Consider the following 140,016-nt stretch of genomic DNA (forward strand, 5'->3'; position numbering starts at 1 on the left):
GGTTGCACGTTTTTACGTTGCTCATCAAAGGCTTTGTTTTGTTTGTTTGTTGTTTCGCTCGCACAATCAATCCGTTCCGATGTTAGTTTCTTAATACGCACGAAAGCCTCCGCAAAACGAGTGACAGAAGAAACGCTTCGATATAGTAAATGCACGCATGAGATATCCCATTCGACTCCTCTCTCCCTCTTTGCTCTCGCTCTCCTTCGCTTGTTCAGTGTAGCAAAGAAGGGAAGTGTATAGTGACGTCATATGTGGAAGAAAAACACACAAACTTTTCACCATTTCAACGGAAGCTGTTGCAATAAGCCATATAAAAAGGGAAAGAATGTGTGTGAGCATTTTGTTGCAGAGAGAAATGTGTAAAACCACACACACGCGAGAGAGAGAGAAAGAAAAGAGCAAAATTAACAGGAAAAGGATCGTGTTTTGGAAAAAAAAGCAATGACCCTTGGTGTGTGTTTGTGTTTGTGCCCTGTATGTGGTAAACCTTTCACTTCTTAATGTCACTTGAAGCGTACACAACGAAACGTAAATGAAGGCAATCGTATCATCATCATCATCATCATCGTTCACAATCTGTCAAATCTGTCTCACCCGTAGTGAGCAGTGAGTGAATGCATGAATTGCGTTCGCTCACTGCTCACTCGGGGCGGTTGAAATGCTCACGCTCACCGTTCAGGTTCGTTGCGTTGTGTGGAACCGAACCGCAGGACATACGGTTTGGAGCAGTTTTGTCGCTTACACGCGCTCTTTCGACGGTCTTGTGAATGCGCGCGCTCGCAACCGATTTCATTTCCACTCTGACCGAGCATTCGGAAGGTAATCGCACACTCTCTCATCGGATCCGGTGCCCAATCGGTGGGCCAGACTAGACTGACCTGCTGGCGCTCCGCTACACAGTGGTGTAGTGTGTGACGGCAAACACGCACCACACCGTGCACATTCTTGGGACGGTTCGGTTCACCAGAAGTCCTCAGAAAAAGAGGACCCCCCCCCCCCGCTTTTTGTCGAAGAGGGCCCTTATAGGGTGAAGTTGACTCCAAGTGAGCACGGTGAGTGCGGTTCCCAGCGGACAACCGTTCATTTGTGTCCCAGTGTCTGTCCCGTTCGGTGCAAAAGCGGTTTCCTGTGTGCGTGTATCGTGACGCGGGGTGTTCTCGTGGAAGAAAGTGGACGAACTTCAGTTAACACGCGCGCCCCTAGAAGTAGAACTCTTTATCGGGGAACCGGGCTGGGGATTTTATAGTGCCGAACGTGTACCACTTTCGGGCGTGTGTTTAATCTGCTCCGAACACGGTGTGGTGATGGTTCTTTGTGTGTCCGAATGCGGATACTTCAACACGGCAATGATGGACCAAAGCCGCGTAGAACGGTAGTGAAAAAGTGTGTCAAGAGTTCGATCTTTTTTTTTTTGGTGGGTTCTGCTACCGGAGACTATTATCAGCTGGTTGGGGTTGTTTTGTCGGTGAACTTTTCTTTTTTTTTCGCTGGTGTTAGACAAACCTTTTCTTCGGCTTTTTTTATCCACTTTTATCTATACACCGGTTTGTGGACAGAATAAGGGATAAAGGTTGTTTCTTTTGTACGGAAGAGATGTTAAGTGAACCACACAATGTTAAGGAAAGAACTGTTCTCTCTGTTTGCGTGCTTTGGTGTAATATTCTACCGTAAAATATGTGTTTCGAAACAAGCTTTCTGAACACAGTACAAACACGATATCATTCCTTTCGCTCTTTCGAAAAAACGGAAGCGGCACGGATGAGCGATCAAACGGAAATCGGAATCGTCGGCAAACTTGATCAGTTTGGGGACTTTTCAGAAGATGGAAAAGAAGTGTGAGACGAGTTGCCAATAGCAAAAAAAAAGGAAAACTATCCCTTTCATACACACATACAAACACACCAAACCACACACACACACACACACACACACACAGACACACAAACGATCGGATGTGCTCTGTCAGTGAAGCAGAAGATATGAAAGTGACGTCGTCGCCATACCGTCGTTGGTTAAAAAAAGGCCGGGGGAAAAAAACGCCGCACAACATAGGCCACTAGTTGTGGACGAAAATATCTTCGCCAATGGGGCTAAAAATAATCGGTGTTCAGCGCTTCATGAGTTTTCCACACCGCAACTTTTCCCCCTCCCGTCCCTGGGGGGGGGAACACCCTCCCCACAGATTCCAATTCTCGGAGGAAGTATTCGCGCGAAAGGAAAGCGTGTGAGCGTGTGTGTGCTTGTAGTTGCATGCGTGTTGGTACGACGTTGGATATAGGTGAAAAGTGAAAATCCCTAACGACCATCGAATCGGCCACTGGCTTCAACCGACCCCCCATCCCCCCCAAAACGATGTGCGATGTCGCAAATCGTGGGAAAATGTGAGGAAATTTCTTTACCCAACTTGTGAAGCTCTTGTCGTTCCTACTACTTAATCGTCAACACAAGTCATATTTCCATTAGGTTCAGCTTTTTTTTTCTTCCACTTAAAAATACAAAATATAAACAATAAAATAAAAAAAAAATAAAACCAATTGACTGAAGTATTTTTCATCCACTAGCGCAATGCTTTCGGTGTGCAGAAATAGTGGCCTTGTTTTCAGTTTGAAACAAAAGCATGAGGCAAGAGAAGAAGAAGAACAGGGAAAGTAGAAAGCGCGGGTTTGAACAAGAAATCCTTCGGATTTTTGAATGCGCTTTGTAAAACCAAAAAAACCACTCCAAAACAACAATGACGAACAGTACAGTAAATGGTTTTTGAATTAACGCAAAACGGCTTCAAGTGATGAGGGGTGGTGGTTTAGGGGAAAAAACAGGGGGTTGAGGTAACTTCTTTTGCCAAGTGTCTCATACCGGGTGGTGGTGTTGGGGACGAAAAAAAAACACACACAAAAAAAATCTCCGTCAACGACACTAACAAGGCCGTTGTCTCTCTTAGTTCGTTCGTTCGCTCGTCGGTTGACAGATGCGATTTTCCAATTGCAAACACAACACAATACCTAACAAGTGTTCCGTGTTTCCGTTGTTCAAAAAATGGCCGATAGAAGGTTGTTTTTCCTTGTCCTTTTTTCATTGGTTTTCGCAACTGTTGAAGGTCAGAAGAAACCTCAGGCTTTTTTTTTTGTACTGCAAGAGATGTAAAATTATCGCGGGGAGAAAAAAAGAAGCCTTTGCTCACTGATAAGTGATAACGTTCGAAAAATGTTACATTCACTGTACGTAAATCAGGTCAGGAAAGGCTGTTTTGCGAAAGGAGTGGGAGAAGGTTGAAGTGAAGCTACAAGTGATGGCTGTAAGCAAAAAAAATGCTCTCCAAATGTGCCGGTTCGTTACATGAAAGTGTTCCACGAAAAATCGAATGTGTATTCCGTAAAGTATTGTGTTTTGGGGGTTGGGAAAATTCGAGTAAAATGGGAGAGAGAGCAAGAGAGGAATCGGTTTTTCCCTTTCCTTTATCCTGAGGTAGGCTAAAACAAAACCCCCGCCCCATAAATTCGAGAGGTCGAGGCCGTTGTCGGTCGTCGAAAATTGGGCAAATTAATACTAACCGGATATGGATATGATTGAATTTTGGCTCTGATCATTCGGATGACTTTCCCTTTTTTTGTTTTTGTCTTTTGGTGGCGCTTTTTAGTGTGTCAGGGAGAAAAAAGGTGGATGAAAAATGTGCAAAATCCCAAACGACCGGAAAGGACAACGATGGATTAGCTTTATACAGTTGTGTTGGTTGTTTTATTGCATTTTATAGTCAAAAGTTTTCTCTCGTCGATTGAAATTAGATTTCTTGTGCTCCACTACTTAACATTGTTAGGACGATTTTAATCTGCTCAAGTGGATCGTATTATGTGAAGTTATTAACAACTGTGAATGATGAAGTTTTTATATTAAATCATGCCCTTTCTGCTATTAACAGAAATCGTTGCGTAGTGAAGGTAAAACCTTGTGTTAGTGTAATTAGTATGCAAAAATCCGTGTAGTAGTGAATGTGGTTTTTTTTTTCGTTGCTGTTGCGTGCACGATGGTGTTTTATTGTGTGTGATAAGCGGGAAAACTGATAACGAGCGATTGTGAGGCGCAAAAGCAAAAAATAAATCGCTTCCCGCCACCAGCTCGGGACGGAAAGTTGCAGCAGTTTTGAACTGAATGACAATAAATGGAGTCGCATGCACCGATGGCCCGAAGTCTGTGAATGGTAAGTTGTGGCTGGGTAATATTGTTCTAAAAACACTACAAAACCACGAAGTCGTTTCTAACTGCCTTTGGTGAATCTGGGCTGTCCCCAAAATACGTACAACTTTATGCACACAAAGAACGATGGGAACTGGGCTGACGTGCTTTTCTGTTGGGTAAAACTCATTAAAATTGAAATTTGATGAAGAAAGTTAAATCGAGTGGTTTCTGTTGGTGGGGTGCCACACCACACTCTCGAACAGGCGCATAACAACAAAACTATTCCCCCCCCAAAATTTGTGTCACCTCTGCCCCCCTCTCTCTCTCTCTTTCTCTCTCTCACTCTGGTAAAAACTAACAACAAAAAAGCCGCTGTGAATCTGCATTTGATTTTGGCAGTTTGATTGGCGTTGAAGGGTTTTGATTGAATTTTTTTCGCATCTTGTTTGTATTGTTCCGTGGCCGTGGTGCAGCTGAAAGAGGAACTTAATTGAAAATGTCCCGCCAATGAGTGTAATGTGCTGCCGTTTTTATTTCGGGGTGTGTGTCGATTGATTGAGATGGTTTAAGGAACAAATTTCAATTTATTGCATTACCTTTTACTTTACTTTACTTTTTACATTACCTTTTATTTTAAAATCTAAGAATTATGTATATTTATACGCAATACATTATATATATATTTTGCTCCATCTTCCATCTTTACTATTGTGTCGGTCTCAGTAAGACAAATTTCATTAATTTAAAGGCAAATGTTGCGTAAATTAGCAGTCATTTATTTAATTATTTGGTTAGTTTGGTGCATGGACATGGGTGATTTATTGTATGTTATTTTTTGGGAGATGAAACTGTAAATTATGGGAAACCATTGCACTGGGCATACGTACACCAGGGCGCAACAATAAATATGTTTATAAGCATCTTGAAGTTATTTTCCAGTCATTAAATTCACGCCATGGTTCTACCGCACCAATTCAAAAGCAAAACTTACCGTAGAAAATTACTGAAATGGGAAACTTTAGCTGACCAATGTTCCTTTGGAGTTTTAACACCAAAAACTCCCTTGTACGACACGATAAATAATTTTAAAATTGATTTTAAATTGCAAAGAGTTTTAATGCAACTCAAACATCATAATTTTGTTTTAGAACATAATTATTTTGGGTAGATAGTAATTCGTATGATAGAATTATTTGGGCTTCGGATTTTTTAAATATTTTTTTAAACTCTCGCTTATTATTTTTGTCATATTGCTGTATAAATAACTTTTCCAAACAATTATACAGAATGGTTGCATAAAACTCACAAAATTCACGTGAATATAATAAAGGTCTATAAATTGACATTTTTGCGATGTCAATTGCTTAAATGTTTCATAAATTTTGAAACTCAAAAAATTCAATCAAAAATAATATAAAAATTATTAAAGCGGTAAAACAGACATTTGTTTCAAACGTTTGCTAAAAGTTATTAGCATTTAATTATTTAAAAATAATTTTTTTTTTCGAAAAGCTATGATTAATTGAGCAAAAAAATTGTTTGTTTGCATTTTGTTAATTAAACAAACACAGTAATTAACAAAGTCAATCGAGCATCACAAATCATCGTACACGCGTCCCTAATTACGCCATACATTGTATATCGCACTAGAACTAGCTGCCCGCTAGAGCAAATGGCTATTATGGGAAATATTTCATATCCCATCTAGCACCCAAAAGGTTAGCCGTTTTGTTTAATTCAGTATTCTTCGAGCGCTTTTCCGCGCTATTGGTGGTTTCCCTACCATCGAGTAGGAAATGAGAAACAGTCTGGGATGGCATAATCAAACAAACCTTTTCCTATTGGCAGCGATCCAGCACAAATGGTGTATATTTCCGGGGCAGCAAGCGAAAACGGAAAAGAAACGTCAGAATGGAACCAAAAAACCAAACAAAAATGGACGAAATAAAAACCGGGCCCACACAAATCTTGGATAATGATGCAAGACGGCTAGATTAGTTGTAGCCGGTTATGGTTATGCTTGCATGTCGTGGCACACGGTAAATGAAGCCAATTAATTTCCAACCATTATCGACGTGGGAAGATATTCGAAAAAAGCTAAAAAATAGAGAGTGAGAGACGATAAGGTAGCGACTCAATAACGATGATGAACAAGGGTAATAAAGTTGAAGAAAACATAAAAATTATAGCACTGTCTGTTTGGTGCTGTTTGGCTGGTGAGAAGTTTGTTAACTCCCTCGTAGTATTGATTGATACGACAGAACATACCTTTCGGTTCGTGCTGTGTACGAAAAGTCCGTTTATAGTCTGATGTGGAATGTGAAACCCAAGAGAACGATTTCACATGCCGGTAGGAATCAATTTCTTTCGGGATTGTTTCAAATCTAAACCCGACTTATGCGATAGCCGAATGGTATGTACATAAAACGAAACAATCTGTTCGATAAGATCAATTGAACAGTGATCGTTTGTTAGGAAATGTTCTAGCAATAAATGTTTGTTGCCACATTTAGAAATAAAGTGATTGCTGTTTCCTAAAGAAGGCTATTTCTATTTGTATTTAAGGCACGTACCGATTATTGCAGATTTAAGGAAACTTGTTCTAGGAATTACCAGTTACTTTTATTACTATTATTACTGTTTAGTTGTGTATAGCAAATCAGTTCCTTTACGTTTTTCATTTATTATTTTTTATTTTGTTATGTATTTTTATTTCGCTTTTTGTTAAGCTTGTTTTGCTATGTAAATTGAGACTGACTATTTGGGACTTGGAATACCGATAGCTGAGTAGCTAGATTTGCATATGGCAGACGTTGAAGTGGTTCGAATCAATCGACCTTTGAACGTAGAGAACGAACGTAGAAACTCCTTCATGAAATGAAAGCGATTTTTCCAAGTCAAGAAAGAAAGAAAGAAAAAAATAAAACAAAAGGAACAAAATAGATCGATAAGAACGACACGGAACAACATAATAATAAGCAATAAAAGGAGCAAAAAGGAAAGAGGAGAACGAAAGCAGAGAACAAGAATAAAACTGAATAACAATGAATCAAACAAAAGGAGAAGAAGGATAGTAACTAAAGAATTAAAAGTAGTAAAGGAACGGAAGAAGTAAATAGAGTAAATAAAAAAAAAGATAGAAAGGAAACAAAAAAGTAACGAAAAGAAAGAAAATGGAAAAGGAAAGTAACATTAGGACACAATTTATCCGGGTCACCCATTTAAAACACGATAAATAAGTAAATAAGAATAGTCAGTCTTTGAATACCATTTAAAACACGATAAACAAGTAAATAAGAATAGTCAGTCTTTGAATACGTTTAATCGGGATTTCAATCTAAATAGTAGTACGTGTTGTTGGCCAGTCCATTTCCTACTGTCACTGGCGTCTGGTGTTGTAATAAACTTGAATTATTTTCTACATCTATTACATCACTATCACAAGACTCAGCAGTAGCAATCACACTCATCTCTAGCTTTTATACGTTAACGACAAAGCTGATTCTCAAGCTGAAATTGGCTCGTTACAAAAAAAACCCTCCGAAACCGCCCGTGCTGCAGACCATTTTACGCCGTTCGCATTGGGTGAATTGGGAAGCATAAATAAAACTCAAGCCAAAATGTCTAGATCGCTGCAGACGGTTGATATTTACCATGCGTGTGTATACTGCGGAACACCAAAAACCTCTCACCACTACTAAATAGCTGCCACTAGAGTGTTTCTGCTGTTAGGCATGAGGTGCTTGAAGGAAAACAAATCTTAGTCTTAAGTAAGTTTGATGAATATTATGTTCACTTAATGGTGTATGGTAATGTGTTTTTATTTTAGCAAACAATGTGTGAATTTGGTGCTGTGCATGTGCACTGTGTATAGGTCGATCGACTGTTTATTGATTGTTTTTGCTCACATTTTCACCGAAAATTCCATCGCCAGAAGCAGCAAGTTCGCTACGCGGGCGTTGTGCGGTGTGCGAAAGTAAATATCGTACTCATCATAAACATCCCTAAAAAACGAAGAAAAAAAAACAAAACAGACTGAAAGATGTTGTAATGGGAATCATGTGTTTCCCACACCTTCTTAACCTCCGCCCTTACGCCCTTACGCCCCCCGGGGGGTGTAAGTGGTGGCGCATCTTTTAGTATCCGGTCGCTCACGTCGTAGCACGGTGAAGATGGTGTTGATGAGGTGAAGGGAGCCGAAGGGTAGATGATGATCTCGATGTGAAGTTGTTTGAAGATTATAAAAACATTATGCTATTTATAACGGACGACCGGTGGTGAGCAGTGAGGCATCGCAATCGGAAATATCGAAGAGTGTGGTCCTTTCGTTCTTGGATGGAAACACACAATGAATATTGTGGCATAATGCTAAAGACGAATTTGTGTGAATGTGTAAATGGTGGATTTTGTTGTTGTTGTATCAAACATTTTAGGCAGAGCTTAAGCTTAGTACGAGCTACTCTTAAGCAATGTAAAGCAAATATTAATCTATCGCAAGAAGATGAGCAATAGATAAAAATAAATATTTACTTTCAGAAGTTGTTATTCAATATATTTTAAATCAATGTTTATTAGGGCTTTGAAATGTTGCCGATACTGAAAAAAATATTGAAGAGGAATTTGAAACAAATTACTTAAATAATATTATTTTTAGTAACATTTTTTAGAAATTCTTTTCAATTAACATAATTTATTAAACAAAATAACAATAATTAAAAGTTCTTAAAAAATTACCCAAAAGTTTAATAATGTCATCAATGGTAAATAATTATAGTGCCAAAAAAGGGAAAAGAAGTTTACGAAATTCATTTCGTGTATTTAGTAAATAGTATATTCCCCACACAAAAATCAAAATATGAACAGTGAGTGTACAAAGCTGACGTTTTTTTCATTTAGAAACTTAAAAGTTAGTTTTCGAAAGAGAAATTCATTCTAAACTATAAATCTATATATATAAAATTCTCGTGTCGCGGTGTTAGTGTGCAAACTCCTCTTAAACGGCTGCACCGATTTGTATGAAATTTTCGCTAAACGTTCGTTAGGTATGAGAATAGGTTTACCGCTACTTTTCGTTTCGCTAGGTGGCCTCTGGTCAATATTATGAGTTCTTTTCTGTTTTTCCTACGGGAGTTATCAAGTAGGCATAGCCATTTTTTCAACACGAATGTTGAACACTACTGAAACAAAAAAGTTCTAACGAATAAATCAATCAAAGTAGGTACACATGACGATTTATTTGTGCAATTTTATTCATTAAAGCGTAAAGTGAGTGATAAACAAGTAAAAAGCAAGTGCGTGAATAATTAAAAAAAATGCTATTTAGTGATTTGCGGCTCGGTGCTACATGTGGAATCGGCGCCTTACACGGAAGGACCTGGCATTTAATCCTAATCGTCAAAGAAAGCCAGAAATACATCGTGAAGTAGCAGAAAAGAAGAAGTAGAGCCACAAAAAAAGAAGAAAAATTGCTTTGATATCATTTGATATCATTTTTTTAATCGTCACTCTAATATTACCACACGAATCAAGATTGAACACTCAAAATGTTTGCTTTTTCTTGGCTTAACGACCTTACAGGTCACGCCGGCCATTTCTGGCTTACTAGACCTATTTTACCAGATAGCCGGATAGTCAGTCCATGCTACAGGGGAACGGTCCGGATGGGATTTGAACCCGGTCCTGCCGTGTGGACCGGCGCCGTTTATCACATACCACCGGGCCGCAAAATGTTTGCTAGAAACCTTTAATTACCAAACGCATGTTTAAGGGCAAAGCTAGGTTTGCCGGGAAAGCTAGTTTACTATAAAATCTTAAATTCATTTTATGATAAATTTACCTCAAAGAAGGTAATTCATCTTCGCTACCGTGTTGTGCAAATTGTCTACCCGTAAGGCGCACGAGTATACTTAGCCTCGATCCTTTTTTCCAAACGATTATCGTTTTATTAAAACATCAATTTCATTCGACATCATGCTTATTGATTACGTCGTGTCAATGATGCTGCAAAATCCCAACAAACGCACAGATACAAAGAGAGTTGCGTAAAGCCCCCCGTTGGTGTAGGGAACATAATTTATAATAAGCTATAGTTGACATGCGAAAGATTGCAAGGAATTTGTTCGTGTTGGTTGTTTTTTTTTTTGTTTCTCTCGTTCGTCTTACCATTAGCTAGCACATTCTTCGAAGAGAAAATGTAGACCAAAATGTAGCAAAAAAAAAGAAGAAAACCGAACGACCAACGATGACGGCGATGTGGATGAACGGAACCAAACGAGGCGGTGACGGAACCGCGCAGTTGTTTTGCGCCTCTATACGTTGCCGCGTGGTTGAAAATGCACGTGCTAGGAATTGAAAGTATGCTCGCCATAGCCAAAGCGATGGCTAGTCACCATCATTACGGGATGGGGAAAAAAAAAGCCAATGGCCAAACCACATAGCCATACACAGCCGACTATGGCACGAAGCCGCCAATCTATTTCGGGGTACTGTCGCTTGTTTTCCGCCCCTGTCTGCAAAACGCGCAAACCCGATAAGCGATGAATTCACCTCCGCCTTTTCCCACAGTCGTGATGGGTTTAGAAAGCGATGGACGATGCGCACTTGCGCACCCATTGGAAACACTTGCACATTTCAATCATTACAAACCATTATTCATCTATCTAATGGATGTGTCTTCTGATTCGGTTTCACCGCCTTACGGGGCCGGTCTGGCAAAGATGATGCGGAGGTGAGGAAAAGGAGTGACCGGCCGGAAACCGGAAACCGAAGGAAAATCGCTGCCCGTCATCGGCAGGGACGGCTGATGACCGTGATACGGAACGTTTTATGGTAGAGACCGTTAATGGAATGAGAAAAAAAAAGACAGCAACCGTAGCAAATTTCCGTACCGAGAGATACGGTTCTACGAGTTCTCTTTCGAGGTATACTCTTGAATGAACCTATATAGGCGTTTTCCCGCTGTGTTGTGCCATGAAGGTGTTGCCATCAGTCTGACGATTAGTGACCTGGCCGTTATCATCCGGCCCGCAGCCACTGTCGGGAACCAAACCGGGAACTTTAGCTCCGGAACTCTTTTAGTCTTTAGAATTTTCTTGCTTGCTTTTTTCCCGGGCAGAAACAAACTCGGGAAGGAACAGATCAACTAGCTACGCCAGTGAACTGTTTCACTACTTGCCATGTGACACAACACCGGATGTGACTGCAGTTGTTGGGGATGCAATATAATTTTCACAACGGGTTCATCCTCTGCACAGTGGTAAATCGCTTTTCTTCGTAGGCCATCCATACCATCCATTAATGGAATAGCCAGTTATCAAAAGATTACTTTAGCAAACAGACCTTAGTGTAGCTGTATTTTCGCTTTTTTTACTTTATTCTTAAGTTCATTTGGTAATTCATTTGAAGATGCTATAAAGAAACTACACAAAATAGCCTAACTTTTAGGCGCAATTATTGAAGGCTCACAATGGCCAGTGGGATTAATTTACTGACAGTTTAAAGTAAATGGGTCACTTACGACTTAGTCACTATCGTTCACTAACGTACAGCCATAAATTCCAAACGTATTTATAACACACATTTGCAGAAAAAAAACGCTCCTCTACCCAGGCACAAATCACGTTATTTAATCCTCGAACATTCGAACGCTGGTAACACATACACTGGGTATTAGTTATGAAATGCCATGTTGGGTGCTATTTTCCGGTTGCGATGTCGCAAAAGCGTCGAGCCATTCTTATCACCATAACCCGGTACGCGGCTCCGGTACCCTAGCACTCCGGTGGACGATCTTTCACGGTCGTCCCTTGTTTGTTGTACTCACCCTGTTGTTCACCTGTAACGTATCTGTCACACCACACTACACGTTACACATACATGCCGGGGTTTTTTGACGCGGTAATCGGGTTAAAACTTCATAAAGAACTGACGCCACCCGGGAGGGTCGAGGATAATAAAGGGGAACCAGCCGGAATCGGGGCCGGGAGCGGGTTTCTGTGCGGTGAAGCTGTCACTGCTGTGTTAAAATGCAACGGGTACGGGAAACTTTGCAATGCAACAATGGCGCACATCCTACAACAGGTGTGAGGACGATGCAAAAGGACAGCACGCTCTGGTGTGCATGGGTTTGGTAAGGTGCATGGGTTGAAGGGGGGAAAAATATGAGCATGATTGCAAGCCTGACGCGCTCATCGGTCCCACTGCCCGTTGGAAGGGTGCCGGATAATTTGTGCTTCACGTACAAATAAAACCGTGAGCCGTAAGGCTGTCCACCCGGTGTGTTATGTGGGCCTTGTCATCGGTTGATATTGACATTAGGCGTCGGTGGGAACGCTTCTGCTGTGCTGTGTTGAGTGAGTGGCAGACATTCAATTATGTTGCATCGGTTTGCAATCGTTGCATCCGTTCGCAAGCGCTAGTGGAAAATTATGTTTCGCTTAAACTGATTAGTGGCAGTCGCCTTGATGGGGTTTTCGGGATGTTGCGGCAGAGTTTTCACTTCAGTTTTTCCTTACCGAGGTTTTCAGGCCAAACGACTAAAACTGGTTCATGTGAAAGCGACTAAAGTAAATGCGCGTCTGGTTGCGGTGCAGTGCCGTTTCTAAAAGCGGACATTACTGTACTTAATGTACGGTGCAGCAGTAGCAGTCAGGTCATTTTCGATCGGTGGCTGGATGAATGCTAATTGTAATAGTGATAAAACGGGATGCGACCACCCGTAAAGCGCCTGGATTGTTTTTGGTGGTGATCCATTGTCACCGGCCACATGGTGCAAATCCTCAACCGGACCAGCTTCAGCTCATGAATTATGAATCTGCGGAACTCTGGTTCGGTGGATCCGATGGTGGCGTAGGATAATTAAAAATTCCATTAAATAAACACCCCAAGCCGAATGGATAGCAGCTGTGAGCCTTGCGAGGCTTGAGTGGTGTGCCTTGAGTTAGTAAGTGTGTCGATTACTCGTCCAAAGTTACCAGTCCAGTCGGTACAGTAGTGTAAAATGAATAAGAATGCGGACCGGAGAGTAAAATTTAACGGGCGTAAAGGCGACAGAGTAATCGATGTTTCACGCTTGTTTGTTTGCTTGCGCTTTAAACTTTGCATTTTCGAGAGGTATTACAATCAAGCGAATTGTCGATTGCAACCTAAGCAGGAAGTACAAGTGTATTATATGAATACTTAATATAATAATTAACATTGGTTGATTGTTTTCTGGTGTTATAGTTAATGGATAAATATATTACAATTTAGATTTATTTTATGAGTTTGAAGAATTGAAAAGGGAGCCTCTAACAATAATTGGTGCAAATATTTGAAACTTGGATAAACTTGGAAATGGATAAAGTGTGATGAAAAAGAGGAGCGAAGAGAAGTGATCATAAGCTAGAATATCGGAGTCTTGTCATATCAACCTGTGATACTTGCAATCCTTCTGGTGGTTACATGTTATTTCAAGTAATTTTTAGGGCTTTAGCAAACTCTTTGATGTCTGCAGAATAGAATACCTTCTCAGCGTCTTTGTTCAAAAATATCACAACTTTGAAGAAGGCCCAAGATTCCTTCAACTTGTTGAATAGAGTCAAGATCGTTCACCATTCTCGATGAACCACAGGTCCTTCAAAGTTAGAATTTTTAGATCTTGACAAACCTCATGAAGAAATCGTAATGTCCACCTGTACAAAGTCTTCTCAGATAGATTCAGTTTTGGATGACTTCTTTGTTTATCAGTAGAGTATCGTTGTGTATGTTAGGATTTGTATGACGCCTTTCTACATGACGTTGTAGACAATTACTCCTGATATGCAGTTCAAAAGCCTTAGTCTTTGCCATCCTTTTATAGTTTGATTTGACTCCCAATATTTCCTCCTTCTTGAGGCACTTCTTTTTCTATAGTGTCTGGTTGGAGAACCCATGGAGAACCAATGGAGAACCCAATGCCTGAGGAATGGGAGAGCTGTTACACTATTCTTTTCAGAATCTGAAGCATAGTGGCGATCTTTTCAGTGACATTTAGATATCCACAAATGGGACGAAGTCGATCTTTAAGTGTCAAAGTCGTCGTCAACGCTCAATCTTCAAGTCCTTGTCAATGATAGAAGTATGAAATCATCTCTTGTTTAAGCTTCTAGCTACTTAAACCCATAGCAAGCAGACTTCTGGTAGATAATGAATCATACCTCACGTCTTCAATTTGACGACAGATCCCGTCAGGTGTGAAGTTGTTACCGATGGCCTACAATTTTCTTGAAAAGAAAAAATCTTCCGCTGTCTAATTTGTTTCTATTTCTTTTCTTCACTCAACACAATACTTAAATCAGTCCAGTTTCAGATCGCTGTAAAATAATTGTACAGAACAATTTCCATTGTCGAGCAAGAAAAAAAAAACACACACAAAACAAACGAACCTTCCCAAGTTGAGCGTTAATTGTCCTTAACGCGGTTGTTTTCCTCTCCCCATCGTGTTTTTTTTTTTGTTTTGCTACACGATACAATCCGTCTAATCTGCATAAAAATCTCATTTAAAAAGCTTGTCCCCACGGCCAACCATCACACACTTTGCTTGTTTGTACTTGTTTGATCGCAATCTTCGCCAAGAAACGTTGGGCTGTCGAGCGAGTCAGTGATTAGTCTGCATAATTCTTCTCGACAGCCAGACATTAAAAGTGATATCTGTCATAAAGGAGCAAAAAGGGGTTTGTAGGGGGGGAGACGGCAAGTTTGCGAGGTGGACGCATACACACGTCACAATAAACCACCAGGATCCAGAGCGACCTCCATCATACACAATCACACCCGTCCGGCAACCCATCTGCAAACTACCCTCCCCTTGGTAAGCCATGCTAATCTCCCTCCGATCGTTGGTCCCCAGTTTTGCTAGATGATTCATATTTGCAAATAAACAGCTTACGGGATTGGAGCAACTACTGTCCATGAACGAAAGGTTCCTTTCATCCTCATTTTTCGTTGTTGTTTTTTGTTTGTTGTGACTTTGCGTTCGCTTCGGCAAACGACTGTAAGTATTAACCCGTTGTTTTATGCGGCAATGTTTTTTTTTATTCTTCTTCTAGCCCTTAACGTACGGCTACGGAGTTTAATTCCCCATGGATGTGGTCGGTTTTGCTTCTTTCATTCGACTTGCTGTCACTTGCTGTTTGTGCGCTTATCCTTTGGTTGGGCAATCTCCTGTTCCGGTCCGCCACATGGTTAATGGTGGCCGTGCATTTACAACATAATCTTTTGTTGGTGTTTCGGAGGGGAGGAGGTGGTGGAGGATGGAGAGACAAGGGGAGAGAGGAAAATTGGAAGATGAAAGAAGCAGGGAAGGAAGGTATATTCGAAGCGACATTAAGAAGGGAAATTACTTAACCGTACCGGAATGACATATTCTTCGTGGTTCGTGTCCATTTTGTTTTAGAGAAAAGGGGGGGAGGATGGCGGATGGATGTGGGGAGAGAGGGAAGCGAGTATGTTTTGTTTTACCACGACGTACGCAGGCGTTTTCGTGTGCGCCTTATCGTGTGCGCTTTCATTTGCAGTAATGAGGCATCAAGCAAAACAATAAAATAAAAGCATACGGAATCGTGAATCGTTATCCAAAGGGGAGGAGCGGGGGGGCAAAGTCCTGGCAAAAAGGAAGTACCATAATCGGAGTACAACATGCTAACGAACACAAAACCGTCTTGCAATCAACACACAGCTCACCAATTGAAGTGATCTCTCTTAAAGTGTGCCCCGCTTTACAAGTGGCCGGGAGACTGGCAATGATATTTGAACATTTGTTTGTAGCACAATTTGAAGTGGACTGGAAAAGTTTCTTTTTCTGTGTGTCTGTGTGTAAGTGCGCAATGCGTAACTGCACTTGCTTTGTGGAAGTTCTACTGAGAGACGAGAAACTTTGACCGTAACCAATGCTTAAAATAATAAAGTTACAGGAACAAAAAAAAACAGCAATGGTTTCGGTGGGTGGCAAAAGTTTAAAAGTTTCTTTTTCGGTTTTTCGGATGGCTTTCAGGTATTCTTGGGAATGTGGTGGAAGCATTTGCTAACGATACCAGTGGCATTAAGTGGCAGCGTAGCGAAGTTAAACAAAACAACACATTCGGGTGCTGGGTGGGTGCTGGACAGCAGGACCCGGTACAGTTGGGGTTTGGTTTGGTCCATGGTGGAATAGTTGACCTCTCGATAAATTCCACAAAATGTTCACGTCAAACGGTTGAGCGTTTCTCCAGTGTGCGAATGCCGGGGGAGACCCTATAGGGACATTGTAACAAATTGTGCAAAGTAATGCCTTTTTTTCGTTCATTCGGTGGGTTTCTTTTTCGGGGCTTTTTTTTCCCACTGCTTTACTCTACCTGAATATGCGGGGGGGACTTTTGTGCCAGCCTTTACGTAACAATATTTGTGACCATGTTTGTACCCTGTACTAACATGCATGAGAGAGAGACCGACCGTTCGTCTTGTTTTGTAAGATTTGGCATGCAAAAGGGTTGCATTTTTGCGACCTCACAGGGGTTTTGGTACATGAGAGCAGTTAAAATGGGGAGGGCCGAGGGCTACTTTGGAAGGGTTTCTGCTGACGTCTTAGATATTCACGAGACGTGCTTCCGGTGCTTTCCAGCGCTACTCGTTTGTAAAGTTGTAGGTAGTACGTTACTGTGTACACAAACTGCCTGTCATCTGAGCTGATTATAAACATAACTGGTGAAATAAACTTAACGTACTTGTGTTGTGTTTTTTAAGAGCAAAAAAGATGGAACAGCCAAGAATGCTAAGGAATGCTTCAAGAGAATCGGATGGAGAGAATGTTGAAAAGAAAATTTATGCAAAAGGATAGCAGGAAAAATAAATAAATACGCCAGGAAATATTCGTGTAATAAGTATTTTTGTTGAACCAATTTTAGTATTATTCAAGTTTTACTCAAACTCAAATGATCGAGAAAAAACCCGTTGAAAAATAATCACCTTTAGCTTTGTATAAAAATAATTATTATAATTTCCATTTTGATATGTGACTTCCCTAGCTAATTAACTAATTATTTTCGATGGTTTCCCAACGATCGGTGCTAAACCGTCGAAGTAATGAGGCTTTAACTGATGTATTATAAACAAATGGAGACGCCTGGTAGTTCACTCAGGCAGCCATAGAAACCTGATTAAGCAGTTTCATTTAGTTCGTAAGAAGTCAGAGAATTCAAATAAAGCAAGGCTTAAAAAAGTTGTTGTGTGAGCGAGTGAATCTGATAGGGATTGAACTCTACGTGCTGAGATGGGCTCACCTCTTAGTGAGACGTATTCAAACCATCTCAGCTCATGTTAAATCAGTGAGAAATTGCTACCGCAGCGGAGAGTTCACTTCCAATCTAACTCACTCATTCTTATTTAACTCTCTCAGGAGTGATTTAAATCACTTTAAATGAGTCTTATAACTCACTAATATGATTTAAATCACTCATTCTTATTCTGGTTCCGTATGCCCATCTTTTAATCAAAAATATCTCAAGCTCTTATAGAGTAAGAAGCATTAGAAAAATATATTTTCAACTCTAGTTTGTTGTAGGCCTTCTCCTTAGTCCACACGAAGCACTAAAGCTGCCAATCACTATTAAACTCCAACAAAATCATAACTTATTTCTGTCACTGTTGAAGAAATGTTGTTTCGAAGAATGTAACCTACCATCATTAATCATCATTTATCAGGCAACAGTTTGCTTGCAAAACAATGCAAATGATACTCGAGCCGTGTCAGCAAGATAAATGAATGTTACCTTAACATGCACCCCGAGGTTCCCCTCCCCGGAGGCTTTTCGGGAGAGAACATCCTTCCTAAGGTGAACCACAAATGAGGTGTCTAATCACTTGTCGAAGAGGTGTGTTTTTGTGCTGAGGAAATTCGTTAAGCTCCACGTCTCAGTATCTAGCGGTGAGTAAAGCTCAACGTACATGTTTGCCATTTCGGCTAACTTGAGGTAAATTAAATCGCTTCAACCCTGTCCTTGGTTACGGAGCAAGTACGCATATAGCATTAATTCTCTGGAAGAGCAACAATTAATTGAATTCATTCTCAACTTCAAAGTGCCTTTCCATCTTGGTACTACCGTTTGAGTGTGTTTGTGTGTGAGTGTGTGCTGCTACGAGATCCTTCGATGTGGCCGATGTTAGCGGAGGGAGTTTCGCGTGCATGTACAAAAACATTCACCCGCATGTTACGAAACCCATTTCCCTCCTTCTCTTTTCCTCGCAAAACCTTCGCCTATTGCACTCAAAACATTTGTAGGACATACCATGTCGGCATGGTTGGGAAAACGAACCCAGGTTTTCCCCGAGATCTCGCTTCAGTTTTGCAGCACTGACGTTAAAATATTGAATTCTTCGTGCGAATGGTTTCCCCGTAGCGCCCGGTCTTGCCCGGCCATTTGCGCTGTCGAAGCACACACACACACACAGACACGCAAAAGGCAAAAGATATGCCAAAACAAGAAATTCTTCCGGGGCTTCTTGTTAGCAAGTGCCGGCACATCGGTAATACAACAAGTTGAGGGGGGAAGTGGGCGTTGAGTGAAACTTACACAAAGCACCTACCTTGTAAGCCTACCAAAAGGTTTGTCGGCCGGAAAAAAGGTGCGGGAGAACAGCAGAGGAAGGTTTGCAGAACATTGTTTTGCAAGCGTCAAACACGATGGAAGGACAAACGGTTGGGGAAAACTGTAACGCCGTGGAAATGGAAATGGAGGTGTGTAAAACAGTTGCTCTATTGCTTTATCAATATAGCGGCGAAACGTCGCCAAACAGTCGCCGGGCAGGAGGAACTGAAAACCACTGATATGAAATGGTAAAAGTTGACTGGACGGTTTTTGGTGCAACTTTTAACTAATTGAATTTAGTGGAAGTTTTGAAGTACGGGTTCGAAGAGTTCCGGAACAGGGAAGAAACATCAAATGGGGAACACAGGGCCCTTTGGCCAACCAGGAGGGTGGAATACTTTCCTCCAGCAGAGCCATCAAAGCAAAGTCTATATATGGTCTTATGTATGTGGACATGTTATATATGGGTACGCGCACTCGATGGTTCTTCGGTGGCAAATCGTTTGCTACCAGTACAGTTTGATGTTTATTCATGAGCCTCCAACCAGTGGCTGGTGCCACTTCGTGCGGCCCAGATTTGGTCCGCAAGAAGGCAACCGGTGTAAATGGCTTCCGGGCCCAGATGTACACGGGAAGGGATGGGCGATGGATGGGGTTTTTGCAAACGATATGATGCATATGGTTGACAAGCAATGGGCTTTCCTGTTTTCACGGATACACTCCGTTCCCGGACGGGGGGAGGCGACACATGTCCGCTCAAGCTCGTTTTGTTGACGTCTATTGTTGACGCCCGCATGCCACTGTTTTACCGTAGCAGAAGTACTAAACTATCGTCCTCCGCCCGCTCATTTAAGTGTAAATGCAGTGTAAAGGGTGTAATGAATGCATCCGAAGTTTACACACTTGAGTTAATGTACAAACAGAAACATAAGCGATAGAAGAGTTAAAGGGTGTTACACCATCACGAAAATAAAACGAATTCAAAGCGTGAATAGTAATCTTTTTCGTATCCGTTTTTTTTTGTTTCATTTTTTCTTTCCCCCAGCGTTAACGGCGTGCACCACGGACAGTGACTGGTGAAGGTGAGCAAACGCAGCTGTTCATGTACAGTCGGCCAATACATACGGAAAAGCAATTTCAATTTCATACACCAAAACGTACATGTAAACCATTAGCACGATAAGTAATAATATCTTCAGCAACATTTCGTAACGGAGCGCGAGCGAGAGTGAGAGCGAGAGAGGGAGAGAGTCACGCACTTTAACGGTTTGGTGCTGTGTTACTGGTTCGGCCATTATTCGTAAACGACACCGGGGTTCGGTGCAGCGGACTCACACCGATGACCATGGCAGACGAAATGTCGTCGTCGGCGCGTCCTGCGTACAAAAAGCGCAGCTCGTCGATATCGGCACCGGCTTGCGCTAGCTTGGAAACGATTATCAGCCCACCGTCGGAGGGTGACACACCGGACAGTGGTACGCCGGGCTATCGGCGTAGAAAGCCAGCAACGCGATCACAGAGCGCACGTATCACAGGACCCCGATCGGTAAGATGGAACCTTTTTTTTTAAAGTGGTGCTGATTTTTTTTGCTTTGTTTTGGTTATGATTAGAAGATGGTTTGTAATGTTTAATTTATTTTGTTTACTGTACACACAAGTACACGAGGGTGGTGGTAAATTAGAAAGAAAAATAAAGACTTTTAAGGAAAAATGAAATTTACACTACATGTACCGGATCAGTCATCAGTCGACTGGCAAATTTCCTTTTTAATCAATTTAATTTTTGACGTTAAACAATTCTAACCATTACTTTTACATATTTATTTTATAGTATAAACCACAAAAAAAAATTTACTACATAATCCATTTCTTCCATAATGTAAGGAACAATAAAAAAACGCTTAAACCGCTTGGCAGCTCTAACGTTATACTAATCTTAATTTATGTTCAACCAAGTACGAGGACAGTTAAATCTTTTTCATTTAATCTTTAAGTGTTTATAATTGCTTTTTTCAATGATTAAACTATTAGTTTTCATTTGTTTTTCAAAGAATAATTCTTAATTTATATGTTTTAGAAACAAAGTTTTATTTGTGTCATTAATTAATTATTTGTGACATCAATTTTTATATTATTAATTAAAGCATTAATATTCCTAATAACTTGTTTATAAACTGTTGTTTTATTTGTGTGCCAAATATAAAATTACCTAAAGAAATGTCAATCTTTAATGTTATTTGATTTTGTATTTGTATTTCGAAATAAACAAAAATTAATGTAAAATAGATTTTGTTGAGTAAAAGCTTAAGAAATTTAAACAAAATTCTAGTGCAGTGCAATACCAATTTATCAACGAGAAATCGTTTAAAATGGATGTCTGTTTATTAAGGTCGAGCCATTATAGAATTATAATCTGTTCCTACTTTTATACCTTTTTAGTAAGATATTTAATAAGATATTCTAATCAAAATTTTAATACAATTTAATTCCAATATATTTCAAGGTCACAAACGTCATTCTCGAGATTAGATAATCATAAAAAATATTTTATTTCATTGTATGGCATCATTTTTCCTGCTTTATTTTTATGTTAATGTTTCGTCTGATAAACATCTTTCACTTTGGATGAATTCCAACTATCGATTTAATGTTCGGTTTTATTCATCTGCGAAATGTACCGACAAAGGTAACATATCTTACTTTTGTGGGCTTTACTTTGAATTCCCAAAACGTTGGGCGTCACATTGTCGTGTTCACCTGTGTCAAGTGTATAGAAAGATTTCATCGGATTTTTGCATAGCTTGTAGTAAATAGCATGAAGTTGATCCCATCACACCGGTAACTTCCTGAGGAAATTCCTTTTTTTTGGGTAGATAGGAAACTGGAAATACCTTCAAGAGTTTCCAATCTCTTGGTTACCTTTTTTTTGCTAAGATTATCATGGTTGATCCATTTTTCACCACTTGTAACAAGCACTCCTTGGGGAGGATATGAACAGCATGTGGGAAAACCTTATTTCTTTCCATCAGCTCAAAAATTCTTATACACTGGCGACTTGTTGAAGTATCGTTGAAAATGCTGTAAAAAAGTGTCTTGTTTAGATTAAATCAAAACAAAACAAAATTTTTTTAAAAAAGGTGTACTTGTACTTAGGTTTAGTGGATCTTTTTCGATTATATTTTTATTCGTTTAAATACAAAGTTCAAAAAATTTCAAAACTTGGATTTTTTTTAACCATATTAGGTATATTAGGTTTCATATAGAGTGTATTTTAGATTTCATATAGAATATATATATTATATAAAAAAGTCGTGTAAAACCTCTCCAAACCTATAAATATCCAAAACAAACCTTTATAAGTCGATATATGTACATTTTTATGTCGAGTATTATGTGTCAGACAATTTGATGTTTTCTCAGCGTATACAAACCAATGAGATCAATACTCGATCAATAAAGTTTCATTGACTATTAGTAGCTTTACGATTCAGTACCTTAAAGTATTTTTTAAATATTTTCTTTATGTAAACAAACGTCAAGATGAGTGAAACATAAAATATTTTGATAATTAAATGAACATTCGATTCCGTGATGCTTAATATTCCGTGCTTTGTATACCGATTCAGGGTATCAAGATGTAATCAAATAAAGGAAAATTAATACTAATTATTCCTCATATTTCATTACCCATTTGTTTTCGAACTCGATTAAAAATAGCCAACCATTTTATTTTTTTTTTTGCTATTGAAACCCCCTATCAATACCGAAACGACAGCACTAATCATCAATTCACATATCCACGGTTGCAAACAGGTTCGCCGCAAACCACAGCCACCACCGCCAACACTACAGGACTCGCGGGGTCACTGCACCAGCGAGCCACGGTTGAATGATTCGGAAACTCCACCACCACAAAAACGCCGAGGATCACAAAGGCGCCCGATGCACAATTCAGGTACAGATCACACCCTCAGTGGCCGCTTCTGCAACTGACCGCAAAGCGTTGAAATTAGAATATTTCTGTTGCATTTGCATTTTATCACAAATCGCTGCTTTATTTGCTAACAAATGCCATTTGTTACAATGTATTTTTGCTACTTGTTTCCGTTGTTCTTTGTAACGCAATGGTTGTTTTGTTGGGAACCGTGACGGGGGGAAAATGTGAAGGAAATGGCTTTTTTTTTTAATTTTACACAACAAAAGAAAGAGACAATATCGTACAACATGGCATGTATGAACCATTTTTGACATTTACCTCGTTTTGCAGAGCGGCGTCATCAAAATGTAAGGATTAAGTTAGGTATGGTGAAAGCGCAAGTGCTCATTATAAATAGCCTTCTTTCTGGCGTTTGATACGTATGATTGTGTGTGTGTATGTGTGAAACTTTCCACGTGTTTCTATCTGTCTGTCAACCCCCCCGTGTTCGTTATTCACGTTGACCGTACAATGCGCCGCACGGATTCCGCCTTGTGAATCGACCGTGGCAAATGTTTTCCTTGCGGTCTACCCTCAATCTCCACTTCAATTTTTCCTTCTCTAGTTCCCCATTTCAGCACACTTTTTCAAATCCTCCCCTACAACTATTCTTCTACTCTGTTAGCATTTGCGATTTGTACCGAATGAGTGATCCTTAGAATGTAAATATTCCTTCAGAATTTCACTACCAAAAGGACCAACCATTGCAAGAGTTTTTTTTTTGTGCAAAAATTCCCCTCCCTTAAAACTCCAAAGTTCAGCTGTTGTCTGGTTGTTGTGCACTGTGAGATGATCATATAATGTATGTTGTCCCTTCGCACCGACCGATGTTTGATGGTGTGATGTTTTGCCCTTCCTCATTCCCAAACAGTCCATCATGCCGTCCCGTTTTCCGGATGGCACAGCAACTCAGAAATTCCAATTTCAGCTCATGTCAGGTTCTCGGATCCTTTGAATACGCCCACACTTCCGTTCAGTGTGCCAGGGTGTGTAAGTTTACGAAGCGCTCCACGTCGTGAGTTTGTACCGTCCGGCCGGGGAATCCGGGTTGTCCTGGATTTGGTTTTGTAATCGACCGACCGAGAAATGTTTTCTCGTTAGGAGATAGTGTTTCGAAACCCGGGGGTGGGCTAGTTGTCGAGCTTTCAGAGCCAAAGTTCCCCTGATGGGTGTCTAGGGGTTGGATGGGAAGTACACAAAACCACGAAATGGGAAACCTCGCACACCGGGTTTCGTCAAATGTGTCTTTCATTTACATCGAACGTAATCGGTAAATGATATGGCCTGATTATTTCATCCCCAAGCTTCACCGGCATCGACCTTTCCTCTATTTGTCATTTGCAACTCCGTTGTGTTGTGGGCCCCTTGAAAATGGGGCAATTTTTCTCGAGCAAAAGAGAAACTTTAATATTTACTGTACGGATTGTGTGTAGAGCTCAGATTCCAGAGATCAAAGCGTTTGGGATTGTAGTTTTGTATGGGTTAAAAAAATAAAAATAAATAAACAAGCGATGCATTTCTTGATATTTTAGAGTGCTTTATATTTTTTTTAATTCTTCTTTAAAAAAATGCGTTAAAGCTGCTTTATTTATAAATAAATTTCCAGAGTGAAAGTTTATGCATAGTTGGAAGAAACATTTCAGAGAAACACCAGAACTTTCTGGAGCCTCTATCGAGTCTTGTACTACCGGATATGATATTCTATTTTATATTTTTTAGTGAACTATTAGTTTGCCGATTTTTTAACATATATTTTTTTATAATTTTGATGTATATAATACTTGCGTTGAAAATTATTAAATCTAATATCCAACAATTACCTAAAATTTGCAGTAGGGAAAAAGTTTCTAACGCGAGAAGAAGAAGGGACTGAAAAAGGGTTTTGAATAATTTTCTACAAAGCTTTTTTGAACAATGGTGTACAAATTCCTAAAGAAAATTCCTCTTTCAACATACAACAATGAGTCCCAAAAAAAGTATCCTCAAGTAAAAGTATCATTACTAAATGATTTCATTGCTGTATCTATTGGACGCTTATTTACCGACGTTTTCTTGTATTTTGTTGCAATTTTTGAAGCAACCTTTGGTAGGCACTTTCTATAATAATCTTAATAAGCACGTAATAAATCAGGATTCCTAACAAACGGATGAGAATATTTTTCTTGATTTTTCAACCAACGATGGTTGGTTACCTTGTAACTAAAAATATATATCTATAAAAGAAGTAAACAAATTTGTTAAATTTCGGAACATTCTTTGTATTGCCTCATAATGTCTTAACCAATAAAATATCTGTTGTTCAATATAAATTTAGTCTCAAAAAGACGCAGATCTCTTCCTTTCTGAAATTAATCTTAAATTGAATATTTAAATTGCTTCTAACTGATTCAATTCTTCTGCTCTTCTGTGTGGTAGATTTGGCTTATATAGTACCTTAGTAGAAAAGTAGAAATTACAGGTAAATGTTCTTTCCTCCAAAAAATGGTGTCATTTCCCAGTGTCTGTACACAGTAACGCATGCTTAATTAGCAATTCCATTGAATGTGTCGTTATCGCCTTTACAAAGAATGTTTGGGGAAAACTTCCTCCCAAAAGACATAACCCGAAAACATCCAAAATGCTGTTAATGGTTGTTGAAATTGTTTCCTATCTTCTACCCGTTTTCGTCCTCTCTCCATCAAAATCGGAACCCAAACGAACCTCTTCCGGACCGTAGCAACACCAAGGAAATCGAACGCTTTTCTGGACGTGCCGCAGATCAACCTACAGCACCTGCAGATAGACGATCAGGACGACGATGACAATATCAGACTGAGAACGTTCAGCTCATCGAAGCAGGGTAAGTGAATGGGACCAGTTGCGGTCCAAAAACCCCAAAAAGAACGACCTCCGATTGGGCTTTCTTTAGCATGGGAAGGGATTTAATTTGCCATTTTTGGCAAATGGCAATTTCAAAAACGTTCGGTACACTTCATAACCGACCTTAGGTAGAAAACGTGCGCGATTGAACACGCTGCTGGCGATGCGTACAATTTCGCCGAAGGGTTCCGTGCTGGACCGTTTGTTTTTGGGGCCCGACCTTTTCATCTGCTAGGCGTAACGATGGACTGTCGGGTTCGGGCAGCCATTTGTAATGAACGCTGAATTGGTGCTGGTTCCGGGAAGCCGGAAATAATATCTACCGTTTTTTGGGTGAAAAAGGTTCAAACGGCGCGTTACGCGTTACTGGTTCCCGAAAATAGCGATCCGGTTTGTAAAATTAACTACGTAATAATTAACTCATTGTAGCATCTGATTAGTAGGGTGAACGCATTAGAGTTGAAATGGAATGTTTTTTTTTTGAGTTGGAAAATTTTTCAGAATATTTTAATAATCCTTTCTTTAAATTTACTCTTTTTCTCAAATTTTTATCAATTTAATAAATTACAGATGAAAATTAAGTGTTTAAACAAAAGTTTTAAATGGAGCATTATACATGGAGGCGCCCGGTGGTTTATTGTTGAGGGATAAACTTCACTTAAAGCTCATCCTTAGTTTCATGTCCGCTTAAAATTTTACTTCAAATCAAACTATTTACCAGTTCTAATAAGAAATCTAGTTAATAATGATATGTTTAACATCTTTTAAACAAATGTATTTTAGTTCAAAAAAAGTTAAAAAATACACCAATTGTTAGAACTGAATCCTGAAAAAAAAGATTTAAAATGTGAACAACTTTAGGTAACACAAAGTGAGCTAGTAACTATTAATTTTATATACTATTTTGCCCAAAATAATGCCCTATTATTTTCAAAAAGTTCCAATAAATTATCTGAAAACGATATCGTTAGGAAAATGGGTCAATGGTGAACGTTACCACAAAACACCAAACGTCCGATAATAGAAGCAATGATTTCGATGATCATTGTGCCAGAGTCGTCGAGACCATCACATTATACGGTTGTACTTCATTCTTTTCTCCCGTTTGCAGGCGTCGTAAACCGGGGCGATTCGTTTCGCAGGCGGCGGTCCAGAAGCAACAGCTTGGCTCCGGTTAGCCCGGTGCGGGTTGTGGATGAGGTCTTAACACCGCCAACCGGTCCTCCGATCGATTCCTACTGCGTCTTCATGATTGGGGCACCGGGCGTCGGTAAGGGTGCGCTCCTATCACAGTTCCGTTCATCGGAATGTATTAATGCGTACGATACGCGAGGTAAGAGCATCATAACTATGGTCAAGATAAATGGAATGTTTTCTCTTTTACTTTCTTCCACTGCTTGGTGTCACTGAGTGGAAGATGATGTGATTTTATTGCGTCTCGGTTCAATCATATGGGTTCTAATGGTTTCTCGTTACGCGTTTGTCCCCATCCTCCCACAGAGTCACCGGGTGAGCAGAATATATCCATCATTCTGAATGGTGAAGAATCGGAACTGAAGTTCGTCACCGACAGCATGGGAAATAAGGTAAGGATGTGTGACCACACTGCACAAGTGGTGTAGAGATCTTTAGCACTGTGAGTGATTTTCTTGTTCAGTGAATCATGCTGATGTTGATTTGGCCCGCTGGTGTAATCAATGGATAGTGTTTCTGTGCACAGGAAGCTTATAGAAATGGTATTTACTTTGTGCGTCAGATTTATTAAGCACTGTAGTTGATCATAACACATGATAATTATCATCTGGAGTTGTCTTAATAATGTCGAGTTCTTGAAATTATCGTTTGTTATTACACGATTACCTTTGAAATGGCTAGAATTTGGTGAGTTCCATATTTAAAAATGGAATGGAATGAAAGTAAAAAGCACATTTAATTTAATGATATTCTCTAATAAAACAAGCAGTTAGGTTATAACTAACAATAAAAACCAAAAAATCTTTTGATAATCCCAAAAGATAACTGAAGCAACGGCAAATGAAAGACGCAACAGGAACAAAATGTATCAAAAATGAGATTAAATTTATGAAAAGAAATGAATAGGACCAGATTGAATAGAAAAAAAAAGAAATCGAATAAGAAGGAACTTAAGAAAAAAAAACCAAAAAAATATGAAAAAAAGAGAAGAAATGAAATTTGCTAAAGAAATGAAATGAATGAACAGAAAAATGAAAAAATGAAACTAAATACAAAAGAAGTAAAAGGAACGAAAACGAACCAAAAAAAATGAGAGAAAAGAGTGAAAAAACTCAAAAAAGAAAGTAAGTGAACAAGTTAAGTTCCTGTGTTTTTGATTAAAATTTTTCAGAGTAGTTGAATTTTCTAATTAATTTCCAAAAAATGATTTTAAGTCTAGATTTAGATGATTCTCACCTTTTCTGATAAAACTTGTGTTATAATGCAATCTTGAATATGATTATCAATAGGTTTATCAAAAACAAAATATGTTCATAAATCACTAACCCAAAGGTCATAAAATGTTCGATTAATGTTTACAGAAAGCTAAAGTTCAGAACCACCAAAAATTAAACGCGTCTTAACCACCTATCGTGCGGGCAGGTTGATTTAGATTGTACGATTCCATGGTCCGATAGCGATTTGCACGCAAAGGCTAGGCGTTCCCCCGAGACGGAAACTCACGCAAAGCCGCAAGTAAGATTAACGAAGCTGAGATACATATTAATTTTTATGGATATTCCCAAGCAGCTTGTAATCTTCCAAACAAAACAGCACACTGTGGGGAGATTACAGCAAATCCGGTAAACGGTAAAGCTCAGCAAAGAGGCCATTGTACGACAAAACAGTTCGGGGTAGGTTTCTTGCATCAAACAAACGAATGAGAAGTAATAGCCGGTGAAGCAAAATTAAATTTTCCTAACCCATGGCAAATAACAAAACCCCACTTCGGTTCGTTTAATTGGTCAAATACGGCAACACCCGTGAATGCAAAATTAATCAACATTCAAATGAAATCATGCCGTTTTCAACCATACAGCACATAGAAAGCATGAATCACGCCTCGCGAGTTTTGCGCACACGAATGGAAATAGAAAAAGAAAACCAGGGAAAGAAAGGAAAATGACCACACAACAAGGGAAGAAACGCGCATCACGCGCCTCGCCATGCTAATTGCGAATTCATGGCACTTTTATTGCGAAATCATCAACACTTTCTATAACCGTTTAACCCGACGGTCGGCGACGTAGGTTCGGTTCCGTTCCGGTTTTTGCTTTCCGTTTTTCGCAGATTGTATCCTTTTGCTGTGTTCCGGTACGGGAACGTGGCTTACGGTGTGCCACGTTGCGCTACTATGTACGTTGTGCATGATAATTACTTTATCAAACCTTTAAAGCCAACAATTGTCATCGTTTTTTTTTTTATTATTTAAAGCAAAGTATTGCAAATGTTTTACGCCACCTTAAACGCTCAGTACGATTGTGGTACCGGTTGTGATGTGGAATTTGCGTGCTGCAGGCATACCACGGGAAGGACTTCAACTTGAGCTGTCAGGGCTCGAAAAGGCGACAGTCCGTTTTATTATTTGCACCCGCGAAAAGAACAGGTTGGGGGAAGGGTCGCAGAAAGATGGAAAAGAGGAGGATTTAAGTGAAAGCTGTCGGCCAAGGATTCCAGTGCCGGGTTCTCGCCCATTTCCGGAGAATACTCCTGATGCTAATCTGGCCAAGCCATTCCGTCAGTCTTCGGCTGACCGAGCACCAGAAACTGACAGAGTGGTACCATCGCTGTACGATAAGGGCAGCTAGTCCTCCATTGGGTGCCTGGAGCCATTTTTTGAAAAACTACATTCCTAGGGTGCTTCTTCTTCTTCTTCTGCATTTGGTCGTCCATTTTGCGTCACGTTTGTGTCTAAGTCTGTCAAAAAAAAAACATAATAACAATATGGATATTTATTCTTTCTGTCTTGAGGGCTTTAGGGGCCTTACGGAGAGTACATAGGAGAGTTAACCCTTGAGTGTGTAGAATTGAATAGATTTTTTTTTATATTGATAATATTAAAATATAAAATACTACTCTGTATATCCTTATCACATTTAGGTAGAAATGCTATAAAATAGAATATTTTATATACTCTGCACATGTTTCTTATCAGTCGACCGAAAAGAACAAACGGAAGTTTGGAGCCCAAAAAAAAGAACAAAAAGGTAGATGAATATTTAAATCGAGCTCGAGCTGAGCTGTGAAACATTTCACTTCTGGCACTCGCACGTTCGGCACATCCTGTGTGGAAAGATGATATCCTATTATAGGGCGAAAGGTTTACAGTGAAGCAAAAAAAAGGCAAAAGCAGACTTCACTTTGTACCGGATCGCATTATGTCCTAATCGGCAGACAGCAAATGGAATCGTTTATGAATTTTAAACAGTAACATGAGTGTGCCAGGGTGTGAAACTGAAGCCCGAGGGTCAAACATACTACACACACACATGCACACGCGTCCTTGCTAAAACATACAGACGATTTTATTTCATCCGTAGAACAAACGTGTTTAATCAGTGGAAGATCCGTACTACCCTTACTACACCTTTTTTGCCATATCATACTACCCTACACAGCACTATCTGTGTTCTGGGGGTTGTTTTTCTCTTCTTCGTAAAAGGACAGATATAGTTCCAAATTAGAAATTCAGTAACCGAGCTGAATCATCGTTTTTTGCTAAAAAAGGGAGAAAGGGAAAGATAGAGAGAGAGATACGAGAAAGAGAGTAGATAACGAACAGCTTGAGACAACTGGAATGGAGGCGCATGGTGTTTTTCATGCTGAGCATGCTGATGGTTGCAGGTTCAAAATGGTGCGTGATGTGTATTTGTCCTTCACATACATAAAGCATTTCCTTTAATCAAAGATATGATTTGCATCGCAGGTGAACCGGTCCCGGGTACGTGCTACCAGGATGATGATAAGATTGTAAGCGATCCATATTTATGCGTCTATGCATTTTGGGTTGATTGTTTTTTTTCCTTACCGTTTTTACACGGTCGAGGGAAGTTTATGAATATTGTAAAAAGGCATAAATTTAATTTTCGAGCAAAACAGAGAGAATGGTGGAGCGAGAAAAAAACGCAGTTTTATTTGGGTTTTCGTTTACATTGATGGATGTGAAGATTTTTATGATCCTATGTTGGGTTTAATGTTATTATTGTTTGAAAAAAATTCACATAATTTTATTTTGACATTAATTTCGACTTACAAGAAGATTTTTGCGTGAAGCTTAAATGGATGTACAATATATTATATTATTTTTCTATTTATAAATTGAATCTTTTTTTCTTCGGTGTATTTGAAATAAGAAAAAATGTGCCAATCTTATATAAAAATTAATAAAAAAAACTAGTTGTAAAAAGAGAGTACAAACAAAATCAACGACAATTTTATTTAAAGAATTTTTGTACTGTTTTTAATTTCATGTGTTAAAGTTGTATCTACTTCTGGATTAATTTTAAGTTACATTCGAATGTGTTTAATTTAAGCATAAAAATATTATTGAAGTTATCTCACTCATTTTTTTTATAACTGATCAATTTAAGATAGTCTGCCAAGTTGCTTAACGAAGAGTAAAACATACATACTCCTACTTAATATTAAAATAAAACCGTTGGTGGTGGAGTTAGTTTGAACTTAAGTTAAAAGTTAAAAAATTTAAAAAAAATCTGATCTTAAGCTTAGGGACTCGAAATAATAAAAATTAAGATTTCTTTTAAGCCAAATTGTGGTCTTCGAAACTCCAACGTAACACCGGAATGTGTTAAAATAAGTCATTCTAATTAAATACAAGATTAGTTAATTACCATTTACGATTCCATAATATGACAATTAAAAAATAAGAAGCTGTTATAAAAGTTACTATTTACAGTGTTCGCTCAGTTCAGTTCAGCAGTTCATTTGCTGAAAAAGAAAGAGTTAGTCTGATTAACATTTTATATCCATCCCAGCTGTATTAAACTTATTGCAGCAAAAAGCAATAAACCATAATAATCAAACGTTCTAAATTACATCAGCAACATTAACCCTCACTTTCCATAATTACTTTACGTTAAGCGTCTAAAAGACAAAGTGACAGCCCGACAGGACATTGCGGGCGAAAAACATACAAAAAAGCGCCCGGTCTCCCCAAAGTCGACGTCATTAAATCATTACTAATTGGTGAGAAAATGCAAAGAAATGGATTCAATTGAACCGTGGTCAATTAGTCAAACCAAACCCGTCTAAACAGACAAAAACAGTCGTCCGTGTGGCGTGTCGCTGGGAACGACGCAGAATTGTTTGTGGAAGCTATTTGAATTACCCCGTGCGCTTACCCACCGAATGTCAGGAGTGTGGTGGGATTAAAAGAGTCAAAGCATACCGGCCCGGTTTGCCTCTGCTAACTGTCGTGCCGTTCGTTCGTGCCTTGTCACCGGTCCCACGGGCGTGGAGTTCTATTTGCGATAGCGCGATAAAATATTCCGTACAGCGCCACCACCGTACGGAAAGGATGTCTCGTTCTAATCGGAAGCGTATCCGTCTGGGTGCTTGTGTATGTGTGCCTGTATAGGAAGGGCACGACCAGGTCCGAGCGGAATACTAATGCGAAATGCGAGTTGACATAATCAAGCTAATCCAGATTTCGGTACGGTAGCAGCAGGGGAAAGTGAGATTTTTGTACCCCGTCCCCTGCCCTCGGTGCCTCGTGCCTTGATTAAGTCGTTTTTTTCTGCTTCTTCGTTTCTTGATGTTTGCCCTTTCTTGTCATTGCAGGATGAAATGCTTAAGGCGGACGCATTTCTGGTGGTGTACTCCGTGGTAGACAAGGCGACATTTAGCCGGGCGGACCAGCTGCTCAACATGCTGCACGATATGGACGTGAGCCGGTCACGGCCAACGATTCTGGTAGCGAACAAGATCGATTTGGCCCGATCACGGGCTGTATCGTCACAGGGTAAGGAGGACACCGTTTTCAAAGTTAGACAGCTTACTCTATGACTATGACACGTTTATCTTCTCCATCCGTCTATAGATGGCAAATGTTTAGCCTGTACGCACAAAATCAAATTCATCGAGGTATCGGTAGCAATCAACCATAATGTGGATGAACTGTTGGCCGGAATTCTGTCACAGATACGTCTTAAAAGGGAACAATCCGCCGTACAGGTAAGTTAACCTGCTCCGTTTCTGTTTGTTTTATGTATTTATTCCTAAACAATCTTTTTCGCTAGGGAATTCGTGAACCATCGTCCGCACACTGGTACAAAAATCGTAGCGTTGTCCGAGCATCGATGAAGGCACGTCAGATGATCACGTGGATATTCGGCAAGGAGGATTCAAAGTTTAAGAACTGTGAAAACCTTCAGGTGCTGTAAAGCGTGTTTGGTGCCGGTGAAGGACACAGTTCGAAACTCCAATTTGTTGGTAATTGATTTTCTTGTTCACCTTACCATTAAATCTGTTGGTACGAAAAACAAGAAAAAAAATATCGTAAAGCGATAATAAGAAACAACATTGGATGGAAAAAAATGATAGATAAAAGGAAACACGCCTAACGTATATCATTACAGCAGTCGAAACGTTCGAAATGGTGTAAGTTACAGTAAGAAGAAGTAAAGCAAACGCAAAAAAATTCAAACAAACTCTAAAGAACACAACATCAAAAAAAACCCGTAACATTGATATATCGTTATACATCATGCTAAAAAAAGTGCCTTCGGTCAGCGTATCTGAAACTAATGCGTAGCTATGTGTAATGTAGTGTGGATGAAGGCGAATACACAGGACGGTTTCTACAGTTGAACACACTACTACACGTCTGTGAGCGATCGTACGCGATCGTACACTGAGTGCACGTTCGGTAATCGGTCACTAAAAGTAATGGAACCGTGGTAGTAAACGTAAACCGTTTACTACGCTGAGAAATAGCTTAGCTAGTGCACTCGGTAAAAGGTAGTGAAACAAATTGAAGAAAACGGGATAAATCAAATTAATCCTGTAAGCAAATAACTTCATATACCATGTGCCATTGCTACAGTTCTTAGTAAATCTCTGGTATCACTTGTGAGATGACCCAACATCGTTTTCCAACGTTTTTTTTTTGTTTTTGTTCCCTGTAAAATGCGTAACTCGAATGTCTCTAAACATTAATGGTTAAAACATATACACAAACACGCACGCATATTATATACATATAAATATTTTCTACGTGAAACAAGCCGTATAAGATAAAAAGGAAGAATGTGCAAGTAAAAGAAAACTAAAACTTTATTACAAAAAAAAAAACAAGGACAAGCACGTAGAAAACAGAAGTAAAATAAACATAATGTAATTTGATAAGAAAAACGTTAAATATGAATAGATAAACACATAAACGTATGCAGCATATTTTCCCCCCGGCAGAAGATAAGCGTAAAGAAAGGAAGAGAATAAATTGGGAAAAGAACAACAAGTTAAAACAATAACATTTTGTGAACCGTGCAGCAATAGTAGCAAAAACTTTAAACGTAGCCTCTAAGCGTCTTGACAAAAAAAGTAAAACAAAATATTCTAACAAACATTACATAAATATTACGCGCCGCCAATATTTGCGCAACCGATCATATTTTTGGCGGTTTGTTAAAAACGTCAAACAAACAAACAAATAAAACACCACGTATCGGTTGTTGTATTAACCGACATCATACACTCTACACTTGCCCATCCATCCTAGTTATAAGCAAATGGGGAATAATGTTTCAAATTAACGGCTGTAACCCTACCGTGTGGCCGAGCTGTTTGACGGTGGGGGTGTGATACGTAGTGGTGGGATGGAATAACTACAAAATGTTAAATATTATCGTTATTTGTATCGTTGGGTCAGTGTTTTCTTTTGTTTTGTGTATCGGAAAATGTTACAAAATGTCTTAGCAAAAAAGAAACAAACTCACACAAACAAATAACAGGCGAGATTCGATGGTCGGAAATAAAAAAAAATGTGTGAAGAATAAATATAGAAATGTTTTTTTGTTTGTTCCTTACTTGGTGTTTGGTGAAGTTGTTTTTTTCTCTTTCTGTCTTGCATATCGAACATGCAAAAGAGATATAGATAAGAAATAAAAAAGGAAAACACGTTTAATGCGTTAAAGATATAGCGAATGTTCGGAAACATTTTTTTTTTCTTCAAAAAAGGAAGCAAAAAAGGAAAAAAGAAATAATCGTAACAAAACTTATAAATATAGGAAGATAATAAATTTACGCCACTGTTTATACTTGTACGCTTTTCCATTAACATTACCTTTTGTAGATAAATTATAGTTCCGTGCTGCGTTGCAAAGCCTAGTGGAATCGGTTCTTAGCTACCAAAAAACCTTCTTTCATAGCAAAAACTCGACAATAACTTCGACGATGTGTATGTGACTGTACCGTGTGTATTCGCTGGTTATAGCTTCAATATCTCTGTTTAGGAAAATATACAACGTTTAAATACAAAACGTTATTTTGTTTGAATAAACCCCAAAACCTATATAATGTTTTCCTTTGCTTCTCAATGACTGAATATCCTATCTGTACTTCCTATATATCTTTTTCATAAAAATACTGTATTCAAATGGCACAAAAACGATCATTAAAAAAACACAATTTAAAATCTATTGGATGCTTAGTTTCGTACCGAAAAGCTTCCACAAATCGGTTCACTTTCTGTCCACGTACATTAATTACTGACTGAAAAACAAAGTGCTCCCCGCCAGAGTGCAATTGGCAGCCATTTTCTTACTTCCTTTTCAAAGAGGGAAATTATGTTGTCTTAACTGCTAATGTTTTTTTTATTCTTTTGAAACCATAAACGTTGCCAAAATGAATAGCTTAAAAAATGGTGAATGATTTTTTGTACAGTATCTATTGCTCTTGCAGTAACATACACCTTAGCACCTAACATTACATATAAAAGCACCCACAAAACACAAAGTTATCCAGGCTATATAGTCATTGATCGTTCGTGTACCGGTATCATGTGTTGTTGGTGATCGACGTCTTGTACAATAAGCGTACTGTTTAAACCAAACATACACAGAAGCAAGGAAGCAAAACATAGCAATAAGTCTTTCGTACGAAAGCAAGATAGTATAAAGTAATTCATCAAAACAAGTCGATATAGAAGGAAGAAAGGTTTAAACAAAAAAAAAACAACTTAAAAATTATATCAAAAACAAAAATGAAAAAAACGGAAAGCGCATTCGCATTCAGTTGTATATCAAAAAAACATTTAAACAAAGTTGATAACTTGTTAACTGTGGGCCCAAAGATAATAATAATAATATTAGATGATGTCAACAAGTGCGTAGTGCGTTCTGTTTGCGACCGTATACACATTGTAAGTGAAGCAGAAACGGAACATCTCGTATCTTTCCTTTTCTTCTTTCATGTATAACAATAATGAAACCAATCCTGTTCTTAACCGTGCGCAAGAGAAGGGAACGAATGCATGAAACAATGGAAATAGACAACAAACTTTAAACATTAAAACTAACATCCATCCAGAAACTTACACCCGTAATCTATCGAGCCTCAAAAACAAAAGCAAGCCTGCTACAATATTTTTAAGTTTACTTTTTATAACCATTTAGCTCTTAAGCTCTTTGTACTTCTTTCGATCCTATATGAAGATTTTTGCAAGAAAGCAATATGCAAAGTATCACAGTAGAGAAGGAAAAATAAAACGAAACACTTGTTTGTCGATAAAACCATATACCTAGTACAGACGGAAGTGAGGAATGCGAATACATTTAAATAGCTACAGCATCTTGTACATGCTAAATTCTACTGTTTTTTTGTTTCTTTTTTACAATACTTTTCAATGAAATAAAACATACGTTGTTCACTGAATATAAAACACGCTTTGTTTTTTCTTGTTTCTTCACTTTACTAAAGTCACATCGCTAGAGCGGGATGTCATTTTAGGTAAACATTGTTTTTATACTTTCTTTGTAAAATTCTTTGACAAATTCTTTGCGAATTTGTTGAAATAAGTTTCTTTTCACTCTAATGATGCTGTAAATTATTATTATTATTATGCACAAAGAACGGCCCGGTAAATTAAATAAAGAATAAAAAATCATAAGAAAAAAGGAAAAATTTAAAAATTTGAAAATTTCAAAAGGTTCATTCTTGCACCAAGTTTTGCCTATAACTCTGTCGGTATCAAACGGATCGCCAATCTTTAATCTGTGGTCGGTAGATGACACCAATGGCTACATTTTCTTCTTGGACGGCCATGCCCTCAGATGTCTGTGTCGGAAGTTATTCGAGGGACCAAGTTCCATACCCTGTTTGAGAAAATGTAAAATTTTCCTCATTTTTGCACCAAGTTTTACCTATAACTCGGACGGTATCCAACGGATCGCCAATCTTTAATCTGTGGTCGGTAGATGACACCAATGGCTACATTTTCTTCTTGGACGGCCATGCCCTCAGATGTCTGTGTCGGAAGTTATTCGAGGGACCAAGTTCCATACCCTGTTTGAGAAAATGTAAAATTTTCTTCATTTTTGCACCAAATTTTGCCTATAACTCGGTCGGTATACAACGGATCGCCAATCTTTAACCTGTGGTCGGTAGATGACACCAATGGCTACATTTTCTTTCTGGACGGCCATGCCCTCAGATGTCTATGTCAGAAGTTATTCGAGGAACCAAGTTCCATACCCTGTTTGAGAAAATGTAAAATTTTCCTCATTTTTGAGTAATTTAGCAAAATTTATAAATGTGATATATTTTAATGGGAATTTGTTGCAATAAGTTTCTTTTCACTCAAATAATGCTTTAAACACAAAAAAGAATAAAAAATCGGAAAAAATTAAAAAAAAATTTCCACTCGAAAATTTTATAAGGGGTACCCCTTACGATTTTTTTGAGAAATTTTGCAAAAAAAATTAAATCGATTTATTTTAATGTCAATCGGTTGCAATGTGTTTCTTTTCACTCAAGTAATGCTTTAAATAAAAAAAAGAGTGAAAAATAATCAAAAATTCTAAAAAATAAAATTTTACTAAGGCTCATTTTTGCCCCAAGTTTTGCCTATAACTCGGTCGGTATCCAACGAATCGCCAATCTTTAAGCTGTGGTCGATAGATGACAGCAATGGCTACATTTTCTTCTTGGACGGCAATGCTCTCAGATGTCTGTGCCAGAAGTTATTCGAGGAACCAAGTTCCATACCCTGTTTGAGAAAATGTAAAATTTTCTTCATTTTTGCACCAAATTTTGCCTATAACTCGGTCGGTATTCAACGGATTGCCAATCTTTAACCTGTGGTCGGTAGATGGCACCAATGGCTACATTTTCTTCTTGAACGGCCATGCCCTCAGATGTCTGTGTCAGAAGTTATTCGAGGAACCAAGTTCCATACCCTGTTTGAGAAAATGTAAAATTTTCTTCATTTTTGAGTAATTTAGCAAAATTTAAAAAAATGATGTTTTTTAAGGCGAATATGTTGAAATATGGGAAATATGGGAAACTGGGGCGGTCCGGTGGTGCATGTGATAAACGGCGCCAGTCCACACGGCCGGACCGGGTTCAAATCCCATCCGGACCGTACCCCGTAGCAAGGACTGACTATCCGGCTACGTGGTAAAATAAGTCTAGTAAGCCAGAAATGGCCGGCGTGACCTGTAAGGTCGTTAAGCCAAGAAGAAGAAGATGTTGAAATATGTTTCTTTTCACTCAAATAATGCTAAAATGAATAAAAAAATAATAAAAAAATTAAAAAAAACTTATAAATTTGCCAATCTTCTAAGGCTATAGCCTTAGCTGTTTTTAAGTAATTTAGCAAAATTTATTGAACTTGCTCCAACAATGTCGGTATAAAAAACGCGATTGGCCATTTTGCTAGATAAATATAGCCCACAGCATAAAGGTGTTCGATCCCTTTTGGAAGCTGTGTTGGAATCGTAGTTATGATTACCTGTACATATATTGAGGGTACGGTGATGGTCATGAAATGAGAAAAAAGCCGGACAAGTTTGATTACAAACGAAAATTTTTAGCTTTATGCTATTCGAAGCTGCTTCTAATTGGTGCTATCCGACTTCTAATATTCGATCCCGATTGTATTTTGCCCGGTATATGACGCGGTGGTCAAAAACATCTTCGTTCACCTATTTATCTTGTTACAATTTCTTCTGGCTACCGGAAAAGTTATGACAAGTGTGTATATTTCCCCTTAAATAGCGTCATCAGCAGAAATATCCTCCCAAAAGTGTTTTATGAAAGAATGCGATGTGTTTATTCCATGTTTTAATCAATAAATTAATATCACATTACGTATTGTTTGTTAGTAGGCATTTTAAACAGTACATGTACCATACCTCTCTCTCCCATTCGCGGCACGGGTCCACTTAAATGCGTGTGCGTGTGTGTTTTCCTTAAACATTAGTTGAGAATTCGGATCTTCGGTCTTATTCGATTATCATCTGGTTTTTGGTCCCTATTTCTGCTCTCCTGATGATTTTGATTTATATTCTGCCCTTACTGCTTACTGCCTAATAGCTGCACTAAACTAACTAAGCCGAAGGACTGACCGAAGGGAAATACAAGAATGCGTTTCCTTCCTTTGTTTTTGTGTCAAATGTTTGGAGCATTAAGCTGAGCGATATACTTCCACTCTCTCTCTCTGTTCCACCTTCCGCGACATGTCTCGCTTCTAAGCGGCATGTCATGGTGAAATGATCTTGATCGTCGTTGTCTCTGTTTCCGCCATGTATACAATTTCACTAACCTGTTTCGTTTTGGTCCCAATACGGTGGTCTCAACCGTCTTCAGCACAACAACAAGCACCACAACATTCGCCCTGCATTCTTTCTCCACAGCAATATGGTGCTAACAAAACACTTTTAAACCCCACATTTCGGGTGTTTTGCTGTTTGTCTTCGATTTGGTTTGGTAATTAAAAAAAGTTAGTTCAGGAAGGAAATGGTTCAGCCTTTTCTTCGACTAATTCTGCTTACTACCTAAATGAGTTTGTTTTGAGTGTATGTTTGTGTGTGTGTGTGTGTTATAGCAAAATTAATGTAAAGTATGCACAAAAACACCTATCCTTTCGAAAAGAAAACAAAAATCCCTATCCTTTAATCTACTCACACGACGGATGTCCAAAATACTGCCGTTTACTAATACGCGCGCGTTTTGTTTTTGTTCCTGTCTCGATTAATACTCCAACAAATGCTTCCATTTTGGCTATTCGATGCTATCCTAACTAAAGCTAAAGGGACTACGCAACGGAGGTGGATGAAACGGGACTCGGTGGTGCCTCGGAAGCTACCACCAAGCTTCCCTCATCTGCTACCCTCGTATGTCCATCGCTGCCTCCAATGCTGTTGTTACTATCGCTAATGCTAGGACTATTGGTTTGTGCGGTCTCGGTAGTTACCGGTAACTCGTTACCATTATCGGACGGTTTCTGGGTGGGAAACAGTACCGAGTATGCGGGCGGTGGATCAAGCTCCCCGTAGTGAGGTAGATTGTGGCTGGCGGGACTATCACCGGCCGACGGCAATCTCTGACGTCCGGTTTCAGTCGGTGACGATGTTTGCAGAAATGATGGCACCTGATCCGGTAGCGAATCATCCACATTCGGTTCAGCTTTATGCGATCGGCAACAGCATTCTGCAAAACAACAGAAAAAAATGAAAACTCATAAAACGTGAAACAAATGCACTTTTGGTGGGTGTGCCAAAAAACCACAACCCAACGCTTACCCCAGAGACCGCAAATTAGCAATGCACCACCGCATATAAGCATGCCGAGAAACAGATAACCCCACGGACCATATTTGGACAGCCCGGTAAGGGTGCTGCGGTGCTTTTTGGGCGGTACCGTCGGTTCGGTTGCCGGCGGTGGAAACGGGGAAGATGCCGGTGGGTAGATCGAACCAAACTTTTGCTCCAGCGCTATATCCACCTCACCGTACGAAGGTTTCGATGGTAGCTCTTTTGGTTCACCGCCAAAGAATGACTTGATCGTGTTTTGGATGTACTGACGAAATACCGATTGTACCGGATTTTCCTGTATGAAAGGAAAGAAAAACGAAAGAAAAAAGATGTTAAAACGAATTGCTCTACATTTGGCTTTTGTGAACAAATATTCCGTGTTCCGTCGTTGTGGTGCAATGCTTTTATTTTTGACGATGAGTAAAGTGTGTACCATTTTCACGATTCGGTGACACACTTTTCTGCGATGTACAGTTGGACAGTGGAGAGCAGACGATATAAATGACAACAGGAAGCAAAATGTCCATTTACAGTGTGAAATGCTACATAAATCTATCAACAATTTGCTTGTTATCAGGAAGAATAAGGAAGAGATTATAATCATGCAAAACATTCACAATTAAGTTGCAGTGAAAAAGGAGAACATAGCATTGAAAGTAGAAAAATAAAGATGGAAACAAGACATGAAAACCATCTTCTCCTTTCTCTGTTGGAATTGGTACAAAACAAAGCTGACCTTAAGCAAGTTCCTATTTACAATCCTCTAGGAAGAACGACGGTAGCTAACAAACAAGGTAATCGGTTAAGTGAATTAAAACTTTGAATTATGGTTGCCATAAAGCGATAGTCAACCAGACGCGGGGACATCTTTGATTGATGGGTTTGTCTTAGCGCAAACGGTGAACAGTCATACCATTAACCAGTTAAAATGAAGTGATAATTGCAGAGAAGATATGATTTTTGAAAATAAAAACAATGTCTTATAATGATTTAAATAATATTTGTTCGTATTGAACTATATGAACACCTTATTGTTTCGTGGAAAAGTGTTCTACTTTATTAAATTTGAGTCTCAACAAGGAGGTTCTAATGACTTTGGTGGGGAGAAATCCGAAAAATGTTATGAATAATAATACTTTATCTGGCAAAGTTTAAGTGAAAAGTTTAGAAAGAATTTTTATACACGGGATAATACGGTGTAACAAATAAGAATCAATAAAAAAAACTTTATTAAATGATAATGAATCGAAAAAGTATGAAATTCGTATTTTTTTTTAATATAAACGTTTGCTGCTGTACAATCTAATCACAACAAAAAATACACAAGAATGCTTACCGAATATTCCTGCTGCCGGTGCTTTACACACATTGTTTCATTCTCATCGTTGACTTCCGTACCGAACGGTGGACAGTTTGGCAAACCGTCGCAGACCAGTTCCCGGGCAATGCAAAGCAACGGCATGCCAACATACTCCAGACAGGAATACTTATCGCGTTCCAGACAAACCGCACCCTGGCCAACTACCGTGATCTGCAGGCGATAGTTAGGCGCATTGCCATCATGATTCCAGACAATGTTAAGCTTCCCCTGTAGCAGACGCATCGGTTCTTCCTGCGTACCGGACGTTTCCAGCAGGCATGGATCTAACCGCCACGAGGGCAACACCTCGCCGTTTGCCGATTGTGACTGTGCGAAGAAGGGAAGAACCGGAGAAGAGATCGGTAGAGTAAGTTCAGTTAGATCAATTGAGGTTTCGAACCATTTTTCCCTCGAACTAATTAGCACTCGTTCGCAACGATGGCGTGTGCGTGTGTGTGGTTGGGATGTGAGGTGCGAGCTATTTGTTGCGCATCGTTGCCCTTGGTTAGGTGCTGGTACGAAGCGCACACTTCATGTTGTGGTTGTGCATGGCCAGTTCTTACCATGGGCACGTGTGTTCGCAAAAGCTTCTGCCGGTAAATGCAAACGCTTTGCTCATCATCATCGCAATAACAGAATGTACGCACTCGCAAAGAATGCAATATTAAACTATCCCAAACACACAAGCACACACACACACAGTGCCCATCCGATCCGACTTCCTACGCTAGAACAGGTTCTTACGACGTACGTACAATCGTAAGCGGGCAGCTATGGGTGCTGTTGCTCGACTTGTTCCCGTTGTATTTTCTGCTTGCCGTACTGCGCGAACCCGCTGCTGGAACGCGCTGCATTCGTACGAAGAAGTTGTACGCATCGGGTGCCCGGAATTGACGTTTGCAGGAAGTAGCCGATGATGCCTTACCATGTTCCGGACGCAACGCTAGCAAAATACTGGACGTAGGACCCTTATCGCTAACGTACTGTTCGCTTGTTTCTCCACTCTCACCGCACAACGATAATAGACCCGTAGCCGTGACTGGTTCGGCATCTAAAAAGAAGGAACGAACAAAGGAGAGAAGCGAAAAGGGGAAAAGATATCGTAAAACACGTATTTGAGAAATGTTTCAAAGGTTAAATTAAATTAAAAGTATACAACATAGAAAAAAATGCTTTTAAAAAGAGTAGATAAAACTCGATTGAATGAACGAAAGAATAGACTGCTTTTATACAAAAAAATAAATAAATAAGTATAAAAGTATTAAAAGTTAAACATGTCAAATCATAAGGAACTTATTTAAAAGAAGTCAAGAGAAATAATAAAAATAAATAAATATGCCCAAAGACGAAGGTAATTTTTGCAAAAGATTAAAAAACGGATTGGACAAAGCAGAATAGCAAACTATTAGGTTTGGGCTTTGATACTTGAAAATATTTACTAGAAATAGGAGAAAAAAACAAAGAGAACTTGTAACATGTACAAAATTAAAAAATTAATATTATTACTCTGATGGAAGATAAAAATAGCTGGTAAAACGTTATTCCATAAAGTGTGTATCATAAATAAAGGAAAACATGATATTTTGAGAATAAAACTAAAATTTGAAGAACAAAAATGTCAAATCTTTAAAATGATTTAAAGATAAATTATATTAATAAAAATCAATATTAAACTGCACTTAATTCAACTTTGACAGGTTTTGCCCCTAATTAAACATCTAAAGAATTCAGACTGGATTTCAGCTTTGTATTGTAAACAAAAAATAAAAACAATAAACAACAAAGAAATTGTCAATGAAAGCAGTTATTCAACCATCGTCGTAACTGTCCCTTTTTTTCGTACAACCCTTTTATCCATTAAATTCACACAAAAAACGGACATTATTTATCACAAACAAAACACACAAAAAAAAAAGTTTGTCCTCGAATGGTGTTGTTGCATTAGTAATGAAGTCCTGAAAGCGAATTAAATTGGCCAACGTTTCGAAACGTTGCCCATTCCAGTGGGATCATCAAACACGGAAGTGGCATAAGGCCATGTGAAGTGAAATGTAACTTTCGCAAGCTGTTTACTTCGTTCCCATGAAATGACCTCTATTCATTTTACGATAATTAGATGCTTGCATGTAACACCTTCTTACCAACTTCTAAAGGCAATCGCTTAAGGATTTCTCTGGACATAGTTTCGTCCAGAGCTACCTTTTTTTTAGGTAGAAGTTTTTGTTTTTTGCTAGTAAAAGCGGCGACAAGCAAAACGGCTACGATGACACGAGCACGAGCAGATGTAGGTGTGTTACTGGCCATTTGTTGCCCGAATGTGCTGCGCTACAGCAATGGCATCAATTATGCGAAGGTTACTGAAAATGACCTGTATCAATTTAATGCTGGCACGTTTGGTCACTCGCTCGATATATGTGCATTGATGCCCGTCAGGCGAGCCGTGAGCACCGATCCGATCCGTTCGATAGGTGTGTGGATCGGTCGGAGTTGGACACACCATTGCGGGCAAGTATATATATAGAGGGGGTCCGATATCATCGTCCGGTTCGGTTCGGTTCATGTCAACAGATTGATCTTGAAGATGTACGCGAAAGCGGTATGCGTCTACTGGAAGTTGCGCTTCCACTTCGCCTGACTGTTACTGTGTGTCTTTTTTCTCTTCTGTCTCATCGCACGAGTACAATCACGAGTACCTCGCGTCTGCTCACGGGGCTGATGCAATATGTTTGGTGCAAGTTGTGATTATTTCACCCACCACTGAAGTGGCTGAAGTGGCTCGTGGACTACCCGGATACTTAACACCGGGCGTGAGCGGTAAAATCAAACCACTTCCGGTCCGTGAGGTGGCAAATTTTGGGTCTCGACGGCAATAAAAATACCCTTCAAGGAAGGTAAACAAACTCGATCGATAGTGCTGATGCGGGGTGGGTTGATGGCTGTCGGCAGCATTAGCAAAACATAGAACGATCACGATCATGTAAGAGTTGATGGCCTTTTTTTAAAGCAACCTGACCTAAAACGAAGTTATACATAAAGCTGTACCATTAGCATTAGTCACATTTTTTTATTGGGTGTGTCAAACATACCTTGAAACCCATTATGTGTACCAGCACTCATTACACCACAAACGATCGTACGTAAAATGTTGTAAAATGAATAGAGCTGTATTGCTTAACTGTAACGACAACTATTTCTTCATGAAAATTCGATTGTTTTTTGGTGCAAATTTGCATCGATTTAGGCCGATTAAGTGCGTACAAAACTGTATCGTGTTTGCCTCACCCGGTTTTTGTCTTTCGGTAAATGCGCAAACCGTGCAACAGCGGCGCATTCGCATCGCTAAATCGTTCAAGTCGAAAAGTTTGGAACATAACGCTACGCGTTTTAAATGCGACACACGTCGTTCGTAACGAATTTCGCTGTATTTACAAAGCCATGAATTCCATTCGGAACTGGATGAGAGTGGGTTGTGCTGGTGGGTCTCAGTCAGCATCATCGTTTGCCAAACCTGTAAGAGGTGTAACGAAAAAGCTAAACCAATACTTCCGCCAAGGGGGGAGGGAACTAGCGCGCGTCAGGTGTTCGCGAAATTGCGCTAATGCTTTTGATTGAAAAAGATCATAAATAAACATATGTGATGAAAAAAAGATAAATTGAATTTCGGTTTGAGTACAGATTGAGGGGTAAAAATGTTGCTTAAGCTCGTTCGCTTAAGCTTTACAAAAGACGAAACATTCGGGAAATTCTGGTTCGCTCTTCGGCTCATTGCAACATTATGTATTTAAAAAAAATGTTAAAGGATGGTAACAATTATATTCCCGATTTTTTTCCTTCATTTTTAAAATACTCAAATATAAAATTAGATTTTTAATTCCTTATTGAAATAAATCATACCTATTTATCAAATAGGTATTTATCAAAATGGAACACCTAACAATGTCCTCTTTTTTCTACCTTTAATCATCTCTTTTGGATTTATTTAAAGCAATATTGTCACATTGTTTCTGAAAATGTAATTTCGTTTTCAAAACTTTTTAAATTAATTTTTTTTTTCAACATAAGCAAAAAAAATCTACATCCGATGGTAGGAAATTTATCTGAAATTAGGGATTAAAAAATATCGATTTTGTTTTTGCTTCAGTTGGTGCGGCTTTCTAAACTCCATCAGGTTTTCTACCGATCATCCACGCTGTACTTGGTTTTGCGGCCGAAAGAGTTAGTTCAATGTAGGCCAAACGATTGAAGTTTGCGGTCGGAAAGAGGCAGAATAAAAATATGTATTATGTTTTGGTTATCTTTCTAAAAAATCTGGGGCCATTTGGGCGAAATTTTGTTCCTTGCATGATTTCGATCGAATTCAAATCCCATCCGTAACGTTCCTCCAGGACTGTGACTACATTTACCGAAAAGTAATGTCAAGGAATATCAACATTCTGGCCTTAAAAAATATTAAAATAGAAGAAATAGTTCGAAAAGTAACATTCTTCTGCGACAGCCACAACATGCTTCGTAGCTTTCGGATCAGTCGATCGACCCGATCGATCAACCACCTGGTCGTTGATGGTTTTCGATGCTGTCGGTGAAGGTTCCCGACGAGGTTAAAGCCTACGTGATCATGCACACTCGTCGCATTATTTTTTTTTTGAGCCACCAGTTGAGATGATCGTCAACAGAATGCTTCCGAACTGATCGTAATCGTGTGATTCATCGCCTGGAGATTACTCAGGGGGAATACTTTCCATTGATGAATCCCGAATCCCACGCCTTGCGTCATATATTGTATATGAGTCAACCGGGAAGAAAGAAGTTTGATGAAATTGCTTCCAGTGTATTTAATTTGTGGATTGCCCTCCTTTCACGAGATGATTGTGGATACGATGTCCCGTTTCCATTTCGATTAGACGATAGCAAAGACACGGAAGAGATCGAGTTTGGAGATGGGTTAACACGGCGATACCAACACACAGCACACGCAATACGCTGCTGGGTGTTTTGGCGTCGCGTTGGTAGCGTCTGGTGTGATGTTTGATTTTTTGTCTTTTCCCCTATCCATCCGTCGTTCGGTTGATGGGTTGCACAACTTACTTGAGAAGAACGATGCACAATCGGTGCGTTGTGTGTAGAGTATAAAAATACACCACCACTGCAGCAGGCAGGATGTCGCACTCGGGCAGAAGATCATCGTTTTTCTGTTTTTTTTCTGTTTTGGTGCTTTTATTTTTATATGTATCACTAAGCTCCAGCTGTTGCGTCCCCGTAATGGTTCGCAGTGGTCACGCATTAATCGCGGAAACAGATGAAGCACACCACCACACTTGGATCGCACACTTCACACAAAACTATGCTAACGGTTCTCCGGTCCACGCTTCACGACACCATTAAACTCACGCACAGTACCGAGCGCGGAACACTATTTTTCCTTGGCAAATCGCTAACAAAACTTGCACACCTTTCACGTTGTTGTCGTTAGCTTGCAGCACGCCACTTCCCTACAGTTGGCCACATTTTAGCCACAGCAAAAGCCTGTCGGTGTCATGTTGAACCATAGCACGCACAGCCCAGCGATGGCGTACAGCGATCTCACTCCGAACGTTGCGATCGAAACGGAAAGGAAGACGCGAATAACGCACGGCGCCAACGTCAAACCATCTGGAACTTTTCTTTCGAATTTCAACAATAAAATGCGAGTCGTACTTCGCACGCGCACTCAGGCAGAGGGATGCGTGATGCTCTACAACCCCGTACCCAGTGCTGTCGAATGGGGTTAGGTGTGCAATGGTAGAAATGCGATATTTAAAATACATTTACTGCTGTGCTGGGTATTCTTTACTTTTCTTATGAACTTGCACCCTATTTGGGTTTGATTAATTTTTAACATGTTTTGTGTTGATGATGCATTTACCGTAAATAGGAGCATCTATGATACGCAGTTAAAAATAATATTTCATATTTGTGTTCGACACTCCTGCAATTAGCACTGTGCTGGCTGGATTTTGTTTACCTACTGCACTGCGCAGTGTGACAACTAACGGTCATGGTTACTGACATTTTATGAAGCGAAACTTTTTTTTAAATGTTGTAAAATATTAACGTAAACTTCTCATAAATCAAAACGTAAAAAAAACATTAAATTATACACATTAATTATGAAACATTCTAAACGGGATTGTGTTTTTTAGGTAATTGTGTAGAGGCGTGAAGTTGAATTAGGAAGACACTTCAAAGCTGCTTAAAAGCAATTTTGACGCTGGAAGGAACTCTGGGTCTAACGAGGTTCCTTGCAATTTTCAAAACGCACTCTACACGTGTCGATAGTACGTTCCTCCTCATTAACTTCTTTTGGGTTCTCTACTCGTCCAAAGGCACAAAGAAGAAATAGGCCTAGTAGTACCTTCGAATAGGATCACTTCGTAGAAGTGATATCCTTACCAGTAGACCGACCAGTAGAATCTTAATATCTTTGTATAAAGCTGAAGGAGAAAACTCACCTTCAAGCTTCAATTAAGTTTGATGTAACTCAAATAAATATTTTACACTACAGTAAAAAAAAAATCGCACTTTGCATTGATGCCTAAAATGGAACTTCTATTGTTCGTTATCAAAACATTCAAATTATTGCCCCATTCATCCCGCTCTTTGGCGCTATCTTTTAAGATAGTTAAGCTAGGACATTCGCCCCTTTCAATGGTTGGTAATCCCTTCTAGAAGATATCCATTCAACTTCAACACGAGGCGGACGTATTTTGGTACCGCTTATCGATAGCAAACGTGAGTCAATCGCATATCATAAAGTAATGTTTTTTTTTTATCAGATGAATGAAATACGTAAGCACATGAAAATCAACTTTGCAACAAGATAGTGAGATAGGTGAAATTATTGTTGGAAAAATACATATTCTATATTTCAATCGTTTAGCAAGCTAACCTTAACAATAAATATTATTTACATGTCCACAGATGCTGAGAACGTTCAACGATAAAAAACTTATCACTGACGCTTGCCATTAATAACTATCGATCGTTTAATTCCTTCCCTATCTAAGCACTATACAGTTAGGCTCGATTTTGTCATGAGCAGAAACAACAGCACATCACGTGTGTAGAACCTCGTACGCAGTAACGCGGAAGCGCAAATGTCTGGAACTACCTTATCACCTTAACATTTTCCGTGTTTAAATTGCTAAAAAACGGTAAACTGTTGCGTCAGCGTTGGCGTAGCCAATGGTCAAGAACAATCGCAAGCAACACAGCACTTCAGCCGGTTGTCCACTCGTCGAACACAGCGCGGAAACACACGCAAGTTTCGAACACCTTCCGTTACGATTGGTTCGCGTACAATCGACCTTCAGAGTGTGGTGACGTACCGCTCATTGGCGTCACTACTTCGTACCGAAATACTCGACACTGCAATAACTGCTGGAACATCATCACTTTCGTCGTTAATATCACTGATACGAATGGAATGACTGGACGGTTGCCGTAACGATGGTGGTTCGATGATGTGTTCCAGGTTGTTTGCCAGGCCCTCGGCATTCTGCTGATGATGATCACTGTCGATGCGACTATCGTATGGAATAATGAAGATGCTGTCGTTATCCTTCTCGAACTCGAGCGTATCGTAGCTGGGTGGGGCAAACAGACGATAGGACGGAGCGGGCGTTGGCGGTGGCGCTAGCTCTTCCGTGGCGGGTTTGCGGGTTCCACAACGGTTGCGATCGGCACAGGCCATCACCAGGAAAAATGATATCAGGGCAATAAACGTGGCCAGGTACCATACGATGGTAATAGCGTCCATGACAGGTGTATCGGTAAACAGAACACGATCATGTGTCGTCGTCGTACTTGTGCTTTGCGTAGTTGTATCTGTGAAATTAAAAAAAGAGAAAAGCGTTAGAAGGATGTAAAAATGTGGACGATTTCCTCTCTATCTCTTACCTACTAGGGCGATGTCGTCTTCGTTGCCGGTTGTACCAACGACCTCTTTGCTAGATACGATTGGGGTTCCATCGACCCGTTCCGGGACTTGCTCTAGTCCCGCTGTTCCAAGCAACAAGTTCGGTACGCCTTGCACCTTCCCGATCACGAAAAGTGCTAAAATGCGAATGAAAAAATCTATCAGTTTCAGGGTAATGGAAATGGGGGGAATTCATTTTTGCGCTAGCTGCACCTTATCTAACCCTCGCTTAATACAGCATGATAAGCAAATGCGTATTCAGGAAACATTTCTGGCTTAAGGCAGCCGATAAAACTTCGTCTGGGCGTTTTTGGAGGTAGGACGCACGAATACTTTTGATGGTACTGCACCAATGTAAAAAATAAAATAAACACAGTGAAACAAAACCATTTGCAGAACGACTATTCGCGTTCGGGGAACAGTTTCGATATGGAAGATCATAAACATCGTACAATTGCTACCGCACGATGACGAATGGGAGTCGAAGCTTAAAAGGGACATTCCAGGGATGATAACATGGAACCATGATAACTTACCGATCATCACGTAGCCCGCCAGTTGATTGTGCTTTCCCTTAGCCATCAGAGAAAATGTTTATAACCAACGGGTAAATGGCTTCCGATTCTATCCGTATCTTTCGGCTCTTTCGCAACACGACTACCAACTCCGTAGAAATAAGGTTGTGGTTCGTTTTGGAAAACATTGACACGAAAGTCGACAATAATCACAACAACAAGAGAAGATCCATCGCTTGCTGAGATTACTATTAGTGTGTGCCACAACAAGCCTCAACGAACTGTTTAACGTTACAGAAATCGAAAGTTCTTTTACAAACAAAGCAACCGCATGCACTACTGTCGACTTCAATGTTTCACTTTCTTTCCACGCTCGGTATTTTTTTGACCGGACCCTGACAAATAGAACGTATAGGCACACTCGAGAACTATGAAGTCAAAGATTTCACATCTCCAAGAGGCTCGGTTTTATACTGCCTTCCCGCGTACAGGCCGTTGATCAGATAAAACAATAACAGCTCCAAGTGGGTGATTTTTGCAGCCATTCGCAACAATAACAGACAACGTACGTACGTCATCCGGTACCGGTGTGTTATCAGCAAACCAGATAACGGCGACGTGTCATATCGGAGATGTCTTTTACGAGACTTCAAACGAGCCTGCTAGTATCTTCGCGAAGGTGTCTACAGCGTAATCTAATGCGCAGAATACAGGGAGAAACCGTGTCTCCGGCTGAGTAAGGTAAGCGTGGCTCACAATTTGCATCCGTTACCAGGTTCGCGCTCTACAGCTAAAGCCGATTGCAACTGGCTATTATCGGTTATGTAAAGAATGGAAACACCGTTGAATGAATTCAATCTTACCAAGCCATGATCGGTAATGCTATCAACAAGCCGTAATTATCCGTGTAGACGTTTTTGGGTGACTACTTCTCCACCACAGAGCCCTTTCTCCGCTGCACTGCTGTTCTGTTTTTAGATGTAAAAAAGAAGGAATCTAATCAAATGGGTTATCTGAAGAGAGGTTGGGTTGATAAGCAAGAGTAACAAAAAAAAAGTTCAGAGATGAGTGTGATACAAAAACAAAACAATCCCATTACTGAAACCGATTGGACACAGCGGACAGGACATAAGATAGGTAGTAAACTTTTGTTGTTTAGCTCAATAAATGTGGTAGTATACAAATCACATAACAAAACTCTTATCGTAACACACAGTCCTAGTTTATCAAGAAAAAAACAGCAGTTAAATGAGATTCCAGGTTATGGGCCACCAGTTGGTCCCTTGGTAGGTTAATGGTTTTGCGTACCAGGAGAGTTGTGACAAACAGAACGACTGGAATGCTATCTTAATTAGCCCAGACAAACCCCATGACAGAAAAGATCACACTGAAGATATGGAAACAATCGAAGTGAGCGCGTGCCGGTGTAGATTTGATGTCGAGGGAAGATGCGATCTTTCCCTCTTGCGAGACAAAGAATCATAGCAACCGCCACTTGGTTCGATAGATAAATGATAAGGTGTGGGACGACATAAGGATACAACAAACAAAACGAGATCGTTCGTTCACTTTTTTTCAGTGAGTATTTTTATTTTCAAAAAAAAACACTCCATCATACCAGGCTTTAGTTCAACGATATATTTTAGGCAACGCAGGAAAATGTCGTAGAAGACCAATAGTAGTAGTAGTAGTAGTAGTAGCAGCAGTGGGCAGTACGAAATTGTACCCCGTGGTAATCAAATCGTAAACCACATCTTGTCGTAGATAATAAATAGATCTAAAGTACGGTTTTGCGCAAGTTTTGCCGGAACCGCCGTCAATACAAACAACGTTTCTGTGTATGTTTTGGCAATGCATTAACATTAGCTCGAGATTCCGAATACCATCAACGTCACTGGCTTACTCGGAGGGAGTGTGTAGCCGGTTAAGTAATGCTGACTTATAAATGCGCAACGAAGAAAGTTAGAGATTAGATTATAATACCGGATTGGTTTGACACAGTTTTTGGGACAAAACAATTTGCGCGAATTTTGGTAGAATACTTGTGGAATTACACTCACTATCTCTCTCTCTCTCTCTCTCCCTTTCGCTTTCCTTTATCTCCTAACAACCGATCGTTCAGTTTCGTTTTGCGGTTCGTTTTCACTATCTTTACGTGTCTACCTGTTGCTTTTCTTACTAATATAAAATAATCCTATCAGAACATATGTATGTTAAAGCTTATATACATCAACAGGTGCAACGAAATGCGGACGTCTGCAAATGTGGCAGGATGTTACTACTTCGCCGGGTCTACGCCGTCCCGTTCCTCGATGCTGGCCTTCGGTATGGTGGGCGAGGTGGCTGTCGAGACCGTCGTAGGCCCAGCAGAAGTGCTGGAGGCAACTGCGGTGGTAGGAAACAGAGCATCATAGCTTGGCGGTAGATCCTTCTCCTCCGGTGCCGTCGGCCGCAGATCGTTCGAGGAGCCGCGCAGTTCAACCGAATGTACACCGGCGACGACATTGCCGCGTCCGCCACGGTGCGATCGGCTACGGCGCGTACAGGGCACATTGTCCCGGCTGCCATTGCTGATGCTGTTGCTGCTGCTGCACGTCGGTACCCACTGTCTGCTCTTGTAAAGGCACAGAAAACAGGCGCCAAAAATGAAGGCCGTCGTGAGAAGGGACACGAATCCGGTGAGTACTATTTTCTCCTTTATGTTGTTTACGACGAAAATTTCCATTGGCTCCTGTTCGCAGCTTGGCTCGTCGTGACAGTTCGGACAATTGATTGTTCCATCGTTGACGAAGGATCGGTGTATGCACGAGTTCGGAACGTACGGTTCACACTGCAGTTCTTTGTTCTTGTTGCCCGTGCACATCCTTTTCTGTGTTGCCACCATTTGTATGTGAAGTGAATCGTCTACGTCCGGTAGCGTAGCGGAATGGTCCAGCTTTATCGTTATCTTTAAGTAGGTTGCATCGGAAAAACTTCTTGGCACGTCCTTTGGCGTGTAGCAAAAGCGCGTCTTGTGGTCGTTGCTTTGCTTCACCGACACAACGTCTATGCAGTTTCCTTTCGCGTCTCGCCGCATGTTCATCTTGCGAATGGTGAGATACACCCCGTAGCCAACAATTGGCTGGATTGTGAACTTACACTCGCTGTAGCGCTTGAAGGAAGACGAGTTCCAGCTCTGCTCATACATTGCACCAGTCTCAAAATCGGACAAGATTCTCACTTGCCGCTTTGGATCAAGAAACGAACCGAGATGTGATAACAATGCCGTTCTGCGTTCGTAGCAAATTCCGGAGCGAATTAAATCTTCTGCAAAACAAAAAATGGAAACGATTGTTTAGCATCATATGGAACCATATTGAAGGGAGTAGCATTTATATTCCAACCCCGACCCTCCCTTGTTGTCCCTTCGACGGTAAGCAAATTACTCATTCCATCACGCAAATGAGAAAGCGATGCGTCAACAAACAGTAAGCGCACCCCGTCCATTGGCGTACTTACGCTGGTCGTATCCCAATCCGTGAGCGCCGCAGAAGGCCACAAACAGAACAATTAGCGAATATTGCACCATTTTCACTCCGTGGCTGAAGGTTACTGCTATGTGAATCGGATTTTCGGACCGAGAGACGGAATCATTGCTTCGTACGGAAGCAACTTTGTGCGACTTATTAGAATTTTTCCTTGACAGCGTGTTGTGACTTTTTGTTTGGCGAAGAACAAGTGCAGCAGGGTTGGCAAACTGTTACAACTGTCACTCCAGTACTTGAGCAGCGTTTCGATATTTGATGCATTCGGTTGGGAAAGCGGTAAATGCAAGCCGCTTGAAATATTACTTTTATTTTAAATATAATTAAGATAATTGTAATTTTTGTTAAAATAATTTACACTCAAAGCCCCAATGGAAAAGGTTGGACGATTATTTTCCAATTCTCCATTATCTGTGATCGATCATTCCGTACGTGTATACGCTGCTTCAACGGGCGACACTGCCAGTACGATGTAAACAATTACACCAAGTTGTGCTATGTTGTGCTAAGTTATCGAAATCAATTCTCGTTGAACAAATCGTGAACGATGGACGGAACGGATTTCTTGCTCGGCGGTATCGGTTCCATGGGAGCTACGCTGATAACGAATCCGCTTGAGGTGAGGAATAGCTTTCAAACTCAATCTGCTGTGAAGATCATCATCCCTAGTTTTGATCGTTTAAGGTCGTTAAAACAAGAATGCAACTGCAAGGCGAGCTGGCAGCGAAGGGAACGTACCACAAACCTTACCGCAGCGTGATCGATGCGTTTATTACGATTGCTAAAAACGACGGATATGCAGCGCTGCAAAAAGGACTAGCGCCGTCACTGTGCTTCCAGTTTATTCTAAACTCGTGCAGGTAATTATACCCTAGAACCCTAGACACGGTGTCGATAGTGGAAATTGAAATGGAAGGCTACATCGTTTAGATTAGATTAGGCATATACAATACGGCCAACGAGCACGGATGGACCAAACAGAGGAACGGTAATCAATCGATCCTAAAGAGTGCCTTCTGGGGTGCGACTGGAGGATTTGTTGGATCGGCTTTAGCCAGCCCGTTCTTTATGGTAATGTACCCTTGAGCGAATGTATAACGCGGTTATTAGGAATTGACACAATTTGTTTCGATCATTTGCAGTTACGCACCCATCTTCAATCGCAGGCAAAGGCAGACATTGCGGTCGGCTATCAGCATCAACATACCGGAATGATAAGTGCAATGAAAGACATTTTCAAAAACCACGGACTGCAAGGACTTTACCGCGGAGTTGCAGTAACCATGCCACGCGCCCTGCTCGGCAGTGGAGGCCAATTGGCTGCGTTCGGATATACGAAAGATTTCCTCATACGTCATCCGATTGTGTCGAAACAAACTGACACATTTGTGTCCACTGTTGCCGGTGCGGTAGGTGGAACGGTAATGGCCATCACAATGACTCCACCGGACGTTATAGCAACGAGACTCTATAACCAAGGCGTAGACGCAAAGGGTAAGGGCATTTACTACAATGGTGTAGTAGATTGTTTCATAAAAATCCTGAAATCGGAAGGAGTCGGTGGCCTTTATAAAGGGTTTTGGCCCCATTACATGCGGATCGGTCCGCATGCAACATTGGTATTACTGTTTTTCGATGAATTGAAGTCTATGCGTAGAAAATATTATGAGGCTAAATAGAATACCTGGTTGTGCAGTGTGCACTTCCGCTAGTGAAAGACTTTGTTATTTGTATATTAGAAGCTCAAAGGTAGTAGATAGTATAAAATTATAAACGGTTTTGTGCAATACCAGACAACGTTATTGAATAAAAACATTACAAAAAATATGAAAACGAGAGGAATTTATTATATCGCTTTTAACTTATACTATTTAATATTTTATTGCATCTTTTTGTATATTTGTTTGTTGTATGTTTAGATAAGCTACATTTAAACTATTTGATTTGTTGGATCGGTTGTTTACGTTTACAATCGTTATCGAAATTGAAAAATGAAGTAGGAAAGTAAATTCAAATCAGCTTAAACCTACAAAATATGCCAGTTTCTTGTAACTAGTATTATTCTTTTACTTTGGAACGAAATCCTTGTGCCACCTTTTGTGCAACTTCCGTTACATCCTTTCCCCTCGTTTCGGGTAGATAAAATTTAATTAAAACCGTCAATAACACACAAGTTATGGAAAATGGTAAAAATACGAAGGCACCCCACACACTTTGCAGGGTTGGAAATGCCATGCCAACAATGAAATTACACCCCCACGAAGAAAGACTGCCTAGTGCCATAGCCGTAGGTCGAGGTCCAAGATCGAAGAGTTCTGTAAGAAGAGCGAAGAAGTACGTTTTAGAAGGCCTTCTTCCTCATATCTGAAATACAAATATTTACCTGATCCAATGAAGAAAGGTATAGGACCCAAACCAAATTGGTAGAAAATGATGTAGAGTAAAATGGTTCCAATACAGATATGCGAAAACCATTCGACCAGATCCTTGGGAAAGTGAATGAATTTATATTGATCGTCGTATTCTACCGAAATCTATACTTACTTTGAAATGTATCGATAGAGTGAGAATGAAGAGAATGATCGCACAGGAAGAACAAGAGAGTAGGCATAAACCGCGTCTATTGTATCTTGCCATTAGCATCGGTCCAAATAAAGACACGAAAAGATTCAAACATCCTACACCGAGATTGGCGAACTTCGCAGCATTAGAGCTTAATCCAACCGATTCAAAAATTGATACGGAGTAGAAAAAAACCTGAAACAGGTGTAAAAAGACAGAACATTATTCATCGATGGATTTTAAACCAAAAAATTTTTACGCACGGCATTAATTCCTGAAAGTTGTTGTCCACCTTGAAGTGCACAGACGAGCACTAACGGTAGCGTTAGCGTTGGATCTCTCAAAACGGAACAAATGGATCGGGTAGCTTGTGGTTGACCATCATCGAATGATTGACCGTTAGTGGAGGTTCCGCTCTGCCCATTAGCACACTCCATCTGCAGTTTGATGTAATCATCACCAATCGAATGGCGGCCGAACAGTTTTCTGATAGCGCGCAAAGATCCCGCTTGATCACCTTTCACACTGTACAGATACTTTGGACTTTCTGGGACCCAAAAGTAAAATGCGTAGCAAAATAGATTCAACACCGCGTAACAACCCAGCGCATAGTGCCAATGTTCCTCGGTACCGAGCACTTGTTCCAGGCTCATCACCTGTCCAATAACTACGCCTGTCGTTAGGCCCAATGGACACAACACGCCCATAGCGCCGCGTAGTTTGATCGGGGATACTTCAGCCAGATACATTGGAATAACACCGGTAGTCAATCCTGATGCCAATCCGACGAGAAGTCTTCCCAGAAGCAACAGCTCCACCGATGAAGCGGCTCGACAAAGCAGAAAGCATAATGCACCAGCCGTTAGTAGTATCGCACAGCACAGGAATGATTTTTTTCTAATAACAAAAAAAAGAACAAAATGTGAATGAAAATTCTTTAATATGGAATAAATGCTTCACCAGCCGATCACCTTCCATAGGTGGTGGAAATAATACCACTGAAATGGGAAGTTACGATTCCACCAAGCAAAACGGTGGACACTACAATGGACCAAAGCACCTGTAAAGCACTATCTGTAAGCTGCACTCGATAACGAACGAGGAAAACGGTGCGAAGCCAGGATTGGATAAGCTTCAAGATTTGTGCGTATCACACCGAAGAAGGAAGATATTATCAAAACACTGTACGATTGTAAATTGGGTTTGAGTTGGGTACACACTTTTGCTGGGGCATTGATAGAGCTCACTTGATATCCGGCGGCAACGGAAACGGACAGATTCACTAACACACCAAACCAACACAAACCCCAGGTTAAACCAGTATCCTAAGAAAGGATTTGATTTAATATATGGAGCGATAAATGGTAGTACTACGGAATACGGATATTAATGCTACCTACAGGAAGTTTTAGTTCCATCGCGAACAACTCTAGCAGACTCTTTAAAGACGAACCAACGCATAGTAGCGTGAAAAAGGTTCATATCTACACTTCAAACTTGTAACTCAAGAGCGGACTTTTAACGATGGATTCAATATTTGTACAGCGACCTGCCAGACAAAGAATAAACTTAATATTTTATTAGTTTTGTCTAAGACAACTATGTTGCTTACCCCTTATCGATATTGCTATTGGATAATATTGAGGAAAAAACAGTTTTACCTTTAAATGTAACTATACCTAAACGTACCTTCCATATTTATCCGCTAGATAGGCACCTTGCAATGATCCAATCACACCTCCAATCAATGCTACCGAAATGACCGCTGCAATGAACGCACGCAGTGTACCATCCGAGAGCTGTTGGTCGTAGATGTGAAAAATTGTCTCATTGCTCCAGCGTTTAATGTACTCGGATGGTGCATTTATAACGCCTATATTATATCCAACTGGAATGGATGCACCGAAGGTAGTGATTGCACCTAACGCCATCAGACGAAACGTCCATCCTGATTCCTGCAGCAAAGTGAACAAGTTGGAATTGAAATTGGAAACCCAAACACCTTCTCAAGCTCTAACCGGTAGTGTAAGATCCATCGTGAAGTTCCCGATACACTGGCCTAGAACGTTGATCTCGCAAGAAACTATTCACAATATCATTACAACGCGTGGGTCATAAGGAAGTGAAGCTAGAACTGAGATTAGTTTGTAGCTTCCAGCATTTAGTTTGCGTAGAACCGCAGTCAGCACAGGGATTCGGATGTGATTTATATCTATCGCCAACACCAACCGATGTGTAGTGGCCCTTTAATGCCACCGTACAAGATAAGCGGTACGGTTGCATTAAACAGCAAAAAGACATTCTGATTTTCTATTCACCTGCACACGACCTTGAGAGTAAATGGGAAACATGTTCGAATGAAGTGCAACAGGAAAGTAAAAAATGGCAGTGAGTTCGAATTTTCTTTTCATCATTATTTCACTTTGAAATTCTCACACAATTCTATCGTGTAACGAGTTTAGTTTTTAAAAAAATAACGCTCTTCTTAAGCTAAGTACTATGTATACGATGCTAAGCTTAGGATTACCGATTAAGCCACTTGGTTTCTGCTTCCCTACTATTTCGTCTCGTTTTGAGCAATGTTATACGAATCACAACATGTTTCTGTGTAGCTTCTTGCTTGTCATTATTGCGGTGGCAGGTGCAGGTGGCGACTTAAGGCACTAGTAGCGGTTTCGAGCTGAAGCCTTTAGCGACGAGCGGCACAATCTGCGAAATGTGTTTACCGCGCGTCTCGGGTAGATATATCTTCAGCAACACGGTCAGTGCAACGCACGTGAACGCGAACGGTAGAAATACGAACGCACCCCAGGCACTTTGGAGCGTGGTGAACAGCATTGCCACAATGAAGTTGCATCCCCACGATGCTAAGCTGCCCATGGCCATAGCTGCTGGTCGTGGACCAACCTCAAAGAGTTCTGAAAATGAAGAGGGAAAAAAATTGCAATTAGAAATTAATTGTCGATCACTCAGAGCTAGGATAATACAAACCAGAACCGATAAAGTAAGGGATGGGTCCAAGACCAATTTGGTAGAAAAGAATGTACAACAGAATGGCGACGATACTTGCGTAGGAAAACCATTCCACGTCGTCCTGCATGAAGGAAAGGAACACACTTTCGATAAGATTTTTGCATATTCTAAACAACGCTAGAATGTACTTACAATAAAGAACACGATGAACGTGAGACAGAATAAAAATATTGCACACATCGCACAGGATGTAAGGGACAGGAAGCGCCGATTAAACTTTGCCATCAGAATTGGGCTAAAGAACGCGACGAACAGATTGAGACAACCGGCGCCCAAGTTTGCAAACTTGGCATCGGTCGAGCTTAAGCCAACGGACTCGAAGATTGATACGGAGTAAAAAAATACCTGCAAAAAAGTAACATTTTAATTATTGTGGAGATGAAATTAAAATCTTCGCATTCGTACCGCATTGATGCCGGACAACTGTTGACCACCCTGTAAGGCACAGACAAGAACCAACGGTAACAACAGCGTTGGATCTTTGAGCACCGACCAAATGGAGCGTTCCTTTGGCTTATCCGCTGTACTATTGCCATCGCCACACGCTTCCTCATCGTTCTCCGGCGTACACTCCCGGCGCATTGCTTCGATCTGTTCGCGCACATACTCGTCCCGTACTTTGCTGCCTGCTACACGCTTCAACTCATACACAGCTTCGTCGTGGCGCCGCCGAATAACGAACAGATACTTGGGGCTTTCCGGTAGCCAGGGATATGGTACGAAAAACATTACGACAAGTATGACGTAAAAGCTGAGTGCAAACTGCCAATGATCGTCGGTGCCGAATATCTCTTCCAAGCTTATAATCTGTCCCACCACCACACCACCGGTGACACCCATGGAGCAGAATACACCGAGAGCACCCCGAAGTCCTAGTGGGGCTAGCTCGGTGAGATACATTGGTACTGTGCTGGTGGTTAGTCCTGCGGCAAGGCCGACGACGAAGCGACCGATCATAAGTAGCTCCACGGAACTGAGCGTTTGACAGAACTGGAAGCAAACTCCGCCGAAGAAAAGCAGAAAGCCACATAGTAGAAAGGAACGTTTCCTAAAACGAAAGAATAAATTAACATTAAAAAAGGTAATCTAATTATGCATCAAATAATACTTTATTCATATGTTAATTGAGTATAAAAAATGCTTTTTAAGGAGATATCAATTCCTGTTTTCATATAACTTTTTCAATTCCTCCACATTTTTGTGACAAAAGCCTAAGTCTAAATGGCTCATACCTAAACATACTTGACATGGCTGAGTACATTTCAAATAGTTCACTGATTAGTGGATGGATGAGGTGAAATTCTGCTTCAGATTTCCCAAGGCTCTTAATGCCAATTCACAATATTAAATTCTGAGTACTTCTGAGCATTTATGATCATGGGAAGAATTCCATAAAGTGCATACTGCTTCTAGCTACTTCGCATAGTTTTTGCGTACTCAAAGCTCAAATGAAGAATTATTTGTTTGTAAATCACAGCCTTTGAACGACCCAACTTGTATGACTATTGAATAAAAGAGAGATCTAAATATTTAACCTTCACCAGAGAATTACAGTTCTGTACCTACTCTAGCTTGGTGCCTTTGTGGGATGTAATGGCGGCATTCCGATCGTTTGAGTTTTTTTTGTTATTTATCTTATTCCTCCAAGCAGTAGTGAACTTTAGAAGCCACACCTTTGTGCGCTGGGCTCCAAAAACTCTAATGTAGTTTGGTGTGGTCGTTACATACCTTCCAAGTCTGTCGGCAACCCACGCACCGCCGAGCGATCCTATTACGCCTCCGATCAGGAAGATCGATACGACAGCTGACCAGAATGTTTCCAGATTGCCCTCGGTAAACACGGTACCGTATGTTTCGTAAATAGTGTCATTGCACCAACTTTTGATGAACTGAGGCGTTGGAAATATAAAAAAATGTTTTTAGTAAATTATGTTACATTCGCTCGCAGAACATGTTTTTTTGTGCTACAAAACTACGCTCATTAAAAAGGATAAATATGAAGCGCTTACTTTCGGTAAGCACAATTGAAGAAGAAGTGGTTTGCGATTAAAATGGGCACGTGTTTCATTGTCCGGTGCCGGTGCCCATGCGTTTGTCCCGTATCCCGGTGAGCTGCGGCATACCGTAAAATGTGTAACAAGAGCTAGCACTGTTTTATTATGTTCGCCCAAAAAGCTAGGAACGTTATGTGATCGAAGAACACCTACTTGTGTCTGCTGCTTGGCATGCTTTACTCACATTGGCCGGTGCATTAATAACGCCTATATTGTAACCCGTCGGTACAGCTGCTCCAAAGGTGGTCGATATACCGGTCGTGATCAACCAAAACGTCCATCTGGTTTCCTAAGCAGCGGGAAAAGAAGAGAAAATTAAACATTACCAAAAAGGGTGTTAGATACGGGTAGGTAACAGATTTGGGATTATCTTTCCAAAAGTTGGTGTAAATTGCGCGGCTGTGTAATCAACAGACTTGACAAACAAGCGACATTCATTGACAGTACTATAAGACAATCAATAACGCGTGTCGCACAAGGCGCACCATTTGTCTGTTATCTTGTTTGTGATAAGCAAATCGATACGACAGAGGGGGTATCAGGGTTTTTTTTTTCTTTTTACAGATTTTGGAATGGATTTCTCCGAGGCTCTTCACTAAGCACTTAAGCTTCATTCGGAAAAGATGTGTTGAAAGATTTTTGGGTTTGTTTTACTCTGTCTCTTTCCATGTGATCATTACGCGTGTTTTACTATTATGAAGTTTTGAAGATACTTTAAAAGCTTATCATCAGTTGGTGTTACTCGTGCTTATCAAGTTTCTCGACGATCGTGAGGTTTATTAAACAAGGGGACTAAAACCTTGATCGTGCTGTGTTATCTAAGGCAAAAAGGTTCTTAAATATTGAACAAAAAAAAAGAAAGACATTAATTAATGTGAGTGCGATAATTGGGAAAAACGATTATCCAAACGATCGAGGACACTGGGTTACGTTCCTCAAACTAATCAAACGTCTTTCTTGGGATCATGGTTCACTTTCTGCCGAACAGCATCTTCACTGAAAGATTGCTTATCACTCACTTCACGGTCCTGTTGAGACGGGATGCCACTGACGGTCATTTTTTGTATGTATTTTTAAACCAAATTTCTAAACCATCTAATTAAACGCAAATTATGCCCAATTAACAATGTTTAATGTTTGGTCTAACTAGTTTCTCAAACAAAAGTGGTTCTTCACATCCACATGGTTTTGGGCCACCTTTTGAGACAACCTCTTAAGCGTTCGGCCGTTACACGACTAATCTTAAACGAGGTTGCAAAGAGGTTAATGTCGTTCAGGATCGGCGAATACAATCCGATCGCTATTATCGGTGTAATACAGTGGTAATAATAATGGTGCTAATTGTGTGATAATCCCTTGTCGATTATTTATTGTCGGGTTTGTGTGTGTACCGTATTGTCCGATTGCATTGTCCCGCGTAGTGAGTGAGATGCTAGATGTTGACCGAAAAGCACACCGCATTCCATGCGCTTCATAATCATCAATCCAAACAAACGCGTAAACTTGAATCACCCCGGCACCGGCTACTAGGATCGCGTATTTACATTTCGCGCCTTTTTGTATTTGTGAGGCACAGAGATAAACACATGTGCGCCGGAGCATCCGGAAGCGATTTTGCATTTCCGTAAACAAAGCCGTGTGTGTGTGTTTGGCAAAGGATGTGAAATTTTCGTGTCTCAATTGTGCTTGAACACACATCGATGCAAAGCAAGTTTGGTTCCATAAATTTAAACCCTTCGTCAGCTGCCGCGACAGTCTCTCTGTGCATTGTCTGGCGCCGTCCATCAGCTGTTTTTGCCGCATTCATCATTTTTTTCTCGCCGACGTCGCATAAACACACACACATAAACCACCCCACTTTAGGTCTGGCGCTTTTGTGAACCTTTTCGCAAATGTCGCTGCAAAACGCGATTCGCGGTGCTCTCTTTTTCTCTGCTCATTTCGCGATTTCACTATTTTTATTCAGCGCGCTAGTTGATCTAGGAAAGGGAACGGACACAACATTCCGCCCTATGCTCGCGACCGTGACCACCTTACGTTATGAAACCGAGGGATTAAGAGCAGAGTGGAGAGATAAAAAAATAAACGGTAATGGGGTTTTGCGTGAACAAGGGGGTAAAGAAAAAAGAGTAGAACAAACCTTGCGCACGTTGGCGTTTATGTTCGGTACAATTTTGGGCTCCCTTCCGGGACTGTAGAGAACGCTTGCTTCCTCGTGATCGGACGGATCCATCGTGTGGTTTGAGGTAGACGGAATTCTGCACTAATTTCCACTAGTCCTAACAAAACATACACTACTGAACACTAAACTCTAGCTAGTAGAAACACTTTTACCACCGCAAACTGTACGCACAACCTTCGACATTTAGCAAATGTTGTAAACCGGAGCCGTAAGAGTGCGCCTGTTCGCGATACGCTACTATTCACTCATGTGATCCCGTTGCTGTTGTTCTAGTGCTCTGACTACATGCAAATGAGGTAGAAAACCGTGGAACCCCTGCTTAAAGAGGGGTTCCGTCTAGCGGACCAACAATTCTTTATCACTTGAACGAAATCACTCTGCGGGTGCCCGATGTAGCAAAACACCACCGACGATATGAATGGGTGTAATCGTCGGGTATTCGTTTGACATTCGTGCTGGGAAATAGCGAGAGCGGTGTAAAATTTGACTAGACCACTGCCTAATGTGTTTACAACGGATCCGCAAAGGCTGTGACGGGCGAAAAGGCCTTTTTTGTAACTCGATTTGACAGTTGGTAACAATCACAGCAAAGAAATAATAAAATATTGCACGATTTTAGTCCAGCAAATGTGTAATTTTCAAGAGTTTTGCTTTCCTTTCAGTAAAAATGCACTATTTTTGACTATATTTTATTGTTTTAACTTAATTTTTTGTTAGTGGGTTGCAGTTTACTATTCGTTCTTTTTTCCAACTGTCACACAAGCGCTGGATGGGCGAACCTGTATGCTCATCAGATCTTTGTGTACACGTACCGCTATTTGTCAAAAGTCTGATTATAAACAATTGCTCACGTAGCGGATACGACCGAATGAAAATTATCCGTTTTCTGTAATTTAGTTAACTCAAGGGTACACGGTACGGTATGATTGGTTGCGTGCCGATGCGAAATTATTCTTTCGATGGAGTGTAGAAACGTGGGATAGCTAGTCAAAGCTCAGTGGTATTAATCTTGTTACCGCATCAACAAATGGATGCAATACTGTCGAAAGGAAGCCTGGCCACCCTGGCCACGGTTGCAACGGTTTTACAGTTTCTTACTGGAACGTAAGTAGCCGCCAAAGTGCCAGCAGAAGCTTATCTTTAATCAGAAAATCTTTTTTTTCACCCCCAGTGTGATATGTAATCGATACATAAGAAAGAAATCAACAGGAGATACATCCGCCTTTCCTTTCATATCCGGATTTCTGTCGTAAGTAAACTGCGTCATCGTTGTGTTGTATTTAAGTTTAACAAATTCTGGTTGTTTGTTTTTTTGCAGATGTTTCATGTGGCTCAAGTATGGCGTTTTAACCGAGGAAAGTACCCTGATACTGGTAAACTTCATTGGTTCCGCGCTGTTCTTCTCCTACACTGTAGTATTTTTCATATTTTGCGTCAACAAGCGGGAAGTGGTACGGCAAATGATGCTTATATCCTGCATCATACTGAGCGCCACTTTATACACCATGTTCGAGTCGGACGTTGAGAAGTCGGTCCGAATCATAGGTACGACGCAACCGTTCGTGGCTTTTAATTTGTAAAATTGAACAAAAAAAACATACATTTCTCTTGTAGGTCTCCTTTGCTGCTGTTTGGCGGTTTTGTTCTTTGCGTCACCACTAACAACATTGGCGCATGTAATCCGTACACAAAACACGGACAGTCTTCCTTTTCCAATAATTGTGGCATCATTTTTCGTATGCTTCCTGTGGACGGCCTATGGGGTACTTATTGGTGATCGCTTCATACAGGTCAGTTTGCACGATTTCTTAACGTCTCTTACCACAGCGCTGTCTTAACGTTTTTTTTGTTCACTTTCAGGTTCCAAATCTTCTCGGTGGAATATTGGCCGGTATACAATTGACACTGTATGTGATATACCCGAAACCGAAAGCTTCCGCTAGTGGTGGACCACGGTATTCCCCTCTCGTATCAGAAAATCCGATTTTGTAGTATTTTTGTATTTGGCGGTAAGTTAAACTAGAATGAACCAGTTGGATTAGTTCTGTTAATATTATTTGCATTAACGCTCATGTTAATACAATTTAGTCATTAAAGTTAAAGCCCTTGCTATCAATGCTGTTATTAAATCATCCGAAGAACTTGTTTGTTTGCTGTTGTCCAATATTTATCAAACCAGGCGCAACTTTGTTGTCTTTGAATAATAATTATTTTTCTTTGTAGAAGCAGTTCTAGAATATTTGAATTGTGTAAATTGCCTAATTTAAACTTGCAGTCCTGGTTAATCATTTTTGATACATTACAGTAAAAAAAAATTAATACATAAAGAAAAGAGTTTTTTTTTAATTAAAATTCTATAGTACTAAAATTTAAGATTAAAATACTCTTTCGTGGTACTGGACAACATATTTCATTGCAATGACAATCATAATTTGTAACATGTGGCTTTCTTGTAACGGTTTGATAAGCAAACTGGTTGCATCCGGTGGCAATTTATCACAAATATTCATGCCGATAAGGCTGATAACACTATCAACATCATTACGACATTTGGCCAACATAAAAAAAGAATCTGTGTTACAGTTTATGATGGAGAATTTAACATTTTGGAGATTTTGACTAATATTTTTCGGGTTTTTAAAGTTATGTTTAACATTTATGCTACTGTTGTGATAAAAAATAATTAATTTCAAAGGATAAAAATACTTCCCTTTTTTAAATTGAACCGCATGTTTGTGTAGAAAAGAAAGATTGTAACTATGTTCTTGTCATTCTTCTTAAAAGGTTCAGTAAATTTTAAAAGTTACATAAATTACTTTCTTTTACTTGGAACACAACTCATTTTTTCGTGTTATTGTGTAATGTAATCAAACCATATAGATAACAAATTATTTCAAATGCAAACGATGAGCACGATAACAAACCAAAAGTAATGCATTACGACTTTGCTGCTGTCCAGAACCCGGTGCTGATGTAAGGGTGATGGAACTGGTACGATATTTTGGGTGCCATGTATGAAGGTGTCAAAGGGACAACAAAAGAGGCGTGCAATTGCTGCCACAATGCGTGTCCGTAACTCGTCCGGATAGAGAAATCAGTGTACATTTGTTGCATTCTGTCTCTGGCAGTTTTATTATCCACCGTCAAACAATGCGTGTCAATGAAGTGAAGTGCGTCCGGAGTGCATCCTTTGCAATATTGACGAAGTTTTACCAGAGGGCCCATCACTCACGGACAACCCTCGATGGTACAACAAAATGCAACCCCTCGATGGTATCCGTGCGAAGGATGCGATTGATGAGTTCGATCAGCAGTTGAGTCGGTCTAGAGAGATTGATTAATATTGCTGAATTTTTGATGGTTGATGGGATTTTTGGCGATGAAAATTGTAGTTCAAAATTGACACAACATTTTCCGGATGGGTATATAAATTCGAAGAGACAAATGCACTGCAGCTGCAACATTTTGTCGTACCATCCCCGTGCCGTATGTCGTTTGCAATGCATTGCATGAGTTGCAGCTGATGAATCTGAACGTTGATGAAATTCCGTTCGTTTAGCATCCCCTGCTGTGTATCCGTTTTTTTGGTGTGTGTGTTTTATTTGTTACTCTTGCACAATGCAAAACATTAAGCGAAGGGAGCTAGAACTACGGTGGGAATGCGTAGTGACGAGTGTAAATCTTACATTTGCATAAAGATCATCAGGATGCACGCAATCAAAGGTACTTGTTTGTTTATTTGTTTACTTTAAAACCGGGGGGTCCTGCCGGGGTTTTTTCGATTAAATCCTAAAGTGCGGCACTTTTTTCTCTCTTTCTTTCGCTCTGTTTTTACTGCAGTAAGTGTTGCATTGTAATAGTTGAACGATGGTGTTACAGTTTGAAAATTCTTTTTGCACCCCTCGACGATGGTGGCGGTGGACAAATTAAATGCGATTTATGGCATGAGTTGTTTCGCTTTTAGTTTAAATTTATAGCCTTTTAAATGCGTTTGCTCCGGGTTAAGGTGTTGGAATGGCAAATGCATTTTCACCCTTCACAGAAAATTGTATTTTGTTTCCGTTCTGTTGCTTTTGTTTGTAGAATTGTAACTTTTTGTAAATTGATTTGTTTAGCTTTTAAGTTGTTTAATAAAAATTTAAATTATTTGCTGAAGATGTTACGAATGTGAAACATTTACCTAAAGACAGAAGCCATCAATGTAACGATAATTATCGAGCAAAACTGTCACGGAACGGAACAATACATCACTTGAAGGTTTTTTTTTGTAGGAAATGAACGAATTCAATCGATCGTTTCCCATCGCTTCTTCGAGGGTGGTGCAGAATTGGAACGTTGTTCAACAATGCAATAATAACCACTTGATGCGCTCTTGCTGGATGCTGTTATGACGCTACTACGCTACTCCAGAAGTAGCCACTTTTGACCGTGTTCGGTTAATCGTACCAACGAGCTACTACGGTTCCATGGGAAGTGGGAAGATTTCCTTTCGATGCAAATTGGGTTCACGTTGAACGTTTTTGAAGCGTTTTTTTGTCTTTGGTTCATCTTCTTCATGAAACCATAAGCACCGAGCTCGCCGATGATGCCATTTTAATAGGCATTGCAACACTTGCGTTGCGCGTAGGAAGAAATTTTTGGGGTTAGAGTGCATCGGTTTCGAGCTCGAATTTTATTGCGTAAATTAAAATATGTTTCGTTTAGGAACTAATGCAACTTTTGCTTACAATACAGAATATTGTATATCAATACTTAATCGTTACTAGTTTTTTGAGAGATTAAATGTTCTGTAGATAGATGGTCTATAACTTTTTTTTCCATAACTGTTGGACAATTTTAATTTAGAGGCGCCTCGAATAAAAAGTATTCAATAGTTTAGAGGCGCCTTCAATAATTTAAATAGTTGTATTCTCGTTCAATTTGTTTTTGTTATTTAAATTTGGAATATGAAATGTGGGGAATATCTCCTCACATTTTTTAAATTATAAAATAAACTCTGGCCATATACCTAGTTATTTAACGGACTGTATATATTTATTTCATTATTAAATATAGTCAATTGATAGCTTTTTAAACAAGTAAAGCAACAAATACAAATTCAACTTTGTTATTGAAAGAAGACATATTTCATTCCCGGTGCATCGAATGATTTAAACAAACAAAATTAAGAAATAAAATAACATATGTTACTCGCATGGGTTTGGGTTTTAAAACGTAAATAAAATCGAATAAAAATTTCGTCCATTCTTTAGGTTGAAAGCAACAGTCGATTTTAATCATTTGTGCAAAGCTCGCCTCTGGTACGTACGGTGCGGAAAAGGGAACGATTTCCCTGTGGGTAATGAAGCCTAACCCAAAACGGTTAGTGTTTGTTTTGAAACCTGATCAAACCAACCACAAATCCTAAAATTCGCCCGGTACAATTGCAAGCCCCGCACAATCCTGTTGCAAGCCAACATTAGGCTTGTTTGCTGATGGAGAGTGAACCCTACCATCGGATGAAAAGTGGTCGAAAATTGTTGAATTCTCCATCATCATTGCAACCCTTCGTCAAAGAGACGCGCACTAACTGTAGGGACGGGGTTGTAATTCCGAAAGGGTAACGGAAACAATGGTGTGTATGTGAGTAAAAAAAAAGCACGAAGGAAAATAATCGTTGATAAGTGCAGCGTGAGGACGTACCTTGTGCGTACGGTGCGATTATGCAAGCCGGCAACTAACGGCATTGTACACCTTTGGACTGCACAAGAAAAAGGGTGCTTGAATGATTGATCTCGTTTTGGTGACGTTAGTGACGAGGTTTTTTGTTGTCTGAATGTACGGAACTGAAGTTAGGACCTTAAAACATTCAAAAGGGAATTGTACTCCCTTAACGGACCGCTAGAATTGTGGTGAATGCTGATGACTTTTAAGTTTGTTATGCAAAAAAAAAGCTTAAAAGGGACTTAACCGTTTTCCATACGACAAAATGTGTTTGCTTTCTGTTTGCTAGAGTATGCAAAAATTCTTGCTGAAGAGGTTTATTTAAAAATTCTCTGTAGAGGGATAACAATTTACATAATGTGTTTTGCATAATATTTACAGTTTGACTGAACAGATATGAAAAAAAGTTTGAACTTCAAACCATTTATATCTGTAAATTTTGTGAAAATGATCTATAAGTCTAATTAAGTCTGTTTTACTACAGATAAACAATATATAAATTGTATCTGAAAAAGTTATAAATTATTAATTAAAAACAAAAGTTTAGTTCGATTGATAAAATTTCTGTAATGCCTGTAAAGTAACTTCAACAATCGTGTCCTTGCACATTCTTTTAATAAACATTGATATGATTAGCTTTTTTAAGCTAAAAATTAAAAAAGTAATTAAATTTATCTTTTTCTCAGGTTTTAATTAATTAGAAGTAAATTCCTGTGCAAATTCGACTCACTTTTCCACAAAAGAGATGTAAAAGAAATAGAAACGAAAAGAGATAAGATGTAAAGGCGATATGATATTGCCTTTGTTTGGGTTGGTGAAAGGTAAAACGTGCGTATCTACGCAAGCCATGCTGGTATGCGTGAACTCACTATGAGAAAATAGCAAAATTTAATCCAAAACTTTTTTTTTTTAATTTTCATTAAAAAATGGCCAAGTAGATGTACTTTACAATAAATTAAAAATTGACGAAAAAATAACGAATGAGTCGTTATTAGGAGTCAGCTCGTTTAACAACTCATATCGGAGTTATAAAAAAACCCGGCATAAATCTCCTAAGACTATAGCCTTACTTTTTTTTGACAAAAATTTAAAAATTGATTTATTTTAATGCGAATTTGTTGCAATAAGTTTCTTTTCACTCAAATAATGCTTTAAATTAAAAAAAGCATAAAAAATAACAAAAAAATAAAAAAAATATTTTCAACTCGAAAATTTCATAAGGCTTACTCCTTACGTTTTTTTTTGGAAATTTTGCAAAAAAATTTAAATTGATTTATTTTAATGTCAATTGGTTGCAATGTGTTTCTTTTCACTCAAGTAATGCTTTAAATAAAAAAAGAGTGAAAAATAATAAAAAAATCAAAAAATTCAAAAAAATGAAAATTTACCAAGGTTCATTTCTGCACCAAGTTTTGCCTATAACTCGGTCGGTATCCTACGGATCGCCAATCTTTAACCTGTGGTCGGTAGATGGCACCAATGGCTACATTTTCTTCTTGGCCGGCCATGCCCTCAGATGTCTCTGCCAGAAGTTATTCGAGGAACCAAATTCCATACCATTTTTTGAGTAATTTCGCAAAATTTAAAAAATTGATATATTTTAATGCGAATTAGTTGCAATATGTTTCTTTTCACTCAAATAATGCTTTAAAAGAAGAAAAGCATAAAAAATAACCAAAAAAATTAAAAAAAAATTTTTAATTTGAAAATTTCATAAGGCCATTTTTTTGAGCAAAGCATTAAATTAGCAAAATTTAAAAAATTGATATATCTCGAGCTTTGTTAAGCTTTTTCTCGCCGCAAAATAAAATTCGTCAACTGTTTAGTAAATCATCAAAAAGCAACAGGTACGATCTTGTAGATCGTTATGCCAACAAATGATAAATTATTTTCAAATCAAATAAATATTTTGCTCCTCTTTTTTGCATGCTTTTTGTTTGAAGAATTTCAACAATTATCCAGTAGAAAAAAAATACTAGCTTGATTGTAATAACCAAATAAAACTTATGTCCAAAAATTACGTCCGATTGTCCCACAGTGCGCAATGTGTTTGTACGCAAGAGGGGAAAAATGTATTCGCGCTTCGAACGGTTTCCATTTCAAAACTGAAATTCAACCGTAGCGCGTGTGGCAGCGTTTGTGGTCCGAACAAACTTTAATGCAGAGAACATTCGCTTTTTTTTCATCATCTCGACGACTGTACGGTGTTCGGTGAAGATCAATGATTGATCGAAAGTGCGTTGTTAGACTAGAATGTGAATGTTTAATCATAACGTTTGTTTGCGCATAAGAAATCGTTCCGGTGTGATTGGTGAGAAAAGGGAATAAACAACGCAACCAGTGGCATGTGCATTGTGTGAGAAAAAAAGGTGGTCAGTTTTTATCAAAACGTTCTTGTGGATTTTTCGGTGTTTCGGTCTCCAATTCGTGCGTAGTTCAGTGAACGTTTGTATCGTGATTTTTGTGAATTTTTGTGAATACAATGGAAAGAAATCTTCAACCATCAGTCACTAGGACATCGTCTACTTTTACAATCTTCTAGAAGGTAAGTAAACAAAGATATTTTTAAAAATTTGATGTTCAATGTTAAGCATAAAACAATTTCTCGATTAAAAAAAAACACAATCGGTCTTCCGTTTGGTTTAAAATTTAACCAGTGTGCGTCATTTGTTACTCACAAAAGGAACTCGAACTTCGCTGTACCCAAGCGTCAGTTTCTGTTACAACAACTTCCTTTCACATTATCCTACATTTTCTTCGATCATTTGTTCTTTCCGGACTAAAAACGGTTCACAGTTCGTACTGTCATGCTTTCTTTCGTCTTCGCTTCTTTCGTCCGCTAAGGGTGAAGCCACGTGAAGTTGGCCCGATACGCATGCGACAAGAGCGGCATGCGCATAAGGGCAAGCGTCGTCATGTTTTGTCGTACTTTGGAAGGCATTTGTAAAAGGGATCTTCCTACGTTTTGTTTTTTTTTTTTGCATTCCTGCGTTACCATCGATCAGGCCGAAATGTTGTTTGGACATTGTTGAACAGAGCTTGCCAGCAGGGCATGGATGCACATTTTCTTTCATTTTATGCATTTTTCTCGCTATATTTCCTTCTCTTGACTGTGTGAAAACGGCCTATATAGACGGGGTGCGGTAGGTGAATTGTTTGCCGTCCCTATTGTCTCAGCTGATTGTTGATTTTCTCAAGAGCGTGTGGCCAACGTATGTTTTGTGTGGCTAAGAACATTGTTTCCCTCAACCTCCCCCCGATTTCGTCAACCGATTAGGGTTTGGTCTTCTTTGTTCTTTCACGAATGTGTAGCGTGAGAAGAGGAAGATTGTGATTGTTTGCGGTTCAGAAGGTTAGGAACGGTTCTGCCCGATGTTATGGTTTTGGTTCTGCAGCGCAGCCGTATGCGAAAGGTGAAGTTCATAAATTTGCCCAAAATTTTACGGGCAAAACAAATATATGCCTTTTACATTAAGAATCATTTTGCATGGAAAAAATTGGGTAAAAAATAGGAATATAATTCCTGTATAAAAATACTAACTCCTTCCTACTCCGACTTGAAATTTGTTTTTAATTGTCTTAATATTGTTTTCCGCGTTTTCCACGAGCGTAAAGACACGTGTCTTCATACAAACTTTGTACGCGTGTGTTACACGGAGCAAAACGGTTGCTGTTGTTTTGGGGCAGATGTTACTAAAGTAAATGTGTTAAAAGACAAACTTATCCGTATTCATTTATTCAGATCGTACGCTGTATGTTTCCTGGTTGCATTATCCATGTACAAGAAAGAAAGCTAATAATTTAAAATGACCTTCCAAGGTAAATGAAAATGGGGCTTTGTTAAAACGGGCCGTTTCACCGTAACGATCAAGTCGACATAAGTCGACCAATAAAAAAAAAAAGACACAAGGCCGACCCAAGCAAAACGGACTTTGTGTCGTTCAGTACAAAGTGGTTGTAATGTTTTCGCATAGCTTTAACAGTGTCATCACCGCGATTAGTGTCGCTTTTTGTACACCACGAAATATAGAGGATCATATTTCCATTTTTATGCGTGTATGTGTTTCGTTGATGTTTCGCCGGGAACGTATAGCGAAGAAGATGGTGACGAAGACGGTGGTGAAAGCGGAAGATACAACGATCCATTCATCGTTTGGCACACCTTAAAATTAGTGCGAACGAATTGTTGTATCTGGGTAAAAGCATTGCCAGGTTGCCGAATTCCGGCTCGAAAGATTGAATGCGAGTGGTTTTTTTTTATTATTATTTTGGAATGTGTTGCGCAATCGGCGGACAATCTCGTACGGTGTCGGTACAATGTCGAGGAAATGTGCCGGTGCAGACGAATTAAATTTTGCCACCAAGCGAAACCACCAGCGAAGAGAGCGGCATGGAACGGGCGAAGGAAAAAGGGTGTGGACGGAACTGCCCGAAGGGTTTTGCTCTCTTGCGCCCGTTTAAATCACAGCCGGAACATTGTTATTGTCTAGCTTCGGGAGGTGCATCTTTTGCGCGTGAGTCACCGCAGTGTGATGATGCTATGTTAAGAATGTGAAATTGAGCTTAATCGGTTGAGTGAAAATAGTACGAAAGATACGGGGGGAGAAAAAAAAGCCGATCTGTTCCGATGGGAGATATGGTGGCGCTGGGAAGAAAGCAGACAAAACATACACTCTGGCAGTGGCAGGTGGTTGGATACGCGAAACATCACAATAACAAAATCAAACTCCGCTTAGTACACGCACGGTATTAAGATACAACGCCTAGCAAACCTGTAGCTAACTTGCTGACCTGGCCTGATGAGTCCACGCCTGTTAGTAATTGAAGACTGAGCCGCTGACGGGCCCGCGCGGCCCGTGTGCATGTAACGTTATGTTACGTTTCAATGCGAAACACATCTTACCCGACAGACGGTGAGACCCCTAAAGATCAGTTGGAAAGATGGGGCCATGAAGAGCAAACCAAAAAAAAAAAGAGATGCTTTCTTTTTACACATTCGTATCGATCACACACGATCGGTCGATTGAGAGGCGCGAAACAAAAAAAAACCCAAACAAAAATCAAGCGCATAGCGGAAAAAACAGGCAAATTCAATGCACGATGCAGAGGAAAAGCACAGTTTCCACAGATGTGGACTGACTTGTTGGCTGAACAAGCGTTTCGGGATGTAGTGTAAGCTGGCGCACGAACATAGCTCACACGTCCGATTACGATCTGATCATCGAACAATTGGGTCATATGTACAATTATCACAAACACCAGCCTGGATTCTCCGCAGGGAACTCTGAGATATATGTGTTTTTTTATTTAGCAAGTGTTTATTTATGTTGCTCCCAATTTTTTTCTTTCGTTCCTTGGCAAAAAAGGGTGAATAAACAAACCAAAAAAAATCCCGTGTCTAACCGTGGAAAGTACCGACGGAACGAACGGAGACACCCCTGCCCGGTGGGGGATTGTTGTTTTGCTTTATCGGATTCCGAAAAAAAAAAGATTGTGGGATTGATCGACATGCCCGACATGTGTGATAAATCATGCGAAAACTCTGTAGCAGGTAAAGACTGTTGCTTTGCGCATTCAACGCACGAATGCGCCGTGCTGGCCGGACTTAGGCTTGGGCTTGTGGAATCGGTACACACATGTAGCCAGTGTACAGATTGTTGCTGTGTTTGTTTTTTTGGAATTTAATGAAGCCATAAAAAAGATGTCGATTGACTGTAATGGATCGTCGATTATGGGACCATCTCAGGCAGTGCGCATTTATTTCAAACGTAATGCAAATCATTCCGATGACATCGTGTGATATTAATGGTGACGTGTTTGTATGCATAATTTGGGGGTTTTGCCTATAGGTTATTGGTGAAGCAATTGAAGAATGTGTGTGATGCTCCTTGAGTACACGAGTACATTGAATGCTAATTTCTGCGCCTGACGTTTGATTGATTATTGAAATCAATTATAAATGGGAATGATCTAAAGGATCTGTAAGAATTCTCAATGCAAGAAACTGGTTATATTTTTCAAAAGATTTCTTGGATATATTTAAAGATTTATGAATCTCCAAAGATTCCCGTTTTTTGAAAGATTTATTAAATCTCGAAAGATATATAAAACTCCAAAGACTATTATTAGCATTTTTTCATATCTTCAAATTTTTTTTTGTATGTGACATAGTCCGAAAATACTTGGAATCTTGGAATTGTGAGGTATTTTAAGGCTATATATCTTGGAAGGTAAATTAATCTTCGAAAACTCCGTTCATTACAGAATATGAATAACCCTCCATCAAAAGATGCATCACGTACAAAAAAAAAACTAGAACACAGTATATGCTGACAAACAGCAACAATAGAGCATGTCTGATGAAGGCTAATTCACCTTACCGCTTAACAACGGTACAGGAATGTACCGGCCAACAAAACGGAATTGATCCATCCGGTGCTAAACCGGTCCCGAGGCAAAGATTCCAATCGTCATTCGATAGCTAATAAATATGCAATGACACACTAACGCATTTATCGCCGACGTTTCCTTGAGCGTCGCTGATGCCGGAGGAAGTCGGAGGGCACTCGCATCTGAAGGACGTTCGAGGCGGTAATCGGCGGATGTCGTATCGGATGGTTGATGGTTAACCTTGAAAAGCTAATCACTAACCACGGCGTCATATCGCTGGGTATCGATCCCGAGAGAGAAAGCCGATCCGGTTCCTACGACTCCGCACTAAAGGCCCAAAGATCACTCGAGACTTTCAAGATCGACCCCTCAGATGGTTGGACATTAGTTGAAGATTTCTCAACGTATGTAGCTCGACCTTTTTTAAACACTTGTCCCCCATTACCGGTATGACGCGTCCCAGAGGCTAATGAAACACACCAGACCAATTGATCCAGTTTGCCAGTAGCTTCAACATACCGATCGCGATGACTCTTGAGGTTGAGGCATGGCAGCGTGTGACAGTAAAATTGCCTACCAACTCTCTTAATGACACTCGAATGGGGTCCATCCTTAGTGTCGTTGGGTGGATTGTAAAGAGCCCGTAGCACGATCTCTGATACGGCATGGCAGTATGGGCCCTTGTTTTCCCATCTTTGTTAGGGCTCTTGGTTGCTCCTTAGCACTTGGGCAAAGTATGCACAAAGACGCACACCCCAATCGCCATTTCCATCAAGCCATCCTGTTTTGCTAATGCACATTAGGTTCGGAACGTTCGCCCGCGTGCACGGTAAATTGCATTTATAATTGTAGTTATTGTAGCGTGGGGAACTCGACGATTAACGTCGGTGTGTCTCGCGTAAGAGTGAGCGGATCTCGCGAGGGCATCACACGACGATCGCGCTCAGCGTTCGTCTGCTCTTAGGCCTGAGCCACACATTGCATTAGTTGTTTCTTTTCCCTGTTGTTATGGCATACGGTGGGTGGGTGGTGTGTATGTTTTTGTTGGGATGAGCGTGTGTGTTTGTTGTCTTTCTTGTGCTCCGTTTTGTGCATAACTTTGCGCCATTGTTACGACGGTGTGTGGCAGGGTGCGAAGTGATCGTGCCGATGCTAATGCACTGGCGTCGTGCGTGAGTTTTTGGGGTGGTAATGTTATGGATTTTTTTTCTCCCTTTTTACTTTTTTTTAATACACCACATTCCATCGTTTACATACAGCCCGTTTGGATTTGTTGCAATTGTTTACACGGTTTGTATACAGATCATTAAAATTGTTTGAAAAAAAAAACAAAGCGCACATGGGCTGTGCCCAGGACGTCAAGGTGGCACCAAGCGATTTGATTTATGAGATTATCCATTGGATAGGTTGGATTCCCTAGCTGAATTTAAGTTTGAGAGTTTTAAGGCGAAGTCAATTGTTAAAACCTCGTATGAGATATTTCATTCAATTTTAATTCCTATTCTTCCGCTTTAACAAAACGATCACGTCTTGGAAAGTTTTCGATTATACGAATTTATTACACCAACAAGACCCGGTAGAAAGATCACTTTTGTCAACCTTCCATCAACGGAACTTCCTGTTTTTGGCGATATGCTTTAGGTGCGATTGTTGCTATCTCCGGTAGAATAGTTCTCGCTCAAAACTCGCTTTTAATCATTGACCTTAGATAGAGTTCGCTTTTTGTTTTTCGTTTTTGCCTCAAATTAATCCATCTGTCTTGTTCATGTTCCGCCTGCGCGAAATGACGTTGGCTGCGTTTGAATTGTTTTCGTGGGTGAAAAATGGATCTACCCCTTCACGTCAGCTGTCATTTACGTTAGATACATTCGCTCCGGCTCCAGACAATGGATGCGAAAGGATGATGGTTTGGCAGCGGTAAAGCAGTGCAGCGAAAAATATACCAAGGTCGTAGTATTTCGTTCCAGCATAATAATCTAACGTTAATGATGACGCCCGGCACAGCCACGGTTCGAAATGGGATGGAATATTTAATGCAGAATGGTGCATGCTTCGAATTGATTGAATCAAAATGCTGTAGCAACGTTATGGTAGGATATTTTTTCTCGCCATTTAGCTATGCTGGAATGGTTGTCATTGATTTGTGATTTGCTGTTTGCTTTTAAACATAATTTTGAATACTTGTTTATGTTTAAAGTCGTTAAGCCAAGACGAAGAATAAGACAAAAATCCGGGTTACGACTTACATAAAAAGAATTTTTAATAAAATAAACAATATTTTAAAACAAAGATAAATAGTATACAAAAAAACAGGAAAATAAACTAGACAACAGCAAAGCTAACAAAAATGATAGTCTATGTTCTACGAATGATTTAACTTAACGTCATATAAATAAAATAGAAACAAGTAAAGACAAAAGAGCAACAATAAAAGATCATTTAAATAAATGAAAAAATGAAGAAAACCAACAAGCAACCAAACAATTTAATCAAATGACTAAAATTTCACCAAAAGCTTATAGATCATAACGTATTTAAGAATATTAAAATTATAATTTTAACCACTTTTTGAAAGAGGAAAAGGAAAGAGGAACGCTTTGAATTAAAACCGTCAAACCAAAACCTTTTCAACTGCAACTTTGATTAATATGAACGTTAATTTATGTGCCATGTGAATGTATCATTCATCATCCAGATACTCATATCATCGTTTTGTGACATACGGTGCAATTCCCACCGCAACCCGAGGTGCAGCATCGCAATGCACCGGTGCGTGACCATGCTACATTATGCACCGCTAAGCGCATTAGCCGGACGCATTGCCGTGCGTTTAAATGTGTGTTCGAAAGATCGTCAAAAATTAGTTTTTACCACCCATTTAACGAGCAATGCACCTTTCGTCCGTTTGATGTGGCTTCGGCAAGGGGTTTTTCGGTTGGAAGGGAAACACACCCCATCAGCTGTGGAGCGGTTAGAAACGATATCGATCGGGTCGGTTAGTCCATCGATGCGGCCGGATGCGTTTATCAACCTCGGCAACTTTTGCAGCCTTGGATCGAGCGTACCTCCGGCCGCACGATGGACAATGCAACATATTTACCCCCCGGGGAATCGTGGTGGAACGGAAGAGCGAAATCATGCGTTACGTCTTTGCGCCGGCCCTGTGTTGGTAAGCTGCACCGTGGACAAGTTGTGGTCAAGTTCATGCATCAGCGCAACCAAAGCTGATGCCGAAAAGGGACGTGATTTTTTCCCTCTCTATTGCCCAGTGTAGTAGCCGGTGTGAGTCGGTTTGGCAAGGGTCTCCAGTACAGTGATTTATCGTGCAAACGCACACCGTTCTGTTGGCTTTCGGTAATAAATATTACACCAGAGGGTGAGTAGGGAATAGTCGAAAGTAACCAAAGTGGACAGGCGGAATAATGTGTTACGACCTTGTACTGGAAGGTAAAATTGAATAGGAGGAAGTTACAAAAATCCTCCCCTGTGTTTTAGGGGTTCTCTGATCACCGGACCAATGAATGCTGTGTGAATGTTTTCCCATTCTCCTGCAAGTGCGTTATCGACGAACGATCTTGTACTCAATAGCGTTCCATACTAATAGAATTCCATACTAATTGTTGTTGCCAATCGTTTTTAAAGTTATCCTTTTTGTTCGCGATGAATGTGTGGAATGTTTTCTGCGCGTGCTTAGAACGCAATACGTGTCTGAAGACCTGCCAGCAATCCAGTTCTAGATGAAGGATTTTGATGCCGACCATTCGAGCGGTTGAACAAGCCGCAAGGTTTTATGCGTCTAGCAACCCTGATCGTACACACGCGGAAATGAAATGAATCATTGCTAATCCTTTTTGAGCTGTGCGAATGTGTTAAGAATGTTTAAGCCGTTCTGCGCCACCAAGCCTGAATCCGGGTGTGGAATGCGTGGTTGGAGCCGTCGCTATGAACTAAATTATTATTAGATACGTCACGGTACAGCTGAACTCAACACTTCGCAGGTTTTATTACGGCTAGTCTGGAAATAAATGTCAGAATCAGTGTAATAAATGGATACTGATCGATAGCGTAAGTTCTTTGGTTTATTTTTATTCGCCTATATGTTACTACTAAGTGCTCAGTACAAAAAAAGACTTCTTGAAGATCACATACAGTAATACAGGCTGTTCTGCCATTTGTGGGGGAAAGTAAGAATTCGATGGATTTGACCTCAAATTTTGGTTCTCTGTTTCAATTTTTCCTTTACGACCATTTGACATTCGTTACCATTAATTTATTTTATCGTTCGTCGCGTGCCTGCTATACTTTCATGTCAAGCCTATTTCGTTGCTGATGAATAGAAATGTTTTGTTTAATGAAGTTGACCCTATCGGTATGCATGGATATAAAATTCCATCAGTATCGTACTGTATTCCGCAGCAATGGAGTGTAAAGCTGTAGGGAAATTATGTTCCAAGGGGAATTTCCTTGGAAAGTAGGTTATGTTTGACGGGTGTAAAGAACCTTTTGCGACATTTGGATTTATAACTTTCGACCTGTGTGTGGTGAAACACTTTCAATAAAACCACACCACTTGGTCGAGAATAATGGCTTTCGAACACCGCCCCACTCGGGACCGGAAGTTTCACCGGTGGTTTGGACCATAAAAGTCACCCCACCACAATGTGGAAGAAGTCGTACTCCTCGAGGACGTGTGGAGGTACAGAATTCACACAATTATTTGCAACAAAAGCAAACCTTGCCTGGTGTTGTGGTTAATCTAGTTGCTTCGTAGCACCACAAAAAAGTGGGGTTTGTCAGTGAGCAAAGTTCTCACTACCGACTCGAAGTTGCTGTCAGTGGTCTGTGGTTCTACTGTCAAACCAACCGTAAAAAGCCACCTTTCAGTTCTTCGGTTGGTTGATTGGAGAATTGCGTGCCCGGGCCAAACTTTCCCGCATTTGTGTCTGTGTGTGAGAATGAAGTTTAAATGTTGCTTTAGTGATTCTACTTCTTGTGCTGGTCACTGATGCGGGACTATTCTGCTCAGGATGGTAAGGACTGTCTCCCTTGAAGTGCGATTCGGGAACTGATGCATAGCGAACTGGCTACGATAGGGGAGAGCCCCCAGTGGCAAAAGATAATAATAACAAAACCAAGAGAGAGAAAAAAACTAACAAAGAAACATTCATAATACATAAGAAGTGTTCAGCGTCGGCAAGAATCGCACTCCGTGGCGGCGACACGGTTCCTTGAGCAAAGCAATAAGCCCAAGCACTGTTCTGCGTTTACTTAATGCGGGCCGAAAGCAACCCGGCGGAACCTGGCAAAGATGTGTGAAGATGGTTCTATCGACTGGTGGATATAAATATTTTTTTTGTAACATCAGCGGAAAACATGAGTTGAAAACTCCATGTGTGTGTGTGTTGAAGACACAGAACTATGCTTCGTGACTTTGTGCCGATAAACCAACCAACAAAAAAAACTGTAGAAACAGATAAAACAGAAAACATCCGGTCAGTGTGTACGAAAGATCGGACAGGAAAGATAAAATGGACACTCTGGGGAATGAAAATTTGGTGCAATAGAATTTAATGCCTCTTTAATGGGTTCGTCAAAAATGAAGGGACAGGGCAGTGGATTGAAGTAAAGGTAAATAAAGAACCTCAAAAAAATATTGGAATTCGATCGATATTTTTTACGTCGATCAAACCCAATCATTTGTGAGAAGGAAATGGCTCGTTGAGCAAACGGTTTTAGAGTCCAGGTGCAAATCGGTTTGCAATATGGTTCCGGTATGATGGAACTCTGCCCAGGCCGAAAAAGTTCATTCCCATGGCGTCTTCGTGACGATTGGGAAGCGAGCCTGTCTTTATTTATTACTTTGTTTCCCTTTTTCTCTCTCTCCAAGTTTTCTTCCCTTATCTGCCACCGCCACCAGGGCAAGATGTGAAAATTAAAGTATTTCACAAAGCTCGGGTTCGGGGCATAGTAATAAAGTTTCATAAAGAAATTATCACCTTTTGCCACACTATACACTGCCGGTCATTAGCTTACGATCACGGAATTGCGTTGGTGTCGGATGGATCAAAAAGGTACTTCCCATTCCGGTGCACCGGTCCATGGGATAAGATCAGCAGATCGAAATAAAATATAATAACAACGTAAAGAAAAGAAAAGAGAAGCAAAAAAGTAACGCCAGGTGATTACTAGAAAACATTGCCGCACTTTCGATAGAGCTGGTTTAAAAATAAATTTCTCTTTCATTTATTTTTCATAGCGCTCCTAATGTTTGAGCTCTTCCTTCTTTTTTCCATCAAAAAAAGCCTCCAAAAAAACTAAGATCAACAGGGATGATGTAGTGGAAAAGGTAAGGAGAGAGGAACAAAACGGACCATCTTAGCCGTTGCGATCAAAGGCACGCAGAAAGTAAAGGTCAATTAAACAGTTGCGAGTCTTGTTAAGACTCGCGAAAGTGAGAAAACTGCCCAGCCGGTGTTAACTGAATATAAAATTGAAAGATGGTAGCGGACAAAAAAATTAAGTCTTTCAGCTGGTTTGAGTAGTTAAAAGCTGTCCGTTGAATTAAATATTAAATGATCTTTATGCATAAATGGTGAAAAATGGTTTTGCTCTATCGCGTGATCGATTGTATTGATCATTATTGTGTACAATAGTTTTAAATGTTTTCTCTGTTTTCTCTTAAAGTGGAATAAAGTTTATTAAAATCTACGCTTTCTTATATGCAATTTTTGAAAATGTTTAATTATTATTAGAAGCTTGTTTTTGCGAGTCATCAAATTAATATTTTAGAGTCGTAATAGTAGTAAAAAGTTCTAATCAAAACGTAAAAACGACAACTGCAGAATGCTGCACGAATTTCTGTGTTGAAGGCTTGTCATCATAACCACCAAGCACGATCAAAACCCAGCTGCAACCCATTATTTGTCTGAAATGTCTTTATTTATTTACGTTTTGTTCATCGTTAAACTACAACACGATCGTCGCCGCTTGTCTTCAGGCACGTACACGCCCGTAAACTCTGTTCTACCCCTAGACAAGGGTTGTGCGAAGCCTTGTACGCGATAGCATTGTTGCGTGTTACCTTTATTTTGCACGTTGACGGTGTTATGTCTTATGTTTCGGGCGTATGATCGCACATCAGCCACAATGACGAAACATCACTAGGTACGGCACAGCGGTAAATTCGAAAAGAAGAGCAATTTCTGCGGGATTATATCATATACGAGCCATGCACATATGGGCACAATGCGGCCACATCGAAAGGGTGCTGATTGTGGTTTTTACCTTGGGATGGGAGCTTTGTGTGGAAGGCAAATTGGAGGCAAATTATGTGTGTGCGCAAACTGGAGCGCATCGGATCGAGTGCTCTTCGGGATCGGTGCATCGGTGGCGTGATGTTTCTTTAAATAGTTGTTTGTTGTTGCTGTTGCTAATGTTTCGTAGAACCTTTGTTTTTTTTTTGCTTGTGCAGATATTATACAATGTGAGTAGGTGGTGATTATTCGCCGGGGGATGGGAAATTATCTAAAACGTTTTAACTTGCTTGAGAATGCACAAACGATTATGTGAACACACATGCAGAACACATGCTGAGCAGAACATGAAAAGGAGTAAAGCCGAACAACAGATTATGTTTATTTAATTTTAATTATCTGTTATTTTATCAATTAGAGGCTGATAATAGTAATTAATATTAAGCACGCTTGCTACATTTAAATGGCGTAGGTTAGAGTCACATCATGCTTTAAGTTGTTGTTTAACCTCAGTGTCATTAGACCAGCCTAGTAGCCCACTGGTATTAGTACTGGCCTTTCACTCAGGATACACTGGATCGAATCTCATCCGGATCGTCCCTTTCATTTCAAGGATTTTGAATATTTGACTACTCGTTAAGAATAATTCTAGAGCAGGGGGGCTAACGGTAAAAAGTAAATATACAGGAGTTTTCAGATAGAAACAATTATTAAACTTTAAACATTTTATTAGATCTTTCAAGATGAAGTGTATTATTTAGCAATTGAAGTGAAAATTTTTTTCTTTTTTCTTGTTTTTGGTTTGCAAGCTTTACCACACGATGAATGTGTCTGTTGAGAGGGCATTGTACAGAATCAATTTTCAAAAAAAAAAAAAATCTATAAAGATGAAAGAAGTTCACATCGACCTCAGCACATTTTCGATTACTCTGTACGCTAAAGATATATTCTGTTCATTATTATTATTTCATAAAATTTATTAACAATACATTATAGTATTTATTTGCTTATTCATTCATTCACTCATTCATTTATTCAATTGAGTAACTTTTTCTTTACATTTTCCGCTATCTTTTTTTTTGGTTTAAATTTCAGATCACCAGCAGTTTAATAACATTTTGTTGGTACGCCTTTAGTCGATTATTCATCATGATAGAGTCGTGATGGAATCCGGAACCATCGTCGTTAGTCATTCACCAGCAGCCATTCCGAGAGCATTTCTGAATGAACGTTCTTCTTCGATGGTAAGTGGGTCCATATGTTGCAGCCCTTGGGAAATAGTCATCGGTATAAAGTTTTTTTTTAAATTGAATATTTATACGTGTCGACATTTTATTTTTATCATTGTATTTAATATTTCCTGAAGCGCATTCAACCGGATGAATTGGTGTAGCAGTTTGCACATTTTTTTATATCCTATTTATGCAAGAAAGAGTAAAATCATCACTTTTTTATTCATCCGCTCGAACACCTTGATGGTATATGACCGGGTATGGTGAACTGTCTGAATCAACGTTTTGCAACCCGCTGGGCTCACCAAACCGCGGGCAATGATGATTGATTATATGCCCGTTAGGAAAGATGATAAATGATAAAGCAGTGTTGGCCGTACGATCGAGGGGAAAGTTTGCTGGTTGACACATTCTTGTTCGATGAGTGTGTACGCTGTCGAACATCGACCGCAGGGGCCTCAAAGAGGGGCCTTTTTTTCAAAAGGTGAAATACACCCATGATGGTAGCACCCGAACTGATACAAACCGTGGCTGAAACAGATCCCGACCGTGTCTAATCCGGCCGCGATGGTGAAAATGTGGTTTATGATTTCGAAAGTGATGCTGAAGTGCGCGCGTGGTGTGATGTTGTATTGCAGCGAGCGTAACGTTAGGCCGGGGGAACGTGATGAATTTATTTGAAGCATTAGAAAGAAGGAAAAGTCTGGAGTCCCAAACCAAATCACAACCAGAAGCCAAATTAGCGACTGTTATTGCTACCTCGTGAGCCGTGCGCTTGACGTTGTGAAGAAGATGGAAAATCGAACCAAGGCAATGTTAAGCGTGGGACCGACACTTAGCTACACTCTGCACGTTTGCAATTCGTACTAATGATGGACTTCGCAGATCGATCTCGGTCGGTTCGTCATCAAAACGGTGCGTGTGTTTGTGTGGGGCAGGAAATATAAAGTGCAAGCTTGTTGGTATTTCACCCCCCGGGAGGGTAGTTACATTATGCCAGTGAGGAGAGTAGTTGCTTTGAATAGCAAAAAGGGCCCCTAACACATGGTAGGTGGCGTTATGCAACGATAGTGCATTTATTTGTTTGCTACACCGCGGGGGGCATCATTAGTATTATTCCATGTGCACGAGGTAATTCTGTTGCCATTTGGCATCACACTTACGAGGTGTTCGGATGGTGTTTTTTTTAGAAAATTATTCAACGATGTAAATCCTACGTGCAGTGATCTGATCAATGGTAATTAATTGCGAATGGAAAGTTAGGATTTTTTCACATATTATGATTAAAGGAATTGTGCAAGAGTTGGAATTCTAATCAACACATTTAATTGTTTCTTTTCCTCAGACCATTCTTCCATCGCAAGGCAAATCACATCAACATCCTCCCAGAATGTCGCAGTTGGAAACTTTAGAAGCGAAGGTATTTGAATAAACACAAACGACAATTTTCCTGAGATACATTTATTAATTATATTTTATATTTTATTCCAATTTTTTTTGTAGATGGCAAATATTGAGGTGTCGCTGTGTGCAGGAACACCCAGACGAAGAAAGGGAACTTCCCTTGGTGGGTCTTTGTCAGCTCGCTCATCGCCCAGACCCGAAGTGGCACCACGCGAGTTACGAACGGCTTTACAGGATCGAGAAGCAGTTATACAGAAGTAAGTCCCAATTTAGGGAAGAGATTTCAAGAGATAATTAATTCTAATGCAATCATTCGTTATTGAACTATTTTCAGTTTACGATTACAACTGGGCTTGGGGAAGCTACCACGCCCGACAGGACCTCCATTGGATGATACGGAACGACCAGTCGCTGAACAGCGACTGGCAAAGCTAAAATCAGACGCCGAAACCAAACGACATGTGATTAAAAATTTAAAATCAGCACTAGAAAAGCTCGATGTGACAGAGTACGTAATGGGAGATTTACTCCTCAATATCCTCAATATCTTAACTAATAGTCTCTCACTCTTTTAGCAATATTGATGTACGAATACGGCAAGCCGAGCTGGAGTATGCGCTTGGGCGGGAGGAATTGCAGCTACTTTCGCTGGTCGAGGAAGCACGAGCCCTGCAGGGACGGCTAGACAAACCAAAGCAAGAACCAAACACTCTCTACGGGATGTTACAGTCAGGTGCAAGTCTAAGTTTGCTCGCTATCCGTGCATCGACGGGTCGCTGGAACGCCAGTACGCGAAATGAGCAACCCGGTTTCTGGGTAGATTGGGTGCTAGAAGGCGAAAGTCTTCAGCGAGGTGATCGAATCATTGAAATCAACGGTAAAGCGATCGGTGGACGTAACCGGGAAGAGATGGCTCGGGCGATCGGTTCACACTCAAAGGCGGAAATAGTTGTGGCCCGTGCTAGAAAAGCACCCAGCGTGAATCATTTAGCCCATCAAACGCTGCAACAAACGCAAGCCGATAACGTTCGACTGCAGCACCGAATTTCGTATCTGGAGGATCAGGTGAGGGAGTTGTTGAGTTCCAAAGATAATGGAGTGATTCGCAGTGGAGTAGCAGTGAACGGTAGTGGTGGTGCGCACATTACTTCGATCAGCATCACGTCACCACCGTCGACGCCACCGGAAGGAAAAACTCCTCAACCGCCTCACATTTACAATTACATCGATGAGAAAGGATCATCGCCGCGTAATGGAAGCCCCGGGCACGTCACAACGACCACCATTATAAAGGAGTGCGATCGAATCAATGGCGAACTAACGAATGGAGGATCGGATGTGTTGAAGTACAACTTACGAAACTCACTTTCATCGTCGAAGATCAGTATCAATGGTAACGGGGGAGATTCACTCACTGCTCAATACTACAATCGTAAGGAAAGGGATAAGCGAGAACGCGAAACACGACGCCAGGATCGGGAACGCTATCTGCAGCAGTTTGGAGCAAAATTGCAGCGCAGCACTACCGATCTTGAGAGCGATTGTGATCGGAACCGCTTGCTGCTGCATAGTCACAGCCGTAACCATGCCCGAAGCGTTGAACACTTGAATGGTGAACGAAAGCGTTTGGTAGCTGCGACCACACACGAAACAGCAACGATTGGTCGTCGTGGGGATATACGGACGGTAAAAAGCTTGGACTTTGAGTCCGACACCAACGACCAGTACGCCTCGGAACCGTCCGGACCGATCGGCAAACATTCCGGTGGTGTACGGCCAGCACCTCCAAAGAAACCGCTCCGTCTATCGTTGCAACGAGCGCAAAGCTTGCAGACCGTTGATGGACTGATGCTGGAAGCGATAGCCGCCACCAACGGGCACGATAGAAAGCGAGGCATGAAACGATCTCACAAGAGTGGTACCAAAGCAACTGATCCGACCTCAACGATGACGGCCCAATACATTGAGAACAGTGTACCGATGCAGACGGCTTCGCTTGGACGGCAGAAATATATGTAGAACTGTAGTGGGATCGGGCATAATGCAAACTGTTATACACTGTGCTACGCTGGTCAGTAACGAGCGTGCGGGAGTATATAAGCAATACAAACGGAAATTGAATAGCAATAAAATATCGTATTAGAGTAAAAAATAACCGAAATTATGAGTTGAATCGTATAACGACGGATTTTTGTATGTTTTGTGAAACATCATGAAGGTACATTATGAATTTTTTAATTAAACTTACTTGCTTACCCCGTCACTAATGGTTAGCAATTGTCGCGTTTGCGAACGGCTATAGCCTTAGGAGATTTTCAAATTTATAGAATTTTTTTCATTTTCTAATTATATTTTTGTTCTTTTTTTATTTAAAGCATTATTTGAGTAAAAAGAAACTTATTTCAACAAATTCGCTTTAAAATACATCAATTTATAAACTTTGCTAAATTTCCCCAAGAAAAAAGACTAGAGAAGCAGGATTTAAAGAAAAGGGTGTCGATTGACAAATGATACAACGGATTAGTTTAAGCTCTTAAATTACATATTCTAGTTCAAATGACCAGCCATTTGAAGAATTGTGGATATGAAACCAGGAACATTTTGTGAACATTGGCAAATGAGGTGATAAAGACAGGTTTAGCTTGACCAGTGCATTTAACTGCAAATTTAAATTTATTGGCGATGAACACATATTATGATCTGATACTGCTGATCGTTGGGACCTCTGCTGGCATGATGCCATGTCCATGCTTGGTTGAAGATGCCGATGTTCTCATGCTTTCTGAACGGCTGATTTTATGGAGCTATATTCCATGCCGTAGGCGAGTGTTGCTTCTGTTTCTCCTTTATGGGCTCTGTAAATGATGTGAATGGTTGCAATTGATGCGAATTAAAGCGCACCGGATCTTTTCGCTATATCTAGTGAAATAGAATTCATTAGACATCGCATGCTGTAAATGAAAAACTGTAATTATCACCAGAATGTCCTTAAAAATAATGCATGAACTGGTCACTTTAGCGCCATGGATTCTTCCATGGACTTCCAGCGCAGTTTTACAATTTTGTCAGGTAAAAGCTAATTTTAAGTTTGAAAGCTCAACGGTGTGTTCTTACATGGTGGAACAATTTCACCAATCAGTATTCGTCAGTACGATTTTTTTTGCTCGGTTAGAACGGCCTGACTTATTTTACCTTCAGAGTTATCAAGACTTATTTTACCACGTAGCTAGTGTTGGGTCAAGTAGCTCTTTTGCAAGAGCGGAGCGCACCGCTCTCGCTCTCTAAAGTGTGCGGTGCGCTTGAGGTAGCTCCACAAGGAGCGTTGCACACAGGAGCGATTGTGCGATGCGCTCCCAGGAGCGAAGTTTCGCGCCACAAGGAGCACTTCACGCAGGAGCGATTCCTGCGATACAGCTATCTCTTTTTCCCGTGGGCTGTGCGGGAGCGCGCACAATAAGATGACCAGAGCGATTGAAAAACCTCTTTTGCTCTTGACCCACTAGCTACAGCCTTAGGAAATTTTCAAATTTTTATAATTGTTTTATTTTTTTCTAATTTTTTATTCTTTTTTTAATTTAAAACATTATTTGAGTGAAAAGAAACTTATTGCAACCAATTGGCATTAAAATAAATCAATTTAAATTTTTTTGCAAAATTTTCCAAAAAAAACAAGGGGTAAGCCTTATGAAATTTTCGAGTTGAAATTTTGTTTTTTATTTTTTTCCGATTTTTTACACTTTTTTGTGTTTAAAGCATTATTTGAACGAAAAGAAACTTATTGCAAGAAATTCGCATTAAAATATATCACATTTATAAATTTTGCTAAATTGCTGAAAAATTAGGAAAATTTTACATTTTCTCAAACAGAGTAAGGAACTTGGTTCCTCGAATAACTTCTGGCTCAGACATCTGAGGGCATGGCCTTTCAAGAAGAAAATGTAGCCATTGATGCCATCTATCGACCACAAGTTAAAGATTGGCAATCCGTTGAATACCGACCGAGTTATAGGCAAAATTTGGTGGAAAATGAGGAAAATTTTACATTTTCTCAAACAGGGTATGGAACTTGGTTCCTCGAATAACTTCTGGCGCAGACATCTGCGGGCATGGCCGTCCAAGAAGAAAATGTAGTCATTGGTGTCATCTACCGACCACAGGTTAAAGATTGGCAATCCGTTGGGTACGGACCGAGTTATAGACAAAACTTGGTGCAAAAATGAGCCTTGGTAAATTTTTATTTTTTTGAATTTTTTGATTTTTATATTATTTTTCACTCTTTTTTTTATTTAAAGCATTACTTGAGTGAAAAGAAACAGATTGCGACCAATTGGCATTAAAATAAATCAATTTAATTTTTTTTGCAAAATTTCCCAAAAAAATCGTAAGGGGTAAGCCTTATGAAATTTTCGAGTTGAAAAATTTTTTAAAATTTTTTTCTGATTTTTTATTCTATTTTTAATTTAAAGCATCATTTGAGTGAAAAGAAACACATTGCAACAAATTTGCATGAAAATATATCACATTTATAAATTTTGCTAAATTGCTCAAAAATGTGGGAAATTTTACATTTTCTCAAACAGGGTAAGGAGTTTGGTTCCTCGAATAACTTCCGGCACAGACATCTGAGGGCATGGCCGTCCAAGAAGAAAATTTAGCCATTGGTGCCATCTATCGGTCACAGGTTAAAGATTGGCGATCCGTTGGATACCGACCGAGTTATAGACAAAATTTGGTGCAAAAATGAAGAAAATTTTACATTTTCTCAAACAGGGTATGGAACTTGGTTCCTCGAATAACTTCTGACACAGGCATCTGAGGAGATGGCCGTCCACGAAGAAAATGTAGCCATTTGTGCCATCTACCGACCACAGGCAAAGATTGGCGATCCGTTGGATACCGACCGAGTTATAGGCAAAATTTCGTGGAACATGAGGAAAATTTTACATTTTCTCAAACAGGGTATGGAACTTGGTTCCTCGAATAACTTCTGGCACAGACATCTGAGGGCATGGCCGTCCAAGAAGAAAATGTAGCCATTGATGCCATCTATCGACCACAGGCAAAGACTGGCGATCCGTTGGATACCGACCGAGTTATAGGCAAAACTTGGTGCAAAAATGAAGAAAATTTTACATTTTCTCAAACAGGGTAAGGAACTTGGTTCCTCGAATAACTTCTGGCACAGACATCTGCGGGCATGGCCGTCCAAGAAGAAAATGTAGTCATTGGTGTCATCTATTAACCACAGGTTAAAGATATGCGATCCGTTGAATACCGACCGAGTTATAGGCAAAATTTCGTGGAAAATGAGGAAAATTTTACATTTTCTCAAACAGGGTATGGAACTTGGTTCCTCGAATAACTTCTGGCACAGACATCTGAGGGCATGGCCGTCCAAGAAGAAAATGTAGCCATTGATGCCATCTATCGACCACAGGCAAAGATTGGCGATCCGTTGGATCCGACCGAGTTATAGGCAAAACTTGGGGCAAAAATGAGGAAAATTTTACATTTTCTCAAACAGGGTATGGAACTTGGTTCCTCGAATAACTTCTGGCACAGACATCTGAGGGCATGGCCGTCCAAGAAGAAAATGTAGCCATTGATGCCATCTATCGACCACAGGCAAAGATTGGCGATCCGTTGGATACCGACCGAGTTATAGGCAAAACTTGGTGCAAAAATGAAGAAAATTTTACATTTTCTCAAACAGGGTAAGGAACTTGGTTCCTCGAATAACTTCTGGCACAGACATCTGCGGGCATGGCCGTCCAAGAAGAAAATGTAGTCATTGGTGTCATCTATTAACCACAGGTTAAAGATATGCGATCCGTTGAATACCGACCGAGTTATAGGCAAAATTTCGTGGAAAATGAGGAAAATTTTACATTTTCTCAAACAGGGTATGGAACTTGGTTCCTCGAATAACTTCTGGCACAGACATCTGAGGGCATGGCCGTCCAAGAAGAAAATGTAGCCATTGGTGCCATCTATCGATCACAGGCAAAGATTGGCGATCCGTTGGATACCGACCGAGTTATAGGCAAAACTTGGTGCAAAAATGAGGAAAATTTTACATTTTCTCAAACAGGGTATGGAACTTGGTTCCTCGAATAACTTCTGACACAGACATCTGAGGGCATGGCCGTCCAAGAAGAAAATGTAGCCATTGATGCCATCTATCGACCACAGATTAAAGATATGCGATCCGTTGGATACCGACCGAGTTATAGGCAAAACTTGGTGCAAAAATGATCCTAATGAAATTTTCAAATTTAAAGAATTTTTTAAATTTTCTTAAATTTTTTATTTTTTTTTTATTTAAAACAATATTTGAGTGAAAAGAAACTTATTTCAACCGATTGGCATTAAAATAAATCAATTTAATTTTTTTTGCAAAATTTCTCAAAAAAATGGCAAGGGGTAAGCCTTATGAAATTTTTGAGTTGAAATTTTTTTAAAATTTATTTCCGATTTTTTAGTCTTTTTTGTGTTTAAAGCATTATTTGAGTGAAAAGAAACTTATTGGAACTAATTCGCATTAAAATATATCATTTTTTTATTTTGCTATATTGCTCAAAAAATGGTAAGGCTATAGCCTTAGGAAATTTTCAAATGGGAGCGCATCGCACAATCGCTCCTTTGTGTAGCGCTCCTTGTGGTGCGAAACTTCGCTTCTGGGAGCGCATCGCACAATCGCTCCTGTGTGTAGCGCTCCGTACGGAGCTACCTCTTTTTCGCGTGGGCTGTACGGCAGCGCGCACAATAAGATGAGCGGAGCGATTGAGGTACCTCTTTCGCTCTTGACCCAACACTACACTTAGCAGGATTGTCCGCCCATGCTACGGAGAGACGGTCCGGATGGGATTTGAACCCGGTCCTGCCGTGTGTGCCGTTTTTCACATGCACCACCGGGCCGCCGTTGATTTGTGTCGGGCGCGTATTCTCTCACTTTCGATCTCGTTTACGTGCATTCGAGGTCAACACTCATAGAACTCGTGCACGATTCTGACGATGCCCATAAAATATGAGCCTACAATATCTTGGAACTAATTAGATTCACCTATTTCCGGTATGGCGGTTGTGACACTGCACGACAAACGCATAAATATTTCTGATTAGCACTGTTATAACTGTCGTAAGGCTTTAGCAAAGAATTAACAAAGGACTAGTGCTATTGATCGATTGGTCTATTTAAGTTTTGAATTCAGATCGAATGTAGCATAAGAAATCGGATAGGATATCGAACTGGATCTCAACCAGTATTACTCAGGAACCGTCCATCAATAGTAAATGCATTGAAGCCTTTTAATTTCTTTTATTTGTTGATGTATGTGAAGAAAGCATAGTTTAAAAAAAATCATGGTCCATAATGCGAGCTTTTGTAAAGCAGAGCTAGAATAAAATCATACTGAACAAAGCTTATCGACAATCATAAGCGTGAACCTGTTGTAGTGTAAAATTATCGATCCAAAAACCCCTTTGTGTCTGCTGATTAGTCAAGACTGCTGATGTGTACCCCTTTTCTTTCTGTGTAACTAGTTCACATCATTAGGCGGTGGAAAAAACACACAGAAACTCCAAAGTGTTGCTAAAATTTTACTTTCAACCCTCGCACACAGTCAGTAGTCAGCATGATACAATTTCCCGGCGATGACGCTTCGCGGTAGATGCTAATAGCACTGATCGTTAGGGCTCTAGAACTCACCTATTTGCCGCTCGGACTAGATGACCTTTGCTGATTGCTGTGCTGCTATGCTTTAGACAAAAGGTCATTGTCGTTTCCGCGTTTCGTGGGGGTTGTTCCGACCGGAAGCATCGTGAAGTTAGCTCCGATGGATGAAAGTCACGTTGTAAGCGGCAGCAAATCGCACTTGTGCGTGGAATCGCCAATCAGAGATTATATCGGTGTGGGAAGATCAGTGGCGTAGCTTTCTCGCACTATAATAAATCGATGACACGAGAGTGATCGGTTAGAATTTTGCATGTTTTTCGGGGGTAATGATGTTCAGAGTTGTTATTAACTCACCGGCGATGCGGTAATAGTACTTGATCGATTCAGTCATAAAAAACGGGTGTTTGCATGCTTGTTCGAAAGGATTGTAGATGTTCTCTGGTGGAATGAGCCGGGTAGTTTTAGAGGTCGTCCAGTGCCTACGGCCACATGTCACCTGATGTGTGTGATTGTGTTGTGTGGCGAAGGTTTCTATAATGGATGAAGCAGATTAGGGGGGCTATGTATATTGAGGTCGTTGTACATATGCTAAAAAATACAAGACCAATCGCATTTATGATTAATCAATTGCCAGATAATATTTGACGGAAGTCGAGCGAACTTTGATAGAAGTAATAAAACTTTTCCTATTCTCTTTGGTGATAACAATTCGAATTGAAGAAGAACGCATGATGTCAGGTGTATAAAGAGAACTGTACTAATGTTGTATTAGCCATATTTTGGAATGTATTAAAAAAGTTTCAAATTTCATCATCACTGTAGTGTGATAATTTCTCAAAAACCTGTGCCAACCGCACCGGTTATCCAATTATGGTATGTTTGTGTATTCATAACCAATCGATCAAGTGTGAGTCGTTGTTCAAACCAGTCCTCCACACCGTTGTTCTAGTTCGTACCTACACACCTTCTAATCCTTTCCCGCGCTAGCAGCGACAGGTTGTCTTCCACGTTGTCCATACGTCTCCATCCATACGCGTGTTCATAGTACTCGTGTATGATTCCGCTTCGGCGTGCTTCCAGACAAGCGGCTGTGTAGTGTGCTGTTCGACCCTGACGGTCGTATGCGTTCGCAACCCTGCGTGTGGTCGAGTGGGAAGACCGGTCCGAGAGTTGGAAAATACGCTATCTAGTCCGGTGTTTTCGGTTGCACACAGTCGCACCGAATCGTGGTCCAGGTTCACGCGTCACGTCGCGTCATAATCTTCGTTCTGGCGGGGTCTGGTGAGATGAAACGATAAAGGTGTGCGTTGTGTGCAAACTGTGTTGCAAGTGTGTATCCCTTCCTACCCTTTTTTGGAAGCCGCGGTATATCGTGATACACTGATACTAGTGGTGGTGGTGTTGCTAGTGATGATGATGATGGTGATACCCTAGTGCGTTGGGAGAGACAATTTAGAGTCAATTTTTGTGCTGTACCACCACACCGCGGAACTCTAGTGTGTGAGGGGCCTGTGCTCTAGGGGTCGGTTTTGCTCTGAAACCTGCCGCTGCATCCATTCGTTGACGAGACTCGAAGGTGTTCAGTTGAAGTACTTCAGGAGCCATTCGTTCCATTCTCGTGCAGTATTTAAGTTTTGCTTAAGTAACTTATTTGCTAGTGATCTGCTAGTTTGCTTTGCGTGGAGTCAACATGATGAAGGTGCTAATTGCTCTATCGACCGTACTGTGCGTCGTGCTGGCAAAGGTGAGCTCAACCAAAGCGCAAACATCCCATCCGTCCGATTGTAAAATGCCCACCACCGAATTCGCAAGTTTCGCGTGCATTTCTTACAACAAAAATAAGGTGTGAGGTCTGTGTGAAAACGTGTGAAGCTGCTGTGATGGGACCGTCGGCAAAGTGGCACAAACTGATTACAATCAGCTGAATGCTGATACGGATCTACTGTACGAAACGGATACGACTGGTTCGGTAGGGCGGCCGAGGCACGCTTAGCTGAATCTCGTCACGCCAATCTATTGTTCCGAGACAGCTGATAAACGGATAGACATGTTCTCCACTATCGGGGGGGGGACGGCATTGTCGCGGCACGCATGAGCTGAAGCTGACGTTGTCACAGGGCAATTTAACTCTATTAGAGACCCATGTAAACAAATGACCCATCCGTAACTGGACAACAGTTGGCGGCTAAGCTGTGGCAGACAACAGAAAAAAAAATGGTGATGACGTTTGATCTTGGTCTGCCGAAAGTTGGCGCGTGTTGGCTTTTTTGCATGTTCAGCTCTTCTTAGCGATCTCCTATGCAGTTTTCGCTACGCTGTCCAATTAGTGTGGTTTAGTGTCCGTTTTTTTTCTTGCATTCGTAAGCTGCAAAAACCAACGCCCATAATGCCGCCAAATTGATGCAAAATGCATCTTAGAGGTTAAGCATTGTTGTCGAATTCATTGACTAACATTGGATTAGTCTGGCAGACAACCGGGATTTTTGCTATTTATTTCTTTGAAGTGTTTCAGGCACATTTACTGATATGAAGAATTAATTTTAATCTCCTTCATTGTCTAAGTGAATCTAATCATTTCAATTTAATTACAGAGTATAGAATCGTATTCTCCATCTTACACTAAACATATAATTTTATCTTTCAGGACCAGCCCAGGAAGGCAATTGTTTTCCTGCAAGGTACTGCAGGTGTCAGCGGTAATGTGACGATCTCGCAACCTTCGTGCACCGAACCAGTGTTTATCGAGATCAACGTCGTTGGTCTCACACCTGGCAAGCACGGGTTCCACATTCATGAGAAGGGTGATCTGACGGACGGTTGTGCAAGCACCGGTGGACACTACAATCCAGATAAGGTAATAACGCAACGCGCCAAGATACGCGTGTCAGACAGCACCAATCATTAACGATTGCTTGGAACGTATGCCGATCGATATTTGCAGGTTAGCCATGGTGCCCCGAACGATCAGGTGCGTCATGTCGGTGATCTCGGTAATATTGCGGCCGATGACAATGGAATCGCCAAGACATCCTACTCCGACACGGTAGTGTCACTGTATGGTGCCCGCAGCGTTCTTGGCCGTGCGATCGTCATCCACGCTGAGGTGGATGATCTCGGAAAGACGAACCATCCGGACTCGCTGAAAACTGGAAATGCTGGTGGACGCGTAGCCTGCGGTGTGATCGGCATTGTGTAAATATCGGTCCCACTTTCTACGTACCCTCCCTTTTGCTTATGTTTTGTTTCTTACTCTGTTGTGTGTCCTTTAGTGGCGTTATGTTTTCCTTAATGTTCCGTGTTTTGTGTTCGTTACTATCGTTGTTGCGGCTACACGTTGGGCTAAAAGTAAAGATGGAAAAATAATATAAAAAAAAGCAAACGAAACACCAACCCAGTGCACTAGTTGGCTTTCTTTAACATCTTCTTAAGATAGCTTGTGTAGTGTAATTGTCGGATTATGTGTGAGTGTGTCATTAAACTGATCCTGGCACCATTATTTCCCATAAAACCATAACATGTTTTCTATTGCAATACAATGATCCAGAAATTTCATCTGCAGCTTCATCAAGGTTGTTAGTGCTTTGTGTCATTCTACTTATGTTCCATATGTAAATTTGCAAAATCTTTATGATTCCATCTCAACTTGATTGCATTACAATCGTTCACTTCCGCTTTGGTGTTAAATCGTGATCTGGAGTTTGATCGTAGAGTTAACCTTGAGGTAGCCATGTTCGTCTTTTTAATTTTTGCGTTCATACTCCACATAGTCTTGGCGGAAAGAGAGTGAAGGCTGTCACAAAACGTGTTCTGTGGTTTATTTTTTATCGTACAGAAATAGTTACAACCGTACGAGGTAGATCGTCACCTATCGAAAACCTGTTTTTCGAGTATGAAAACGTAAACAGGGCACGTGGGGTACAGCATGTTACGGGGTACGCAACCAAGCGCCTGTGCCTACCATTCCCGATATGCAGAAACATTTACGGGAAGTCGATGGGGATATCATGAGGATATCCTTGACCTGAAGAAATGGAAAGGTCGCTCGACGAATGCAAAACATGAGGAGAATGGGTTTGCTTTATTTATAGGGGGAAGATAAAAATCTCATTCAACATATAAGAAGTTGAAGACGAGAAATTTCAAAGTTAGTCCAACATTTTCGAAACCGAAATTTTACATCTCCGTGTAAATTAATCGTCGATCATGCTCTTTTAGTGATATCGATCGATATCGAACATTGTTGTTTGACACACTTATTTCGTACCATGATTACCAAGTTCACTGATTCATTCATTGTCGGATAATTACATACTAGCGGTGCGAATACCTTCAACGTTCCATGGTTTTATTAACATAAAATTATCATTTACATACCGTATCCCTGGAGTAACCGGTGTAGGTTGGTAATATTAACATTTTGCTTGGCAATAAGTCGCGCACAAGTAACTTTGGATCAGTTTGAATTGATGATGTCGTGTGTGATAGATAGCTCTGTATCATATTAAATGTCGGCAAAGGCTTTTGTCATTTGAAATATGAGTTTTTCTTATGCCTTACAACTAGGTAGTTCGCAGTTAGTTTTATTGCTTTTCTTTATTTGTTTTACGTTTTGTTCTTGCAAGCACCTAAAACGTCACAGCAATCAAATGCGCAGTAAAACTTGTGTTCTAATTACTTGTTGCCTTTTTGTTTGTTTAGATGTGTTTTAATGATTTGTTTTATGTGTGTTGGTTTTGTGTCTAATATGCTGCTATATGTGTGAAGTGATCGGATTAACCAACCTCTCTTGCAAGCATGCCACAACTAACATCCTTCTTCGTTTCCTTCCTTACGTCCTTTTCCTCCTTTCACAGAGCACCTTTTGATGAGCCGGAACAGGAATGTGGCAGTGGACAGCAGGGGCTCATGCCAGCTGCGCTTACCATAACAATTTCATTCTTTGCGGTCCGACTGATGGTGTTCTAAAAACCAGCTCTAACTTTTGTTTTTATTTAATGTTGTTTGTGTGTGTGTGTTTGTGTTGGAGGGAAAAACGATTAATTAAGTTTCTTTTTTGCGAAGATAATCTACGATCGTTGCGTAGTACAAAAAAGTTCCAAAGCGACACCTTCCAAACGCCTTCGTGTGGGTTTAGGTTCATCGAACTGGTACCACAATATCCGTTCTAACTCCATGGAGAAGAAGAAAAGCTAATTTTCTGAAGCATTGCTATGTAACGCTGAATATGTAAAAGAACTAACAATAGAAACCAAACCCACCCTCCCTGTATACAAGAAGGGTCGATTCTAGGAAAAAGCTCAACTGAAGGAAAAAGGAAACGATTCTTCCTTTGCTAGAAGAGCACCCAGCGTCGTAAGCACTTGTTTGCGTGAAAAGCTTGGTTTTTCACCTGCGTAACGATTCCATTGACAATTTCCACCGACCACTTCCGTACGACCACACCTTCTTCACCTTCACCACTATTAAACTGTTTTAGTTTTGTTTTGTTCATTTGTAAGTACGTTTTTGTGTAAATAAAGTTGTCCCCTGCCAGGCCAGCGGCATTTGGACAAAGCGAAATGTTCGAAACAGCTTGGTGGGTTTGAAATGTCTTGCAAGACTGTTTGCCTGGAAGCTGAAATTCCAACACGGTACTTCGCTTCCGAACGACCATTCCATTTGGTCCTGGGCAACTCTTTGTGGAAGGATTCAGGTGTACACCTGAGCGCCTGTTTCTACGTGTGTGTTTGTGTTTATGGGATTTCCGCTTTTTTTGTCTGGCCGAAGACGAGATGACTGCTGGGAACGTAATGGACAACCGTCTGGACGGAATCAGATAAAGACCGTTGCTCGGTTGGGTTTGTTTGTTTAAGAATGACATGTGGTTAATGGTAGACTGACCTTCAAGGACACTCAGTGCTACAGAGAGATACATTTGTTTAACATATTGAAAATGATGCAATACAAGATATCACACAGTTTTGGTCTGATAAAATAAATTTATGGTAAAATGAAGTCGCTTTGAACGCGTATGGATGTGATGACAATGTATAACAGCTAGTATAACAAGTATAACATCAGCTCGTTTTTTTATGGGACTGCCACTATTTAAGATAACACATTTTTTTTCGTTAAATTCCTTCTAAATGAAGGGATTCCTTCTAAATGAAGGAGGTGGGAAATGCCAGAAAAGACCTCATAAGGCTGTAGTTCTTCAACATAAAAAGAAGAAGATCTCTTTCTTTTACCAAACCGGAGCTATGCCGTTCTTTCTCGGCAGATCATTTGATCAAATTTCATCTGAGCTGTACCCCAGCACCCAGGGTTGATTATCTCGCTTTGAGTTATTAAAGCCAAGGAAAGTTATAAATGGCAGAATAGAACTCACGAGGGAGTAGTTCTTCAACATAGATGAAGTAGATTCCTTCCTTGCTAGAGAGGATCTTCCTATCCTATGCAGATGAAAATCGTAGCCACAATCTTCGGTGTATTAGATTAAACGTTAAGGCACGAACCCATGAGTTCCTCAATCTTACTAGTTTATAACAGTTTTCTTCTATTCCAACTTTCTACTCGATTGCTCAAATTATGATTTTAATTGTGGAAGTTTTTTATAAACCTAGTTTTAAGGATAGATCTAAGACATATCATTAAAGAATGTATATCTGTTCAAGGTTCCATATCAAGGATTCACGTCCAAGTCTTTTCTAGTATTTTCGTTTTGCAAGCTTTACATGATATGTTGTAAACCTAGCCGAGAATACGAATTTACGGTTTGCCTCTTCACCATAACATATTCAACCTTGTTTTAGGAGAAATTTGAGTCTTTGTCTAGAAAAGATTGTTGTTGGCCTGCCTATGAGCTTATTAGACTACGAAGTATCGGTCCAGATAAGCTTCAAACACCCAACTTTTGGTGTACTAGGATGTATATAATGCTTTTCATGTCTTTTGTTTTTGGATGGACATGCTAAACATATATTATACGGTGGTCGATCTGATTACTTTCTTACTCAACTCACGTTATAAAACTCACGAAAGCCTTGCTACTCATTTCGTTCTCGGTTGGCCTGCCATTGCGAACATTCCTTTATTTCTTCATTTACTTACCAAGATTTATTTATAAGTTAGAGTTGGTAATTTCCTAATTGTATTGTCATGCTTAGTAGCGTTATTCTACATATTGCTTAAAATGTACTTCCACATTAAATATCTGATGTCCTTGAACCTCACCGAAAAGAGTAATACATACAATTAAGTTCGTTTCACACGTTTGCCTGCCATTGATTGTGCCCATGTTGATGATTTAAGCTAATGATTAAATTTCGTTTTCTCACTTTCGTCACCTATTCAATTAAAGGTCTCAAAAATGAAACAGCACATTATGGTTCCACTAAGATTGGTGCTGAGATGACTCGCGCTGCACGGTTTGGTACGCTTCGGTTACCATCGGTACGATGACAAATCTTATTCTATTCCGATCAATCTCGCGATTTACCAAGAGGTTAATACACTTGACCTCGAACGCGTTCATGAGCATCAGATTAAAGGGAAAACGCGAAACGATTTCTTTAAAAAAAAGTTCCGCCCCGAACTTAATGACATGAACCCGGCACGAGTGAGAGAAATTCAGAAATAAGTCAATGTCAGCGGGAATCGCTTCAAATCAGGAGCAAATTTATGTGTCTGGAAAGTGTAGAATGTGTCTGCCCTGGTGTTTGGAGGCATTTGGCTATGAAATTTGGACTTTGGAAAAAAGAGGTGACTATAAAGGTAATTATTCCCTTCCGCGGATGCTATCCGTTCCAAGTGGGTACAATGTACAGTGGGTGAAATAAGGGAGGGATAGAAACGTGGTGGTTGACTGCAGCGTGGGTTGTTCTTTGACCCCAAATTTAAACTCATTCGTCACCGTGGAGCACTGGAGCACTGCCAAAGCATGAGGTCCTAACTCGCCTAATATATAAGGACCTTTTGTAATGATTCTAACTGGACTTGTGTGAGTGTATGTTGGTGATGTACAGCACCCAAGTTGACCGACGCATGTTCACTGTGGAGCTTATGTTTGCGTGCGTTCGTTCGTTGAAGAGGGCCCAAAAGTGGCACACGCGATCCTGCATGACGAAGGTACGGTGTGATAGTATTGGTATTCAAACACACTAAAGCAAGCCCGTGTGTCCTGGGCCCGAAGCCTGAAAAGCCTGAAGCGTCCTCTAATACATAGGGTGAAATAAACGGGCTATATTCTAGTGACCACAGGTCCCCGCTGGGTCAGTTTGGTTTGAGCGCTCGAAAGGATTTGTTGGTTTACTCCGGTGATACTTTTTGGGGTGAAAAAACATTTTCACCCTCCATTAGGAAGAGAAAAGCATTGAAGCGATAGTGAAAAAAGTCACTGATTTTTAAAGCAAATCTCACTGGAATTATAGTGCAAAACGTTTTAGTGGCTTTTTAAGTGAACGTGAACGAAAGTTGTTCAAAAATTGTTCAGCAAAAGTGGTAAAAAGTTACTTTAATACAAAATGAAGTCCAAGGTAATGGATAACCTACGCGAGCGGATGAATTCCTGCGGGACAACCACCATAAAATATTTGCTCTTTGTGTTTAATCTCATCTTTGCGGTAAGTAAATATTAACCAAGGGTGTTAAACGGATTATCCGCGTAGTGTTTTTGCTGTTTGAATTTATGGTTTTGAGAATAAATAATTTCCCATTGCACGTCTTTGCGCGTTTCGAACATTTGCATAAGCGTGCTTGTGGGAAAATTAAGTCAAAGGAAAAATCACTGACCCATTGGTTTATCGCATGGTTGACCTCAATAATAAGTGATATTGTATAATTGCATGATAGAGAAGAAGGGTACGCCCTTGATGCTTAAAGGTTGACGAAAGAGCATCTGGAGAACCAGCAACAGAACGTATCGTGCTGAAGCGCTAATGCATCGATCGTAAAGTGAAGAAAGTAGGTTGAGATAAGAAATGATTTTATTGCGGCATAAGGAATAAGGATGAATTTTGCGCATAGAGGAAGCTTTCAAATATAGAAGTAGGTAAATGAAGATAGAAAAGAAATAACAAGTTCAAACATTGGAAAGCTTAAATATTTAGGCTTAGAATACTTAGGATGATGGGTTAGTGCTAGCGGCGACGATCTTCATAAGACAGGACCGGTATCAAACTTCATCTAGGCATTTCCTTTATATATCAGACAGACAAATCGACTATTTGGCATACTTAACTTTAGTGGACAAAAAATCCATGAAGAAGATGAACAGCGATTGAGAACTTATAGAAAAGAGAAAATATAAAAAAAATCGAAAAAATTATTAATTGTCCAAAATGTTAGTCTAAGGCGTCATTTTAGTTGATGTCAAAATTACTCAACGTTAATAAATTCGCTGTGTTAGATTTTAACCAACGAAAAACTCTCATATCTGTGACCTCAAACGCCGATCAATAAGAACATAATTTCGATTCGTTTTCGTAGCTCTCCATGTTTATCGCCTTTAGTTATGTTTTCAGCAACAAATGATATTAATAATACATGACCTGTCGAGCTAACCCGTAGGTTAACAAGTACATTAGAACGCTCGTGTTATTGTGATGATGTCCAATGACGAGAATCATTGGGCATGGCCGAATCTCGCAGGGAACTCTATTCATGATTAATGATATGGCGTTGATAGATTTTCGTTGACCGGAAGTAAATGACTGGTGCCGCATTTTAACGCATTACCAGCAAACCAATTCGGCCTTTCGGTTTGCCTACTCCATATTTAGGTCGATGAAACATCCATCAGGCGATCGCTGGCTAGGTTTTGTTTGTGTTTCTCTGTTCACCTTGGGGTGGTCTTTTTTTCTATCTGTATTTATCGAGCTAATGATGTGGAGAATGTCCTGAATAATGCCATATTGGGGTTTGTAGATTTCAGGTCTGATCCTGCTGGTCGCAGGCATTGTTGTGCTGGTAGATGTCAACGATTATCAGCACTTTGTGCAGGACCGCTTGATGGCCCCGCCAGTCGTGCTGATCGTTGTTGGGTCGTTTGTGTTTTTGGTAGCATCGCTCGGTTGCTACGGAGCTATTAAGGAGTCACCGAAGTTGCTGAACGCGTTCGCCGTGTTCCTGCTGATAGTCTTCCTGATTGAGGTCGCCGTAGCAATAGCGGCGATTGCCTTCAAGGCAGATTTACAGGACGCATTGAGAAAGCAACTGGACAAGTCGATCGCCCGGCATAACAACGCTGACATGGTGGCTTGGGACAGCGTGCACCGAAAGATGATGTGCTGCGGTATTCAAGGGCCGAAGGATTGGTACGATAACTTAAACAAAACGATGCCTGCTTCCTGCTGCAAGCCAGATCTGATCGAACCGGAAACTAATGATTGCAAAAATGCTCCACCATTGTTCATGGATCGTTACTATCAGGTGAGTAGTCGCGCGAGTAATTTGTTTATTTCCAAATGTTTGTAATGCATTGCAAAATGATTTCATTCCACAGGAGGGATGCTTGATGAAGCTAGAGGATCATTTCCACAAAAATGCTGTCGTTCTGATTGCTGTTGGATTTGCAATCGCCATATTTCAACTGTTGGGAGTATTTTTCGCTTGCTGGTTGTCATCATCCATCAAAAGAAGTCACGCATAAATGTGCGATTAGCGGCCTATTGTATGGGGTAAAATTTTTAAAAATTTAAAAGTGGAGAAATTTTAAATTAAGAAATGAATGTAAAAATGAGTCCTTTGATCTTAAACCCACACACTACACTAGACACTAATATTTGCACATCCTTTGAATAAATGACAACTAAAGCAGGATCCTTTACAACTCGAAGCAATTATGAACAGTTACCAATAGTATACAAATATAAACAAAAAACTGTTACGATCGTTTCTTTTAGTTTAAGATACGCTAGTTGATTCTATGCTATTTAAACCTTATAGGCTTATAGAAAAATATGTCGCTTATCACTGCTTAGATGATGACTTCAGAAGGCGTGTTTGGCGATAGTGGAGTAACATTTCCCATTCTGAAACAGGCCCCCATGTGATGGTTTGAAGATGTTTTCCATGTAAGCAATATAAAAGACAACCATTGTGCAAATTATGAAGCAAACAGTAGATAATAAAGATTTGTTCAAACTAATACTAGTCTGTACTGGTATATTTACTGTTGAATGTTGGAAAGAAAACATTAGCTAAAGTAAATCGAACGGACATGGAGTTTATTAAATAAGACAACAATTTGAAAACTGAAAAGTGTGTTATTACACGAGTAGAAGCCATTTTTGTGAAAAAGCCTTATCTTAATAGGTCCAAAATTACCTTTACCATTCAAATAGACATCGCGTGAGATATACCGTGAGGTATATCTGCTAAATTTCGAAAATGTTTGTTCGATATCCGTTTGAATAGTTCAAAACTTGCTGCAAAACGGTGACAGAAAAATTTTCATTCGATAGACTTGAATTTGTTTTGTGGGTATGCTGGATTTTGTTCCGTGGGTATTCGGATTGCTCCGAGAAACGTCATTTACACTCTCCCAGTGAAAATAGTATCTAAATGGAATGTTCAAAACTTGAACGTCCGTTAAAAACGATATTTTTTACTATTTTGGTTTATTTTTAGCTTTAGTAGTTTTTGGTTTGCATTTCTTCGATATCGTAATTTTAAATCTAAGGAAAAAGATGCTGTTTCAATGACTAACGATGTCGATTTTATAATTTCGAGATGGTTTTCGGCAAAACTAGGAAAGGTTTCCTTACACAATGCTGAAGTGGTTATGCACTTTTATCAAAGTGATCATGCACTTTCATGAGTAGTGCGTATAAAATGCAACGCAATTGCAATGTTTGATAAAGTTTATGTCTATGATCGAGCTGACAAAATATGTCTACAAGCACTTCATAAGAATGCATTTGAATTGCTCATTCCAATACTCAACGATTGTGAGTTTTCCGGAAATGAAAACATATTTATTTATACAGTCAATCCGTTGAACATGTTTCCTCTAGAGCCTGTTGTAGAAACAATACGAAAAAGTATCAACGCTGTAACTATCATATTTTAACCATTGGAAAAATGGTCTCTATCGTCGAATACTCTCCAAAAACTCATGCGGGATTTCTTTTTTTTATCGTTTTATGTTGTGCTGTTTGCTGCACCATGCAGCACGCATGCAAGCGCACGATTAACGAAAACGTATTATTTATTGTTTCAAAAGCATGGCCGCTAGCCCCTGGTTCGCTGGTCGGGTGAATTGTATGCGCACGCAAGAGAAGACATTTTTTGTTGACCAACGCTAGGATGCAACGCGTCCCGATAGGCCGCAGAAGATTGTATCACAATGCAGGAAAATAAACACTTCACCATCAAGGGATCATGATCTCGGTGACCGTGCCCATGGACCGGACACGCGACGGGTGATGGCAGAATGGAGGGCAGGGAAAACAAATAATCAAAATTGTTGTTTCTGTTCGAAATGTTGGAAAAACAACAAAAGTGGTCAACCCTAAGTTGTATCGTTCTGTACGAATGTCTTCTCGATATACATTTTAGGATGTATTCCTTTTTAAATGGGTGGCCATTTTATGATTTTTACAAATGGTACCGATAATCCAACCAGCAAAAAATGCAGTTAGAAAAATTCGCCATTAAATGCAACCCGTGGGAATGGTTCGATGAACGCACGCTTGCGATGATCATACGCTGGCGGCCATCAGACATTGAAGCTGTGTTTTTTTTATAAATCAATCTTCACCTTCTCCCGTTCAGCGTGTTCAAAGGCAGAAAGGTACGATGAAGGATTCTTCCAGCAGCAGTCCTCCAAGTTGGAGGAGTTGTTACAGACAGTTCCAGTGTCTACAATTTCCCCACCAAAAACCGTCGTGTGTCTCCGGAAACCAGTGGCTAAGGTTATGACTCGATGGATGCATGGTTCAGAGGTTAGCCCGTTTTGGTGTAAATATTTACTTTATGCTGCACATGCTGGAATGATGCTATAATTCATAACCTCACCGTCGAAATTGGAGGGCAAGAGTTTCCTCATCAGGAAACGAAAAATCCCTTTTCACCATTGGAAACGCTTCGATCTTATCCCTTCTTATCAGCAGCTAGTGAGTGTGAAGGATCACTTGAAAGGGGTGCAGCATTCTTGTTGGAAAATCTGCGCTACGACGACACGCCAAACAGCACGTTTAGCACTTGAGCTACTTCAGAAGCCTAAAAAACCTGTTCGCGGGACATAAATGTGCATGTTTCCGTCGATCGATCGGTGCCGTCGGTGATGGCCTTCGATACTCTTCACGCGGTTGGACTTCAGTGGCATTACATGTAAACAACGATACCTAAGGCCAAAAAGGGTACCGTTGCCAGCGGTGGAGTGAGGAAACATGAAGCAAAACATATGTTACTCCGGCTCGATACCGTAGAGTTCTGGGTTTTCTTTCGTATGAGGATGATTTCGGTGGCAAATACGGGCCTGAAGGTCTTCGTTTGGCCCGGGAGAAATAGACGGCTTGATCATGTTTTATTGCCCCGGAACCCGTTATTCTCTCGCCTTGCTGTGGAAGATGCAGCTTCACTAAATGTGTCCATACGCGTCCCTATGCGCAAGATCTCGGGATGTTCAAATTACACACAAAAATGCCGAATAGGATTTGGAATATAAGGTTTTATAGAATGTATAACCTGCAGACAGATAAATGCATTTTAGTAGGAAAAAAACCCGTATATTTGAAATATTGAAGTAAGTCCACAAGATCACGATATTTTTTGCTTAAACTCTGCTTCATCTCTATGTTAAATCTTTCACTAAAAACAGTAAAACAGTTCAGCGTATTCAATTGAATTAAATCTTTCTAAAGCCAACATAATCAAGAATATCTTCTTCTAATTATTTTCAAAGCTCACTGATGATTTAAAATTCAATCTCCCAGAAATTCTCATCTTCCACCGATTTCGCTTCGTGACCAAATGGCCAAAACGCACCATTACCCATCCTTGTACCTTGAGTCAGGGCGCAAAGATGTTTGGCAAACTCGCACTCTCCACTTCAACGCTCGGTTGGTGGCCTAACAAGACAACAAGACACAAACACACAGCGCCACTCTCGTCAATGCACCGTGGCGTCAATTTGTCACATGGGGTTGGTAAGTCCTCCGCGGAATTTCCAAAGCATGAGTCCCTGTTGCCCGAAACTAAGTGTGTCTCCTGTGGAGTGATCGTGTAATCGATCTTTGTTTTGTGTTCGCATCTGTTCGCATCATTGGTTCGTTTTGCAGTTGCACTTGTCACGGGGTTTAGGTTTCTGCAGTTTAGCGTCAGCCATGGAACACCACAGAACTCACCGATTCAGGCCACTTGCTGTCGCCGGCGCTTGAAGACGCCGGTCGGATAGGGTTTCGAGTGGGTTTCGAAATGTTCCCGAATGGGTGGGCCAACAACGGGTGTGTCCGCGGACAGAAGTCGTGTTGTCAAGTCAAGCAGATAATAAATGGTAATTAGTCATTGAATCTTTCACAACATTCTGCTGGAGACGAATGGCAGGTTGACGGAGGATCGTTCACTTTTGGATGGACATTGGTTGGTATGGCTTGAATACACACACGCACACAGTTTACTGATAAATTTTAAACATGTTGCAATGCGTATTTTCTTTATAGTTATTGTAGATCTGGCGCCCACACGAGATTGATGAAGATTGATCCATTACGGATCAAAACAACTGTGGTAGAAAACACCCAACGAGAAGTCAGTTGAAACGAAATGAAACTGATCGGTGGTAGGTGTAACAAGAATGAAAGAAAACTAGGAAATTTAATCTAAAGTTAAAAAAATCCCTGCGATCACGTGGCGCCTGCTTGGAAAAACGGCGTGAGTTTTGTACAAATAAATAATCCGGCCCGTTTCATCGACCTATCCGACACCGGCTTTTGCTTTTGTTTCCCTAGGGCAAGCACGGAAAATGGATTGAAATGGATCGATAGTTTCGATGCCTCGTTAGAAAAACTCGGATCCCGATGCGTGGGTTTTTCTTTCTATTCGGCTGATCCCAGCTAATGGTAGACGTTTAAACGCTTGCCCTTTTCTAGCTTTTCCCGCTTGGAAAGTCCTTCGAACATATCGCATACAGCACGAGCAAGGAATCGCGCAATGTTCACTTCCCTCACCTCAACCCTACCCGTGTCATTTTCCATCCAAGTCGCCAACATGCGAGAATATTGACGGCTTTCCAATGACGCGTCCTTTCATCTTGGTCCGCCGACCGACGAACGATCATCGTTTGACAGCCGCCAAAACGATCGTCTTTCACGCGCTTCACTGGAGTTGTTGCTGGAGCGGATGGGAGACGCTTACCCGGTTTGATGCAGCGTTTGCGGTTGATATTTGTCCGCCCATCCGCTCGAAATGCTTTGACGAACGCGGGTGGTCCGGTTTGGAAGACCAAAAAAAAATAAAGATTTGGCAGTGAAAACGGATCCATCTATTTGGGCGTAGCTATAAGACCGAAACGGTAACGATCATCTTAAAATTAGCAAACTGATCTTATGAAGCTGGTGGAGCAGACATTTGAGGACTCTTGTTTTGTGTAATAAAAGCAATTTGCCGCTGCTTTGAGGGATGAAATTGTTGTTGGTGCAGACCGTTACCTCGGCAGGAAACAGCACGTGCACCATTCGTAACTGGACACGTCAGCATAAATCTCGCTCCCGACCCCACAGACTTGGGCAAAGGTCGTGCACAAATGGAGCAAATACTGTGGGAGATCGGCGATCTTCGCTTTTGACCACGCAGACGGTGCCAATCGCTGCCTGGGGCTGGGCACTGGTATCGACCACCCGTCCTCGGATAATCGATCGCTACCGGTGATATAAAGCAGATACCCGACCGGCAATGTGTGTTTCGATTCGGAATTACGGTGCGTAAAGCTGAAGAAACGGTGTGAAATACAATAGGAACCGTCCTTTCGAAAGATATCAAGTTGGAAGAAAGTTAATGATATTTTTGGACGATTTCTCACGAGAATTCGCACAACATACTAGTAGATCTACACAAAGGCACCACAAAGATAAATTTTCCTTCATAGAACTCTAGCAAAAATCTCTTTGTCCTTAAAACTGAAATCTCGAAGGTGGAATGAAGCCAACCAGGTGATCTCAACCCAACCAAGCAAGTAAACCAATAAAACTTTGGCTGATGAGTGTTTTTACTATTTTTAACCATTGAAGCACAGTTTTATACCTGGTTTGGAGAAAAGGATTTAATTTCCTGCTGTTGAGATGTAACAGTCCAGAAAACGAAATACTTATCTTAGTATTTCTACAAACTGAAACTAAAGTTGGGTACCACTGGTACACCACTGGTATACATACATGATGGTACACTGGTACCATCTTCCTCGAAAAACTTCAATCAAAAAACCTTACACACAACACACACCGCGGAATAGTTTCTGGGTGCTCTCGGGGTCGAAAAAAAAAACTTCACGATTTTTCCCGTCGCCTTTCAATGAAAACTCGTGTGTCGACAGCCGTGGACCCCCTTTGGACGGAACCGACGGAGCGCATGAATTTCGTGTTTTTTTCCTCTTTCTTTACGATGGCTTTCCCGGGAAAATCGGCATCCGCGGCAAGGCGGCCCCTGTTTACGTTCGGGACCGTTGCGCGTTTTGCGTTGTAAACAAAGCGTATAATTAGTACACTGATGTAAACAACAGCGCTGGCCGGAATTATGACATTTTAATGTTTTTACATTAATTAATTTATAAATCGCGCCTTTTCGGCTCGGTCCGGTTTCCCTGGGGTTTTACCGACGCTGCATTCCACCATTGGATGGGATGGTCAAACAAGGGGAGAGAGGATGTTGCACTTGCGGTTCCGAAACGATTGCATTCGATGAAGATGGATGCCATTCGGATGACCGACCGGTATTTGGTGTTGGTGTAATTGGCGATGCATTCCCGGTAAGCTGCTATTGACAAGCGATGGATAAGGATGCTGATGAGTGGCAATGGTCATGTGTTCGTAGAACCAAGTGAAGTTGGGATTGAACATTTAATAAATTATTTAATAAATTAAACATTAGTTGTAAAACATTTTTCTATCTTACGATTTGATTCGTTTTGTCCTTTCGAATGTCCAAGGTAATAAAGGGACGAATCGACTGAGATTCACGAATCATGATGGCACAAAAATAGAAATGTGTTCAGGTTTTCCTCATGCCGTTAATGCCAACTTTGCCAACACACACACTGCGGGGGTGTAGTAACGGCAGCCAACGCTGCCAAACACGTTCAAGCTTCTGTGTTGAAACAAACCACGTCAATGTGAGGCCCCCGGCGGCCTCGATCGATCGATTCGTTACGGATCGGATAATCATTCAACACATCCGCAACACTTCCGATGATGTTCTAATTGCCTTCGCAAAGGAACACGAACTTGCTCACACACACACACACACGCGTACGCACCCGCTCCACAGCAGGCTGCAACCGGTGGAAAGCATATGGTTCGATTTTAATGGCCGATCCCATTCGGGAAAATGCCGTCCCGCTTCCAGGAGTGGCGATGGTTGCTGATGCTGCTCTGGTTTTTGACTTCCCGCACCTTCGGCCATCATGAGGTGCTAATAATCGGAACCGGAGCAAACAACCCGTGTTGCTTCTATAATGACGGCTTTTCCCAATGTCTTCCCCGCGTTGGGAGTAGAAATCCCAAAAAAATGGGGAGGTTAATGGATTTCAGAACGGTTTGAAAGTTGGCGAGCGAACGGTGCTACGTGAAAGATCGTGATGGCCTGTGGTTTTTTTTCTCGCCTATTTTCATCTTCCATACCGCCATCTTTTTAGTTTTCCCTAGGAAGACATAACGAACGGGAGGAAGGGTAAGACCTGGTAAAAAGCATGGTAAAGATCAAAGAACGTCGCTCTCTCGCTCGTGGATGATGATTTATTTTCCATTTGGCTTCCAGTGTCCAATTTTCCTCGCACATACTTCGATCGTGCTCCGTGCCGAGCTGCCGATGGTAGTTTGCCCCGCTTTTTGGCACCGCAACCGAAGGTATCACACCAAGCAAGAAGAAAACCTCCGAAAAACCCATTACTAAGGCCGGTGGAAATGGGTGATGAAAGCAGAGTCGAACGTGGTGCGTTCGATTGGAAATTGGAACCGGAATTCGAGTATCATCGAGTTGACGCCTTTCATGTTCGTGTCCCTTTTTTACGGTTCCATTTTCGAGGACTCTAATGTTGGGGGATGAAGTTTTTCAAGCGTGTTGTGCGCGGGAAGTTCGTTTCGATCGTTTGATCTCTAAATGCCGTACATTTAAACTCCCAATAAACAAGACGGAATAGGGAGGATTTAGGAGCACTGTTTATCTTATTAATTCACATTAATAACCAATTAGAATTCAGGTAGTACCCGCAAAACAATGTTAATGCGGACTTTGGAGATTCGCGTATCTTCAATGCCTGTGGTATGTTGAATCTGGGAGACATTTCGTTTGTGCTTCAGAATACTAGAGTTTAAGTTATTCTTTAGACCCCTGAGAGTAAGAATGTTCTAAGGGACTGGCTATCCCGCTTGGAGCATCATCATTAATGGCAAACGATTCAGAATGTTCGATTCAACATTTTTGTAAATGTATTTTCTTGAAGTTTAATGTCTGAGATTTCTATGCCAACACGTAATGAAGTATTGGCTAACAGATTAAATTCATTTCAAAAACACTTAAGCTCAATGTTCTGATGTGTTGTTCTTCAAAACATTGTTTGGCCAAGCTGTACCCAGAATTTCTATTTTTTCCAGGAGAAACTGATTGATTTCTCCAGAAATATTCTTTACACAATTCGTAAGACATTTTCGACAGTGGTTTTCATCAACCTGATTTCCATGTTGTTTTATACACAAAATTATAGAATAATTATCAGCCCGAATTGTTTTCTAAGAGCTGTTCGTTCCTTTTCGGTTAAAGTTAAAGACTCCAAATAATCGTTGAACAAATCTCCATCATTTAATCAGTTGGTTTTCCTTGCAAATTATAAACTGAAGACTGAACATTACAGTCCAACATTTCCTTCTAAACACACCTGTTTTTTGGAAGATATTACTATCAACAAAATTTCAATTCTGTACACAAAAAAACGCGCTTCATTCATGCTTTATTCAGGGACCTTTCGAGGGTGTGCGAACTGTTTACTACACAAAATGGCTACGGTTTATTTATTGACACAACACCCCGAAACGCAGTTCAAACAAGTTGACAACACTTCCACCGTAAACAGTTCCTTCTTTTAACCTCTCACACCCAGCACCGCTCAAAACCCAATCCTGTGTAGGTTAAGGTCGGTCTCTGATTTAAAGTTCATTAAACACAAAATTTAAACAAACGAACCGTTTACAGCAGCCTGTTCTGAGTGGTCCTTTCGGGGGAAGATTCGGACTTTCTCCAAGAAGCATGAAAGAAAAGAATCTCACCCATCTGAACCGTTACCGGAACCTCGGTTTGATGATAAACACGACCACCTACAACCACCGGACGGATACCTGACGCATGGTCAGCACGGTGAAAGGCAGTGCGGCATGGAAAAGGGTAGTTTTGGTGGTTTGGATATGTTTTGAAATTTTACAAATACGCAAGTGTTGCACGTGTTTACAAACAATTTTTAGCGTATTGTATTTGGCGCCTCTGTTTACGCATGGAACGCTTGAAAAGTTTCATCACTTTCACATACACGTGCGCGTCTCATCTCTTCACGATCCTCGGTCCTGCTCGTTCTTTTTCCTAGAGTCCACACTGTTGTGTGTGTGGTCAGTGGGCAGTTAGAGGTTCCTTCTACTAACTAAGCACGAGGTCTCAAACAAACAAAACAAAGATTCCGGACGCACAAACAAATCCTCCAATTGATCATGCGGCGTAAACTTCAGGGATACTTAAAGGAACTTGAATTACTTGACGGGGCAGACGAGTCACGGGACGCAAGCCCCGCGAGCTAGGAACAAACAAGGAATAGCAACAACATTAATAAAAAAAACTGCATATAAACACTACACGCCCCCCACAAAAAACTGGAGCACGAACGATTGTGATGCTTTTGTGCAAACACAATTTGGTCAAGCGTTGGTTACCCCGAAGAAGGGGTAAGAATGGGGGTGAAGAATTTTATATAAACAATTTGTATTTTGTTATAAATTATAAAACACTGTTTATCAAACACTGGTCGTAGCTGTATGTAGTCCAGACGTACCGATGTACCGGCCTCACGTTTGGATCCCACTAGATGGAGCTGGAGCGGTAAAAGGAAATGGCCGCGATGTTTAGGAAAAAGGGACCTGGGTGGGTGCTTTTTGCTATCATAAACATTTACAAGCAAATGCGCGAGATATACAACATATTTTAGTGAATGGAGCTGTGGAATGTGTGATTATCTCCTTCTCGGACCGAATGTTGATGATGATGATGATGATGCGACCGGTTGTTGATTATTTCGGTTCCGACCAGCCAGGTTGGCGCCTTATTAGCCAGACCAGCGGTCTTGACCTTCCCCGGCTGGTCAGGTCCAGGCTTGTTGCTTGCTCGGGGGGTTTAGTTTACACTTTACCGAAAGAGTGTGTTGTACAAGGGGTGTGTGATTAAACTATGCAAAATGTAAGCAAAAGCAAAGGGTACCGGCTACGGGGTTGGTTGAGGGTGATTACTATTTGTTTACCCCGAAAAGCGAAATAGTAAACCCATCGGCAGGATTTGGAAAAGCGCTTTGGCGGGCTCTTTAGACACGCTTACCGTTTTTATTATGCTGCTTGGAAAATGATCATTCATGGAATAATAATTCGAAGAGGTTTGGCCGTTTTTATTGCCACACGAGAATATGTTTACGCTAAATCGGTTGAATTGGATAGTGATCGCTTAAGGGTGGTGGGGGCTATAAATGGAGTCCAAAAGCAATAGCCCGAAGTGTTGGCTTAACAGTAGTAAATATTTTAATTGAATTTTAAATTTTTAATTCTAAGGCGATTTTTTTATCTTAAAATATCACATAAGATGAGGTCGGTGACGTTTGATAAATACCATCTTGGATTGGCTAATTTTAAAGATAAGAAGTGAAGAAGAAGAGGTTATAGACTATAGAAATACAACTCGTTATACGTCATCATCGTTCGAGCATTCAAAGTTCTAAGATCCTAACTTGAGATTATTGTAGATTATACTGGAAATTTGCGCTTCTTGCTACAGATTTCGTGGAAAGCTTATCAAGCTGAGTTTGTTGTAGAGTAACAGATCACCAACTACATTCTTATTCTGTGGTTTTTCCTGCAGCGATATCCGGAAATGCGATGGCTGATGTACAATCGTCCCTAGGAACTTCTGGTTGGATGGATTCGACATCGATTAATGTAAATCTCTGGCGTTGGGAATAGTGTGCATCCATTTAGGTCGAGTACGATTACGACAAAGATAAAGTTTCTGTTTGTCCGAAGCTTCAAATATGATGGAACTTGCCTTGGAAACCATGCATCACTTGACGCAGACGATCTCAAGGTAATTGAGGAGTTTTGCGAGATATACATATATGATTGTCTGATGACTAACGACCTAAGCAGCTATAATCCGCATGCATATTGTTATGGCTTTTCATGGATACTATAACCTAAATATAGTACAACCATCTAAAATACTCCTTGAAGTTACAGGTGACATACCAAGTAGTTGCTCGTCAGCAATACATTCGGCATGTGAAATAATGGAGCACAACGAGCTCGTTGGCTTGATGAAGTGAAATGCAACTGCTTCAAAGATCGGATGCTAACATATGTTGAGAAGCTTAGCCTTGGACTGAATTTTTTGTAAACGAAATTATCAACTGGCAATGTCAGCATGACGTACCCTAGTCATTGAATAAAACAACGTTCAATAGAAATGGATTTCAGTTTACACAACAACATACTGAAAAGAATTGAGTAAGACACATATTTTCCAGCCCTTGCCTTCAACTTTCGAGCTTAAAATTTTGCTTACAAGGCAAAATACGAAGTCAACAGTAAACTCTACTTTTTCCTTCATAAACAAATGATGCTCGATTAAGAATCGATTGCCGAATATGCGTCGGTGTAAGAGGACACTGAAGAAATGTGTTGACGTTTCTCAATTCGTTTCGTTTCTCACAATGAAGAAAAAAAAAACCCAATTTGATGTTAAGTTTATCAAACGTGCTTCTAATTTGCGTCCAGAAGAGATCTGCATACTAAAGCACACAAAAAAGTCGTTCGATCGATTTTGACTCCTTTTTTAATTTTTGTGGCAGGATGGTTGGGTAATAATAAAGGGGGAAGGCTCCCAGCGTTACAATGTGTTACGATAGGGAAGTGAGGGGTCAAAAATTCACAATTTCGCTAAGGACATTTGCAAGGAAGGGCAAAACCTTCCCAACCATGGAATCAATGTAGACGAAACGCGATTGGTTCACCCAGCCGTACCGAGATGCCCTGCTTGATTGATTTGCTTTTCTTAACGAAGATTCAGCACTGTTCGAAAGCTGCTCCGTCAGTTGATCTTCAACGGGGGGAGAAAACGAGCGTGTGAGCGACGATCGCGATCCAACAACGCGCTAGCTCCGCCTTTTTCGAATGGAAACGTTCACGGCTTTCTGCGCAGTTTGACTGTCTTTTTTTTGGTGTGCGCATCTTCATCCTGTGATCGAGAAGCTGTTCCAGCTTTGTGAGAAGCGGTCCGATTGTTTCAGAAAAATAAATCGCTATGTATCTTAGTATCTTGCCCAAGTCTAAGTGTCACAGTATGCGAATTCATCTACCTATACGATCACGGAATGGTGTTAAGGTGAGCAAATCGCCGCCTATACCATCCATTAAATCGAAACCATTTGTCTTTTTCAACGGGCATGGTTTTTGCCATCCAACGCCAACATGCCAGCTGCCAACGATGCTCATTTTCCGTACGGTTGGGTTAAGATAAATTAAGCTCGATCATGATCTCGACGATTTGCCGACGTCTTGCCGCGAACGAATGGCGTAGCGTTTTGGAATTTCGGTTCGGTACATGCCGGGCCAGCAAATTTGCCAACGCAGCAGCAATGGCAGACTGCGGGAATAAAAATAAAAATGGTAAAGCAAGCAGCACGAGAACGCGTACGCGTGAAGGCAACAGTTAACCCTTGCTGGACTAAGGGCAAACAGTTTTTTCCTCTAAAATTAAAAGATGGATTTTTAGATTAGTGTTAGCTGCTGAAATTCGAGTCACTTCCAATTGTATATATTTTTTTTACTTTGAAATTTTCCTTCCATATGAGCTAATAATGAGCAGTTCCTCATCTACATAGTGCTCAACCAGGCTGGACACAAGTTGTGAATGCAGCTCGTAAATGCAATAAAATAGTATAGCGTTACATTGATGGGTTCAAACGATGCGTGAAACAAAGCACCAAACATTAGCCGCCATCCCGCAAGCGAATCGTTCTGGAGATGCTGTGCTGCGAAAGCAAGGCATCCGCTTGTGGAAAGCTGCTACAAGCGGAGAAGAAGCGACACCGGAGCACGAAGAAGGACGAAACGGAGGGAAAAACGCTTGAACGCGAGATCGGTTGGGTTTTGGCATCTCGATTGTCTGGACCGTGCGCGAACGGAAAAGGCAGAACGATGAGCAGGCCTGACGACGGTGTGGTCTGTACGTCGTGGTCGTGACCAAAGGGTACCAAGGGTCAGGGTAAGAAGACGGAAGGGAAACGCCGAGTTCGATCCGACGGTCGGGCGTCCGTCCGTTGTTTACATTTACGGTGGTGGTATTTTGTTTTTTCGGAAGGATTTCTCAAATTAGTCGATCATTACGCTTCGTCAAGTGCGGACGGGAATTAGTCGTGTGTTGGCTTCGGTTGCGTGACGATTCCAGGGTTTGGGGGTGCGCGATTCGCTTCGTAGTACGCCCGGGTGCTGCAAGGCACAGTGCTGATCAAGTGTTCGAACCGGATCGATCGTAATCGAATCGAGCAGTATTATGTGTTGAATCTGTTTGATAAAGAATTCGGTGCAAAAGTGAGCAAACATAGCAAATTATGTGAATATAAACTAGTTAAGTGATCACGACTAAATATTGGCTTGTATCGTCTATATAACATAAGATTTTGTGTGTTATCTGTGTGAAGTACAACTTAAGTGCTAAGAAAAAAAGTTTTTTTTATATGTGAAAAGCGAGAGAGTTCCTCAAGCATGATTAAAACAGAAGAACATATGGAAACGGCTTCTTCAATGGTGGATGTTAGTGACGATCAGGGGATTATTGTTGGTGGTGGTGGTGGCGGTGGTACAAATCCTTCCGGTGGTTATCACTATCGACCACTTTCGTCAAACATCGTCATGGCTTCAGCACACATTATAGAGAATCCTGCCCTGCAGCAGCAACAGAACGACGGCAGGGACTGTGGTCCGATGATGACCCATCCCTATCATCATCATACTTCGTTTCATCATCACGTCCAGCCTGTATCGCATCATCCGCAGGCTCATGGACATTTCCAGCCGCATCATCAACATCATCACCATCATCAGCAGCACGCGCAAGGAATCGACGTGAAGGACGAGATGGATGATCGTAACGCATCACCGCCGGGCATTGGTACAGTGGCTTATCCGAGCAACATTGAGTTAAAGCTCGAAGGTGATGGTGGCAAGATTTCGTCAATGTATCACCATCATCATCATCCTCATCATGCGTTTGATAAGCTGCCCTCGTACTATATCAACCACCGATCGCCGTATCTTATCTCACAGATCAATGATCCGGAGTTACCCACTGGGGATAGTGCTGGACCGGGAGTGGAATGTCTGCGTGGCACTCCAGGCGCTTATCTGCTGGAAAGTTCGATCAACACGCTCAAATTGTCCGGTGAATCGATGGGATCTCCTTCACTAATGATGAGTTACGGAGGAGAGCTGACGATTGGACCGCTGGCCGGACAGCAACGATCACGCAGCAATGGTAGCAGTGCTAGTGCTGGCAATGTTTCTCCAAGCTCCTCTACGATCGTTACGAATCCGTTCGTCATACAGCAACAACAGCAGCATCAGCATCAGCAGCATCAAGATCAACAGCACCATACTCAGCACTATCATCTGCATTCGCACCATCAGCAACTACATGAATCCGCCGGTCTTAGTGACTCCGTCGGGAGTGTCTGCACAAGCGCACGTACTGAGAGCACCGTCGGGATGGGTAGTGGTCAACAGCATTCAGTGCAAGCGACCAGTAGTACAAGCGGTGGACACATCACAATAACGGATGTATCGCTTCACCTCCCCAAATCGACGTCCGTGTCACCAGTTTCCCATCTTGGATCACCGTGCTCGACATCGACGACTCCTCCAGTGTCGGTAGCGAGTTCCACCGGAGGTACTACCAGCCGGAAGGGTGGAACCAGCACCAACAACGGAACAAACGGAGGAGGTGGAGAGCAACAGCTCAGCAGTACGACGGGCAACGGAACAACTCCCGGTGGAAGTGGTTCGGGTGGTGAAGGGCAGAAAAAACCAAACGGGGGCCGTCGGCAGGAGAAACCACAGCTCAGCTACATCAACATGATCGTCATGGCGATCAAGGACTCACCCCATCGGCGTCGAACGTTGAGTGAAATCTACAAGTATCTACAGTCGAAGTGAGTACTTCTGGGAAATGTTGTGAGGATCACCTAGAGGATCATTTCTTGTGCACCGTGCCAATCGCATCGAAAGCAGTCCAAATGACATCATCTGACAACACTTTTGCGTGCGAATATTGGCATCTATTTCTGTCTATTTTTGGACGATTCCAGTCCACGCTGTTCGCCTCCATTGCCGGTCAACTGTGAAACATATTTTGCGTTTGAAATATCCCAGGGTGGTCTTAGAGTTCCCCGTTTTATTGGTGTAGCCATTTGTTATGTAGCATGTGCAATGATGTTTTGCAAGATTACTGAAATGTTTTATTTTTTTCTGTGGGAAAATGTCATGATTTATGGTCTCGCTATAAATCTTGGGTGTTTTGCTAAAACTATTGTTTCTCTACTGTTTACAGGTACGAGTTTTTTAACGGTGAGTACAACGGTTGGAAGAACTCGGTACGGCACAATCTCAGCCTGAACGAGTGCTTCAAGAAGCTGCCGAAGGAGTGTGGTAAACCGGGCAAGGGCCACTACTGGACGATCGATGCATCGGCTGAGTATATGTTCGAGGATGAGGGTAGTTTAAGGCGCCGTCCACGTGGCTTTCGGCGAAAGCAGCAGCTTAAGGGTTACGGTGCTGGCAGTGCGTTCTATCCGGCAGGAAACACCGGGTACGAGCTGACGGAACTGTCCGGTGGATATCTTTCACAACCGTACGGTGGTTATGCGGATTATGCGAGCATTCCTCCGCCATCAGCTGTCCTAGGTCAAGGTCCAGCTGGTAGCGGAGGAGGTGGAGGTGTTGGTGGTGGTGGTGGTAGTGGAGGTGGAGGTCATCAATCCGGTGGCTATCCTGAACCGCATTCAGCGTCAACTGGTACCTCCTCCTGGCACTATCCGGCCGTGGATGGTTTGGGCCAGTATTCGAAGATAACGCACACGTCTCTCCACGAACAGGCGCTTCAGGCACCAAGATCGCCCGGACAACAAACGACCGGGGCAGGTGTACTCGAGTACGGCAATTATACTTTCACCAATGCGGCCACATCTCCCTACGGCCTCGATACAGGTGAGTGTTGGAAATGAGGTGCTTAATAGTTGTTGGTCAGAAACAAAAGATGGATTAACTTGATGTAAAATTTTGAATAATGTTCAATAAAAGTAGCATTTAATTAATTAAATCAGTTGTTATCCGCATGATCAGACAAGATTTGTATGCATGAAAGCCAACTATTACTAATCAGAAAATTCTGGCAGGTAGAACGTACTTGTCATTTATTCGCTTTCTAAACATAACAAACTGAGTCGGTTCAATAGTATAGATAATGGGGTGCGATTGAACAACACACCCAAGGAGAGGTTCGAATCTCAAAATGATGTGCATAGTTTTGCAATCGAAACCAGAAGAAATTTAGAAATGTGCGTAGAATGTAGAATGTGGCGAACTTTTGATTATTTAAAGACATTAAAGAATATAAATGATAACTAAATAAGGATTGTGTAAAATTAGGTTGAAAGAGAGTTTCTTTTTAAATAAGGCTTAAGGGGATTAATTCAGGATTCAGGGGATTAGGCTTGATTGAAATAGTGCCAAAGGAGTTAATAATACCTTATTTTTAGTTTAAAAATTCTACTCCTAAAATAGGGAGACAGATATGATAAAGTTTTCTTCAATAGGAATTCGTTGCTCTATTCATTCATTCATATTTGTACGCCAGTGATCGTTCGTGGAGTGACCATTGTAGAAATACGCAGACACTAAAGACATTGTAAGTTCATTGAGATCTTCCAATAAATTGTATCCGCCAGCTGTACAATTTCTTCGTTTGCCTGAAGGTGTCAAGTTACCGATCGTTCATTATACGGCTGTCGATAAAAGCTTTGCCTGACTCTACAAAAGAATCTACATGGTTTTTGAGACCGTAGGGCCCGATATAAATCCGAGTTCGAGTGTGGTTAATAATCTTCACCATTGTTCATGCAAAGTGTAATTTAAAAAAAAATCTTTTGCCTGACTAAAAATTGGTCTTTTCTATAGTTTTACGATTGCGTCAAGCAATGAGCAGCAAAAGTGTGGCACACGAATCGACTAGTGGATAGGGATAGAGTTACTCCCAACTCTCTGGTCCGATGAGCGAGCCAGGAAACAATAATTTCTTGTATCCCGTTCATCACCCTGCAGGCGATCGTACAGGGTGTGCTGTGCTGTTTCTGCTGAGTTAGCCTAGAATTAATTGGCCACTTGAAGATGGTCGACGAGAGAAAAAAATACAATCCCGATCGACGCTGGCCTTCGTAAATCCGGCCGTGATCGTGACACGTGTGAAGAAAGATTTGTCCGACAGGCGCTACAAATGAGGTTGGGTTAAGAGCTGTTGAAAGTATCGTTTTAGCTGCGATTAAGATTATTGATTTATGATGCACGGTAGACAAAATTTGTGACCCGAAACGTAGTGGTTGAGGTGGCGGGAGTTGTGGTGTACTCCGCGATTGTGTGCCATGCGTGCTTACACCATTAATGCTTATGTCGACGTGTTTGTAGCAGTGGTTGTTTTTTTCTTTTTTCTTGTTGGTTACGATACTCAAAACGTTTCAGCCGTAAGGAAGTGTGAAAAGAGCAGAGAAGAACGAAAAAAAAACGCCAAAAAACACGAATCGTTCAAAAGATTGGGGACAATTGACATGAAAAGAAACGTTGAAGGGCACGATCGGGTGTTGAATGAGAAATTGAAACTAAGAAAAAAAAGGGGAACACATTTCTAATCGTGCCAACGTAACAACTTGTTGATTCTTTTTAAATCTTTAATGCAAGTGCAAGATGAGAGTTGGGTGTTAAGGTTATATTCACAAATTTTATTAAACCAATTTAAACTTCAATTTTCATCTTTTCTGCAGGTTTAAAAATAGCTTCTCTCTCACAAATGGCGCCTCCATCTGTCTCAGTTCCAACATCCTCTACATCGACCGGATCGTCCACATCAGGCACAACACCGACGCACAACACAGGAAGCTCCCCTACGCTGAGTTCCATGATCCTTTCAAGTTCCGGCACAATCCCAGGAAACAATGAAGCTCAAACTAGCGTTGTGATCGTTGGAAGCGGAGTGCCGGAAAGCGAAGGTCCAACGATGGATTGTAAGTCAGATGTTTATGGCGGAGTAGCTGTCGGCCATTCGATGCTTCAAAATGGTACATCTCCCGGCGGTGCATCTTCCGCTACAGGGCAGCTACATCAACACAACCTTAATGGTAGCGGTCATCATCATCATCATCACGCTCACCTGCAAACGCATCACCATCCTGGGCATCATTCGCATGCTCCCCATCATCTCCATCACCATCATCATAGCAACCATCTTAATCTGGCTGCACCGTACTGAAACTCTGATGATCGCCATGGTAACGATGACGATGGACCAGGTGAGACCGTCGGCCATCTTGCGCGTGAACGATGAAATGCAGGTGAATGAGAAAGAGAGATAGAGAGATAGCAAGAGAAAGAAGCGAGAGAGTGAGATATAATGGAAGACACACAAATTGGGGCGGGAAAAAGCAAAGCTGAAAAATGGCTACGCATATGAGTAGTTTTGTTAGGTGGAATTATTTAAGAAAATATAATTAACTTTACAAACAATGAAATGAGTATTTTTGTAATATGAAAGTACGATAATAATAATGTGAAAGAAATGTAGCCTATCTTGAATTTTTGATAAGAAATATTTTATGCAAGACTTTTAATAAATTTGCGTTCGTATAGTGCGTCTGAAACATGTATGACTTTCAATAGTTCAAAATTTGTTGAAAAAATGTAAAAGTATAAAATATATCATTACAACATCGAATGTAATGCATATTGAAACCTCGTGTTAATTGTAAAGATTATAGCAAGTTTACCAAATTATTGTTATTAACTTCTGTAATATAACTTTGGCTGTGAAAACGCCTTTGTTTGCAGAATCTTTTCTTCATAATAAAAAAAAATAAAAAAAAAACATGAACGGAAGCGATTTCTAGAAACGGAAACATTTGAAAAGTTAAAACATTTCATTCGTTTCAAACCGGTTTGGCTGCGTGCGGTGAAATATTTCGTCGAATTATTTCAAACATCGAACACGCGTTTACGCACAACGTTATGGCAGCTGAAAACTTTCAAACGTTTTATGGCAAACAAGCTACGAGCGGAAGTTGAATTTACAGCTTTTGTAAGTTGAAATATACAGACTTTGTTTTTCCGTTGGACTTTTTTCTTATTAAAGAATAATATAGAAATGAAACATGAGGAATATTCCTTTTCACAAAGGTAGAAAACGCATTAAATAATGTTGGAACAAACACATTCTAAATGATTCAATCATCCAGTGTGACATTTGTTCGTGACTGTTAAATGTGCAAAACTTCCTCATTTGGTAATTAACATTACAACATTTTTAAATCCTTTCCTTTATCCGCGTGAGACGTGAGACTGAATGAGCCCAACCATCATCGAACGAACCCGGAACGAATGGATTGGTTGATAATCGATGGGCAGCAGAGTTCGAAAGTTGTTGGCGAAACAGAAGGATTAAGGACGGTCCGGTTGTGGTTGCGACTCAGCACGAACCGTACCGGAGATTCCCGAGATTGGTCCCGGGTGTAATGAATGTTTGGCATTTTTTCCATTTTTGGGCATTTCCCGCAGTTCATCCGCTCTTCCCGGGTGCCTCGAGACGGTAATGCTGCTGCTAATCCAGAACGTGGCTCCTGCGCATCCTGTTGCGCGAAGGATAATGAGGCAGGGTGAGCTTGGTCCTGAAGGATAAAGACCATTAGGTGACGTGGGTAGAATAGAAGAAGTGAAAACGAAATGGTGAAGGATTAACATATTGACTTTGCGGTTTTCGTCCGTACAGCGTCGTCGATGCTCCGGTCAGGACTTTCCCAGGGGTATTAAGAAGTCGGTTAATGATTGTCACCTAGCGTGCTGGAATATGGCACGGAGTTTGCTGGAATGTTAGCTGATTAGAGCAATCCAGGCCGTCGTGTGAGTGTTGCACACGAAATGAATTACTTTGTGAATAAATTGTAATGTAACGATGTGAATATGTTTCCACCCCTTTTATTTAATGGTCAGAAATACATAAATCAACTTTTCATCGAACTTCTCTCTCTCTGCACCATCATATTTAATACGCGTAGGCACTACAGGCCCTGCGGTAGGTTTCCAGTTGGTAAATAATGTCCAGTTGTGAGGCATGATTTCGTTGGGTAATAAATTACCACTCGAACAATTGCTTCTGCTGGACGTGAAATAACGGGATGGTTGGAAAACTGTTGGCACTAAACTGGCCTGTGGTTCGATTTTCACTTCACAGCTCTTCATCATGCTGCGCACATGTAACACGCGTTACAACGAGAACGCGAGAGAGAGAGAGAGAGAAAGAGAGTACGAAAGTATCCTCCACGAAGGAAGCAATTAATTAGATTGTATTTACACGAAAACAGGTGGAAAGCCCTTGAGCGATCGGTAAAGGGAAAGGAAATATGATGCCAAGGAGGGAGGGGTGGTAAGTACGCGAAAAATCGAGGAAATCGAAACAGAAAGAATAACGGGGCCAATGTTTCAATGGCGGGTGGGAAAACAAATGCACCCACAGTAGCACTATTAAGTTGCATTGCATCGTACAGTTCGTAACATAATTATACGATTATTCGTTTTTTTTCACATTAAAAGACAACAGTTAGAGGAAATGGACAAAAACTTTAGTAAGTTGCAAAAAGTTTTTGTATTTTATTTTTATCTTTCTGCGTTTACTATTTTAAATTTTCCACTATTTTACGTAATTCGAAGTTTGGTAATTTTTTTCAATAAAAAAATATGGGTTTCATGTTTTTTATGCCATAAAAATTGCGTAAATAACCTTTCCAAATATGATACGCAAAAGATATGTTACGCACTGTAGTGAGCTGTTGCACTTACTGCAAGCTAAACACGTGATCAAGGATGTGCTTGGGAAAACCCTTCGTACACTTAACCGCTAGCTTCAGTTGTCAAATGGTTTTCTTTTTTGTTCACCTATTGTTTTCTATTAGGTGTATGTGTGGTTTTATACTACGGTTTCACTCAGTTTTCCCTCAATTTTCATGCGATCGTAGACATTCGAACAATTGATCCTTTCTTTCTCTCGCTCTTCCAACACGCTCTCTTTCTTTTTTTCAGAATAATTTTCCACCAACTACACTTTCATGTATGTCGATTGAATCACTCTCCACCCCACAAACTGATACCGCGTGAAGGGGTAAAAATGGGTAAAATGTAATTATTGTTTGGTGAGTATCGAGTTTTTAATCCAAATATTTATCCACCCCACATAGCCCCTAACGGTTTGCCCGGCCTCTCTTCAAACGGGTGCAGCAAACAGGTGTATAATTTTCAATTTTATTGTTTTTCCTTGGATATTCGTGGGGAGCTATCAGCAAATGTTGCTCACGCTTCTCTTCCCTTATATTCTGCATCCCTTCCCCTGCTTGAAACTCTGTCCCGGCTGGACTAGTCTACCCTTCCACGCATTTCACCCTTCACGCGGATCACGCCGTTCCCAAGCGTTTGGATGATAAAAAGCGATAATCATTAAAGAGCGAAAAGAAAACAAAACAAACCGTTTCAATTTGAAACATTGCTGAGAATGTTTTGTTTAGCTTTCGCTGTCCCAAAATGTGTTCTTCCCGTGTCGATGGAGCAGCATGGATAGCCTTTAATCAAGTCGTGATCACCTGTTTGTGGTTGACATTAGTGCATTGATTTTCGATCGAGGGGAAGCACTGACTTTGTTTTTATTAATTGCATTTTTATTTGTTTAAAATCGGTTAAAAATTTGCTTGTGTTAACATACCAGTTTACACAACAGAAGTAAATTTACATACAATTGTTTTAAAAATAAATATTTCCCAGCAAATGCTAACAAGGAATTCCACTCGGTTTTTTTTTTGCTTCCTGTTCAAAAAAGGGGAAAAGAAGGTATCATCTCACAAATCTTGTCACGTCACAAAACATAAAAATCCTCAAAATATTAGGCAAGGATCACACCGATCACATTCCATCGCAGTGTGATCGGTTTACGGTGGGAATGTCAATACGGCTGCCTGCCGTGGAAAACCTGTGCGGGAGGTGCACACTTTATTTTTTAGGGGCGATCGTCAGTAACGAAGGTTAGTCGAACGGTTGCATGACGTTTTGAGCAGCAGTTCAAGTATGCCCTTGAGGAATTCCAACTGACACTGACACTGACTTATTGCATTTGGATAGCACTAGAGGAAGTCTTCACCGGGAGCAGTACGCGTCCTAAGTAAACGTTTGCCGAACGAATGCGTGAAGGCGTACGGTGGAAGAAAGGTTCTCCCGATCGAGGACGAGATGCTGCTGATGGTTTTGATCCTTGTTGGTGTGACGTAAAGCAAAAGAAAGAGAGAGAAAAAAAAGAAACCTCAAACTCGTTTTGTTTGGAGGATCACATTTCGCTGCTAGTGTGAACGCAAATATTGAACAACAAATGCGTTTACCCGATGACAGGACGGTCGGTATGCGTGAGGAGCTTAATGGGACAAAAATCCCGTGCAGCTAGCAGGCGACAGACTGTCTGGCGTGATCGAAACGTGTTACGCGTCTAGTTTCAGGAAAAAGGACCTTTACGACCTGTCACATAAATTAGGAAGTCATTTTCCGGCTTTGTGGCTAGAAATGGTGGCCTAATGATCGCATTCTTGCAACTCGCTTGGCTGAAGATGGCGACCGGTGCGAGTGCTTTTCGTGATATGTAACTTCCGTTTGTTCCTTTTGCTGGTCGTATTTTGATTGTTACGCTCGTTAGAATGCGTCGATTTCGTCAATACGATCGTATGGCGGTGTGCTTTGATGACAGATGTCCTGATGGGGAAGAAGGCTAGTTAGGCGATGGTGTAAATGAAGTATTTAGTGGTTGTAGAGCGTTCAGGCCAGAAGCGTAATGTATATTTGGACTGGTAGGCTCGAGCTAATTGTATATCCCGACCAGATCGTGGAATAATTTTTTAGAAAATTTTTATAAATTGATTTATTTTAATGCGAATTGGTTGAAATAAGTTTCTTTTCACTCAAATAATGCTTTAAACGAAAGAAAGAATAAAAAATAACAAAAAAAAATAAAAATAAAATTTTCAACTCGAAAATTTCACAAGGCTTACCCCTTGCCATTTTTTTGAGCAATTAAGCAAAATTTAAAAATTTGTTTTATTTTAATGCGAAATTGTTGTACTAAGTTTCTTTTCACTCAAATAATGCTTTAAATGGAAAAAAGATTGAAAAATCATAAAAAATTAAAAAAAATCAAAAATTTGAAAATGTTCTTAAGGCTATAGCCTTAGCTTTTTTTTTGGGAAATTTAGAAAAATTTTAAAAATTGATGTATTTTAATGCGAATTTGTTGCAATAGGTTTCTTTTCACTCAAATAATGCTTTAAATTGAAAAAATAATAAAAAATACCAAATAAATAAAAAAAAAATCTATAAATTTGAAAATTTCCTAAGGCCCTAGTCTTTTTTGAATAATTTAGCAAAATATATAAATTGATGTATTTTAATGCGAATTGGTTGAAATAAGTTTCTTTTCATTCAAATTATGCTTTAAATGAAAGAAAGAATAAAAAACAATAAAAAATATAAAAAAATCTATGAATTTGCCAATCTCCTAAGCAGAGGCGGATCATCCACTACGCAAAGAGCATCATCCCATCATCTCAGAGTTTTAGGAGCCCCGATGATTCTCAGATCATCCCAGTCCCTCCAGTTCAGAAATCAGTTCATCTTCAAGTCAGTATTTTCATAATTTGAGTTCCTCCCATCAGTTATAGTGGATCAATGCAAAATAGACCTCAATGATTTGTAGGGTTCTACAATTTATTTGCACGTTTCTTATTTGAACTTTTAATTAAGTCACAGTAGATTGGTTGTTCGCACACGTAGGGACTGAAACCGAGAGAGGGCTTGTACGATCAGACACCTAATTTATATCTATCACGATCTCCCTATCGTATTCTCGCTCTTTGGTAAGCTTCCGCTCACGCACCTATCCTTTCTAATGCACCTACGCATTTCTCGCGCTAATCGTGTCCTACCCGACTCTCCCGTTAATCGTTTACTGTCTCACTGTATTCTAGTTAACCCTTAATATCGCGGACCTCAAGTGATGGGCAAAGATTGTAATTACTTTGTACAGGCGAACACCACAGGACTCCCCCCCAGTGACGGAGTTACGATAGAAAAGGAACTGTGAGATTGTTTATCTCTTAATTTGAAATTTCTTTTAGTTATGTGCAAAGTGAACACATTTTCGGTTATTTGTGGTTTTGCCTGTTTTGGAAACACCTTCCATCTCGAAAGCAGGTTTGAGTCGATCAATCGAAATTGATTCATTCTTGTCTTTAATTTTGACCGTGAAAAATTTTCTGCACCGCCGCACTACCTCGTAAGGTCCTTCATACGGTGCTTGTAAACCCGTTTTTACTTTATCTACCCGTACGAAAACATGTTTACAGGTTTGCAGGGTTTTTGGTAAATAAACCGTAGTTGTGTGTTTGGGTTTTGGTGGATTCGGTTCGATGTACCTTAATGCTTTTTTTACATCCTGAACAAATTCAGGTACGTCCTCAACGGATTTTGCAGCAGATGGTATGAATACTTCGGCAGGAAGTCGCAAACTTTCTCCGTATACCATCTCTGCTGGCGAGCCTCTTAATGAATCTCTGTAAGCCACTCGAATGCCCAACAGTATCAACGGCAATCGAGAAATCCAATGCGCAGTGTCTTCACAGGCTTTTAACGCTCCTTTTAGATGTCGATGGAACCTTTCAACCATTCCATTGGCTTGAGGGTGATAAGCAGTCGTCTTTATGTGATGTGTTCCAAGCAACCTTGTTAGCTCTTCAAAAAGTCTGGACTGAAATTGTCTACCTCTATCCGTTGTTATCGTAGATGGACAACCAAACCGCGGAATATAGTTCCTGACGAATGTTTCAGCTAGTGTTTTAGCTGAAATATCAGGCATCGGGTAGCATTCCGGCCAACGAGTAAAACGGTCCACAATGGTCAGTAAGTAGCTCTTCTCTTCGGATGGTGGCAATGGACCAACGATGTCCATGTGCACGTGTTCAAACCTTCCTTTTGGAATTGGTAATTCTTCTAAAGGCGAGCGAGTATGTCGACAAATTTTGGCTTTTTGGCATCCAATGCATGCACGAGTCCAATTTCCCACGTCCTTGTTCATGGACGGCCAGAAGAATCTTTCGGATACCAACTTGCGTGAGGCACGAATGCCCGGATGCGATAGGTTGTGCAGGCTGTCAAAAGTACATCTCCTTAGAGATTGGGGAACATACAACCTATTCTGTCCGGTTGATGACTCGAATATCAGTGTGTTTTTATCCAATATTAATTTATTTAATTTGAATTTGGAGTTTGCCTCGGAGCCTTGTAATAACTTTTGTAGCTGTTCGTCTTCCTGCTGTTGTTTTGCTATTGTTTCATAAGTGAGGTCTGTGATTCCATTTGTTTCTCCTATTCGGGATAAGGCATCCGCCACTACGTTGCTCTCGCCAGTGATGTATTTTATATCTGTTGTAAATTGTGAAATAAAGTCTAGTTGTCGGCATTGTCTTGGAGATTTTTCCGTTTTTGAAGTTAGGGCATGGATCAATGGTTTGTGATCTGTATAAACCGTGAACGATCTACCTTCTAAGAAGTGCCGGAAATGCTTTATTCCAAGAGTGATAGCAAGTAATTCTCTATCGAATGTGGAATACCTCTGTTCCGTGGGCGTCATTGTTTTAGAAAAAAACGCAAGAGGTTCCAAAATGCCTTCACTAATTTGTTGTAACACTGCCCCTACAGCGACATTTGAAGCGTCTGTTGTTAGTGTGTACGTGGCATCACTTTTCGGATGCACGAGCATGGTGGCGTTTGAAAGTTCCTTCTTTATTAGGTTTAGTGCTTGCTCACTCGCATTGGACCATTCAAATTTGGCTTTTTTATTTTTGCTATGGTCTTTTACTGATTGGTGCAGGACTCTTAGCTTATCGGAGATGTTGGGAATGAAACGGTGATAATAATTCACCATTCCCAAAACCCTTTGAAGCTGTTTCACCGTGCATGGTGATGGAAAATTTTGAATTGCCAGTATTTTTTCCGACGATGGTCTTATCCCTTTCGCGGAAATAGTGTGGCTAAGGAATTCTATTTCATTCACACCAAGAACGCATTTTGATGGCTTTAGTTTTATATCATGATCCGTTAAACGTTTTAGAACAATATGCAAGTGTTCTAAATGGGATTCACGCGATGAACTAGCTATTAGGATGTCATCTATGTATACAAATACGAAATCTAAATCATGAAAAATATTATTCATGAGACGTTGAAAACATTGGCTTGCATTTCTAAGTCCGAAAGGCATCCTCAGAAACTCAAATAATCCGAATGGCGTGGTTATCGCCGTTTTATGGATGTCTTCCTCGGCAACGGGTATGATGTGATACGCCCGTATAATATCCAACTTAGAAAAGAATTTGCAACCATCCAAGTTCATCGTAAAATCCTGCACGTGAGGGATCGGATAACGATCAGGTATTGTGATGGCATTTAAACGCCTATAATCGCCACAAGGTCTCCAATCTGAATCAGGTTTGGGTACCATGTGTAGCGGTGACGAAGTTGGCGATGAGGATACTCTGCAGATTCCTAGATCTAACATATGTTGAAATTCTGCTTTGGCAATCTTGAGCTTCTTCGGATCCAGACGGCGGGGTTTTGCAAATGGCAAGCTTCCTTTGGTTTCGATATGATGTACTATCGAGTGCCTAACTGGTTTTTTGTAATCTGGTGGATCCCTTAAGGTTGGATATTGTTTAAAAATATCTCCAAATTCGCTTGATTCGATCATCCAGTTTTTAGGTGTTGGTGTATCCACCAAAGCGATGGTTGCGATCGTTTCTTGACCTGTAAAATGATCGATCAACCTTTTTCTTTTTAAATCGACCCACAAATCGTGTTTCGCCAAAAAATCAGCCCCTATAATTGGTCGGTTTACTTCAGCCAGTATAAAACAGTGCATAAACACTCTTCTGAGGCCAAGACTTACTTGTAGCATCTTGGTTCCATAGGTAGCAATAGGGCTACCATTAGCTGCTACTAGTAAATTTTCCGTTTGTTTATTTACTATGCCAAACAGATTGAACGGTAAGACGGACACGTCGGCTCCTGTATCCACAAGGAAAGTGAATTTGGTTTCTTCATCGTCAATGAAAAGACGATAGGAGCCTAATGTTGCTCTCGGGTTGCCCGGCACCGTTGAGCAAATTAGTTTTTTTGCTGCATAAAGTTGCACGGTTTTTGGCACTTTCGTGCTTCTTCACCAAAACGAAAATGAAAATAGCACATAGGGTGCTTTCGAACCTGTGATGGAGTCCTACCACGGTTTCGACTCTGAGATCTGTCTCGCTGTCGTCCTCTATTATTTCCTGTTCTTAGGGAAAGTCTCCTTAGTGTGTTACGTAGTTCAGAAATTTCCTGTCTTAACATCGTAGTTTCATTCGAGGGATTTCTTCCCGAGCTTTCACTAGAAGAAACGCCTACGATTGATGATACCGCTCCGGCTTGGGTTGCTTCCCATAGCCTGTCTGCGATTTTAATCAGCTCATTGATTTCTCGGCTTCCGACGGCAATGAGTGCTACTTCGATAGTTTTTGGCAACCTTGATAACCAAAGCTTGCGAATAAGCTCGGAAGTGAGGTTTGCAGAATCGCCGGCCAACTGAACCATGTGTCTATAGAAATCAGACGGACTACGATCACCCATTTGTACATGATACAACAGCTGAGTGATCCGCTGTTCTTCGCTCACATTGAGCCTTTCTAGCAGTTGGCTTTTTAAATATGAGTACGGGTTGGTTGGTAATGGCGTAGTTATTATGTCCATTATTTTTGGCAAGACGTTTTTCGGGAGCACGCTTAGAACATGTGAATATTTCGAGCGTTCCCTTGTAACGTTTGAAACGTCGAACTCAGCTTCCGCTGCCACAAACCATGCGGTTGGAGCGTCTTCCCAAAAACTTGGCAGCTTTGTAGAAATCTTTTCAATAACCAAATGAGAATTTTCCGGTTCTATCGTTCTCGCCACCGGTGACGGCGCCGTGGCTTGCACTGGAATTGCACTAGGACCAACGTTCTTATCATCACTTTCGTTCTTTGACATTTTTGGGTTTACAAATATTCCCTATCTAATAAAAAAAATTGTTTGTAACTAATTTTCGCTATATTGCTTGCACTATTGAATTGTTATTTTAATATACAAAAAAAAATTTAAAAAAAATCGTATGATGAAATTGATTGTAATGTGCACAAAGTATACCGTAACAATTATGCATGTATATGTAAATGTATAAAGATAGGCAGATAAAATTTAACGCGGGTGAGAAAACATCTTATGATTTCGGAAATGTTATAAAATTATAATAATCGAGAAAAATACGTGATAGTAAGAAAATAAAGGAACGAGCTCACCGATGTTGTGGCGTATTGCGGGAGCATCCGGTGGTTACCACGAGGTTCTCAGCCCGTTGTTATCGATGGCGGCTGCGGCGTCGTAGACCATGCAATGCAGATGATGCTGCACCAACAAAAAGAAACTCAAGACGTCATCCACGATGGCTGCTCCGATGAAGGATTTTACACGTCGTCCACGATGGCTGGCCCACGTGGTTTGTCATATAGGTGATCGCGATGGCTGCTCCACGTTGTTCGTCATATAGGAGATCGCGATGGCTGCTCCACGTTGTTCGTCATATAGGAGATCGCGATGGCTGCTCCACGTTGTTCGTCATATAGGAGATCGCGATGGCTGCTCCACGTTGTGCTTAATTTGGCAGATCACGATGCTTTCTCCGTCTTGTCCTTCACACGGAAAAAACTATTACGATGTAGCTCCGGCGTTGTAACGTGTGTCATTCGTTGGTTTTTCGGAGGACTGGCTTCTTCCCGCTTCGTAGGACTTCCTCAACGAAAAATAACCCGTGCGAAATTTGCTTTGCGACACTCACAATATGGACTACCGCATGGTTGGGAATGCGGGTTTCACGATGACATTCACACGATGCGTGGCGTTTACGGGATTCTCAGTAATGATCGTGCATCGTCTAATCTGTAACGCGCTGCGCTCTCCTTAATGTCTCGTTACACAAATGTGTGTGTGTTTGTTCCAGTCCTATGGCTGTAGCGCGATAATATGATGGGATGCGATCCGCCAGAAAGGTTGGATAGTGATGTGCGTTGGCAAAGGCTGTTGTCGAATCTTCTATTCACCAGCGAAGCACTTAGCACTTGATTGCACCAATCGCGACACTTTTCACCGCGCGCTTCAGATCACGTCGGGGTCACCAATTTGTAGGGTTCTACAATTTATTTGCACGTTTCTTATTTGAACTTTTAATTAAGTCACAGTAGATTGGTTGTTCGCACACGTAGGGACTGAAACCGAGAGAGGGCTTGTACGATCAGACACCTAATTTATATCTATCACGATCTCCCTATCGTATTCTCGCTCTTTGGTAAGCTTCCGCTCACGCACCTATCCTTTCTAATGCACCTACGCATTTCTCGCGCTAATCGTGTCCTACCCGACTCTCCCGTTAATCGTTTACTGTCTCACTGTATTCTAGTTAACCCTTAATATCGCGGACCTCAAGTGATGGGCAAAGATTGTAATTACTTTGTACAGGCGAACACCACAGATTTAAGTATATCGACAGTACGACTCTCTTTAGTCTTGGGGCCCCAATTACCATTCCGCTGAAGGCCTCCGAGAAGCTTGATCTGCCACTGATTGTTATCATATATTTACAGCAGAACAATCTTACTATCAAAACGATAGAGTGAAGTGGCTCTTTTAATTACTCTTAAAATAAACAAAATAAATGAAAGACTCCTAATCCATAACCTTTCCGGTTAATGAAACAATTAAATCAGAGTTCATATAAACTAATTTGGTTAGCTGAAATAAGCTTGACCAAGGAGATGATTTTATGTCACGATTTTTCATGGCATATTGAGAGTTTTCCAAGGACACAGTTGACAAAATATTAAAAAAAATTCATATCGAATGCTTTTCACTTTTCGCACTTCTGATGTGACCGGTTCATTAATAAAAGTGTCCTTTCCGCGTGTTCCACGATGTATCGAACCAATGACAAACAAAACCTTAAACCCACCCATAAACCCTATTAATCATCTACTCACCATCGCTCAGAATCTGCGATAACGGTACCGAATGATCAGTGGCACTACCGTACGATTGCAACAATGTAACAACTACGCACAGAGCGAGCAATGGCTGTAACCGCTTCACAATATAATCGGAACGAGAAAATGAAGAAAAATATTTTCATTGCCCACTGAAAACTGCACCGGGCCGGTACTTCGGACGGGAAAGGTATGCAAAGTACCTGTGGGAATCGGAATACAACGCCACCGGGGGGGTGTACCCGCCATGATGACTGTCCCGAAAGGGGGCAGGCCCACGAACGATGGAAGATCGGTTGGAATTAAAAATTAGTGTGGGAAAATATTTCCCACCGAGCGGCCAGATATTCACGCAAAAGAGTCGTTGATTTTTGATTGTTCAGCACTATCAAGAGCTACTTTCGCTGTGAAGGAGCAGATTTTTGCCCGTACCACGGATGTGTTGAGACGACCATGATCACGATCTGATCATGATCTTCAAACTGCTTCGGCTTAAAGTACGCACGCACATCCACATGTCTAGTGAGGAAGAAGTTAAAGGAGATGAAGATATGGAGAGTTGCGTTGGGAAGTTCGCCAACGAAGTGACTCTCTATTCTTTTGCCGTTCGGCTTCATTCATCATCGCGTGAATCATCGTCATCGTGGTGCCCGCTTTGAAAGCAGTTGGTCAGTTGGACGATTGTTCGCCGGATGTTTGGGAGGATGTAGTGAGTGAGTGATTTAAAAACTCTTTTCAAGAAACTTCTCTATTCTACGAGTGCATTTGGTAATTGTTTCTAACTTTTTTTTATATATTGGTTAACTTCCAAGAGTTCCTCTCGAAACAGAAACATTCATGGGAGCAATCGTGCACCAACGCGTATCGCCACCGATCAAAAGAGCGTTCTAAACAGGCAATGCCTTTGATGTTGCTGGTTGACTTCTTCCACCATTCGCTTTGATGGCGCTCAGATTCGGGACGGGAAAATGCATCAACCGATGCGTTTCCCAGCAGAACGCCCACCTCTGCACGTGTTTTGTGCCCCCAGGTCGGGTGATGAAAAATGTGCCAAACTGCCAATGAGCTGGTGTGCGCCAAAATGCAATTGCATCGAGGTGCATCGAGGTGTGAGAAATGCTTCGACACAACAACACACACACAGCTTCATCCCAGAAGCGCTGTTTTCTGGGGGCCCCTGTTCCATTATATTTTAACCTCAATCAAGAAACCCACGAACACCGTATTTATTCCTCTGAAGTGCCGTAGAGTGCGATGCAAAGCGATGAACACGATGGTAAAATCTGCACCACAAGAACTAAAGATCATTCCCATTGAACTTTTTGGACGGTGAACGGAAGGGTAGAGGAGGAGGGGTGGAGCGATGGAAAGGGCCAAAGCGGGGTGTTGTTTACCGATTGCATTGTATAATAATTTTGTAAACACTGGACCACTGGACTTTCAGTGCTAAACGGTGAACAGCAACTTTTGCTCCAGTGGTCCGATCGTTTGCAGACGATCGTACCGGAGGATTGCCGTTTCTGAGGGAGTTTTGAATCTCTTTTGTCCTAAAAATTCCAACTCACACATGTTCGGCTGCCTGATGCGGACTATTTCATCCCGGGTGTAATTAATAGTTTTGACCAGTAACTTTGTTTTAGTAGTACCGTTTTAAAACCTCTCTTGCTCGCTGTTAATGTTTGTTGTGGGACTTTTCGGGGTTGCCTTTGGGGATATTATTATTTTGACGTGATACTTTGGCACGAAATGGTTTGCAATGGCAGAGGAAGAGAGAAAAAGAGAGGTGTGGTGGAAGGCTGTAAAGTTTGTTGAAGCTAGTAATGCGTTTGATGTCTCAATGATTTGCAGATGGTCGGGAAAAACTGCGGCACTGAGTTATTCGTTTCTTTTGACGGTTTGCCACAGGGCCCGCAAAATAAATGGAATGGTATAAAGCGCGACCTGGGATGGATTTGAGGTGTTGTTGAGTGAAACGTGAATAGAGTTGTTTTGAGAGTTACTGGCACACACTGTACTAAATTAATATAGTGCTGTGTGTCCATAAAAGAAGTAAACTATGTTTTAGTATGAGGATAACCTCAACCGTCTGTAACCGTGAAGTAGAAAAACGGTTGTCAAAGCGTTTCATTTACTCTCCACAGGAGGCAACCAGCAAGACAAACAGAACAGATCCTTAACCGACCAAGTATGGATGGTATTAGTTCTACAAAAAAAAGCCCGTAAAGGGCAGCGAAAGAGCAAGAATTTAGCGGCTTTGTATGCAAACAAGATAGGCTCAATCTGGTGTGGCCGAAGGCCACTCGGTAACCACGGCACGGAATCTCATCCACATCGAAAGGAACGAAAGGACGAAACACGTGTTCCGGATTAAGGCGGCAAAGCTTGGTACTGATGCGGAACAGTTTTTTTTGGCGTGAAACGGCGTGAAACGATCAAAGTGTGGGCAGAAGGACCCGGAACACAGGACCGGAAGCAAAGTGTCGATTTTCGCTTTACAGTTTCCTTCCGTCCGTGTCGTCTCGACGGCAAGCGGTCAACAAGGCAAGGAAGTTTTCGAAACATTTTAAAAACCCCGGTTGGATATTTGTCGGGCTTCCCCGATGCGTGACGGGCTCTAATCGATAGCGCGTGTAACCGCCCGTTTAGCGGATAATTAGCTGTGCATCCCGTAACGAGGTGTTGATAGGAAGTAAATGGGTAAGGGCAAGCGTGTCGAAATGGATGGGGGTTTGCGGTTTAAAATTTATTACCACTTCAATATTTCACTCAATTATTTGTTTGATGACGCATTTGTTTAGGTGATAATAATGAAGAAATAATTAAATTATAGCTTTGGTTTGGAAGTTTTCTATTTCAATTCACGGTTGCTTAGAAGTTTATCCTGAAGTAAGATTTACTATATTTGTTTATTTAAGAAAAAAGTTGCCATATGACAAAGAATAGAGCTGTCCAAATTGATGCCTCATTGCTATCCCTTTTGTTGTTGTGTCCCACAATATACAGTCAAAAGATCACGTATTTAAATGATTTTTAAGGGAATCATTTACCAAGGATTAGAGGCAGACCTGGTTTGCCCTCTAAATCCCCCAACCGGATGATCAGGTGTGAATGGTACGTGAGAAAACCGTTCATCATGCAAGCATCCCTTCGTTTAAGGCCAAGAAATCTTTACAGCATATTGTTTGGTAATCACTCGTACAACGGAACACAGTCAGCGGCCTGGTTCAGTGTGGTTGAGTAAAAAAAAAACGTGGTGCAAAAACTGTTTGTCATCTGGGAATAGTCCAGAGAAGCTCGTTTGGTGCTTTGAAGGAATACTTTTTTCTCTTCACCAACTTATTTCTCCATGCAACGAAGTAATATTCCTTTTATGTGGTAGTTATTTTCTTGCTGACAGTTTGATTGATAGGATTGGAAGATAGGGTTTCGGGTACAACTAACGCACGGAAGCTTCTTTTTGGGTAATTTTTTTTTTCTCAAATGGAATTGCGTAATTGGATTTTATTCGACGTGAAACTGGTGCACAATAGTGAAGCTTCTGAAGTTCAACGATCGTCAACGGTAATGACCCTGTGTGGCTTCATAACTTAACATAATTTTCCGGAAGACTTGCAGAGATAAATAAAATAATACTATACAATATACTTATATTACTAAAAACATAATTAAATCACAAAATCTTGAAAATATTCAAAGAACTAGATCTGAATCAATACAATGTTTCATCTTGTTAGGTCTAGTGAAAAAAGGTATCACTCTATTGCCTTCGTTGGTGTTCCTGTTAAGAGCACTCATCGAATATCTTCACTCCCCATATAGATATACTGCCAATAAATTGTTCCATTCATGAAGCAACACTCCTAGAAACCCATTCAACCCACTTTAGCAGTTCCAGTGCATCGTTGCAGCCCAAATGTCTAGGGCAAATTTTTGTGGGTCACCTTTTTCCTTCCCATAAGCGCGATCGTTCGTTCAAGAAATTATTATTCCCCGATGTCCCAAAGGGACTTCGTCCCATTCGAGTGGTTATTGAACATTTCCTGCCTGGCTTTGGAAAGAAACAGATGAAACGATCACGATCGGACAATTGCATCTCTGGATGCACTCGCGTTACCAAGAGTGACCAAGTGTACGATTTCCTTCAGGATGTCCTTCGTGACTTCTCTCCCTCTCTCTCTGTCGATCTCTCGACTCGGTTCGTTACGTCTAACGATTTTTTGCATAATCTTGACATTAAAGTCCCGGACTGAACCTTCTCGAGCAGCGGTGCTCGGTCTCGTTTCACAGCACAGCAAAACCATCCCTTACCCGATGACCCGATCTTTCGTAGGATCGGGAGTATTGGGTATCGTTGAGGGCCCTCTTAAATTTGATATTTATTGTTAACTTATTCCTCTTACGCTGATCAGGAATTTCCCTTCCCAAGATTCTTTCTGCTTGTTGAATCGAGCGTTTAAAAAAGCGCCTGGTAAGGAGGAGGTGGATACAAAAGGGTGGTTGAAAATTTTTGTCGATTCATTGCGGGTTTAAGCTGTGGACATCCGGGGGAATGGATTTGTTTGCATTCTTAGGACAGACGGATGGACATAAACGGTGTAGTTATACCACTGCACACGCACAGGGAGACTCTCGCTCCTCACTTCTTCGCAGAGATCGCAGAGTCCTTCTGTGGCACGAATGTCTCCAGTATTCCACTGAAGTGGGTATCTCATTTCTAAGCTCCACCAAGCGAAACTTACCGGCGAGAGTGCTTGTTCTCTTCACCGGGCAGGTGGCAATGGTAGGTAATTGAGGGTCGTAGGGTAAGATCGGTCTTTGCTGCGCGTTAAGTAGTGAGAGTCGAGCTTCAAGCTTTGATCGGTACGGAATGTAGAAGAAATGTGCCGAGATGTCGGGAATCTGTCAGAAAATCGTGAAACGTTTCATCTCCTTAATGTCTGAGCGACAGAACCAAATCTGGGACGCCGTTTGAATGTGGCTACGATATTAGCGTTGAGAGTAACTTTACTGAAATGAAAAGTGTTGAAAGGGGAATAAATTAACTCTCTCTCTCTGTTGTTTATAATGCATAAGAATTTAATGAAGAAAAGTGATGTTACCTAGCGTGTGGCACGTGTGTCCAAAGTGTATCTCGCACCTGTACTGATCCAAGAAGCTCATGTGCTACGGCGATGACAGTTGTTTGCAGCCGTTTGACATTTTGACGGTGCGTCGTCACCTACGCAAAGTGTCGAGATTTTTTTATGAACTTTTCGTTCAATTTGTTCGTGTGTGCTGTGAGTTCTCACTCACAACGTGTGAAGTGTGTGGTAGGGTGATCCATCAGGTAATAGATGAGTCTCGTTAAGCCTGTTGCCTCTCCAGCTGTGATGAAGCGTTCAAGTGACTTAAGTAGTGCTCAGACTGCGTCTCGTCTAGCGTACTGATTTTGCAGCCTTTATCGCGTTACCCTTTGCGGATCATTTTGCCACCAGATGGTACGAAATGGACGATGCTAACGTCCATCTTACTGGGGAAGTTTTTTTTTGTCTTCTTTTGGGCCGTATGCAAGTGACACAAACTCAGTAGAAAGATTTCATGATGAAGCAGACACCGGAATAGGTCATTCAACGTAAAGATGAGAGTGAGATCAATAAAATAGAGAAGGAGGAAGAAAACTTCTTCAAACTTCATTGACAGCTCTTCACCGGCTTTTGAAGCCAATCAATGAATGAGATAGTGCAAGTGGAAGCGTTTGTTATTTTCTCGGGAATTTCTGTCAGGAACTGGTTTAGTTTATAAATTTCGTTTCGTCCACTCTTTGCTCGAAGTGGTCCAAAAACAACGAAAGCAGCACCTCAACTTCATAAAATTCGTAGTACACATACACCGATGTACTGTCCTT

At 40.7% G+C, this 140,016-nt stretch overlaps 12 protein-coding genes and 2 long non-coding RNA genes across 23 annotated transcripts; 7 read left to right on the plus strand and 7 right to left on the minus strand.

Moving 5' to 3' along the window:
- The first annotated feature begins 697 nt into the window (after positions 1-697).
- On the plus strand, positions 698-35,796 carry LOC125770098 (GTP-binding protein RAD). Of its 4 annotated transcripts, none has more exons than XM_049439334.1 (11): positions 698-822; positions 3,917-4,195; positions 19,798-20,298; positions 22,566-22,707; positions 23,020-23,052; positions 25,445-25,567; positions 26,699-26,920; positions 27,088-27,173; positions 32,401-32,581; positions 32,660-32,793; positions 32,859-35,796. In XM_049439334.1, exons 3-11 carry the CDS (start codon positions 20,092-20,094, stop codon positions 33,000-33,002), a joined length of 1,272 nt encoding a protein of 423 aa, XP_049295291.1. In that variant the 5' UTR covers positions 698-822; positions 3,917-4,195; positions 19,798-20,091; the 3' UTR covers positions 33,003-35,796. The 4 variants fall into 4 exon arrangements, with proteins under 4 accessions (XP_049295291.1, XP_049295296.1, XP_049295292.1 ...); XM_049439339.1 differs by having other exon boundaries at positions 19,798-19,834; XM_049439335.1 differs by lacking the exon at positions 23,020-23,052.
- A 3,070-nt stretch (positions 35,797-38,866) lies between these two features.
- On the minus strand, positions 38,867-47,483 carry LOC125770094 (uncharacterized). Its single transcript, XM_049439331.1, has 5 exons — positions 46,819-47,483; positions 42,489-42,784; positions 41,710-42,060; positions 40,362-40,668; positions 38,867-40,269 (listed from the first exon to the last, which is right to left on the minus strand). The coding sequence occupies exons 1-5, from the start codon at positions 47,012-47,014 to the stop codon at positions 39,875-39,877; spliced, it is 1,545 nt and encodes a 514-aa protein (XP_049295288.1). The 5' UTR covers positions 47,015-47,483; the 3' UTR covers positions 38,867-39,874.
- A 1,124-nt stretch (positions 47,484-48,607) lies between these two features.
- Positions 48,608-51,553, minus strand: LOC125770102 (uncharacterized). The gene is made up of 4 exons (XM_049439343.1): positions 51,066-51,553; positions 50,224-50,992; positions 49,669-49,824; positions 48,608-49,596 (listed from the first exon to the last, which is right to left on the minus strand). Exons 2-4 carry the CDS (start codon positions 50,267-50,269, stop codon positions 49,079-49,081), a joined length of 720 nt encoding a protein of 239 aa, XP_049295300.1. The 5' UTR covers positions 50,270-50,992; positions 51,066-51,553; the 3' UTR covers positions 48,608-49,078.
- Positions 51,554-51,766: 213 nt separating this feature from the next.
- Positions 51,767-53,897, minus strand: LOC125770099 (uncharacterized). Its single transcript, XM_049439340.1, has 2 exons — positions 53,701-53,897; positions 51,767-53,508 (listed from the first exon to the last, which is right to left on the minus strand). The coding sequence occupies exons 1-2, from the start codon at positions 53,768-53,770 to the stop codon at positions 52,481-52,483; spliced, it is 1,098 nt and encodes a 365-aa protein (XP_049295297.1). The 5' UTR covers positions 53,771-53,897; the 3' UTR covers positions 51,767-52,480.
- On the plus strand, positions 53,896-55,571 carry LOC125770100 (solute carrier family 25 member 35-like). The gene is made up of 4 exons (XM_049439341.1): positions 53,896-54,345; positions 54,411-54,586; positions 54,662-54,797; positions 54,869-55,571. The coding sequence occupies exons 1-4, from the start codon at positions 54,274-54,276 to the stop codon at positions 55,403-55,405; spliced, it is 921 nt and encodes a 306-aa protein (XP_049295298.1). The 5' UTR covers positions 53,896-54,273; the 3' UTR covers positions 55,406-55,571.
- Positions 55,554-58,437, minus strand: LOC125770096 (solute carrier family 2, facilitated glucose transporter member 3-like). The gene is made up of 6 exons (XM_049439332.1): positions 58,307-58,437; positions 57,978-58,243; positions 56,552-57,185; positions 56,271-56,483; positions 56,110-56,212; positions 55,554-56,041 (listed from the first exon to the last, which is right to left on the minus strand). Exons 1-6 carry the CDS (start codon positions 58,322-58,324, stop codon positions 55,785-55,787), a joined length of 1,491 nt encoding a protein of 496 aa, XP_049295289.1. The 5' UTR covers positions 58,325-58,437; the 3' UTR covers positions 55,554-55,784.
- Positions 57,260-57,971, minus strand: LOC125770107 (uncharacterized). Of its 2 annotated transcripts, XR_007419149.1 has the most exons (3): positions 57,689-57,971; positions 57,509-57,613; positions 57,260-57,420 (listed from the first exon to the last, which is right to left on the minus strand). It is a non-coding gene; the product is annotated as an uncharacterized LOC125770107 (long non-coding RNA). The 2 variants fall into 2 exon arrangements; XR_007419148.1 differs by having other exon boundaries at positions 57,509-57,971.
- A 244-nt stretch (positions 58,438-58,681) lies between the features above and the next one.
- On the minus strand, positions 58,682-64,046 carry LOC125770093 (solute carrier family 2, facilitated glucose transporter member 3-like). Of its 3 annotated transcripts, XM_049439330.1 has the most exons (8): positions 63,516-64,046; positions 61,560-61,664; positions 61,331-61,433; positions 61,050-61,210; positions 59,727-60,369; positions 59,454-59,666; positions 59,280-59,382; positions 58,682-59,206 (listed from the first exon to the last, which is right to left on the minus strand). In XM_049439330.1, exons 2-8 carry the CDS (start codon positions 61,571-61,573, stop codon positions 58,944-58,946), a joined length of 1,500 nt encoding a protein of 499 aa, XP_049295287.1. In that variant the 5' UTR covers positions 61,574-61,664; positions 63,516-64,046; the 3' UTR covers positions 58,682-58,943. The 3 variants fall into 3 exon arrangements, with proteins under 3 accessions (XP_049295287.1, XP_049295285.1, XP_049295286.1); XM_049439328.1 differs by lacking the exon at positions 61,331-61,433 and having other exon boundaries at positions 63,516-64,043; XM_049439329.1 differs by lacking the exon at positions 63,516-64,046 and having other exon boundaries at positions 61,529-61,563.
- A 250-nt stretch (positions 64,047-64,296) lies between these two features.
- On the plus strand, positions 64,297-65,659 carry LOC125770103 (sugar transporter SWEET1). Its single transcript, XM_049439344.1, has 5 exons — positions 64,297-64,661; positions 64,729-64,806; positions 64,876-65,102; positions 65,172-65,347; positions 65,418-65,659. Exons 1-5 carry the CDS (start codon positions 64,585-64,587, stop codon positions 65,547-65,549), a joined length of 690 nt encoding a protein of 229 aa, XP_049295301.1. The 5' UTR covers positions 64,297-64,584; the 3' UTR covers positions 65,550-65,659.
- Positions 65,461-87,694, plus strand: LOC125770092 (uncharacterized). Of its 3 annotated transcripts, none has more exons than XM_049439326.1 (6): positions 65,461-65,566; positions 83,999-84,147; positions 85,481-85,555; positions 85,639-85,796; positions 85,874-86,047; positions 86,115-87,694. In XM_049439326.1, exons 2-6 carry the CDS (start codon positions 84,067-84,069, stop codon positions 87,556-87,558), a joined length of 1,932 nt encoding a protein of 643 aa, XP_049295283.1. In that variant the 5' UTR covers positions 65,461-65,566; positions 83,999-84,066; the 3' UTR covers positions 87,559-87,694. The 3 variants fall into 3 exon arrangements, with proteins under 3 accessions (XP_049295283.1, XP_049295282.1, XP_049295284.1); XM_049439325.1 differs by lacking the exon at positions 65,461-65,566 and adding an exon at positions 71,036-71,805; XM_049439327.1 differs by lacking the exons at positions 65,461-65,566; positions 83,999-84,147 and adding an exon at positions 84,163-85,372.
- A 5,426-nt stretch (positions 87,695-93,120) lies between these two features.
- On the minus strand, positions 93,121-94,261 carry LOC125770106 (uncharacterized). 2 transcript variants are annotated; one of them, XR_007419147.1, is made up of 3 exons: positions 94,179-94,261; positions 93,569-93,745; positions 93,121-93,480 (listed from the first exon to the last, which is right to left on the minus strand). It is a non-coding gene; the product is annotated as an uncharacterized LOC125770106 (long non-coding RNA). The 2 variants fall into 2 exon arrangements; XR_007419146.1 differs by lacking the exon at positions 94,179-94,261 and having other exon boundaries at positions 93,569-94,155.
- A 112-nt stretch (positions 94,262-94,373) lies between these two features.
- Positions 94,374-99,208, plus strand: LOC125770104 (uncharacterized). The gene is made up of 4 exons (XM_049439346.1): positions 94,374-94,958; positions 95,859-96,068; positions 96,156-96,406; positions 98,068-99,208. The coding sequence occupies exons 1-4, from the start codon at positions 94,905-94,907 to the stop codon at positions 98,177-98,179; spliced, it is 627 nt and encodes a 208-aa protein (XP_049295303.1). The 5' UTR covers positions 94,374-94,904; the 3' UTR covers positions 98,180-99,208.
- A 1,012-nt stretch (positions 99,209-100,220) lies between these two features.
- On the plus strand, positions 100,221-104,376 carry LOC125770101 (23 kDa integral membrane protein). Its single transcript, XM_049439342.1, has 3 exons — positions 100,221-101,814; positions 103,118-103,621; positions 103,695-104,376. Exons 1-3 carry the CDS (start codon positions 101,716-101,718, stop codon positions 103,839-103,841), a joined length of 750 nt encoding a protein of 249 aa, XP_049295299.1. The 5' UTR covers positions 100,221-101,715; the 3' UTR covers positions 103,842-104,376.
- A 12,140-nt stretch (positions 104,377-116,516) lies between these two features.
- Positions 116,517-122,459, plus strand: LOC125770091 (forkhead box protein biniou-like). Its single transcript, XM_049439324.1, has 3 exons — positions 116,517-118,850; positions 119,249-119,904; positions 121,731-122,459. The coding sequence occupies exons 1-3, from the start codon at positions 117,409-117,411 to the stop codon at positions 122,213-122,215; spliced, it is 2,583 nt and encodes an 860-aa protein (XP_049295281.1). The 5' UTR covers positions 116,517-117,408; the 3' UTR covers positions 122,216-122,459.
- The last annotated feature ends 17,557 nt before the right edge of the window (positions 122,460-140,016 follow it).

Source organism: Anopheles funestus, chromosome 3RL, assembly GCF_943734845.2.
Source record: "Anopheles funestus chromosome 3RL, idAnoFuneDA-416_04, whole genome shotgun sequence".
NCBI lineage: Eukaryota > Metazoa > Arthropoda > Insecta > Diptera > Culicidae > Anopheles > Anopheles funestus.

What these genes read in the sequence shown, in the direction of transcription:
- LOC125770098 (XM_049439334.1), top strand. Translation starts at nt 20,092, where the DNA reads ATGACCATGGCAGACGAAATGTCGTCGTCGGCGCGTCCTGCGTACAAA. An exon ending in GTATCACAGGACCCCGATCG is followed by an intron (nt 20,299 to 22,565) that starts GTAAGATGGAAC and finishes GGTTGCAAACAG; the next exon opens with GTTCGCCGCAAACCACAGCC. An exon ending in AAATGTAAGGATTAAGTTAG is followed by an intron (nt 23,053 to 25,444) that starts GTATGGTGAAAG and finishes TCCGGACCGTAG; the next exon opens with CAACACCAAGGAAATCGAAC.
- LOC125770094 (XM_049439331.1), bottom strand. Translation starts at nt 47,014, where the DNA reads ATGCGTGACCACTGCGAACCATTACGGGGACGCAACAGCTGGAGCTTA. An exon ending in ATAGCTGCCCGCTTACGATT is followed by an intron (nt 42,061 to 42,488) that starts GTACGTACGTCG and finishes TTCTTCGCACAG; the next exon opens with TCACAATCGGCAAACGGCGA. An exon ending in GCTAATTTGCGGTCTCTGGG is followed by an intron (nt 40,270 to 40,361) that starts GTAAGCGTTGGG and finishes GTTGTTTTGCAG; the next exon opens with AATGCTGTTGCCGATCGCAT.
- LOC125770102 (XM_049439343.1), bottom strand. Translation starts at nt 50,269, where the DNA reads ATGGCTAAGGGAAAGCACAATCAACTGGCGGGCTACGTGATGATCG. An exon ending in GGCGGGCTACGTGATGATCG is followed by an intron (nt 49,825 to 50,223) that starts GTAAGTTATCAT and finishes TTCGCATTTTAG; the next exon opens with CACTTTTCGTGATCGGGAAG. An exon ending in AGACGACATCGCCCTAGTAG is followed by an intron (nt 49,597 to 49,668) that starts GTAAGAGATAGA and finishes TTAATTTCACAG; the next exon opens with ATACAACTACGCAAAGCACA.
- LOC125770099 (XM_049439340.1), bottom strand. Translation starts at nt 53,770, where the DNA reads ATGGTGCAATATTCGCTAATTGTTCTGTTTGTGGCCTTCTGCGGCGCT. An exon ending in CGGATTGGGATACGACCAGC is followed by an intron (nt 53,509 to 53,700) that starts GTAAGTACGCCA and finishes TTTGTTTTGCAG; the next exon opens with AAGATTTAATTCGCTCCGGA.
- LOC125770100 (XM_049439341.1), top strand. Translation starts at nt 54,274, where the DNA reads ATGGACGGAACGGATTTCTTGCTCGGCGGTATCGGTTCCATGGGAGCT. An exon ending in TGATAACGAATCCGCTTGAG is followed by an intron (nt 54,346 to 54,410) that starts GTGAGGAATAGC and finishes TGATCGTTTAAG; the next exon opens with GTCGTTAAAACAAGAATGCA. An exon ending in TAGCCAGCCCGTTCTTTATG is followed by an intron (nt 54,798 to 54,868) that starts GTAATGTACCCT and finishes GATCATTTGCAG; the next exon opens with TTACGCACCCATCTTCAATC.
- LOC125770096 (XM_049439332.1), bottom strand. An exon ending in CTAGCGGATAAATATGGAAG is followed by an intron (nt 57,186 to 57,977) that starts GTACGTTTAGGT and finishes TTTTGTTATTAG; the next exon opens with AAAAAAATCATTCCTGTGCT. An exon ending in ACCTTTCTTCATTGGATCAG is followed by an intron (nt 56,042 to 56,109) that starts GTAAATATTTGT and finishes CTCTTCTTACAG; the next exon opens with AACTCTTCGATCTTGGACCT.
- LOC125770093 (XM_049439328.1), bottom strand. Translation starts at nt 63,608, where the DNA reads ATGGATCCGTCCGATCACGAGGAAGCAAGCGTTCTCTACAGTCCCGGA. An exon ending in AGTTGTCCGGCATCAATGCG is followed by an intron (nt 59,667 to 59,726) that starts GTACGAATGCGA and finishes ACTTTTTTGCAG; the next exon opens with GTATTTTTTTACTCCGTATC. An exon ending in CGTTCATCGTGTTCTTTATT is followed by an intron (nt 59,383 to 59,453) that starts GTAAGTACATTC and finishes TCCTTCATGCAG; the next exon opens with GACGACGTGGAATGGTTTTC.
- LOC125770103 (XM_049439344.1), top strand. Translation starts at nt 64,585, where the DNA reads ATGGATGCAATACTGTCGAAAGGAAGCCTGGCCACCCTGGCCACGGTT. An exon ending in TTCATATCCGGATTTCTGTC is followed by an intron (nt 64,807 to 64,875) that starts GTAAGTAAACTG and finishes GTTTTTTTGCAG; the next exon opens with ATGTTTCATGTGGCTCAAGT. An exon ending in GAAGTCGGTCCGAATCATAG is followed by an intron (nt 65,103 to 65,171) that starts GTACGACGCAAC and finishes TTTCTCTTGTAG; the next exon opens with GTCTCCTTTGCTGCTGTTTG.
- LOC125770092 (XM_049439326.1), top strand. Translation starts at nt 84,067, where the DNA reads ATGGAATCCGGAACCATCGTCGTTAGTCATTCACCAGCAGCCATTCCG. An exon ending in TGGAAACTTTAGAAGCGAAG is followed by an intron (nt 85,556 to 85,638) that starts GTATTTGAATAA and finishes TTTTTTTTGTAG; the next exon opens with ATGGCAAATATTGAGGTGTC. An exon ending in CGAGAAGCAGTTATACAGAA is followed by an intron (nt 85,797 to 85,873) that starts GTAAGTCCCAAT and finishes AACTATTTTCAG; the next exon opens with TTTACGATTACAACTGGGCT.
- LOC125770104 (XM_049439346.1), top strand. Translation starts at nt 94,905, where the DNA reads ATGATGAAGGTGCTAATTGCTCTATCGACCGTACTGTGCGTCGTGCTG. An exon ending in TGTGCGTCGTGCTGGCAAAG is followed by an intron (nt 94,959 to 95,858) that starts GTGAGCTCAACC and finishes TTTATCTTTCAG; the next exon opens with GACCAGCCCAGGAAGGCAAT. An exon ending in TGCGGTGTGATCGGCATTGT is followed by an intron (nt 96,407 to 98,067) that starts GTAAATATCGGT and finishes CTCCTTTCACAG; the next exon opens with AGCACCTTTTGATGAGCCGG.
- LOC125770101 (XM_049439342.1), top strand. Translation starts at nt 101,716, where the DNA reads ATGAAGTCCAAGGTAATGGATAACCTACGCGAGCGGATGAATTCCTGC. An exon ending in TGTTTAATCTCATCTTTGCG is followed by an intron (nt 101,815 to 103,117) that starts GTAAGTAAATAT and finishes TGGGGTTTGTAG; the next exon opens with ATTTCAGGTCTGATCCTGCT. An exon ending in TCATGGATCGTTACTATCAG is followed by an intron (nt 103,622 to 103,694) that starts GTGAGTAGTCGC and finishes TTCATTCCACAG; the next exon opens with GAGGGATGCTTGATGAAGCT.
- LOC125770091 (XM_049439324.1), top strand. Translation starts at nt 117,409, where the DNA reads ATGATTAAAACAGAAGAACATATGGAAACGGCTTCTTCAATGGTGGAT. An exon ending in TACAAGTATCTACAGTCGAA is followed by an intron (nt 118,851 to 119,248) that starts GTGAGTACTTCT and finishes TACTGTTTACAG; the next exon opens with GTACGAGTTTTTTAACGGTG. An exon ending in TCCCTACGGCCTCGATACAG is followed by an intron (nt 119,905 to 121,730) that starts GTGAGTGTTGGA and finishes TCTTTTCTGCAG; the next exon opens with GTTTAAAAATAGCTTCTCTC.